General features: G+C 31.6%; 2 protein-coding genes and 1 long non-coding RNA gene across 5 annotated transcripts; 1 reads left to right on the top strand and 2 right to left on the bottom strand.

Moving 5' to 3' along the window:
* Window positions 1–4,798: 4,798 nt before the first annotated feature.
* Nop60B (dyskerin pseudouridine synthase 1 Nop60B) lies at window positions 4,799–29,779 on the bottom strand. Its single transcript, XM_076500214.1, has 13 exons — window positions 29,686–29,779; window positions 27,031–27,086; window positions 21,652–21,738; window positions 15,336–15,677; window positions 14,580–14,706; window positions 14,273–14,403; window positions 13,332–13,475; window positions 8,406–8,526; window positions 7,721–7,839; window positions 6,867–6,970; window positions 6,591–6,654; window positions 5,376–5,552; window positions 4,799–5,188 (listed from the first exon to the last, which is right to left on the bottom strand). The coding sequence occupies exons 1-13, from the start codon at window positions 29,696–29,698 to the stop codon at window positions 5,117–5,119; spliced, it is 1,557 nt and encodes a 518-aa protein (XP_076356329.1). The 5' UTR covers window positions 29,699–29,779; the 3' UTR covers window positions 4,799–5,116.
* Window positions 29,780–29,797: 18 nt separating this feature from the next.
* LOC143249794 (uncharacterized) lies at window positions 29,798–42,531 on the top strand. The gene is made up of 2 exons (XR_013027946.1): window positions 29,798–29,893; window positions 42,178–42,531. It is a non-coding gene; the product is annotated as an uncharacterized LOC143249794 (long non-coding RNA).
* On the bottom strand, window positions 32,668–118,972 carry LOC143249777 (DISP complex protein LRCH3-like). 3 transcript variants are annotated; one of them, XM_076500181.1, is made up of 17 exons: window positions 118,647–118,972; window positions 78,260–78,404; window positions 76,844–76,970; window positions 75,601–75,706; window positions 72,009–72,145; window positions 71,391–71,515; window positions 70,328–70,445; window positions 69,802–70,038; window positions 68,500–68,624; window positions 64,172–64,360; window positions 63,029–63,125; window positions 60,721–60,858; window positions 58,922–59,045; window positions 57,960–58,072; window positions 46,336–46,473; window positions 45,960–46,037; window positions 32,668–37,955 (listed from the first exon to the last, which is right to left on the bottom strand). In XM_076500181.1, exons 1-17 carry the CDS (start codon window positions 118,822–118,824, stop codon window positions 37,842–37,844), a joined length of 2,289 nt encoding a protein of 762 aa, XP_076356296.1. In that variant the 5' UTR covers window positions 118,825–118,972; the 3' UTR covers window positions 32,668–37,841. The 3 variants fall into 3 exon arrangements, with proteins under 3 accessions (XP_076356296.1, XP_076356306.1, XP_076356316.1); XM_076500191.1 differs by lacking the exon at window positions 64,172–64,360; XM_076500201.1 differs by lacking the exon at window positions 78,260–78,404 and having other exon boundaries at window positions 118,647–118,785.
* Window positions 118,973–121,896: the final 2,924 nt, after the last annotated feature.

Below are 121,896 nucleotides of genomic sequence, written 5' to 3'. Positions count from 1 at the left end.
GTGTGACGGGGATTCGAACCCGCGACCCTCAGATTACAAGTTGAACGCCTTACCCCACCTGACCATGCTGAGCCAATAATAAATGGTACATGCATATAAAGGGACGCTAATATGATACTATTTTCGAATACTTTAACTACATGTGGAAAAGGTAAAAGCATGGTGATTCTGTTATGAAACATTACAAAAATCAGTGTAAGAAAGACAATGTCATAGTTCTTACAAACAGCTAACTTTATTTCATAATTGCGATTAATGCTACTTTCTGGGCCAGAACCTTTAATTTTGATACGCAATACTTTCATTCTTCACTGATTTAATGTTATTAAGTCTAGAACACAGATTTGGTTTCACTAATTTTCTTTACCCAGCACTGTGTGTTTATTTATAACAGAGATAAACCAAATTTTCAAAAGAATTAAAAATGTTATTGTGTTCATGAATATGTACTTGTAGTAACCGTGAAACAAAAGGATATTTTGTTTTGCAAAATCCTTTTAAAACTCAAGCTATTTCTGCTGCCTGCGTACGCACAGACGCAGAATAAACAAGTCTACATTTTAGATGTACACACATTAAAAAGCATTATGTGTTAGCAATAAAAGACATGATTCACAAAGTGGTATCAGTTGCAACTATAAAAGCATTAATGTCAGCTGTTAGAGGGAACTTTTGCTCGGAGATGCATCTTTTTATCTCCACCGATTTTTAAGTTCTGCTATGATGCGTTATTTTTATGTGGAATGATTGAGTTATTTAGATAAAAAGAAAACTGAGCTAATTGATATCTTGTTTTACTTTTAGTTTTCTAAAAGTAGTTTTTTATCAGAATAGCACCATCTTATACAAATGTTTATTACTCAAAAAATTGAAATATTTTCTATTCAGTTAACCCTAGTCTCTTACCTGATGGTGAGCGCTTGAGAGTTTGTGGTTAAATAAATTTTACTTGGTGAAACAATCATGTTTACTTTGTAGTTCTTATCTATTTAAAACAACCCACACATAATTATGATGATATCTTAATAAATATCTTCAGTTTTAGGTCTCCTAATATAATTACACTTTGTAAGGTTAGGTAAGATCCATAACAATAATTCTTTAATTATAAAAGAGTTGTACAAGTAAGTTATCATTTGGAATTCACATACTCCAATAATGTAATTGTTGCATGGTTGTGATTTTGGTCATGACACCCAAGAAGGGTAGGTACACACTATCTTTTCCACCCTCCACAGCATGGATATGCTTGTGTCTAATGAAGGCAAAAGCTTCTTCTATCCTCCACAGACAAGGTTACCAGTAGTTAGGAAAATCCAGTTTCTAAAGATGAAGTTATTGCAATGTATGCTACTGATGTTCAATGGTTGCCTGCAGGAGTCACCTGTTTTAACCACTGTCTGTCAGTCAATTAGTAGACACTAACATGACATCACATGAAGGATGTTTAATGCTGTAATTTGTACTGTTGTGATGTCAGTAAAACATGCACATGCCATGAATAATGAAAAGAATTGTGCACTCTGTAGACCACAACATAGCATGACACTGTTTAACAATACGTATAACTGAGTGGTTGTGTAAAAATTGTTGAACTAGTTCTTAGTACTCTCTGTGGTTTAATGATGATTGAATCTTGGATTATCTGTAATTTGGTTATGTGTGATTTTAAGATATTTAACCCTACCACTGGATGTGTATAAAAGAAGCATATTGCCAATTGTCACACCTTTATTATTGCCAATCAGAAACCTCATGTATAGATGGCTCTTTTCATATTTTGGTTCTAACGTTACTTGTGTTTTTTTCTACTTAAGAGTAGAGTTGTAAATTACAGCCAGGAATTTCCCTGATATAACATCATGGAGAAGGGCTCCATTTAGATGTTATTTAGGGGACTACCTACTTAACTTAGACAATTTTGTGAAGGTATCAGTTGAGGTTTGGAAGTAATAATTCATTTATTACAGAAGTCCTCTATTTTATTTAACTGTAGTTGTAGGCTAGTTGTAGCTATGGCCAGAGTGTTTGAACTTTTCTCAGATAGCCACATCATCAGCAAACTAGGAGCAGAAACTGAAAATGTTTATTAATAGCATTTCACTCACAAACCTAATTTAAAGTATAAGGCTAATTACTTCTACTTACAAAACAACTGCCTTTAAAATAAAATATTTTGAGAAGATGCCTGACACATTACCTCTCACCTTTCTATTATCGAAAAAGCTGGAAAGCCAACAAATAATACTTAACACTCCTACGAAAAGTGGGGCCTTATAGGCCCCAGAGCAACTTGAAAGGTTATTAATATTAGGCTAATAATTTTGTATTTAAATGAAATTGCCATTTAAATCCATTAATGAATGGATTAACGAGATTCCCACTGTCCCAATCTACTATCTAGCGAAACCACAGCCAGGGGAACGGGCTTGGAGAAATCAGGACTAGAAACGTCTTTTCGTAGGAGTGTTCAAGATATTTGAAACTTTATTCAATTGAGCCATACACTCTTTAAAGCTCACTCTACCTTGAGAAATCAGACAACAGCACATGAATCCTGGTTAAACTATTAATAATAATCAAACTTAAGTGATCCATGGTTTGACTTAATGAATGGATATTGTTTTTTTGTTTCCTGTAGTTTCAGTTATAGTTGTAGATACAACAATAGTCTTCTTGTAATGATTATTTCTAGAAGTTTACCAATAAAACTGGTCAGGCTGGTTAGTCCATAGCTTTATGGTCTATTTGCTGGCTTATTATCTTTCAAAAACATCTATTCACTTCCATGCAGTTTGTATATAGCTAATTTTAATGTCAGGTTAAAAATTGCTACTAGATATTCTTACAATCCCAGAGAGCCTTTATTGATTAGTAAATACAGTATGCAATCTTGATGTGAAACCTTATTTTATCTTTTTTCACAATTATTTCTATTTTTTTATGGTGATTAATGTGATGAATGGCTGTTATTTCATATCCTGTTCGTTTATATATTCTGTTTGAGTCAGTTGATGCAATCAGGAAGAGAGACACAAACAATTCTTTGTTGGTGTTTACTTACTTGTAGGAACTCTTGTTCATTTGGCTTTTAAAATGTATTTTGGAGGTGATTTCTGAAGGTTTCATACTTACTGTAAGAGTTGTTTATTTAACCAACCTTGTCATGAAACTAAATGTACTAAGTGTACCATCAGAAAATTTGTAAGACTTTTGTAAACAAGTCTGCTGTACATAAAAGTTCTGATCCTTTATTAAGGTATTCATAAGCAAAAGGTTGCCTGTGAATCTCCAAATGCTGAGTTAATCTGAATGAAATGTGATTTTTATGCTAATAATAAGAATACTTCAACACACAGTCTACACTTTTCATTTTATAAATCTCTATAATCTCCTTAATTAACACCAAAAGTTTTAAAAGTAGAAGTTCATATTTTACTTATGTTCTTTATCCTAACACTAACTATAATTTTATGTAATTATAGATTTATCTATAAAATAAAATGAAGAGTACCTTAAGAGCTTCTTTGAATGAAGTATTTGTCATCATTTCTTGAATTTCATCTTCAGAGCTTCAACTTATTTCCTTCCACATATATTCTATTTTAATTTTATTTCCTGGTTTGTACAACTTTTTGCTTGAGTGAAGAGTGACACCTCACAGTGGGAAAATTTATACACACTTAAGCACATGCAGCTTTGGACTTGTGCACCAGTAGTTACCCTATCCCAATTTTCTCTTGACATCTTTTTTTTCTTTGTTGACAGAAAAACTAAGTTACCTTTCAATGTGCATTTTTAAAACAAATAGTACAAAAAATAATAAAATAGAATATTTAAAACCAACTATGATTTAACTCTTTTTCTAACTTCCAATTTCATTTTATTTAAAGTAAAAAGAATTATTAAATGCTAATGGCATAAAACTCGCCAATAAGAAGCAAATCAAATCTTCTACAATTTAACCTCTGTTGCTGCCAATCTCAAAAGGATCACTGAAGACATGAAGTTTAAAACAAGTTATTTATATCAATCATAACCAAGTATGCCAAATTGAAGTATATGGTTTTGGAAACTTCCTTTAAAGGTATGAATGGATGGGTGGGGGCTTCTGTCATGGATTAAAAGAACTGTCTCACTACAGGAAAAAATTAGCACTTTGTCCTGTAACCTTGTAGTCGTTTATACAGGTCTAGTGTAAGTAGTTTCTGGAAGACACTAGCTGGAACTTGACACTAATGAACATTTTTAATAATAGTAATAAAAACTTGCTAGTACTCAAAATTTAAATTTACTATACCCTCTATACCTATTTGAAAGGTATTATCTGATTTCAAGGCTGTCTCCATTGACAAGTGATATCACAGTCAGTCAAATAAATGCATTAAAACAATTATCAGTATACAGTTCAAACACCTTACATTCAGACTAATTGTTTTGATGGGAGGTCAATAAAAATTCTATTTGTTTATTTAACTATCTGGTTTTAACTTTTACAAAAGTGTCAATCATCCATACTTAATCACAGTGAGCTGTGCATGCTCCCAAAATAATAGTTAATCAAATTCTATGAACTTGTTTTAAAATTTTGATGTCATTAAATTGTATTTAAAAAAGAAAAAAGGGATTATAAACTATTTTTATCAATCCTACATTATTTACATGAAACAATTTTGTTACAGTTGTGTAACAAAAGTCTAGGATATTACAATACTACCAACTAAATTTTTGGTTAATGTAACACTCACACATTTTTCACATTGGCAAGTTGAAAGGTAGCATGTAGTAAAGCAAAACATTTTCACCAAGTTACTTACACTTTAATGTACTTCAAATATTAAAAGTCTACTTAGGCCATGAGCAAGGGTAATAAACCTTTCACACTTAACTCGTTTATGTTTAGTATCAAATACTCTGAAGTTCAATTAACATAAATTTACTTTAAAAAATGTTTACTTTTGTGAGCATGAAAACAATGAAAAAAAACAAAACAGTTACTGATCTGACATTTACCAAAACTAAATTTGAAAGATAAAGACAATTTCATAACCTTGAGTTTTACAAGATGTAATAAAAGTTTATTCAGTTTTTGTTGAATATAAACAATGAATGAATCCTAATGTTCTGATATTTCTTTTAGAGTTCCTTTTTTCTTTTCTTTTTTCTTCTTTTTCTTCTTTTCCTTTTTCTAAAAAGAAATAATCGTATAACCCTAAATACCAAATCAGTATCAAACATTTCTAGGAGTTTATTAATCCTACAATAATTCTAGTAATTCATGTATTTCAAATACTATACATTTCTTAAATATTCAAGAAATGTTTTTTTAAACTGATAATTAGTTTATAATCTCACAAAATAAAAGTATAACTTACTGGCTCAGCCTGATTAGCCTGATCAGCTTGATCACCGTCATCTTGTCTCCTCTGCTTTTTCTTCTTCTTTTTCTCTTTCTTTTTTTCTGAGGTACTTGGCAAGGATTCAGGCAACTTCTCCTTTAAAATTGGCTTAGCATCTTCCGTAGAGGTAGAACTACTGCTACTGTGTTTTCTCTATAATAATAATAAAAAAACAAAAAGAAAGAAAGATTAGGAGCTGCAACTCATCCATTTAAAAACTAAAATCATACACTACAACTTGATAGTGAATCAAATCAAAACAAATGATCTACCTTTTTAAGAGCACCATACAACAGGCATTCTTCCATTACACAACTACAGCTATAAGTTAGGAAGAATAATTGTTTTTTATGTACCATAAGTTTTTAAAAAATCCATAAACACATAAATAATATTTAAAAAAATTAATTTTACAATTCAATAAAAGTACCAGTATCACTGCAGCAGTAAACTTCTTTGACAAGTATTTCATGTTTGAAAGATCTTAGAACCCTTCAATGCAAACTGAAGCATAATGGTGTGTTCTTCATACTTATAGGCCCATATATAGATATTTTATGAAAGCTTATTAATTAATGAATTTTTCTTTTGTTTCCTACACAGGTAGTTTGACTTTTTTTTTTTCCTCTCTAAGTAGCTTCAAACCTATTTAGTTTCGTAACATTAGGTAATGTCTTAACTTTGCTATTCTTCATGGATTATGAGATGAACAGCTATTATATTATTATCTATATAGAAAACAACTGTAACAAGCAGCAATGTTTTGTTTAAATCTCTATTCTATATTTAAGTTTTACTCATATAGTGTATTCATACACTGGAATACAGCTTAAAGGTTTATAGAGGATTTTTCACTATTTTGGATCAAAACAGAGCACATGGAAAAGTCAACTAAACACTTGCATTCCAAACATCTTAAAATAAATATAACTTGCAAATGACCTGAGTTCTTACAACCATACTGGGCAGACAAAGACTTACATAACACTCTCTACATATATATGTATAGGTTTTTTTAACACTGTATATTTTGTAAATAAATGAGAAATACATTTTACATCATGTGAATATGTATATACATTGTTTCAAAAATTTGTTAATACCCAAGAAAATACAATACTACTTCATCAAACAATCCTAGAAACATACACACTTTAAGAAATTACTTTTAGTCTTTTATTTAATCTTTACCTTTTTAATAGAAGGAACAGTTTCTTGGGGAACAGATGGTCTTTGTGGTGCTTCTTTGACAAGACTAGAACCAAAGAAAATATAACTACTGTTAGTCAGAAGTCATCATATATACATACTTTGAGTCTACCTTTATATTCATACAGAATTTTCTAGTTTCTTAAAAAGCAAGCTATAGAAATAACACTTTAAAGGAAAATAGTTTATAGCTACATCAGGTATTCAAAAAGGAAATATATTTTATCTTCTAAAGATATAAACCATTTAAAAATTTACCTCAAATCCTTGTATTCTTCAATCCAGCCTCCTGGAGTCTTCTCATTGGGTTTTCCATACTTATCCAACTTCCCTTCCTTAATCATCTGTTTTTTCACTGATGCCTAAAACAAACAAACAAAACAAAGTTCATTAGAAATCCAGTGAAATGCATTTTAAATGGAAATAAATAAAGCAAAATTAGGAAATTAGGAACTGGTTTTTAGTAACAGAATATAGAATGCAATTCTATTTAAATAAATATTACTAATGTTCTTTAAACAGTCTTATCATAATTGTCAAGAACAAGATGTAGTGATATAAACCATTTAATATCCAAGCAACACAGCCAGAGTATGAAAAAAATAAAAACTTATTAAATAAAAGTAAATAAAATATTATCAATCAATAATTAAGTAAGACTTAACTAGTACTTTGTAAAAAAATAACTCTTGCTGATATTTAAAAAAGTTTTTGCATAAAAAAATTATGAAATAATGATAGCAACAGAAATGAATCAGTGGCAAAAAACCACAGAAAAGCCTATTTACAAGATTATTTGCAAGCATAATATTAAACACTTCACAAAGAAATAATGTTCAATCAGAAATAAATGATCAACAATAATATATTTTTAACAAACAAATTAACTTAAAGACCACAGTGTTACAAATCTCTAACCCTATACTTTTCTCCTTCTTGTCAATCTGACTTCATGTGAATTTTATATTTGATGTTTAAGTGGGTTTAGACGAACATAATACACACACACACATGTACAATGGTAAAGTTTAACAATTTCATGTATAAATAAAGTACATAATTTTAAATGCAATTATTACTGAAAATAAATCATCAATAAAAATTAAACATACTGTTGGGCCTAGACCCCATTTTCGAGGGTACTGATCTCGTTCCATGATCACTCGTTTAATCTTTGCCACTACTCCATGATCACAGCTTGCAATTGTTGCTGTTGTCATCAGAGCGATGGCTGCATAAATATTTAAAAACATTAGTTCTTCATTTTAGGTAGAGTGAAGCAGCCAATTTGATCAATATTATTTCACTTATTTTTTAATATACTGTCTAACACAACAATTTAATCAAAAACACTCTTTACCCAAAGCAGTGAAAGACTTGAGCTAAAAAAAATACTAAAACAGAAATAAAAAGACAAACATTAAATTGAATATTTTGCTTATTATAAATAATGTTGGTGTAAATGTGCATGTATATGCAAAATAAAGGTTATTCAGTTATCCAGAACACTTTCTGAAAATTCTACACATAATTTGACAATAAAAAACTTAATTTTATAATTATTTCTGTACCTTGGCATTAAAGTAAAAACTGCATTGACATATACTGATTCCTGTTAAGTTTAATACTTCAATAGATTACCCAACCACAAATAGTGTCTTAATATCTTCTAAAAAACTATATATTTACAGAATAGCAAAACAGGAATCAACAAGACTACCTAATGAATAACATTTAACCTCTTTTACTTCATGTCTTCTCAACGTAAACTGCTGTTATGACAATTTCACTACTCACCCAAAGCTATAGCTTCTCCTTTGGTGGTAACAATAACAATCTCTTCATTCAATTCTATACCATCTTCAAACCTAAGTACCCCAGGTAACATAATTTTTGCCCCATAACAAACTGCATTGACCTGAAATATTTACCAAAATAGTAAATAATACAAGCAAACAAAACATTCAAGAATATTTAAATATATGTACAATTTGAGCTTTTCTAAGCACACAGTATACAATAAAACTGAAATTTTCTGAGAATTAAAATGTAGGCTGAACTGAATTGCTTTTCACAGTTTTATAAATAATAATTGAAATTTGGGTTTAAATCTCTATGCACAAGTTCAGTCATTTTGACTACTTATACGAGTTTAAATTTTGTTTTTTAAAGGAAGTACTTAAATAACTTATGGACCTTCACTTTTCAGTATAATGCAGCACTCCTTTGCTCCAAATTGCCCACTTTAGGTTACCTTTCTATGCCAACATGATCACTTAATATTCTCAAGAATTAAAGTTATACTAAAGGCATTCCCTATTGTACTAGTTAAAATGTAAATTTATAGTTTCTAAGCTTCTTTCTATGCTAATATATATATATATATATTCAATACAGTAAAACATATGATACACTCCTTCCATCAAATGCAGTTTTTAAAAATTTCAATAATTCTTTGATATTCTGGTGATTTATTTATAACCAAAACAAGTAAAGGTCTTAATTTACTGAAGTTTTTATGAAGCTAGGATTGTTGATACATGAAGATTTGACCTCTGTTTCACTAGTTGCCATCCTTGGAGCTCATCAGAATTATTTATTCTATTTATAGCTTCATTAGCCAGTTAAATTATAGTGATTTCAGGACCTTTTATTTATTATAAATAACATTAAGATATTTTTAAATCACACATTTGAATTAAAAAAACATTTGTGCAATGGGTTCAACATTTTTACATGCAGGTAATAAATATCTTGTTTTTTATAAATATTTGTATTTATTGTTATAAAAGTAACAAAGTAAAAACCCAAAACTTGCTGGGATAGATAATGAAAATCCATAAAAAAAAAAAAAGATTTAAATAAACAAATTACTTGTGACAGCACACAAACATCATAAGTCATTAATGTAATTTAATATGTATGCAAATAACATGACTCTTTATTCAAAATTATGATGAATGGCTTTCAATCTACTTTGAAAGGGTCTAAAAGTGTGCCACTATAAAGCAATATATCTAAATAAACTGAGCTTTGGCAATAATAATAAATAACGTGTAACAGAGTCTGTTACAATGTGAAGTCATCCTGGAAAAGAAAATGGATAACCTAGATTTATTTTATAATTTTCAAATTTCATTTTACCGTAAATAGCTGATTTTGTTTGTTAGTGTCAAGGTATAAAAAAATAGTTTTACTTTTGATATTCATTTACAAAGTTCTAGAGATTATGTAAATGAAATATAAAAACTAAAATGAAATACACCTAGCACTTAGACAAACTAAATAAAGGCTTCATAAATTCACAGACAAAAAACTCTAGTTAAATTGTTTAGTCAAAAATATCTAATTTTTTGTACAACAAACTTTTAGTATTTACTAAAAGCTTGCAGAATTTTGTAAAGATATATTTAGAGTACTGAAGTACAGGATGTATAAATTTATGGTTACACATAGATTATGAGATCAGCCAAAATTAAGCTTGTTACAGTGTTAGGTTTGTTATATAAAGTAACTAAATATTTTTATACAATGTTATACATGCACTTTAAAGATGAGAAAAGAACTGTTTTCTATGTCTTGGTAGCTCCTAAAGAAATAAAATAAAAACTGTTCATAACTATTTGTTTCATTGTAATCACAGTAATTTTTAGCATGGATTTGATATTCATCACACATTATTATTTCTTAATTCAGAAGGTTTTAACTTACTGAATTTCTATGAGATTAGAATTGTTGAGAATGATGTACTGAGTATTAATCAATGATCCAAGATACTCTTCTACTGTTTCCATAATGTGAGCACAAACATATAAAACATACCATGAAATTATGGAAACTTTACTGAGTCAGTCTGGGTGCAAGTGATTTTCATTTTAAGAATAACTTTTTTTTCCCTTCACCTTACAGTTCCAAACTTCATGCAAGTAATAAAACACCAAAATAAATCTAGCACTGGAAGAATTTTAGATCTAAAAACACGGCAGTCAATAAGTTAATAAGAAACAGGCTTGGTATAAAATACTGAATTGGAATATATACTTACACACACCAAGTATTCATACTAACTTTTTATGCAAAATTTGGCAAACTTTTTGAAAACATTAAAAGTCTTTAACATATACAAAATTATATCTTAATAAACTAAAAACAGGTTTGCCCACAAATATATTGAGTACTTGTGCTGACTAGTCAAGGTGCAAAGTGATTTTATTTTCAAAAATTCTTTCTTTGTCTCAAAAAATCTCAAGTTTCATTTGTGTATTATCTTAAACCTTCTAAATACATTTAAAATGTTTGTTTTCAGTAAATCTCTATATTTTATCTGTTATTTTCTCTACTCTAACTCTATACAAGGATAGTCAATTTCACTAATCTCGTAACCACAAAAAATCTAAATCACTATTTTTTTTTCCCAGAATGACTTCAAATTGCAAAATGAAACATTTGTTTAGCATAAGTAGCTTTAAACTAGTGACAGTATAAATCTATTTATACATTAATTTTATTATTTTATTTTTCTATGCTTGTTATTTGAACAACAAACTACTACTATTCATGCCATTATAAGATGCAAATCATTTGGGGAACATGAAGCTCATGTTATGCTACTGAATTACTTTACCTACAAGATACTGCAAATCACAGCTGCTCATGTGGTATGCCCAGGGAAACATTTTTATTATTCTTTATTTTACCTAAACTAACCTAAAGAGATCCTTATTTTTACATTTCAGTTACTTTTACAGTAATAAATAAAAAATGAACATGAAAAACAATAAATAAAATACTTAACAGGGCTTTTTATGCTGATGACACTTGACTACTTTTGTAAACTAATAGTAGTAATGCATTAAATAATTTTTATTGATAAAACAATGCATCAATAAACATACAATAGTAATATGCACAAAACAGACAATTCCCCTGTCACAATTTTTCTGACGCTTTCTAACTATGTGACAGAAACTATTAGAAATTCATCCAAGTTAGCTTTAGCTGTTATCTCTCCTGTAGGAATGAAATTATATCACCTGAGAAACTGACAACTCTCTGTTCAGAAAACAATGTAATATGTCATTTGACAGATGAAAACCTTGGCTTTCTATTGTTTATTCATAATATAGAATTAAATGTAAAATAGAACTATTAACCCTATCACAATGGGTTACAGGTGAAAGGCCATGGCATTGTGTTTGTTGACTTAAATTCATAAAGTAGTAGTTCAATAAAATTTTGAATGCATCTCAAAAAGTTTAGTAACAAATGGTAGGTAATTCAAAATTCAGTCTAGACATTAGTTAATTTCTTCATTTAAATGTAAGTATTAAAAGAACATCCCTAAATACCAATTTTTGCAAGTTATATGGTATGTTAAGAGTAGCATTGGTTCAAATTAGATGTTTGTGATGTCAAATAGTAAGTCTATAGTTTCTTATGAATTAGGAACTTAACTTACCAATATTAACAAGCTAGAATACAAAATAAGAACCCCATATCTTTTAATTAAAGAATTAAAGTTGCCCCCTACACCTCTTTCCACTTTTGTGAAGGTCAGGTTGATATTTTTGGATACTGGAACAAAAGTGCATGTGTGCCCTGTCAATGCAAATTTTGTAATGTTAGCCAACATTAAGATTTAAACTATTTTGTCTAAACATTTTTGTTCTCAAGTAGTCATTCTAGAATTATAGAAGTACAACTTACAATTACAGTGAAAAGAATTAGGAAAAAAATATGACATCAGCTAAATTTACAAACCCCACATAGGGTAGAAAAAACAAGAGGCAAAATACAAAATCTTACTGAGAACAAAACATTCAAAATTTATTTAGGTTTTAAAGATATTTATAATCATAATATAAAAATCACTTTGCATTCGGACTAGTAATCTGCAATCTTTACTAAAAAGATTGCAAATTTTGTAAAGATACATACACTGCATCAAATGTTACAGTATAAATAATTTACGTGTGCAAATGTATATACAGGCTGGGCTCATCAAGAAAAGATTAATAAATCCTGAAAAAAGGATGTGAAGTGTGGTTGTGGCAAAAGGGGTATGATTTTCTATTGTCATAATTGTTTGTGCAATTATGACTTTATAGTGAGTAATTTACATTAAATTTTGTACTTACTGAACCACACCACTGGTGTGGTGAATAAAACGAAGAACAGATGCCTAGAGAAATTATTTCAGATTTCTCACACTAGGGGAATTCAGGAAGTTTTTTAAATACTGCCTTGTAAAATTAAGAAATTTAAACTTATATTACAATTCAAATATAAATTATTAGTTGTGATTTTATGCTATAGTAAATTAATATAACAAACAAAAAGTAGTGTAATTAAATTTTGAAAATAACTTGCTAAAAGACCATGACATGCTTATATATGTAAAAACGGCTCGTTTGGGTTGAGAAAATATTTTACGCAGAGGAGCGAACAACGTTTTGATCTTCTTTGATCAGGTTCGCAAGTGGGTTTTCTCGACATCACATGACATGCTTAGTTAAACCCACCTGTCATGAAAGGATAAATTGAAATAAACACAATTTTTCTATTATCTTTTAAGCTGCTGGAAATAATATCCTATGACCCACTACATTTTATTAATTTTTTATCCTACATCACTTATTTAACATTCATTTATCATCTATCTTATAGTCCAAATAAGAACTGTTGTGACATATGTACCCCTGAAGAGAAATTTGATTGACTTACAGCACTGTCTTTCATGATTACCCTCTTGTGAGACACTAAAAGTCCTTCCACTGGTCTGATTACACGCCTAAGATAACTTTCATCCTTATGGTTATCATACAACCATTGGGCATCTAAAACATCATGCATTGTCACAAGTCCTTCCTGCATTCAAAGTTAAACACAATTCTTGAAAGGAAGTAGAAATACAAAGAAAAACAAATCACACATTATCATACATGAAAAATACAACTTAAAATACATGTGAAACAGGTCATCAAGATTTATGCATAATTTTTAAACTTTATGTTTATAATCTTATCACCATCATTGTTCTACAAAACTTGGCAAGCTAAATATGTTAATTATCTTTTATGTTGTTATGATTATTACTTTTCTTCCTGTTTTCATTATTTTGTTGAAAGAAACACATCAAGTAGAAAATTTTGTGGTATGAACAAAATAATTCTTTGTTCATACCTTTTACTTTATAGCCCACAATTCTTTGATTAGAAGTAGGCATATGAACCAGAAAAAAATAACTACAGGTTTAAGGTCAAAACTGATTTTGTTTCTGTCAAATGACAGGTAATTCAATATGGTAACGAATTTCACATTTCTACATCCTACTGATATTTTGCAAATAATAACACAAAACCAATTAAATTAATGTTAACATTTGATCAAAACAACCTACCAACTCACTGGATAACATACTGATAGCTGCAGACAGACAACAGTTTCTGTATCATTTGGAGACAATAACTTTTATGTCTTATTGTCAGTGAAAAAAAAACAGAAATAAACTTTTACAGATAACAGCTTCATGTGATTTTAATTTTGTTGAACATAATATGTGAAAACATTGTTTCAAAATAAAACAATTTATTGCTAGCTACTCAATATTTTACTGCAAATTATGGTATTATACAGTTATGATTGAATAATTAATTATTTCTAACCTTTTCTGATTGGATTCCAGAACGAACTCTTCGCAGCTCTTGCATTTGTCCTCCCACACCAAGTAGTAGTCCAAGATGAACACATAATGTCCTAATATAAGTACCAGCTTCACAACTCACCCAAAATATACCTAGAAGAAAAGTTTACTGTCATTTATGATTCACTGTTATTTCTAAACAATCATGTTAAAATAGAACCTCATTTATGAACAATAACAACATGAAGTTTGTTTTTTGAGAAGTCACATTTTTACTTACTAAAATTTATAGGTAAACATGTTTTTCAATTTCAAAAATTGAAACTCACCCATATGTTTTTCTTGATCATATTCTAGTAGTTTTGTTTCGTATATTGTCCTGACTCGTAGTTGTCGTTTTACAGCAGATATTAGTGGTGGGCGTTGAAAGAGTGCACCATTTAAGCTTTCAAGACACTAATACATGAAAAATTCAGTTATTAATTTCAACATATACTGATATATATATAAAATACATTATAATAAAACAATAGCTTGTTTTAATCTTATTAGCATAAACAAATGTCTGCAGTACAAGTAATTACAATCAATATATACTGTCATAAGGCCATAACACTGAACATATTAAAACTGAGCATTTTACACCATGATAATCTGTTTAACTTCAGTATCACAATAATTTTGTCAATGTCATTGCTTTCAAAAAAGAAAGAAACATATCTTAGTATCCATAGTGACAGATGTTACTTACGTCTTTCATCAACTTTATAGCAAGGAGGGGAAAATGGTGTCAAGTTAAAACAGTAAAATGTCATTCCATTATGAATACCACTTATCTTGTTTTAAAAATTCTGTTAATTTATATACTTGTACAAAGATGTGTGCAACTCAACTAAAAACAACTAAGATAAGATGATGTTGACAATAAATTATCAAATAAGGGTTCAAGCATAAAATCATCCATGTTCCAACACATTAAAATAATACCTTCAGTTACTGTTATAAGACTATCAATCATGCTTATTGTTATTAAGTTTATAATTTTCTTTATAAAAAATAAATTAAGTGCCAGCTAAACATCTTACTTTTACAACTTGTTGCTGACTTTCTGGTGCACTGTGTAGTCGAAATATACAAACATATTCTTTTCCTGCCCCCTGCTGAGACTTCACAAGACGTGTTGCTCGTTCTATGCAAACTATTAAGCATCCTGTAACTTTCGGATCCAGAGTACCACTGTGTCCAGTTTTTTCAACTCGCAAAATCCTCTTAATCCAGGCCACAACCTCATGTGAAGATGGATTAGCAGGTTTATCCAAGTTCAAGAACCCAGAACTGATATAATCTTTAATATCTCGTTTGAGTGGTGACGAACCATGTGGAAGAGGTGTGTAATGGTTAGTTCGAACATTGAGTTTATCAAAATTCTATAAAACATGAACAAAAAAGAAAAACATTTTAACAAGTAGTAGCATTTTTAACTATCATAATGCTGTGAAATTATTTAGCAGTTAATAAAAAATGAAATTTTACAAAGTAATTGTTTTAAATCTGTTCCTTAAAGTGTCAACTACAAAGTTTACTAAATAATGTCAGAAAATTTAAGTCTTCAGAATTAAACACTTAGACATATAATTAGGTTTTAGAAAACAAAAACATTTTCCTCAAGCTTTTATTTCTGGAGAAAAACCCAACAAAAAATAAGCCATTTTTATCATTATCTACAAATAAGTATTTTATAAAGGACTAAGTAACACAAGGGTTATGCGTGTGTATGTGTGTGTCTATATATATAATCAGAATTTTGAACTATATTACAAGATACATGTCCAAACTGGATTGTTACATATAACAAATATTTTCTCTGCTGACTCAAAAACCGAGTCATTTAGAAACATATTCTTCAACATTAGAGTTTGTAAACTAGAGAATTATGTACTAATTACAAAGGGAATGAAAAGGTTTTTTAAGATATAAAAATAACAATGTGGTAAATCCTCACTGGTCAACAATATGAACATGGTATGAATCAGTTGGACAAAAACCATCAAAATGTGCAACTGCATGATCAGATATACAGATAATAACGTCTGTTCCCGAGCTTGACCTCTTGTTTTTATTCAACATTTGCATCCCAGTGTATGAATTAACTAATGTCAGATATTAGGAAATGAAACATTTACACAAACTATTTTGAGCACAATTTATAAGCAAAATAATTTTTCAATACATCATGCAACTTATGATAGTGAATAAAATATGAAAGGGATTTTTTGCTCAGTTGAAAAACACTTGAAATATATGGAATATTACTTAAATAATAACAAAAGTAGATACAGTGCTTCCTACAGGAACATTACCCACAGTCCCTTAGAAGTTAGTTTTAATAATATTTCTAAATTCTTGCTTTTTTTGTTAAGCACAAAGTTACACAATAGGCTTTCTATGCCATGCCTATTACAAATATCAAAATCAAACTTTTAGTGCCAACTTTGTTGATCTTCAAAAGCCTGTTGACAGTCTTTTATTCCCTTAGTACAAAATTGCTTAGTTTTTGTTTGCTTTGAAATCTTGGGTCTACATTAAAAGTTGAAATTGACTGTATACAATGAAAATGAATTTCTGATATTCGTATGTCCACTCACAATATGGCTTTTTAAATTAGTACTGTTATCTATTTACACAAATTTTCAATACACTTCCCTAGCCTTCCATTTCTGCATATCCACATGCAAGCGATTATGTTGCAGCTCTCTACCAGTAACGGTCCAACACAACTCATACCAGAACCACTTGTTAATAACTTAGAGATTGATCAGAAAACCTATGCCATATATTAGAAGTGAGGAGGTTGTGTGAGAAATGTGACAGGATATAACTACCTATTAGAAACAGATTTTCAGTGTAAGAAAATATTACATCTCGCCTGCAATCACCAAATAGCTAAAATACTACACTGAACTGGTGTAGCATCTGATAAAATATTATCTTCCTTTAGGAAGTGCCCAAAGAGATACCAAGTGTGAAACCAAATGGGGAAAACACACTTCAGCAGGAGAGCATATCACATCTGATCCAGGTATACTTTTAACCCTTTTATGCCTGTTTCATGACTATAAAAGGTAGTAAACCATAATGGAATCTCAGAAAATGTATAACCAAGTAATAGGACCCTTTGGTATTGAGTGATTACCAAAAGGTGTGGGAAGGTGACTTCTCTCCAAAGTAAAAAAGAAGAAAATAAAGTATTACCACTTGGGGTTATTAAGATAAACTTCCCTCCTGAAGTTGGCATTTCATTCCCCATTATGGTGGTAAGGCATTAATTAGTAGCCCAGTAAACAAATTATATTATTATAAAGGATCCTAACCAGTTGTCTGAACTAACTAGTATTAACTCCCAACTATCACCCAGAGTCCATTGTAACTATCAAATTTCAAACTAAATAAGCCTTTATGTGTGTTAAGATCTTCATTCATACAAAAGTAATGCCAACTTGTTAAAATGGCCTTATTAACAACTAAAAGTGGCAGACACAGGTTAAGATTGATATATGATGTATCCCTACAATAATGTGGGTCCTACTTTCACAATCACCTCCAAAACCTAAGGCAAATTTTATATCTAACATTATAGCCCACACCCTACAGATCCTTTTGATTGGTGCACCTTTTTTTTTTTGTTCATTACAAATTATCAATAGTCAGAGATTTGGATTTGATATTTTTAATGAAATCTTTCTTCTGATTTTATTTTACTTGACTTTTGACTATTAATATTCTATAAATAAATAAATATATGTTCATGACATGGCAAAGTGCTTCAAATCAAATCTGGTAGCATGAGGAATTGTACATCATGTCTGTAGTAGGAAGACCATGGCATCAACACAATTCTAACTGTGACCAGGTCATTTCCAAACAATACTAGACCTACCATGAATGTATATCTACAGGATGGTAGGAAAAAGCAATTGGTCAGATATACAGACAATTATAAGACACAGAACTACAAACAAAACCTGATGGTATCAGGAATTGTACAACACATCTGCAGATAGAAGTGTGATATACCATCAACACCTGCAAAATGCTGTTGCTCTAGTCTCAATTAAGTGATATAATTCAACTAAGGAGAAAAGGCCTCCAAGGTCTACCACTCTAGCAGCTAAAAACTGGTAAACTGTAATGTCTCCCCTGCTCCACTAAAAGGAAAAAACACATTGTAGAGTGCACAGGACCATATCACCAGAGACAGTGCAATGGGCAACCATGGTACTTTACTTTGAAAAGCATAACTATTGTGTTGATGGAGTCAAACAACCAAAACTTGGCAGCATCTGGAATTGTAAATCAGGTCCATCGTTGGAAGAATCTCAATACCAAGGAGCATCAAAAACTGTCAGCAATTTCTATCTGCTTTACTGATGTTAGTCCATGAGTGTATGGTCCGAGACAAACAAATTTGTAAAAAAACAACAACAACAAAGGAAAACCCAATCTTGTGATTTACTTGTTTAGGAATAGATGGCAATAAAACAGACACACAACAAACACTTGGCACCATCTGGAATTGTATGAGGTTTGTGGCAGGTAGGGTGACAAAATAATTCATATCACTTGTGGTCACAGAATGAACAGTTAATTAAAAAAAAAAAAAAAAGGGCAGGGCATCTGGTCAGGTATCCACAACATACTAGTAAAAAAGATCCCTAAAAAATAAGAAAAGTTGGAATAAATGCTACATACTTCCAAAAATGGAAAAATGTGAATAAATAGTAAAGAGAAATTAAGTCTATAGTAAAAAAAGAAAATACTGACATATCTGTAAACAAAATCTAGCACATCTGTACAGTACTACCACCAATAGGCCTTATCATGATTAGGGGCCTGCTGACATCACAGCACAATGATGTGAGTGTTATTTACAGCAAGCACATGTGGATCCAGAATGTACGGGCAAACAAACTGATTGCTTGGCTAACAGAATGGCAAACACAGGGTTGTTTTTGAAAACAAAATTGTTGGAAGAGGAGACAAATTTTGTTATGAAGACGTAGATCAACATTCAAATACTCAGCTAAAAAAGTGGTTGCAATGTTGTTGGCTCCCACTCATGGGAAATTATGCAATTCTATTAGAAACATAAGGCAGCTTTCAGTGTTTTTTTTTTGTTTCTTTTATTCACACAAGTTACTTTCAACCTTCCAACATCCCATGTAATGTTAAAAACATACATCCAATGGAAAGAAACTTGTCTGTTTTCATTGTGATTTTATACCCATACATACAAAATCGGCTCACGGCAAGTAATAATTGATCTGTAGACTTGTTACACAGGTATAATTAACTGAATTATATAAAATTGTGATTGGTTGCATTTGTAGCAATTTCATAATATAATCTCTGTCCTTTTGGAACTCACTGTTAATTCTGGAACTTATTTCATATACTGGTACAATGTATATTCAAAACACATTTCTTTTGAAAGAATGAATGTAATTCCTGTTACATCATTTGATATCATAAAACACTGAACAATAAAAATACATTAGTTCATCTTCGCTCATCTTTTTGATTCCTACCCAGTATAGTGGGTTGTTCACAATGAGGAATATTTTCCTCATTGATAAAAGGCCAGATGGCAGAAAAACATGGTCAATAAATTGATCCGTAGTTTCATAGACGATATTTTATTAAAGACTATGAAACCCAACTATGTTTTTGTATCTCCTCTATGTCATTTGAAAAAAAACAAAAACAACAAACTTGATTGAAATTGCCTTGAGGAGTCAATTTATTGCCCAAATGTGTTTATCTGTCATCTGGCTTTTTACCAAAGAGGAAAATCTTATTCCTCACCGTGTACAACCCACTATACTGGGTAGAAATTAAAAAGATGAGCATAGATGAACTAAATGTATTTTTATTGTTCAGTGTTTTACAATATCAAATTTAAATGCCATCTAAAGCATGACTCACCTGGAAAAATATACCTATAATTTCTAAATTACTTTCAACTGAATAGGGTGAGAGATTGTGTAGCAGTCAAGAAAGACACAGAGATAGATATAGCATATATGAAAGAAATTCCTTGTAGCTTTGACAGTGTTGTTATTTGGAATGTTTTCCTGGTTTTTCAAGTTTGTATTTGCTCATGTGCACTGGTGGATTACATCACAATCTATAAATAGCACAAATCCATAACCCTGATAAGGCCTATTGAGAAATGATTAACAAATGCAAATGTGAAGAGACAATGGTTATGATAGGAGTTCTATTGTGATTCTGTTGGTGGAGAGTTGTTGCATGATTATTTGCATGTGCATATGCAAAAGTGGAAGACTAATAGCAAGTGTTGAAAATTTGCATCAGTAGAGGACAGTAATAATCAAGAAAAGCTATTTTGTGAGAGGATATAAAAATACAGTATTAAAGTGCTTAATAAAAAGAAATTAATTCTGAAACAAAATGAAATATTTAAATATGTAAAAAGTGATTCATATCAAAGTGTTAGAAATTTTGTGACAAAAATTAACAAGAAAATTAAAACAAATAATATCATTTTTTAAAAAAAGTTGTAAATAGATACACTCAGAATTTATGCAAAAGTTTCATACAGTCTGGTTAAGTATTTCCATGAAATAAATAAAACAACAAGGGATATCTATGGTATCCCCAGAGACTTCTCTCATTTCTACACATTTTCTAAAATCTTTGAAATATTATAATGTCTGTTCTGATAAGATATGGTCTATTTTGTAATAGTACAATGGACATGACAGTTGCAGAAATTTAAATATTGTGTAACATTGATACATAAAAAAGAGACTGTTACTGATTTACAGTCACAAATTTTTGCTTTCCCAGTTATTATCTCAAAGCATTAACATTTGCAAATTCATGGTATGGTTAGAGTAATGTGAAATATTTCTTATACATATAATATTTGTTATACATTGAATAACAAGAATAGCATATTGTTTCAGGTTATAACATTTTAAACTTAGATGTTTGTACTAATGTTGTCTATAGAGTTTTAACATTATGTAATGAATGCAAAGCTCACCTTCAAGAATTTTCTTGAAAGTTTAGGAAATGACCTGAGCAATAAAAGTACATTAGTTACATACATTATCACTAATTTTTTAGACTATTATAGTGGGCCATTAATCACCAAGTTTGTTACGAAGTGTGCACATTACTTTTGTGGATGTCGAGAAAGTGCCGTACATATAAGAAAAGTTATAAAGTGAAGTAACAGTATTCATGTCTACTGTGAATTTAAGCTATAAGCAAACATTAATTAAGCTATCTCGTATAAGATCCAAGAGAAGTCTTTAATAATGGTTTTGTTTCTTTTACCAATTTGTTTACAAAAACTACTTATAAACTTCTAACCTTTAGTAATAATGGCCACTGTGAAGTATTCAAGCTTCCTTTCTTTTCTGATGGTTCAATATGAAAGTCCTCTTCAGCTTGCACATCCTACGTAGTGTAAAATAAATCAACATACATAAAACAACAAATAACAACAAATTATCTTACATCATTTCATTCTTTGATAATTACATAAAATATGCAAAACTAAATTACCTCAGCCATCTCATGTTAAATTGCAATGCTATCTACCAGCTTTTTATAGTAAAATGAAAAGCTAAACAAGGTCTTAGCCATGTGCCTAATGTATATTCATTTCAATGAATTACAAGAGTTAATGTGAATTTATGGATCATGCATGATAGCATCTGAGCTTGATATAATGTAGTGCTCTGAAAATGTTAAATTTATTTATCAACTTGCATATTTGTTATCTTAACCTTCTGAGCAGGCAAGATTTATTCAAACAGATCATTCTAAAAATGAGCAGAGGCTTAACAAATAAGAAGGAAACATGCCAAAATCATAAGCCTAAGGAGCTTGGAACACCAAAAGGCTATTCAATTCTGCAGATTGATAATGTAGTTTCAGTAAATGAATGGCAATTAAGAGGTAATAATTACTATAATTAACATTCGAGTGCTTTTAGTGGGTCAAATAAATTCATTATGGCACAGTCTATGCTAATCATTTCCATACAAAAATATACATATAGATACATTTTAGAACAAAAGCAAAAATAGAGAAAAAAAGAGCAAATATAGTGGAAAATAAAATTAGAAACAACTGAATGAAATTTTAAAGATTCACATCACCACTGTTGAAAATATTGGGATTTTTTTAATCAACAATTTGTGACAATATACTTAAGCATCTTGGAAACAGCCCTGTTATGAAGTTTCCATTGTAAAAGTTTCCACTGTAAGGCTTTTATATTATTGCTCCTTGCTAATGTTCCATAATCCATCTTGTATTTGAAGACAATTTCCCAGTACCAATTTCAATAATCTAATCACACAGAAATCCATATGCAACTTGTTTGAAATGTCTTCATACAAACTAGCATGAAAATTAGTTTCATTATTCAGCTACTTTAGTAAAATGCTAGTTGAACTGATATGTAATATAAGCAACTTCCATAGTTGTGTTACTTTTCCAGACAGAGGCCTTTCTTAATTAAGTTGAGCACTGCTACCTAGATACTGATGGCTTTTGCCAGTGATTAATGTGTTTATGGATTCTTAATTGTTAAAATGCCACACTTTGCTTACCATAGTCTTCATGCAAGTCTCTTTTTGGTAGTCCTGACAGACCAAATTAATCCATATTAATTTATTTTCCAGTTTCATTGAGTATTATGAACACATCATATCTGCATCTTGGAAATTCTAAATCCCCAGCATAAACACATCCTTATGAACTGAGTACTTGATTTTTTTTTTTGAAAGGGTGGTAACATGCCCTTACCAACAAGTGACTGAGTTTTCTTGATATCACACTACCTACAAAATGTCAAATGTTAGTTCTTCTTCAATATCAATTGTGCTTCCTACAACTTGCTGATCTGCATATTCAAAATCATTTTAATATAATATAGTTAATCCTCTATATTTGATGCTAGAATAAAAAAAGTAACAAGAACAAAATAATAACATGAAAGTTACTGTTCAGGCCAAATATCATTCAATGAAATAACCATCAGTTTGGTCACTACTTTTACAGCACTTCTTTATAAAATACACATTTTTAACAAGAAAAGGTAAATTATTTGTAAGTGTTTAACTTATGTGTACATAATTTCAGCATAATGCATAAGTGATTAAAAATATTTCAGGTAAAATTTTCAGAAAAATTAGCACAACCAAAAGTTACTAATTTCTTATACTACACTAATGTTCAAACATAATGTACCTAGTGAAATATCTATGAAAATTCAATGTTTATTTTATATAGCTTCAAAAATTAAATTTGCAGGTCAGTAGATTGCATATTCAAAATGACCCTGTGAGAGTAGAAACTGACAATTTCAGTCAGATTTTTCTTGTACTTATATTTATGCTATAACAAAGTGTATTTATACCAATTAAACCACAAAAACAAAATGTATTAAACAATAACAAAAAAAAAAAATTTAAAGGTTAAAAAAGGCAGATTTATCAATTAATAATTTATGTTTTTCCTTGAGGCATTGTTACTAACAAAATGAGTTGGAAAAGTATTGAGTACATTTGAAGTTTATTGCTTGATTCTGTCTGTAAGGCAGTGACGTGTATTTTGCAAATGTTTACATTAATAGCTAAGGTTTGGCTCTTTAGAAATTTATATTAATCTCATTCGTTTTAGTTCAGACTTCTACAATGAGTTCAGTTCACAAGACAATGATCTTTTATCCTCAATGAGTTGATACAAGATTAAAATATAGTTACATCTATTCTTACATCATAGCAAAACACAATTAATGAAATAAAGGTTTACAGATGCATTTTTATCAGCATACATGAAAAATAAAGTAGCTAGATTTTTAGAATACAGACTGGAGCTTTAACATTTTTACTTACAAGTTTTCTTATTACTATGATATGAACAGTGGAAAGTATGTTACACCAAAAGCATCAATGTTTTAAAGACTTTGGACTCAGGGTAAATAAGGGAAACTAAATGCAGAGTCTAATGTCTTATCATACTGTTAAATTGGTATAGATGAAGATTCAACCATCACAGAAAGCAGTCAACATAAATATATTATATGACTGAAATCTTTCAATATAATGACCAAAATCATAAAAAAAGGATGAAATTCAAGTGAAAATGCTACAAACCAATTTTTGTTTAAAAAGAAATATTGTTCTTTACATAATAGGCTAGTTTTACTAATGTTCAAGTATCAGAACAGGAAATCAATAGTTGGTACACTTAGGAGCATTTGATAATGCATTACTACTATTCATAAGTTAACCAAAGACAATATTGTAGAAATGATCAAAAAACATCTTCAAATGTGCTAACAAGAGCTTCGTTACCCCAGTAGTAACTACTACAGGTGAATCTCTACAGAATTCTTGAATAATGAAATATTCCTTTTTAAATTAAAAATAGTCTTTCTTAAAGAAACTAAAAGGCATTTAAAAAGTTATCAAAGCCTAGAGTATGGCAAGAAACATTTCACTATTGTTTTCTGTAAATATAGAAGTATAAAAAAGAAAATACAAACATTAAAAAGGTATACAACAAATGACTTTTTTAAATGTAATATTTGCCTTTAAATCAATTTTTTTCTTTCTCTTCAAATGAATATGCTACTTTATATAATAAAAAAGCATATCATAAGGTGTGAAATTCTCAGTTTGTGATGAATTGAAACCCATTTGAAGTTAAAATGTATTCTCAAGATGGCTGTTATGAGTATTAGTACCTTAATTAATGTACTTTATTTGAATTAGAGTGCTAATACCCATACCAGCTATCCTTGAGAATACATTTTTTGAAATTCCCAGTGTTATGATTATATTGGTTTACTTTGAACCTACTATCCACACAGTTTGTACACAAAACAAGAATAAAAATATTTATGTACTTTCCAACAGTGGACAAGCACACTCCAACACATTTGATGAAAAGCCTCTATCCACCACCCCAATGACTAGAAATTGAGTGTGATAAGGACTGCTGAGCTCCACTAGTAGAATTTGAGGGGTTATGTGCAATGGTGAGTCTGGTTGAAACGTTGTTCGCTCCTCTACTAGTGCTTTCTCTACCCATACAAACCATTTTTAAATATATAATGGTGAGTCCTAATGAACTGTGCAATAGGTGAACCATGTTCCCTAAATTTTTAAAAGCAAATCAACCTTGATTATTCAATCCAATGATTGGCACAGACAGGACAAATCCCCTTTAGCTTTACTCATGACAGCTCATAATAATATAATAATACCATCTGGTATGTGGCTAGATAGTCTTATGAAACATCTTATCTCTACAGAGCCTGTTGCAACCAGTAGTAATAATAATCATAATGGTTGCTAATGTAGAACTGGATGGAGAGAAGTACTACTGTGTGGCCAATATCTGCCAAAAAATGTGATCCTGTGAAAGCAAAATATAAGGGACCCTAGAAGAATAGAGACAAGATTATAAAAATGTAACCCCTCTTCAAAAATTAAACCAATATAAAAGAACACCTTTATACTTGTACTAATTAATATACTAATATCTAACTGCAACACCTCCTACAGTCCTGTACCCATCTATACTTGTCCGTAAGATGTGCCTGGCAACAGTCAATAGGATCCAAATCAGACCAATAAAGGTAACTTCAGAAGCCCAGCAGAAAACACTCCAGGCCAAATTAATGTCTTTATCTCTGAGCTAGTAAAAACACAGACATCTCCAACCAGAAGTATCCCTCCTACAGTAGAGAGACATTATATAACAAAGAGATTGGATGTGTCACCTTGCTGACAACAGTGATATAAAAATCCACACCCACAAACATCACATCTTATATATATATTTCTTAAATATAAGTGTATTGTTGTTGTTTTTTGAAAATATAATTGTGCTGAAATCCACAAGGCAGTGTGAAAATCACAATCCATAAGAGTGACACATGACACTTTGTCAGAAAAGATGCTTTGTTGAAAAAGTGATTATCTAAGTGAGATGCTTATGTACAGTACCAGGATAGAGGATGCACTGACAAGGGTAAAGAAACTTGTCAATTAGATATTTTCAAAGGCATTTACATGGGGTATAAAAGACTGAAACATGTGAAACTAATGCTTAAATAAACAAACTGATCTTGAAGATAGCTATATTGTCAGTAGATGGTATGCTTTGTAAGTAATGTTCAAGGACCAAATATGCTGACCACAACCTTAAGGATGAATACTATCAAACACAATAAATGTGAAAGTTGTTACACGAATGACAATATGAAAAGCTAATTTAATTTTGAGCGAACAATCATCAAACTTGATAACCTTATATTACATGTAGAAACATTCTAAGCTTTAAACATTTAATAAGACCTTCAAAATTTCAAGGACCAAACTGACTTGTTGGTAATTATCTATCATCTGAAACTATGACTGTAGGATACTAAAGATTATTTTAAAGGAATATTTGTAGGAATAATATTTCACATGAACTAAAACAATAAATACAAGTAGAAGGAACAGTAAAAAACTTATTACAAGAGTTTAAAAGGCAGAAGACAAAATTAATAAAAACAATTGTTTTTTTCTGGTTACTTGCTGCCTCATCAAACAATATGCACAAAAAAATCTAAATGTTCACTTTTGCATGCATCAGTTTCTAATACCTGACCAGCAATTTATCTTAGATGGATTCAATAAACATTTAATTCAAATTATAAAAAAAAATGCATTGACAACTTACACCAAGAGAATGTTTCTTCTTTTTTTTCTTTTCCTTTGGTTTAGGTGATCCTAAAACTATAAAAAGACAAATAAATAAACACACACATATATATATATATAAATTTTGAAACTTGTTATTATACAAAATGAAAAAAAAACAACAAACAAACAAAAAACTGAGGGAATCTGACAGACCTTGTTTTGGAAAAGAAAACCAAAATGTCAAAACTTGGGTTTGGACCCTTATTTTTTTTCTTCCAAACTATCTTGTATTTACCTTTGAATTCCATTCTCACATTACATGCATTTTTTTTTTGTTTTACTGATTGAAACTTTACTGCAATTTATCAATTTAAAAAATCTCAATAGTTCACTTAATATCACTATTTTTTATCATTATACATGTAAGTTTGTTTTAGATTTTTTTGTTAAGTCAAAAACTTGAAATTTAACAATTGCATCTCAGAATGACTGGTATGAGTATTAACACATTTACAAATAAAGCAGAGAATAATATTTCAATTTTCCTTGGTCATCTCTAGGTTAACAGAGAAAAAGTTAGTAATTGACTGTTGCTGGGCACATCTTAGGGACGAGAGTATAAATTGGTACAGGATTGTAGGGAGCATTGCAGTTAGATGTTAGGTTATTAATTAGTATAGGTATAAAGATGTTCCCTTATATTGATTTAATTTTGGTTTTAGTTGTTAAACTACACTGACAAGCACAATATCAACATTATTTATTAAATAAAATGCATCAACAACTGCAATTTCTATAACAGAGAAGCAAGAAGAAAAATGGAAACCAGATTCAAAGAACAAAAAAAAAAAAATCATCTTCACACATTTCTGAACACTGCAAATTGAATAAACACAACACAAGCATATAAAACACCTATATATTAAGTAGAAAAACAAATGCAAAATCAAAGAAGCTCTATTTATACAACAACTAAAACCAAAATTAAACCAATATAAAGGAACACATTTGTACTTATACAAATTAATAATCTAACATCTAACTGCAACGCCCCTTACAATACCGTACCCATTTATACTCTTGTCCCTGAGACTGTGTCTGTCAATGGTCACATTCAAACTCTCTTTCTTAATGTGAAGATGACCTTGGAAGATCGAAATATTGTTCTATCCTTATCAATAAAAGTGTTAATACCCATACCAGCCATTCTAAAATACCTTAACAATAAATTATTTTACTACAACTAAGAACTAGTCCACAAGTAATGTTTAATCTTTAATCATTTTCCAACATATGACTAGCCATGATTACTATCTAGAATTAAAATTTAGAAAACTAAGTCACTTTTTTATTCATTCCTTCCTACCCAACAAAAAATTTTCTTGCAATAACCTACATAAATGATATATATAATTAGATATATTAACTGAAACAAAGCTGTGAAAGTACTATTATTACAAAATTAAGCCATTTTATTATATAAAGGAATGTTAAAGTTCAAAATTTCACTGGTGTTAAATGTAAATAGAGAAAAATTTGATTACATCTAGTAATATGTAAGGTAATAACTTAATAAAAAGAATGTAAAAATTATTTTTGTCTCCTATATAACAGATTATTGATTGAAACTGTGCGTGAAACTTAAGAAATTTTACATTTTTAGTATGTATCGGTATGCATATAACTTTGTAATGGCAGTGAACGTAATATAAAAAAAAGGTAAAATTGTTTATACAAAGGCACTGATACAATATATAATAATTGTACTTAACAGTATACTATTTTCAAAAGTGTGTCATGAAAGGGTCTTAGGAATTTTTGTAAATAAGTAATTTTTATTTAGTAATGTAACTTTATTAACAATTTAATTTTTAAAATTTCAAATTTGGATAATTTGATGCTTGATACACAATATGACAAAAATTTATGTCTATTATAGTTTGGGACATTAAAAGCATGTGCCATGAGTAGAAAATTGGTACTTGTACAGAATTTCCCCAGTAATACATCAAGTGTTAGAGACACATCTATTTGCAGTAGTATAGTTGGTAAATCAATATTTTACTTTTAATTTTTTATATGTAAAACGGCTCGTTTGGGTTGAGAAAATATTTTACATAGAAGAGCGAACAACGTAAAATATTTTTTCAACCCAAACGAGCCGTTTTTGCATATATATTTCTCTACAAGTGGGTTTTCTCGACATCACTGATTTTAATTTTTTACTTATTTAATCCACAAACAAGTGTAACTATTTTTATGTTGAAGATAATGTAAGTGACATTATGATCACGAATTGTAATATCCTTCTACAGAATTTCCCCAGTAATGCATCCAGTACCGAAAATTTATAATGTATAACGTAGTTACAAATAAAATCTAAAAAAAAAAATTAATTTCCAAACTACGATTCAGCGAAATCGAATACAACATACATCATTTGGTTAAAAATGTAAAATAAATCATTAATCTTCTCCATTAAATATTCTCTAAAATTAAGCTGTTAAGTATTAAATAGTATTTCAAAAATAACGCAGTAACAGAACGTCATACTCTTAGTTTTAGGCCTAACCTTATTGTAAGTGCACAATGAAATACCGTCAAAATAATGATAATAATATTACACAATGGTAAATGACCGAAATCATTTTTATTAGAATTTTAATATTTAATAAAAGGAATTTATACAAACCTGATTCTGCCATCGTAATTTGTAAACTATCTTGTACTAGTTGAAATTATTTCTCGGTGTAAACACGTGGTTCAAACACTACTCTCCAGTCTATATTTGATTCTTTTATAGAGAGGGCGCTGACTCACGGTGCAGTTTAAATGCGATCAATATGATATAGTAGAATGGTGGCTGTATCTCGCTTTGAAAAATGTTAAAACGTAAGAAGGTAAAATACATTGTATTTTATAGCTTATTTTAAGAATTGATAAAACTTTCAATGTGAGAATACGAAGAAATATAATTCAAGAATATATTAAAACTTGGGTGTGAAGGGTTATATAGCCATTGTAATTTGCTAGGTATTAAAATAAACTTAAAAACTACCTATAACAATGCATAATTATGCATTTAGTAAGAATACTAGTTTTATTACAATACTCGCAGCCATTTTTGTTGAAAGCTAATGGAACAATACAAACATATGGATGATCCCTATAACGAACCACTATTTGAATTTATGATAAAGAAAATGGTGAGCCGAAAGTAAATTTCACTCAAAATGAGTTATGTGAAAAATTGATAAGGATTGAAAGTCTACATAAATTAACTTGTAATTCTACTCTCTAAGTTTTATGTATTTTATTTAATTTGAAATTATAAACAGTACATTAACCCAGCTAGCAGCTGTGTTGTAAAATCAACTTCATGACTCAGTTATGCCTTGGAGCTTTCCCATATCATACTGTCTTTATCTCTCTGGAAATGGTCTGTTGGTGTTCATAAATCCGTCTGGATTTGTCATAACCACCAAACTCCAAAAGAAAGGAGGAGAGAAGGCTAGATTTAAATCAGTATTAATTTTTGAAACATAATTTGTTTTAATTAAGATATGAGAGAAAGTTCTGGAACAGAACTTTGGATTACAAAAGTTGACTTAAAAACAGGATTACAACAGTAATACATAAACAACCACCAATATGGATTAAACTGTGAAAGAAACTTAATTGTTGTAAGATATAGTTACTGCATCTAAATATTTGGTTATTATCATTATGAGGGCATAACATTCTAAAGAATATTTTCATATATCATGCATGAAAGTGAGTCTGACATCAGTATATGAATGTAATGTGTTCATACTGGTACTTACATTTGAATGCTAAAAGTAATATAACAGGAAAACTTGGATATCAGTATCTAAATAACAATAGGTTTGGTGGTAGGGATTAATTGCTGCATATTTTAATGAATGATTTAATTGTAATCTTATCCCTCTTTAATATCTGAGATGAATTAGAACTTTATTTCATTACCATGTTAGGTTTGAAATATGCTCTGGATGTACAAAATTAACTGCCTTTACTTCTTCAATAGATCTTAAAAATGTACTTTGTCATAAACCTTGCTCATCACCTGTATCAAAATGCATAAGAAAAAATATGCTTATGAAAGCTGTGTTCAACAAACTCCATCCCAATAATCAGAGGATAAATTATATATTTGCTGATTATTGTTTAAAGCTGGAGGAATGAATGAATGTGAAATTATATAAAAAATTCATTAAAACAATTGACAAACAATAGTCCAAGTACATTTTTGGAAGGAAGCTGTCAGTATAAGAGGTGCTTTGTAAAAATACAATTAACACAGATAAATTTTGATTTGATATATTTGGTGTTTGAATTCAAAAGAACTGGATAATTAAGATCATATAAAAGTTGCCAAAAAAAAAGTAATAAAATTAAAATGTATCAAATTATGAACAGCTTGTATTATTTGGAATATTTTTCTAAGCATGTCTTCATAACTAGTTAATTTGTATATTCTAATAACTTTTTGTGTGCTGCAGTCACTTTTAGTTTTGAAGAGGCTATAATTTATTACACAGTATATAAAAAAGTGGCATATGATATTATAAATCAGTATAGAGTGTGACTGTTTTAGCAGCATCTGTCTGACAAACGTGTCTGTGTAGTTCAGGGTTCCCAACCTTTTGGCACTCGCGACATGAAAATGTAATTGATGAAATAAAATTAATGTTATCCCAAGTTACTTCTAACAAGGCTACGCGACTCCCCTGCCAAGGCTGGGATTATTATGCTGTTATTATCATTTAAAATATTGTGATGTTCAAAATGTACAAGTCTGCATGTAAGAAAGACTGTTGATAATTTAATTTTATTTGATACAAAACTTTCTTACTCATATATTCAGCATGTATTACTACTTCACGAGTAGGATTGGTTACTCTTTTATAACAGTCATGCATGATGTTTCTCTGGGTTTGATTGAGTGATCTCTTGACCAGTAAAATACAAGTTATTTGTCTAGTGAAAATGGGATCTGGCAAATGTACAATGTACTAAATGAAGAATTATCTAAACATTATTTTGTTTAATCTTACAAAATTTTATCTGGAGCTTAATTTCAAGTCTTGTAAAAAAAAAAAAAAAAATTTAAATCTGTGAAACCACAATATGAAGTTTAAATAATTAGCTTTACCTTTATACAGGGTGTTCGGAAAGTCACTGTGCAATTTTGTAATCATATTTTATTCAGTCTATTTCAAGCCAGCAACTGATAGCAGTGTTTAGAAACAAAATAAGAAGGATCCAAGCCTGTATTGATGCCAATGGGGGTCACTTTCAACATTGGTTATACATAATTGTCATTCATATTTACCTCCCGTATTCTATATTGAAACATGTCTGTTAATAAATATACAAGTGCCTAGTGACCTTCCGAACACCCTGTAGCATAATTATTAATTCTATTTGTATTATACAAACACTACTAGTAGTATATCCCATTTCTTGTAACCTGGTTTATTGCTAGTGGTATTAATGGACTATTACAGAAACTTGTAATTACATATTCCATCATTTTACAATTATTTATTCATTTGATAGTAAAACATTACCTAAAACTGTCTGCAATAGGCACTAGAGTAGGATCAGTAAGAAAATATGTACATGTGTATGTTTTAATTAGGAATTTCAGTCTAGTGTCATTATCTGATTTTATTTAAGTTCTGTACATCACACCATGTTCAGTATATAAATAACTTTTGCAGAAAACATTACAAAATACAAACTATACACTTTCTGATGACTTAAGACAAAGCACCACAAGTAACATGAATCAAACCTCAACCATTTCACTTCCAAAAATATTCTGCTGGTCATAACCTATACCTGTACAACAATTAAATAAAAACTTACAAGCTTACTTTAAAATACAAGAAATCTAGTATTTGTCAAATGAAATTATACAGAAAAGTTTGTTATTGTCCAGACTTATTTTTATGATACACAGACACAAACAGCTTTTTGATGGCTATTCAAGGATTGATCAAGGTTAACTTTCAATTTCTGTTGGATTGAAACATAACCTTTAACACTGAGGCAAATGCTCAAAAAAGTTAACTTAAAGACTACATTAACACCAATATTTTATCACATTTTCAAAAAGATTTAGAAATGTTATTTTAAAAACCTTTTAAAGTTTTCTTATAAAAATTTTCCTTGCTAAAGAAATTCCAAATTTATTACATCGTCTCTCCTACTTATAATTTTATAACTTAAGTGATCCACATACCTATACAAATTTAATAAGTACCTCTTTTTTAACCATTTTGTTATTCACAACTTTAAAATAACTTTACAAGGATTTTCTACAAAAGTAATACTATTATAAAAGTAGGTTATGCATTTGTCATAGGACACATGTAATACATGCAATTCAAGACTACTTCAAAAACAATACCACTTTTTGTATATTCAACACAATATGGCAAGTGTTCAAAACAAATGAATAATAATCACAATAGTTTGTAAATAATAGCAGAAAACTACTACCTGTTAACATATTTAACATGTTTTTAATAAAATCTTTATAGTAAATGAATTGGAAATCTGATGTTTTAGTTGGTATTAGACAAAACTTACATGGATGAATTAACTGACAATGATGAATTCTAGCATAAAGCCTGATACGACATTTGAAATTATGCTTTGCATTTCTCTTTCTTAAGAACATTGTAAAAAGAAAAATGTTTGTTAGGTTTCAAAAAAATTAAAATGATTACAAATATTAAGATTCTCCAGTTTTCATTTTTTACAGATTTTAACTAAATACTTTTGAGAGATTTTCAAAAGTAACTAATCTGTTTAAAACTTCCCCAAGAATTTATAACGTTACAAAATGTAGAATCTTCCAAAGCAAAAATTAGTTTTTCAATTATTTACTTTCTGCTAAGAAAGAGGCATCATAATACATTTCTTAATGTGATAACTCCATTAGACTAACATACATATTTACACCATAATTTTACTTTCACTTTCAGCATTCTTCTAATTTGATAATCATATTTTGTTTATTAAATATTCCTTAAACCTATTATTCAAGAAATACTTTAAAACATTTTTTCTTTGTCCCTCTTTCATCATATAAATAGTTGTGCCTTATTTTATGTAAACTTCCTTAATAAAATGCTCAAAAATAGTGATATTCTTATTTCTTAAACTGGCTATTAGTTCAATTTATAAAAGTGTACACTGGTGTATCAGCTACAAGCCAATTTATACTGTTTTATGTTTAAAAAAAATCAGAATAATACTATGGGCAAGTAAATAGTATGATAAATGTTTTTACAAGAACATCTTTGTGATTACCTAGTCTTTAGAATCTAAGTATTAGTATCAAATGAAGAACTTGCACACTTAATTTTTTTCTGAAATATAAAGTAATTTGAAGGTTTAACTAACAGCAAGTTATTGGATATCAATTTATTTACAATTTCAAAACATTATCACTGTAGTAAGTTCCTAAAACTTTCAATATTTACAAACTAGCAGTTAAAATTATTATTTTGGTGGCATACAAAAATACAAATCTTAAATAGCTTTAAAAATAATTTTATAATACTTTATTTTTTATAAATGATGAAAATGTGTATATGTATTTATAAAATCATGAAATGCAGTTTTCCCTGTTAGCCATAGTTATAATTGAGAGTTTAAAGTGAAACTGGGTTTCTTTGAGTACTTATAAAAGTCTTCTTACAAAATTAAATTACAATTGTTGCATATAGAACTTATAGTGATAGACAATGTAACAAAAATATGGAAAGTAGGTTGTCCATTGTACTTTTACCAATTTTTATAAATTTTGGTATGCAGATTTTCCATTTGCACGTGGCTAAACAGCCATGTCAGAAACACCCACAATTTAAGTATAGCCATTTCTAATTTTGTACAAATAACCAGAGTGAAGGTAGCCAGTCAGTGGTACCTATCATCACAAGAGCTTTCCTCAGCATTGAACCATATAATGTGATTGGTTATCACTCTTATAACACTTTTACAGTTGAAAATATGAAACGTAGACTTTTCAATCCGCAGCAAATCCTTTTAATATATTACACAACCAACTATAAAAATCAGTTTGTGATTAAATATAACATTTTTATTTAGATTATCACATGAAAAATTGCTCTCTCAAAGTTCAAGTAAAAAACAACATTCTAATGAAAAAAACAAACTTGTATTCTTATAAACAAATTTATGCTTCTTTGTCATTTTATTTTCTACACAAGTATATTTGAGTGAAAATTAAACAGATTTTAAGAGAAACATACTTTCACCTTACGAAATAGAAAACGGGATAAAGAAATATTTTTTCCCAAACCCTTTAGTCTTGTCAAGCAAAGTGTTATACAAAGACCTAATTTAATTTAATCAAAAATAAGACTGTCATTTTTTATCCGAGATGTTTCCTTCACATGGCTATTACCATAAAAAATTCTATAAAACAAATATCAAATTACTCACATACGTGGCAATATTTTAAACAAACAATATTCATCTGGCCTTTAAGAACTTGAAAAGCTGACAGTATGGCAAAAAAAATTGAGTAATAGATTTTTTTTGAAGTAATAAAGGCTGATTTTAATTCATAAGACTTTAATTTTAATCAATATTTTATTACAATCTTTTCAATATGATTACTGAAGTGTCACAACAATCATACCTTATTTGCAATTTAAAGTAGCTTATTTCAAAGTATTTTAACTATGTTTAATTCAAAAAGATGATTAGTTAATGTCCAAATAGTGTTACTTATCATGATTTTAATTTTGAAACTAAAATTATTTTTGCTTGTATTACAGTGAAACATTTGAATATTAAAATCAACTTCATGATAAGTACCACTATTTGGACATTTGTTTGAAATATACAAACATTACTATTTACTTCACTTAACAAAGTGAATAAACTACCTGAATTTAATAATGCATAACTATTATGTTGCAAGTATTCCAGCTGTATGAACTGAATGTGTATGTTTTTTATAGTAAAGCCATATTATGCTAACTGCTGTGTGCACCAAGGGAAATCAAACCCCTGATTTTAGTGTTGTAATTCTTTTGACTTACCACTATTCCAAGGGGGCGTTGCAATGAAAAGTCTATTTTATAATATAATTATGATTTCTGGTCTGTCTATGATAACATTACACATAAGGCAAAAATAAACCATTCCAGCCAAGTAACAATGGCATACAATTGTAATACAAAAGAAAATACAGTTATTCTAAGAACCCAAGACTCATAGCAAAGGAGAATATGTTATGACAGTGAGAGATGATGAAAATAATAATAATAATAAAAAGAAACTCTGTTACTAGGAAGACTTTGATAATCATTTTATACTAAATGGATAGACACCACAGAAGTAAATACTGTACACAACGCTATTTATTATAGTGATGAAACTACCACAGATACTACAAGGAAATAAATGACTTTTTTTTTTAATTAGAAGGAAAAAGAACAACATTGAATTATAATAAAATGGCTTTTTGGTATTACTGTACAGGGGCCTGGTTTGAGCAATGGTTACTAAGTAAATTACAAAAATAAAAGATGATTTTCATTTTCCTGTCCAGCTTTTGTTTTCACATAAAATATTATTGTAAAAATACACTAAACATACTTTCCAAAAATCAAATATTGTAATATCTACAATAACAGCAACAAATTAAGTTAAAGACCCTGGTAATTTCCAAGAAAATATTACAAGAAACTACATAATTATGAATTGCTTCTACGGGATCACAACTATTATGTCTTATTTAACACTTCAAGCATCTAATGTTTTCTACAAAATGATGCAACTTTCCTTGAAATGAACAAGAATTTGGTATGTGTCAAATAGATGTTGATAACAAGGAATTTGTCTAGTTTGGGTATATTCCTGCTGTATTAAAGTTGAAAATTTTCACCAGTAGAACTTCATTACCAACCATCATTCTAAAGTACACATTTTTACAATTCAGCTTTTAATACCTAGAAAAATCATTATTGGAACAATATAAATATATATCTTGTAAAAATATACTATATTGCATACTAAAATGTTACTTTGCCAATAAAGTTAATGTATTAAATGTAAAAAGGAAAAGAAAATACAAATGTAATTACATCTTTTATCCTAATACACAAATTTCTTGGCATAATGATAATTACAATTATACAATTTTTTCTGCATAAATACATGATCACATACTGATAAATCTTTTCATTTTTAATACAACAAATGTAATATTACTTCATTCTACCAACACTTTGAAAATAAATCCAGAGATAATAAGGTTATTTAGTTTTGTTTTAAACAAAGAAAATATATAAGGATTTTTTTTAATAACCCAGTTTAACCCTAAAATCACTGTTCAATATATTTTATTTTAAAAAACAATTAGTACAACAGGAAGTATTTCTTAACTGTAAAACAAATCACATCATTGACGATCATGGGAAACAACATAAAACATGCTGTTTAATCTCAAGAATTGGTCAGAAACAACACATCTTGTGTACCTCCCTTCATACAAGGGCTAATGAAAAGATTACAATGTTTAAATGAATAATTATTCTTTGTCGCTGCTCATACATGATTCAAAAATAAAAATGATCACGAATGAATCTTTAAACAATTATAAAACACAGAAAGATGAATTATTTGCTAGTTTAGTACAAAATACTGAAAATTAAGGAGAGGACTAGCTTTTTTAATAAAAATTTCTGATTGATTAATCAGTTCTTAGCAGGTAGAAACACGTGGCCAGTAACAACCAGTGCAAGTCAAATAACACTAATGGCACAAAAAAAAACCTCAGGCAACTCGAAACTTTGTGCCAAAAGATTGGTTGAGTAACTCCTCTACTGTAATGGCTAGTGCTGCCAAACTTCGCTCTTCTAACACGTCCTGGGGAGAACATATAAGCTCCTAAAGAAAACAGAATGAACACAAACAAAATTATCAGAAATTCTAATTGAGCAATTTTACTCATTCCACTGCCAAAACCTCAATAAATAAATGCAGTGTTATTTACATTTAGATTTTATTTATTATATACACATCTTCATAAACACTTCAATATAACATGCACAATCTAATACTCATGAATATATCTTCAAATTACATTATTCAGAATAATGAAACCATATTAAATTATACAATGATACACAAAAGTTTTCATTGTGAACACACTATATTGTTTGAGGCTACCTATATCTCATACTAACTTCTAATCGTGTATGCATCTAATCAACAAACATTTATTTGATGCATAAAATTTCAATACTTACCCATAAATTGTCAAGATATGCACATAAAAAAGAATGACAAAAATAATAAGTTTGCTATAAAGACTTATTATTTATTACAGTCTATATTAAATAGCAGATAACAAATCTCAAACTTGCAAATGTATACTTTGGCAAACAACTTTCAATTATGTAAACTTGTACACAAACGCGTTTATGTATAAACTGACAACGTGTTTCATCTGCAACACAAAAAATGGAGATTAATGACCTCTTGAAACATTCTGTATTGACTGCCTATTATTAAACATTATACTCCTGATGTAGCCATAAATAACAGAGGAGAACCATGTTACAGGTTTTAAAAAATACATTAAACTTCTCTTAAAGTAGTAATCAAGTGTCGAATTATTTCCTTTTGCAGCAATATTTAATTGCTCTCTCGTTATAAAAGAAGTATTTGCAGCTGAGTAACTTGTTATATTTTAAATTATGAAATTTACAATGAATTAAGCTGTTTTGTGTATATGACTGCTAAGCATAACCTTGTTGTGAACACTGACTATTAGTGCTTTCATGCATAAGTGAACTTAGTGAAAATATACAAGTTAATATCCCATGAATTGGACATGGCATGGAAAGGGTACATTAATTAAAACTGCAGACAATGGACAAAATTCAACATATTATTAGTAATGCAATAATGTGAAAATGGTTACTAACTAGGGTTCAGTGACAGTGCACACAAAATAATTCATCCCTGGTCCAAAATATAGATCAAACCCAACAAAGAATAAGAGACAAACTGTTGAAGCATCAGCACTTATAAAACAGTTTTAAAATGTTTTACTGACACTAAATTTAGCAATTATTTTTTACCCATATTGAAAATCAGTATTTTATAAAGTGCAGTTATCAGTGTTGAACTATAATTACCATCAAAACTATATCATTATTAAAAAATTAGAGAATAATTACTAACTGATCAGTATCACAGATCATCCAATATTATTACAAGAAGGACAGAGGGGTAAACAACTTTTGTTAAAACACATGAAAAAAATTTTCACAATTCATGTTTTAATTAGTAACTTTCTTCATAAAAATCCTTTCAAAATGTAATGATGAAAACAGCAGTAAATATTTGCAGTGGTAATATAAAGTTAAATAAATTCTAATATGTTTTACTAATTAAATGAAATGGTACATGAGCATCCACTTAGCTTGTAGAAAATGACAATGTATTTTGTCTTATCTTGTGGTGATATATTGTAAAAAATGACACTAGAAATGAATGTTAAGTAACACGTCAAACCACAAAACTATTTATTTTCAATTTTAGTTAAATTAATTAACAGATATAAAAATTGGCTAATCAAGCAAACCAAAACTATGCTTTCAGATCCATTCAAACCACATTTTAAAAGACATAACAGTGGAAAACATTACCTGTAGCTTACATTTTAACTTGACAATTTGTACAAGCGAAATAGTTTCATTAGCAAAACTTAATTAGTTATTAAAGGATTTTTGTACTTTTATTGAAATAACACGTGTCTGGGTGAAAGTGTTTGTATTATTCATTCTCACACACACTAAGGCATCTAAATAACATGAATATTCTATAGCTTTACATATGCCACAAACTCTTGTGTTCCTTGTGTGTTTGTCTTGACCAGCTTGAAGATATAATCCACTTTCTATTCAATTTGTTTGAACAGTCTTCCCCTAGGGAAAATATCTCTCACATATATTTAATCCTGATCTTCATTTTTATTTGAATTTATTAATTTTTTGCCAAAATATCCAAAATTGTTCCTTCAAATGCTGAACTACATCTTAAAAATAATAACTTATATTTAAAATAATTTTACAGTTAAGTTCCATAAAACTAGTACAACACTTATATGTGTCTACTATGTTAATACCTTCTTATTGGCTTGGACTTAGTTTGTCTTTGGCTAATTAAAGTAATATCATGAGTATGAATGTTAAGTTTATAAGATGTTTAGAGACATCATCAAGCACTGTCTTTGTTTTTTAGCTGGTATAATTTTCTTTTGAACTATGTACATGAGCAATGAAATATGCATGAACATCACTCAGATATATGACATTTGTGATGCAGCTTCAAGAATAAGGATTGGTTTTACATAAGACACATACAGCAGCTCACCTAGCTATTAATTACAAGAGTTCACAATTAATTGTAACATAAAAGGACATCATAGATAGTAAAGATATCAGCTTCACTTGGACCTCTTCTTATCATTTTCATGAAGCTTAGTTGATTCAGAATAGAACATCACAGAAATTAATAGTACCTGAATATTGTTATTCTTATTTTTGTAACCATAAGAGTTTTTTCTAAGCCAGAGGTTAAAGGCAAAAATGTCAAAGAGAAACCTAATCTTTTATTCCTTAGCTATCAAAGATAAGTTATTCCATTAGAGAACATGAAGGTCGATACATATATGACACTAACACCTGAGTTTGCTCCTTCTTGGCTGGCAGAACCCAAACAAATTAATTCACAGAAGATCTCATGGTCATGTATAATTACAAGTGGAACTCTATGTGAGTAAAGTAACAGGCGTAAGTTGTCTTGAAGGTGATCTGGGAGAAGGAAAACATTAAGATGGTAGAGGACAAATACAGACAAACAAACAAGAAGCACAAACACCACTACAAAGAACCAAGAAAACATTGTGTCACTTGGAGAGGATGTAGTTGACACAAGTTTCTAGACAGTGTAGGCTACATGGATTACATGTTGTTGCATGACTACTTCTTCCCAATTGAACAGATTGTTCTGCAACAAGAAAACCAGAAATACAGAACTTCTGGTACCTATTGCTAATAACTATATCAAACACAAAAATATTGGTTAAGTATTTCACAACTAATCATGAAATATATTGCAAAATAACCCAACATATAGAGATATGTTATCCATATCATTGTTGTTTAACTGTAATGATGTGTTTCTAATATATTTAATAGTCCACAATAACTGCTGAATTAAATAATATTTCCATGATCCACTGATTAAAACATAGATTGTATAAGCACCAATTTAAAGGTTTATATCACTATTTTTTTATAATGCCTTTTTTTTCTTGAGGCAAATTTAAAAATAATGGTAAGGTTTTAGATAACAAATATTTGTGAAATAAAAACGTTTTTATGTTTACATGTGAAGGTGTCAACATTTATATGGTATTTTTGAAGAAGGCAACTACAATTTGTTTGTTTGTTTTTTCACTTTGAAAAAAAGTGACACGAGGGCTATCCATGCTATTTTGAAGTGGTAGTCATTTTTCACTGTTTGGAATATCATATGTATGGAAGAACCATCCATAATACACAGGAAACTACCATGACAAAATAATTATACTGGTCTTATTTTCACTATGTGTCACGTCTTTAGTATAATAAAAGTAGTGGGAATGTCTTTAAAGTGGTGGTCATCATAAGCAGAAAGCTTTTCATTATAATTTATTTACTTGTGATTAGACATTAGTATCAGGCCTCATAAATATATTTAACACTCCATTCTCTACCCAACTCTCTCAGGAATTTTCAAGAATTAGAAAAGTGGATCATAATAGTTTTCCAACCACATTTCATTCAGTAATGGACAGAACTATTATTTATAAGAGCTACAGTTGTGTTACAAATAGTGGGAAAAAACAGGGTTACTAAATGTTGATATTTTGAGGTTGATAAAGTCTCTCTGTAAGGGTGTGAAGTACATGTGCTAGTAAAGAATGTCGTGATTTAAATTTGTTATTGAGCTTGCTGCAATGTAATTAGCTACACTGACTGGAAGGTTGATTTTTTAGTTTGTTCTACGTTCACAGCTAGCTCTGATCACAAGTTAATATTGTGTTTTCTTATAGCAAAGCCACATCGAGGTATCTGCTGAGCCCACCAAGAGGAATCGAACCCCTGATTTTAGCGTTGTAAATCCGGAGACATACAGCTGTACTAGCAGGGGGCTAGGTTAATATTAATATCACATACATACAAGAGTCACATTCTTATAGTTATGGAAATTAAATCATGAATATTTTTCTACACCAAGAAAAGACAAATCTGTTACCAAACATCTGAACTAAACTGGACACTCTATCAAGGACATCTCTCTTTTGTGTCAAAATTGGATTTAGAAATAAATCAGATAGAAAGAGTTATTGGAATACTAATCATCTCTGTTTATTGTTGATTCCAGAATAAATTATTTTCAACTCTTATTTTATTTCTGGTCTATTATATTACTTACTTATATTTTTGTTCTATACCATTTTTTATTAATATTTCTTCCTTTTATTTGTTTGTATTTCATTATAATCTGTAATCACATCCTTTTAATTTAATATCATTTGTTGCACATTTAATTTCCATATTCACTTTAAAGTTTTCTTTTTTGATACAATTTTTCTAGTCTCCCTCTTCACCAGAAATATGAAGTTCTTCAAACTCCCTGTTATGTCCTATTCCTGTCTTTGAAGTGAGACAGATCTGCAGTATTCCCATTAAATACTAAATTAAATAATTCTCTGTTGCCATCTGAAGCTAACATTTTCGTACACTGAAATTGTAGTTCCAATAGGTACTTTACTTCACTCACATAAAGCTATCTTGATCATCTTTCTGCCCCCCAAGCACTGCTAGAAATTTTAGTGTTAAGAGTTCCAATCTATACACCCTACAAATTTCACACCACTTTTGAAGTTGTATAGAGCATGAGACAACCCTCCACCAATAGTATTGCAACACCTATATAGTGGCACAAGTAGCTTCTTATAATGTTCCTTCTCAATTTCTAACATTCAAGAATTGCAGCATCTAAAATGAATAACACTGGCAGTGTAGAGAAAGGGTGGGAAATGTGTGAGTGGAGTCAAGTATCTATTGGAAATAAATTTTTAGTAAAAGAAAATGTTATCTTTTGATACAGTCGTACCTACATTCACACAAAGCAAAAATATCATGTTGATAAGGTGGGAAAGTCAGTGTAGGTGCTTAACATTGAAACCAAGTGGAAAGCCATCACATAGAAATAACTAGTATGCTCAAAGGTTAAACCAAAGCACACATGCAGAGTACTGTACTATTTTTGGAAGAGGAATGCTCTTTGCCCCATAAAAAGAATAAGAACCTAATCTGGGTGAAAAAGGATGTACACAAAATTAACATATTCTGAAAGGTGAAATTCATTGTAAAAAAACTGTTTAAGGTTGAACTGTCCTCTGTCACACAAACCAGACCAAAAATACAGCTGGATCCCGAAGGTGAATAGTCACTATGTGAAACAAAAATATGATGTGAATGCAATATCTACATGAAGAGAAATTTCTGGTTAAGGGCAGTTTGTCCAAGTATGACAATGGAGAAAAACAACCAACCTTTGCTATGTACCTATCAAACCTCAACTAGGTAGACAAAGTTCCACAAACCCAACAATAAGTAAAGAGATTGTTACACATCAAGCAAAGAGAAAGTTAGCATTTGGCCAAAACCAGACAAACTCCCCATATCACCATAGGAGCAAGAAGGATAACAAACTTCAAACTCTGCAATATTACAGTCGTGTTGTTGTCTGAATTCAACCATAAGAATTGGGTAATACCTGTAACTGGTATTGAGAGCATACATTTTAATTCATCCAATTATAAATGCAGGGAAGAAACATCCTGCACCCTGAATTAAGAGAAGAAAATGGAACATATGTTCAATTGTAGGTATGGTGTACTTATGCCCTGTTTCCAGTATTATAAAGCAGAAAAAGTCCTCCAAATTAGACTGTAAGAGCTGCGAAGGAAACCTCCTGCAACTTAAATTAACAAGAAGGGGTGTCTCCACTGCTCTCAACCCTGGGTACAGGGTGGTGTCATCCTGAACTTGGTATTAAGAGGAGGATACTGTGTAGGCTGATCCTGTTCCAACCAACAATCATTCCACCCAGGAATAAGCATCCAGGGGAAAGAGGAGGAGGGAAACCAGCTTTGCCCTCTTCTCACTGAGTGGAAAAATGTATGGTTCTATTGAAAGGTAAATTTCTATTTCACACTCAGAAAGAAGTCTCCTTGATCCTCTAACTTAGTGACTGGTAACTGGTAAGGACTCCCATGCTCCAGTTGGAGAATTGGGAGTGGGGGTAATAAATGCAGTGAGAAATTTAGAGGAACATCACAATGGAAAAAGTCTAATTGGTGTTCACAATTCCCTGTTTTGAAAAACAGGCCACTCCCAATTTATGCTTTACTTGTGCTAGTTTATGCAAATATCTAGAGGTGACAGTGGATATATCATGGGAAGCAGAAGAGTTCCATGGAATAACAAGATGGGAAAGTAAACCTGAAAGGGGATAATATGTGATACATAACACTGAAGGAAGTAAATATGATAAGAAAACTGATTGGGAATACAGGTTGGAATTGGAAGGTAAATGAAATGGGTGTGAAAGTCAAATGACCTTTCCATTCAGCAGAGCTCTTAAAGAGGAAAGATCATTCTGAATATACGACAACATAAGAAAAATGGTAGGGGAATCTGTTAAGAATAATATTATTTATGCTATCTGATGACAACCACAAGTTAGGAGGAAAAAGAAACATGATGTACCACACACCTGATTAACCAACTGTAAAGTGCAACAGGGCAAAATAAAAAGGTGCCAGAAAAAGTGAATCCAATTTTGTTCTCCTTGATTGTATTCACCCTCATAAATATTTTCAAGTTGAAAATGCAAGGAAATTGCCAGCTGAACACAGGAATCTAGATCCATGCAAATTTTCCATGTAAATGTTCAAAAGTGGTACAAAATTTGTGGGGTATATAGGTTGGTGTACTGACTATTGCAAATTTTTAGCAATGTGCAACAAGACACAAAACCATATTGAAAGCCCCGGTCATTAAATTGCACTACTTATATTTCCTGCTTAATACTAATTCACCCATAATGAAGGATGGCTTACTTTCTGATATGGATTACCACCTGTCTTGTTTTACAGAAAACACTAAAACAGTGAAGAATCCAATAAAAATAAAGATTAGACGTGTTAAAGTGTTAAACAGACTCTCAAAATTCAAACAAACTCAAAGTAAGTGAAAATTCATTGTAACTGCACTTGTTTGTGTTTAGGTTTAAAGGTAAAGAGCATAACTTTTTAAACTACACCTCGTTCATCTCTGAAAGAACTTAAGTGATGAAGGGCTAGCTGGAATCATGACTGTTTGGGATATATTACCTGTTTATAATGGCTACAGTTGGTTGTTTAGTTTGAATATTTTTAGTTGCTATTATCTGATCATTTTTCCAACAAATCAAGGAATTTTTAATTTCTCATTAAGCCTGATGATCAGCTATCAATCTCAAAACATTCTAGTTGGAAGATCTATCTTCTAAAAGTTTTCAAGCAGAAATTTCAAAAAAGTATAAAACAGAAACACAATTAATTATTTTCTTCTATTATAAAAACAAAGCTCCTAAAATCATTCATCACAATCATATCAATCTAAATACACTACTAAATAAAAATTATGATTGATTATTCATGACAATTTTCATAAGGGTTTTCCAATGAGTATTAAACAACACAGTCTATTAACCTGCTGTTTTCATTTTCTTAAGGCAAACATAACCATATATCATAAAAATAATGTTGGGTAATCTTACCTGAGGTACGCCATTCTTGTAGCAGGCTTCTAAAAAATTTTCTACATTTCTTCTACACTTTGCCATTGACAGTGTAGGCTAAAAAATTAAAAATGAAAGTGAGAAATTCAAGTAAATTTAAAGAAGTTAATTAAACTTTAGTTGGCACATACATGCACATTTATAACACTGACCTACAATAATATAAGTTCTAAGCTATTCAGTGGACATTTTACATCATAAATTTTATTTGGGGTATTGAACGTATGCAGTATTACATTATCACTTGTCAGTGGGTTTTTTTTTAATTAAAAGTTTCTTTTCCAACACACACACGTGCCAGTACAACAGATTACAGATTTTGTTAAAGCCTGATCAACTTCAAAGAGCATCTTACCACAGCAGGAGAAGGGACATGTATGCTACAAACAGAACGAGGTCGCACTTGATTGGCTAAGTGGCACAGAACTACCCCATCCATTAAAGCAGACCCAAGATCATCTGGTAATGTAACTTTCAGCCTGGTCTCTATAATCTGTAAATACATATAATTACAACATGAATACAAAATACACTTAAATATAGATATCTTGATTTGATATAGTGGGCTTTTCTTGTACTGTTCTTCCATATAATTAATCATATATCTCACTCTTTCATAAATTATTTTAATGTTTAGTGTAATATAACCATTCAATAACACATTCCACTTAGATTTAGCTGATGACGATATAAAAAAGTACAATGGAATGATTCATATTTAAAACAAAGTTATACTGAAAAATAAAATTCTAAACATTATACCTCAACACACCTCCTATAATATTACTTTAGTTCTATTTAAATGACATCTTGAATTTCCTAACCAATTAAGGACAGTCACCTGTAATAACTTAACAATATTTGAAGATTTATAATACATGAAGTCAAATTCAAATTTTACCAATAGTACTTTACTGAATAGATTATCCATTCCCTATGACTTGAATGAAAAAATGTGAATTTCCATGTATGTAACTATTCATGTTGCTAGATACTTCATGATATCTTAATTTACTGTGGATGCAGTATATTGACTTTTCATAAAAATGGTTCCACTTAAAATTCCTTTTTTCACAGCTTAACCCTAAAATGGTGTAGATCTATTTGACCAACCTTGGAACTTTGAAGCTATACTTTCTATAACTTCAAATGTACTATGTAATCTTCAAGAAATATGACAAGCATTAAGTAAACATTAAGTCTGTTACATGAAAAAAAGTACTTTCACTTAAGATTTGTTTGCAAGTTTTCAAAACTCACTGAGTTTATCTGAGTAAAAATGATTTCTCTACTTCTTTTCATTTTACAGTTTCATATTTTATTTGCATATTCTCTAGAACCTCCTAAATCAGTGGTTCTTAACCTTGTTGAAAGTACTGAACCCCAGAAATTTCATACTTGCATTCACTGAACCCTTTGTAATTGGAAAAATAAAATATTATTTCTTCAAATTAAAAACATAAGTAGATATTTTATTAGTGCACAAAATTAACCATGCATCAGTTGCACACAATATCACTGTGTTCGAAGAACAAAACCAACAAAACATGAATTTCACACAAAAACCAAAACATAACTCAATGAATATTTACCACAAGTCAATGTGACTTTTGCTGTTGCCTTACAGAGACAAGTTCAGAAATGCACGACTTCACCTTGGCAAGTGCCACTCTCATATCATTTTCACAACAAAGTCTGTTCCTTTTCTTCATTTCTATGTCTACCATCCTCGAAAAGGATTGCTTGCAAAGATACGTTGTAATAAAGGTATGAGTATCTCAAAGGTTTTCTTAACAATAAGAGGGTATGCTATGACTTACTGACACCAAAACGTTGAGAGCGTTGTTGTTCTGAAAAGTTGCTGTTGCACCTGGTTCTGCTGAAGTTCAAAGATTTTGTCGAGGTATTCATCATTGACATCTGCTGTCGTGACACTAAATGTGAACGGCTGTCTCACCCATGCTGGATATGACTCTCTGGTGGAGGAGTATCCATCGAGAGACTTTGCTAGCTCATCTAAGTGCATGGAAATTGCTTGCTTCAGTTCCCCGAATACAGAACTGTCTCAGATTTCACACACATCTTAGATTTTACTTACACAGCAGGGGAAAGTTTGCAAAGTTATCATTCTCTGTTCGTCATTTCCATAACGGTAGCTTTTTTGAAAAGCCCTCAGGTTTTCTTCCGCTTCGATGATGTTGACTCCACTGCCCTGCATCTGTTGATTGAGATGATTGAGAGCATTGAAGATATTGGCCATGTACGCCAAAATGAGAATGAACTCAGATTTTTCGAAGCAATCTGCATGACAATGTTGGTGCTCTCGCAAAAAGAGGGCTAATTCCACACGCATAGCAAAAACACAATTCAGCACCTCTCCCCGGTATAACCACCGAACGTTAGAATGGTACAGAAGTATCTGGAATTCAGAGCTCATTTCATTACACAGCTCTTTGAAGATGCGGTGCTTCAGGGCACTATTTTGCATAAAGTTCACACATTCCACTATAATTTTTAATACTTGTGCCAGTTTTGAAGGCAAGGTTTTTGTTGCCAACGCATGCCTGTGCAAAACACAGTACGCTACAATTATGTGTGGCGCATCGGCTTTCACCAGTACACCAAAACCAGAGTTTCATCCCAGCATGACTGGAGCTCTGTCCGAACAAACTGCAGAAACCATATTTCAGGAAAGATCATTGTCTTTGAAGAAGTCATCCACAAGTTTCTTCACGTCGGCTGCCTTAGTTGTTGTTGTAAGAGGCTTACAAAATAAAAAAATCTTTTATCTCATTCTTCACATCGCGCATGAATACAACAAGCTGGGTTAGATTGGAAATGTTGGTGGTCTCATCGAGTTGAAGGCTAAATTTTGCTGGGCTTGAAATCAGATCTGCAACTACTTGAGCCAAGATGTCATTGCTCATGTCATCTATTCTGCTGCTGATGGTGTCATTTGAAAGAGGAATTTGGGATAACTTATTTTCAGCAGCTTTTCCCAGCATGATATTCATCATCTTCAATGCAGCTGGTTTTACAAGTGCTTCACCGATGGTGTGTGGTTTGCCCTGCTTTGCGATCAAGTATGCAACTTTGTACGATGCTGTGAGGATCAGTTTTTCGATGGGTACAGGCAAAGTAGCCTTTTCATTGAACCTGGCTCTCTTTACCTTGAATACAGCAAGCGTTGTGTTCTTGTATTTCCCATCTCTATGTAGCTTTAGGGAGTGTTCTCTTAGTTTTGCTGGTGCTAGACTAGAATTGCTCAACTTGGCATTGCAAATCATGCATTGATTTGTTCATGTTCCATTATACACGTGAATCCATATTGTACGTATTCGTCCAACCACTTTCTGTTTTTGCTCAACATAGTTAGTATGAAGGGACTGAAAGATTAGGGAAAAAATAACAAAAAATGCACAATTACTACAGCCCCAAGTCGACGGCTAAGTGCACAAAGTTCCCTGCAGCACAGATACTAAGGCCAAGTGATGTGACGTGATCAGCCGCAGCCAATGATGGCCAAGTGGAGCATGACATCACGAATCATATGAGTGGGGTGAACAAAACGGACACACACACACACAGTGTGTGTGTCTTGACCTCTGCCGAACCTCTGAGACTGACTCACCAAACCCCTGGGGTTAAATTGAACCCAGTTTAAGAACTACTGTCCTAAATAAAGAGCAAAAGCTTTTGTTAAGTAAAACTTTTTCTTTTATTTCTTATATTCTCTATCCTAACAATAACTGTAGAGAATTAATCAATGCACAGTCAAATTAAAAGTCGAAAAAATATGAAACAATTTTTTTTTCCCCTACATCAACTGTGATATTGATCAGGAAGTTCTAAATTACTTATCTTCAATATTTTAAATTGTTTACCTTTTCTCCATCTGTTTTCCTGTAATCCTCTATTTTTATTTGCCAGAACAGCAATTCTTGTATAAAAAGCAAATCACAACAGGAGCCTGCTAGTTGTTTCCTTTAGAGCTAACATGATCTAGTGTCATAAACTTTGCTAATGTAATTTTCAATGTTTTAGTTTACTAAAATTATGTTAGGCTAAACCGAGAAGTTTATAATTTTTACATTTGAGTAGCTTTTACTAAAATAATAAATACAAAAATACATAAAAAACAAGGTGTATTAATTGCCGCATGTTAGAGCTATTTATGTGCTCATGTTAAAACATTTAATGTTCTATCCTCAACCTTGTTGAGTCTCACAGATTTGGATGTCCAAAACAAAATTCAAGAAATTTTCAAATATTCATTTCAGAACATAAAAAGTAAATCAGGCACTAAAATCTTATGTTCCAAAACTACTGTAACTTAGCTTCCTTTTTCAGTAAGTGTTTAATAGGTTAAAAATGAGAGGTTAAAAAATAGAGAAGGTAGAAGGTTCAAACTTTAGATTCTTGCTTTTAATTATATATAGTTGGTGTTTTTAATTGGTTGAAAGCTGCATCATCCTATCTTGGAAGTTAAAATATTTTAAAATATGAAATTAAACTTACATAATGGAAAAATTTTAATTACACACTATGTTTTCATGCCAAGTTTATTGACAAACATTGATAATAAAGTTATTCCATTAAATTTGACTGTAGCACTGCAAAAGTTTATGAAATGTATATTTTGACTCCATCAAACAGAAAGAGTCAAATCTCCCCACATGGGCTCGGCAGAATTGACTGACCTTTCAACCACTTTGTACTTGTTATAGTTTCCATAACATTTTTATGTTAAGATTAAAAATATTTTTCTTTGTCTCAAATATCTTAACTTTCATTTTTGTAACCTCTAAAACCTTCTACATATACCTAAAGTTTTTTTTTCCAGTGAAACTTTATATTTTATCTGTTATTAGCTTTACCTTAATATTTGATTCTTCAGCCTACTGACAAATCATCAAAGTATAAGGAAAAATTGTAAAATCAAAAATTAAATAAGCATCTATCCCTTTTCTTCTTGTTTATTATTTGTCACAAACTTTCAAAGTACTTTTCTTGAGTGTTCAAACTTCTAAACATTTCACATTTATTTTCTTGTTTATTTTAATGTCAACAACTAAAATAGATATATGCAGAATATAAAGAAGTAAACAGTTGCTTGTGTCAGTAAATTATTTTTGTGGCACCATAACAAGATACCCTCAAAAGCATCAAAGCACATGCAAAAGATAGCCATCTTGACCACTGCTCTGAAAACATATCTGGATTACATATCTTTCAAAATTTACTAGGAATATTCATCAGAGTAATCATACTGCATTTAGGATTAGCAAAAACGTTTATGCCAACACAGGATATGGAATTTATTGGGTACAGTTTTTACAACAATAATTCTCCAATAAGAAATATAACTTTGAATCTGTCAGAATGTTTATTGTATGGTTAGGTAGGTAGGTATTTCATATTTACTGGCACAAAGCTACAAGGCTATCTGTGCCAAACAAGATGTAGTACACTATAATGGTATATGGAAATGAAGGTAAAAATACATAAAATATGTAAAATTAAGACCTGCGAGGAAGACTGAAGCATTAAGTTCACTCTTGCTGTCAGTCACCTAAAGTTGGTCTTTCCAGTCCTGAGTTCAGGTCAAAATAAAATTAAAATTTACAAAAGAAATCATGCTAAAACAGTATATAGTCCAATAAAAACCTTAAGTTAAAAAGATCAAAGGCTATTAAAAATGTAAAAATATGAGTGAGGCAGCCAGTATCACCTATGACTTTAGCTAATATCAAGGGCAAACCTACCTTAAAAATATGTTTAAAATGCAGTCATCATTCTTGGTTGTAACGATGGCATGATAATAAAATATATACGATTGTGACCTAAGTGCCACACAGACCATACATTGGTGCATCAGAACCAGATGAAAGGAAGTAGTGAGTTAAAAAACTGTGACCAATGCGTAGCCTAGCCAAAAGAACGTCCTTCCTTCAATCTTTACAGAAACAAGATGGCCAAAGAGCTAAAGAAGGCTTGATTTGACAAAGATTATTTCGTTGCCCACTCCAGGTCAACTGCCAACTGGTGTATAGTTGGATTTTAATAACTCGACCATAATCCATGTATGGACAGGGATGGTGGTGATAGAGCCAAAACAGATGGACTTTGCTGCTCTGTCAGCTAGCTCATTTCCACAAATACCAACATGACCTGGTGTCCAAAAAAATTGGACAGAGATAGATGATAGAGAGAGATGGGCCAGTTTGTTTTGGATATTGATGAGAATAGGATGGTAACTAACATAGAATGATGTCAGGGCCAATAGACAGCTGAGTGAATCAGTATAGATTGTACAATTCATATATTGCATAGTTTCAATATGATTCAGAGCAAGAGAAATGGCATACAATTCAGCAGTGAACACAGAAACTGTAGAGGGGATTCTGTATGCTACAACCTAACTGTAACAAACCATGGCAGAACATACAGAGTCACCTACTTTTAACCATCCGTACTTATGGGAATGGATGGATCGTTTGAAAGATATTCAACAAATAAAGAGCAATATTTCCAGTCAGGAGTACCAGCCTTCCTCAGATGACTCAAAGATAGGCCACAGTTGGAGATAGTAATCAGTCATGGTGGAAGAAACCGAATTGTTGATACTGCTCTGCTATTCAAAGATATATCCAATTTTTCTGATTGTGCCCGAATACGAAGGCTAAAAGGAACAATGGCAGATTTTCTATTATAGAAAAGTGTGGCCCACTGAGGATGGAAAACACAACCCCAAGGAGGATGCTGTGGTAAAGAGCGAAGTATGGAAGCATACATAAGAGACAGTTGCAAACAGCGAATATACAGATGGGGTTCATGAGACTCCACATGCAAACTTTGGACGGGAGAAGTACGAAAGCTCCAAAAAAAAAGCTGAAGCCCCTGATGGTGGATAGGATCAAGCATTTTCAGTGCTGAGGTTCTGGCAGAACCAGAAACCATAGACCCATAGTCAAGTTTGAATTGGATAAGGCCATGATAAATATTCAGCATGGAGTATCAATCCGCTCCCCAAGAGATGGAAGAGAAGATGTTCAGTGCTCTTATGCATTTGACACAAAGTTGCTTGGTATGGGAAATAAAGTTTAATTTACAGTCAAATATGAGACCTAAGAACTTTGCCTCAGGGATGAAAGGAAGTACAGCATCATCAATACGAAGTTCTGGATCTGGATGAATACCCCTCTGGCAACAGAAATGTACACAAACAGTTTTAAAGAGAGAAAGTTGAAAACCATTTGCTGTGGTTCACTTAAGTATATGATTGATTGCAGTTTGTAGCTGGTGCTCAATGAACCTCATGTTTGATGACTGACATGAGATGTCGAAGTCATCAATGAAAAGACCATTTGCAACTGTAGGGGGTAGCTGTTCACTGATGGAATTAATCTTTATAATGAAAAGTGTAACACTCAGAACACAACCCTGAGGGACTCCAAGTTCCTGTGGGAAAAAATGGGAAAGTGTTGAGCCCACATGGACCTGGAATTGGCAGTTCACTAAAAAATGCTAAATAAACAGTGGCAAATTGCCACACAATCCGTATGAGTGAAGATCTTGCAAGATGCCATATCTCCATGTTGTATCATAAGCTTTCTCTAAATAAAAAAATGTAGAAACAAGATGTTGTCGCTTCAAAAAGGCTTCTCTATCTGATGTTTCAAGGCAAATTAAGTAGTCTATTGTGGAGCAATGTCTTCGGAACCCACACTGAGTGGGTGAGAGAAGGTTGTTTGATTCAAGGAACTACAAAATATGAGCATTTATCATCTTCTCTGAGGTCTTATTGAGACAACTCATCAAAGCAATGGGACAGTAATTCAAAAGAATCTTTGGATCCTTCCCAGGTTTAAGAATAGGGAGTACAATAGCTTGGTGCCAAGCATCAGGAAAGACATTCTCCTGCCATAACCAGTTAAAGACAGCCAGGAGAATAGTAGAGAGGCAGGAGAAAGGTGGCATAGCATCTCATAATGTATATCATCAGGTCCAACTGACTTTTGAACTGGTGGTTTGTAGAAATGCTGGAGGTATATTTAATCCAAGATTCCTTTTGACTTTGTTGTCTAACTCGCCAAGGCTGTGCACTGGCTTGTTGAAATTTAGTGCAGTTTGTAAGCATGGGATATCTATGAAATTTATCCCAAGCACATTTCTGAGCTTTTCGTGTTATAGAACAAGCAGAATTCCACCAAGGACAGGGATGCTGTGGGAGAGATGTTGAGGTTTTGGGGATGAAATGAGCAGCTGCTTGGACAATACAGTTAGTTACTGCTACTACACAATTATCTATCGATGTTAGGATCAAGTTCCAAACGAGAGGTGAAAGACAGCCAGTTAGCCTGGTCCAATTTCCATTGAGGCACATGGGTCAGGTGGCACTGACCACAGCCAATCTTTCTTAATATGATAGGAAAATGATCACTAACCCATGGATTGATACCAACCTTCCAAGAAAAGCAAGTGAAAAGTGAAGGGAAGCAGATAGAAAGATCTATAGCAGTAAATGACTAACTGGGTGAATGAAAATAAATATAAAAGTCAGTATTGGAGAGAGACAGGTTGTGATTCAGGAGCATATGCTCTATACCACAACCCCTCACATCAATACTAGAACCACCCCAGAGGGGATTATGACAATTAAGATCCCCCAAAATTAAAAAGGGAGCTGGCAGTTGCTCAATGAGGACATTTCTGACTCTAGAGTGGTCTGTAAATCCCTCTCAACTATAACCCCTCTCAAAGAATTCAAAGTAGAATGAGGAGTAACCTCAATGGGTATATCCTCAATGGCCTTTGACTTCAAGAGTTTGGAATGTTGTGATGAAGCTGTTTTCACTAAAATGTCCCAAGATTGTAATTTTTTTACCAATTTAGGTGAGCCAGCTAGCTCTTCTAAATCCTTCTGAATAAAAAATGGAGACATCTGCCCTAGCAGTTTTTCAGTTAAAGAATGTATAATTAACAATTGCAAGACAGATTCAAATTGAGAGTTTGGCAGTAAAGAGTCATCAATGCAAGGTCGTTTGCCAGTATTCAGATTTTTCTCTATGCTGTCATGCTTGTTGTTGTTTTTTTTATTTGAGGGGTATCCATAATAAAAAAAAGAATATTTCGGTGCCCACTGACCCCACCCACCATGGAGCACTAAGTGGGGATGCACTACAGTGCCATATAAGGTCAATGCAGCAATGCCAATGTTTTGTGAGCACTATACCCGAACACCAGTATCAGACATAATGTCCACTACATCTGTTGAGGATGTCTTACACTGGTACGCAGTTGACCCTGGCCCAAATGGACTAGCCGATTGATCTTTGGGGGCCACATTAAGATTGCCTGTCTACAGGAATTCAAAGCCAAAGTGGTGGGTTGGAGTTGGACCCCTCAACCACCAGGATTCCTCTCCTCCTCTTCACGGGCCACCAGACATGGCAAACATGCAGGTGGATGTTTAGATCCAGAAGAGGTAAACTGAAAGTCTAGAACCTTTTCTGGGAGGTCCCCTCATCATGTACAGAAATCCACATTGATGAGTTCTATGGTTTGGTGCCAATACAATAAACATTGCAATTCTTTAAATATTCATAATCTTTTTGAAGTGTTTGGAATTTTGTGACATAGGTGTGCAAAGATTTTATCTGAGCACATGCTTATAAAATCCTGTTTCTCCCTCTCAGCATACCTATTTGTATACCAAAACAAACTCAGATTCCAGCACTACCTTTCTCAAGTTTTGCTAGCCTTCTGAGTATAGTTTTTTTATAAAGCATAACATTTCTCCAGCCTTTGTAAAATATTTTACCTTTCTAAATGCTATGAATAAACCTGTTTAAAAGTTGTCCAGTTTCTAATGTTGTATAATTTGATTTACATCAGTTTTAACAATTAGAATAATATAGAGCCTTGTGCAAATTAATTGGAACAAATGGTCATTTTACAATATTTTCAGCATGGCAGCTGGTGTAGGCTCACTAGACCCACTGATTTCCTTTAATAGTCATTTTTTCACACAGACAGCATCATTAGCTGTGTTTTGCAGTATGGTCGATCTATTTTTGGGATATATAATGAAATTTTGAGGAATATCACGTCATTCGAAATTGCGTTAGAAGGGCAGGGAGACCAGTTAAAAAGCAATTTACCAACTTAATGAAGAAAAAATGGTATTAATGGGGTCTGAAATACAAGAACTGGGCACAAGAACAATGGAGGAAGGTGTTACTCAGTGATGAAACTCATTTCTTTGTACAAGGTCAAAGAAGTCTGCATATTTGCAGTTCTCCAGGTGAGGAACTTTGAAAATCTCACATCAATCACTTCATAAAACATCCCTTGAAGAAGATATTTTGGGGCTTTTTCAGCTACTATGGCATCGGAAGCTTACATATCGTAGAAGGTACGATGCGAGGACCACAGTAAATTGAAGTTTTGCAGAGAAGAGTCATTCCAGAATTGAAAAAAGAGATTTCCAAGATGGATCTGGCATTTTTCAGCAAGACCTGGCTCCATGCCACACATCAAAACTTGTGAAGAATTTTATGACTACAACGTGAATAAAGGTGCTGGACTGGCCTCAAAACTCTCCGGACTTAAATCCTATTGAAAATCTTGTAAAGAAAGACTTTGAGGAAAAGACTGTACTACGAAAGATAAGCTAATTGAGGCCATAATTGAGGTGTGGTACCGTGATCCAAAAATTAGTAAAGATTGCAGTCAACTTGTGGACCCAATGCCAAAGTGGATTAATGATCTTCTGAAAAATAAAGGCAGTCATATCATGTATTAATTTGTGAGTAATTTTTGGATTCTCAGAAATAAAATGCAAAAAAAATTGAAAAAATCGTAATTTTATGCCTTGTTTCAATTAAGTTGCACAAGGGTGTACAACAGTGTGTCTAACTCTGTATTGGTCTACAAAATACAAATCTCCAACTATTTTACAAGTATTCTGCAGAGTACAATAATATTTCAGATACCATACATTACATGTGTGTGTGTGTGTATTACTATTTATTTACAACTGTTTAAATTTTAGTTATTTTTCTTACAACATAGAGCAGTAAATAAAAAACACACTGGAAAACAAAGATTTTGAGTACTAACAGTGTTATGTTGCATGTACTGAGCCTTGCCATAAACATCGTTTATTCTTCTGAGTGGAGGGTGAAGATATGTTAATTTCTGTCAACTTCAAATACAGTTTTTAAAAAAACAAAATATTATCATGTTACTGTATTAGTACACACAAAATACCTGTATTTTTGGTTCCATCTTTAAATAAGCTATGTGTGGGTTACAAACAATCCTATTCCTATTCAGAGCAATGACTTCAACAGTTTTGGTGAAATTTTTACCTTCTCCTTCAAGCTACTTACAGACAACTGTCAGAGTTATGTGGAGGAGAAATTGTTCTTTGTATTGGTTATAAACACCCACTAATTAGTAGCAGGTGGAACTATACAAGAGGTTTCAAAAGAATGGTATAGTGGGAGGAGTCATTCCAGTAGATTTGCTAAAAGTATGAAAATCTCAGCAAATCACAGAGGTAGGACATCCTCATTTTATATTTAGTTTGTCTATATCTCAAATCTGTGCTTCTAATTCTTTAGCCATTGTACACATTGTGTGGTACCCATAATAAAATGTAAACTGAACAACAAAACAAGAGGACATGTTACATGATACACAAAAATTGACATTTAGCCATTTTTATAAATTATATTTCCTTTTAGATTAAGAAAATTAAAACATATATAATTAAATTTCAATTATAAACTACATTGTGTTGCCAATTTCATTGATGTAAGTAGTAGTAATGTTATTTAGTAAACATTTAAAATTAACTCTCTGAAACATCATAACATGTACTTTAAGCTGCCCAGGGCAAAAGTGGTTGATGTTGGAATAGTGAGATCTGAGACCTAAATATTTTTCAACAGTAATTAATACAGTACTCACTCTCCTTAATTTTTCAATTAGTTCTTGCTCTTCTCTTGCTTTTTCCAGTTCTCTTCTGAAGGTAAAATTAGGGTCAATAGCTTGAATTGGTTGATCTGGGGGTGTTTTAAAATCTGAAAATAAATCAAATCCATAAAATTATACCTTACCAATAAATTTTTAAAAATAACACTTTTAAAACTCTAGTTTAGTTAAATGAAAAACAATTACAATATTTATTTTTAATCAGTTTCAAAATACAACTTTGCTTCTTTCCTCTACTTGGCATCCAGTAATCATTCAAATATAAATAAAAACAAGAACTTTCCTCTAAATGCCAACAGAAATGTTTAGCATACTGAAATAATTTTAGAAATAAAACAATAAGGATTAAAATTATCTTTGATAGTTTAACAAGGTTTTGTAACCAATGGAAATTTGGAGGTGAAGTTTGAACCTTTTAAAGCAAAACACTGTCTCTAAAATACAACAGTTATGTCAAAAGGACATTTTCTTTGATATATTGTTAAGGCAGAGTACGTATGATGAAATTTGATTAAATGAACAGCAATTACCTGTTTTATGAACACCTTTCATCTTCATGTTTTTAAGAACTTCTTTGCTTTTTGTACTACATTTACAAACTACATCAATAAAGATACAGTCAAACCCTCAGGTTCAGTCATAGTGAAAGTTACGTTTTCACTGTGAGGAGATTATTTTTCTGATTGTCTGAATTGTAAATACCCAATGTACAAAATTTTTAAGGATCTTTGTTTGTGGTTTCATTCAATAGATGGATTTATTACCTTGATCACATACATAAATACACACTTACTCACTGGTACATTAAAGTAAGATAAGACATCTTTCTCTGATAGTCTTTTATAACCTTTTAACCTATTAAACCAACAGGTTGTTCTTGTTCCAAAATTGAACTTAAGCTAATAAGCCAAACTATTATCATATTTAAAAACACTTACCAGTCTGGGGCCAAGAAGGATGAACTGTTCCATTAAACCCTAGTTTTGTTGGTGTACAGGGTAAAGATAAATTAGCATCTACTTCGAATACATCAGAAACATCTGCCACAGGGCTTGTGCATTGCTGAAAGTTTAAGAATGAAATTTAATTAATAAATTATTGAAATATTATTAACTTATATGTCAATATCAACAGTAAGACATAATTGTTTAAAATTGAAAATTACAAAAACATGTTTATTCTAATACAACAAAAGGAAACAGTTTTGTAATACCAAAGTATGCCAAAAGTTCATGTTTTAGTTACAAACATGTTTATTTAAGAACAAGCACAAAAAATATTTATTATATAATAGTAAGATACCACTATTTACTTACAGTTCTACCAAAAATTAAATTTAGGTTACTCTTAAATCTTTTGCTTGCCAAATATTAAGTAAAATTTTAGTAATAAATTTGCCTTTTATTAATTAAGTTTTCTGAAAGTATCAAACACAAATTTTGTTCCTGGATAGTATGTATTATTTCTTAATTGCTTATGTTGTAAATGTACAGAAAATGGCCATTATTACCTTCAAACTTTCCTTTTATGACCTGGGTAATGAAATTTAGAAATTAACCTATTTTCTATGTAAAAACAGGCAAATTTGTACATTTTCATTTACATAAGGTCTGAATAAAATAACATATGAATCAAGACTTACATGTACTTATACTAAAATTATACAAAAATGTTTAGAAGTGAGTAGTGTTTCAAGATTTGTGACTGTAATGTAAATCACTTTCACTTATCAGCACCCAAATATGGTCTCCCATCATGTTTTTATTATATGCTCCCAGGTCACAAAGTTTAAAGAGAAAAATAGGTCTTTTCCACTTGTTTTAGGTATAAACAATTGGGAAATAACACTTTTTGCCTAGGAACAAGAAAAAGTAAAAATTTTGTTACATAGTGTTACTTACTCCTATATACCAATTCAAAGTAGCTAAACCTTTTCTTATTTTGTAAAACAGTCACACAACAAATAGTGCTGTTGCGTAACAAAAAAGGTGTTTGTTTTTTAAATATTTTAGAACTATATGTCCCCACTTCACTTGACATCTTTTAACAAGTGTTGGAAGTTGTTAAAAATTCTATAATACAAAAAAATCCTCAAATTAAAAAATAAACACAAAATATCAGCTAAAACTACAGAGAATGATCTATCTAATAACGTATAAATATTTGAAAACACTTTTATAAAAAATATGAAAAGGAATGTTATGTGTAAAATTTGATAAGTTACTCAAACATCAAAAAAAAAGTGGCATAACACTGGGCTCAAAAACAAAATGTAAAGATAAAAATTGGTTCACACAAAAAGTTATAAATCCTTTGCATTAATGGTTTTTCTTTAATTTTGACCCTCTCTCTTCTTTAAAGAGTGTCATTGTATAATTGTTGGGTTAAAGGTTAAATCATTTAAAGTGTTCCAAAGTTAGAAACAATATATGTAATACATGAAATGTACACCCAGTGATACAAAGACATTATATGAGCAAAACAATGTGCATGTGGGAGGATTACAACTATGAAAGGAATTAAATAAATATATAGGCATATCACAAATAAAATAAACCTACATCTTTAATGAATTTAACATATTTTAATAACTGCAACTGGTAAAGAATTTATGGATGTATTGTTGATCAAAAAATTAAAGATGTGTTAAAAAAAAAGAGAAAAATAAATTAAAACAGATCAAAAGTTAATAAAATTTTATTAAGCTTTTATATAGATTGAAAAAAAAGAAATGTACCTTCACATAAGACATCACAGCTTGCTTTTGTATTTGTTTACGTTTGTTCATTTCTTTCTCTAAATGCTGCTGAGCTAAAACTGCTTCATATCTTTGTCGGTTCATTAATGCCTCATGTTTCACCCTAAATTCCTTTTCCTATGTAATAACATACAGAAATCAACTGCTGTAACTTTACTTGAATATCTATGTGAGTTATTCACAGCTACTGACAAGGTTGCTATTTCTCTATAGGTCAGAACAAGTCTACTTGCCTTAAACTTGTAACAGATTAATTACTTCAACCAATCAGCAATATAGAAACTAAGTTATTTAAAACAGCTGAATAACATCAGGGTGAATGGCTCTAGCAGAGATTGAGAAACAGTAAGGATTTTGTGGTGATAGCAAGAAATGATAATTTTTTTTTTTAAATTAGAACAAACTTCTCATCTTACCAGGACAAAATCTAAAGGCTTCTCCAGATCCTGACTTTGAAATGATTCAGGGAAATAATCAAAATTTTTAAAATTAGGCAGTTTAAGAAGTGGAAAACAATATTTTATCACCAGCTATCAAGAAACCTAAAATATCCTGTTTTCAACTACTTAATATTGTCAGTCAACTAGTCCCATAAGTGTACTAAATAATTGCACTCCAAAATAGTTAGGTAAAACAGATTTAAATCAACTGAACTTTCTACAAATAACATAGCTTCCACCTTCTGCAAAGAAAATATTTTTAAAAATTCATGTTCTAACTAAACTTATCTTGTATCGCTCTACACACAAAATAATTTTTCTTATAATATTACAACATCACAATATAGCTAAAGTATAAAAAGATAAGGCATAGTTTTTAAAAAAATTAGGAATGTAATTATGATGGAAGTCATTCAAAAAACCTTTTTATTATAGCAACATATCATTAAGTTAAGCTTTAGTCACTTTGTTACAATCCCCAACATGAATCCCTGTTGAACCAGAAGCCATACTGACATATACAGCTGGAAAGAACAAGTTAAAACTATTTTGACTTTCCCCTAAAGAGCTACAAGTGCCATATTATGCTAAAAAAAAAAAAAAATTATGAAAAATGACACTTCATTCAGAGCTTATATCAACCTCAAAATTAAAATTTGTGATTTCAAAAGTTTTTTTGTGTAAAAAATCAAATCTTCTGTTGAATGATAATATTCAACTTTTAAGTTTGTTTTTTAACTAGCATAATGATTACAAAGTTTATTATATATTTTTTTAAATTTTCATTGAATAGTGCAAACAAAATCAACTTTGCTCTCAGGGTGAGATAAGATTCATCTTGGCATGACATCAAAATCAGATTCCTAGTTTTCCACTAGTTTAGATGGTTATATATGTAACAATTTGTTCACTAAATATTTTTATCAACATGAGCATCAACTTCATACAATATTGTTCCTTGTAAGCCTTATATACAAAGCATACTTTTAGCATGCCTTTATTACATGTGTATACTATAAAATACTGTTCCATATCTATCAGTCCTTTCTTAAAGTAATAGTAATGGAATAACTAAGATGATACTTATTAAGGGTATATGTGTTACACACAAACTCAGAATTTAGTCACTGATTGCAAAAATATTTCATATCTAAGAATGGCAAAATTATCAAATACCAAGATTAAATGTTATTTTGATGTTTGTACAAATTACATCACTCAAACTACAAAACACAAAGTACTAAATAAGCAAAGAACAAAACAGAAAAAAGATAAAAAATTGCCTAAAGCTTTTTTTCATGTGAAATGATTTAAACAAATTGCAAAAGCTCCAAACATAATTGTAGTCAAGACTGGGTGGATGAGACCAAAACTGAGATTAGTATATTTTTTATGTGACCAACCTTAAAATCAAAAAAACATTTTTCTTATTATTTTCATTGCTCTTGTTTCAATTCAAAACTTAATCTTGATATCAATGGACTCAGTCTAAACTCAGTCAGCCTTAACTACATCTCTAGTTTCAAGAACAATTCACACACAAAACTAACATTTCATTTTGGTCTTTTATCATTTTAACATGCTGAAATTGGGAAATTTTATTTTATTTTTTTTTGTTAATGACAGAATCCTAAGACTGAGCATAATAACTTAAAGTTCATATTAATTTTGTGGAACAATGATTTGAGAAATTCACATTATCTAAAATACCTTGTAAATTGTTTTGTTATATCTTAATTTAGGTTTTAATGACAGAGAAATATTTAGGACTTGTTCTCATAAAATGGTAAGCAAAATTAACTTGCACTTAAATAAATGACAAAAACATTGTTAATATTTCTACCTACTGGACTTAACTGGCTAGACTTTGGTGTTTCAGTAACAAAACAGTGGTAATTAAGCATCATCTCTGACTTAGTTTCAGGTGGGGAGTTACCATTACAGCTGAAAATATAAAATAATTATATTAATTAACAATGAAGAATACATTAACAACCTTTCTCTTTTTAAAAGTAAACCAAAACTTTCACTATGAGCATCTTTTTCTGTACATGCCAAAAAATTTTAGTCAGTTAGATTCAAAATTTAATTATAGTACTTTATTATCATGGTATATATAAATAAACTTGACACCAAAATATAGCTAATAATCTCAATTTTAATATACCTATATATATATATACAAGTTTTACATTATTCATTCTACAAGGTACTAGTGAAAACAAATCTTCTATTTCCTTTAATTAAGAATTGTGACATTTGCTCTCTAGGTTGTCTCATCTTCTCTAATTAATTTACCATCCCTCTGTGAAGTTCAAACTTCAACATAAATTACTCACTATAATATTGTCATTGCTCAAACAAAGCATAATTTTTATAGCCTTCAAACATATTTAGTTACACAGCTATAGACTAGAAAATCAGACCCCTCATACCATTTCCATCTGTTACATCCTCTTTCACAGATTTCCAATAGTTCTCTCTGAAAATCTCTTTACACTCAGAACATTCAATACTTTCACTCCATATATTCATGGAGAAATTTTTAGTAAGAATAACTTCATTAAAAATTCCAAATTTCTGTCAATAAATGACTCTTAATGATTACTAAAAAAACTTGTAAAATTCTTTTAAGATACACAAAGCATTTCAGAGGTTATACTATAGAAACTATAAAGGTCAAATTGGGGTTACGAAGTCAGCCAACTTGAACAAGCCCAAAACAAGACAGTTAATATACCAAATTAATACAACTCTATACATTTAATACTTAAACTAACTTTTTTCTCAAAGGAAATTAAACGTTTTTTAAAAATGGTAAATAAGAATTCAAATATTGTTTACTTAAAAAGTCAAACACTCAAAAATGTTATCACATTTTTTATACCATTTAACTCAGTTTGCTTTAGTAATTAGCATTTGATACTTCTGTAATTACCAACTCATAAAGGCAGACAAATATTTAACCATTGATCTGAATGACTAAGTACCTGTTTGTGTGACTTAAAACTGAACTTCTGTATAAATTCTTGTCATTAGACTGCTGAAACCTAATTGCATTTTTGTACTCTTTATGCACCTGCATGTTTGAGTAAGACTTCTGTTTCTCAACTTGCAACAGCTCTTGTACGTCTTCTAATACAGGAGCATTCCCAGCACCCAACATTGTAATCTCAGCACTGCAGACAACAAAAATGTATTTTATACAGTGTTTTCATTTACGTACCTGTGAAATCTCTCCCATTTTGAAATTACTTAGTCATTTTTTATGGGATTAAACTGAAAGAGATGTATATAAACAACAAACATGGAAGAATACAAAAATTACAAGAGGCACATCTTACTCTATCTCATGCTTATCACGATACTGAGATTTCCTTCCTTGTGACACTGAAGAGTAATACAAATCTCTAATTACCCAAATTAAGGTTACTAAAATAACATGAATTAACAAATACCTTCTGAAGTTGGGTGATAACAAATTTCAGGTACTTGCACAAAACATGTAAATTGATTTACAACTACAGAAAAAACAAATGATGTTGAAATATCTTGGGAAAAAACAAACATTTTTTTTATATTATCATTAAAAGAGACCATTGTGATACTAACACCAGAAATGTGAAGACAATATACATATATAAACTGCTATTAAAGCTGTGTGTACAACTAGGTCAAAATGCATAATATTTTCACACAGCTACATTCATCATGTAATTACACAGCATTACTGTCAACGTATACTAACAGAATTGCATTAAAGCATAGTCAATAATAATAAGTTTTACATTATCTCTGTTTTTTTTTAATCTCTTAACATCAAAAGAAACTATCTAAATAAATATTAACCTTAAGTTCTGTTTTTCCCTTCTGATTCTTTTTCAGATTTTCTACATTCTTTTTGATATTTTCAGAGAGTTCAGCTAATCAGAAATTTAAACTACAGATACTGACAAGCCAGAATATAAAATTCAAACCTCCCACTTTCTTGAATTACTGAATTATGAATAAATTTGTAAAACCAACTGAGGCCTCTCTTATCTTGTCATAGTTTGAACAAATTTATCTATGCCATGTGCACTTCCTTTGTATACAATTATAATGAATTGAAAGGAAATTGTTTCCCAATGATAAAGAGTCATTTCTTTTGGGACACACCTGTAATGGTTTACCTCAGGTGACTTACATGTGATTGTTATTGTTGAGCTATAAGTAGTTAACAGAATTTTTTTTAACCTGTATGTAACTAATTTACAAAGTCAATTAAATCATAGTAGTTTTCTGGCTTTCAGTTATAATGCCCAATATACGTTTTTTGTTCTAAAATGCATATTTGAAACCTCCAAGAATTTTTGGCTGAAAAACTTTAGAAGCAAAAAGGGAGTGGGTATCCCAATTATTATGGTTTGCAGTTACAAAGATCTTGGCACTTATGACCTGTGGCTAATTACCTCATACTTTTCTCACTGTTTTTGATAGGAGGATTAGTGTTCAAGTATGTACTAAGTCAATAATAAAACAATAATTTTACAGAAGACACATATAAAAAAGATTAGCAACTGAAACTGACAAATTATATTAACCCTTCTGCAACAGGTCAAAGACCATGCCATCACAACTGTTGACTTCAAAATTTTATTGAACTACTATTTCATGAATTTATGTCAATAAGTTTGGAATCAAAGTGTAGATTATAATTCAAACTTTAATATTATATATGAGTTAATTTCTTAACATAAAAGTAAATATTAAAAGAACATATCTAAATATATGTTTTATTGAGTCATGGTATCTTGAATACAGAACTGTTCAAAATTAGATGCTTATGACGTCAAAATACTTAGCCTATAGTTTCATACAAATTACTAATATTGACAAGCCAGAATATAGAGTAAGAACCTCATATCTTTTTATTTTGTTGAGATATGGCTTATGTACTGAATCAAACAAACATGGTGCCCCATTCAACTCTTTCCACTTTTTGAAATGATCCTTTATATACTCTTAATTCAATATATGACAAGTGAATAACCAATCAACAGCTTAGAATATCCCCAAATGGTTTTCTCAGCCATTTTAATCTTTGAAAAGGCTTAGATATTCTTTCAATTCAAGTATTCAAGAAGGCAAGTTGTATGCTCAAAGTTTTATATTTTTTAAATCTAATTATATCTTAGTTACTGAGCTCAATAAATTATAATGGAATTCTGTGCTATTCTGTAGTTATTTATGATTTTTTGGTTATTCAACTGTATATATAAAACCTAAAATAATTTTGTGTAAAATTCTCCACGTGTGAATTTTTAAAAGGCTTAGCAACCTATGTCCAGCAACTACCAAGTAAAAAGGTCACAGCAAGAAGAGATAATTGTCTGCTTTACTTCTTTATTTATTGTTCTATATTTTAAGAAAAATAAGTTTAATAACTCATTTCTAAATAGTAATATTCTATATACATATATATAGAATATATAATAATTGAAATGTGATTGTATATTACAAAATACCAGTCTACTAAAACACAGCCAAGGCAGGAAAGACCAAAGGTCAATTTTATGCTATTGGATACGTAATCTGCATACATGCGCAGTGCGTCAATGCAAGTTATGTAGTGTTAGCTAGGTGTGACCGGTAGGTTAATATAATAAAATAATAAATACATATGTAAATATAATGTGTTATGAGATGTAAGCTACTTAGACTAAACATCTATATTTTCTTGTTATATTCATTTAGGAGGTTATAGAAGTTATGAAAATGAAGTGCAAAAACTGCAAGATGGAAAAAAAATTTAATCTTAACAGGAGAATTACTTTGTACTCAGACTAGTTAAGACAAATAACTCAGTAAAGACTTTGTTAATTCAGAGAAAAATCGTTGGTAAAAATACTTTATTAAAAATTCTGATTCTATTTGTATAACACAGTTGTAATGTTTACTAAAAGCTTGCAAAATTTCTTGAAAATGAATATAGTAAATTCATATTTTCACAGATATGGTGTCAGTCCAATGGACTGATGTCATGCACACAGGACTATGAAAGACAACCCAAGAAAAAAAACTGATTATATCATAATTCTATTTAAAAAGAAAAACACAATTACTCCCACAGTACTTAAAAATGTGGACAACATTGATTCTAAAGTACAATAAAGTTTGAATGAACATGCTACTAAGGAATAGAGAGATCTGGAGGACCATAAAAAAAATGTCAAAAATCCAAACATATTTGTTTGACTTGCTAATAAGTATCGCATCCAAACCTCATTTTCTCCTGCACTCAGTTTCAATGAATTTGATTCAACATATCTTCAGTATTTTTAATCACTTAAAACATGAACAATAAATGGAAACCTTCACATAGCTTGTTCAGCATGATTTGCTCAGTTTGTCTTCTTTCTCAAGAGGGAGTTTTAAAATACTGTAGATACTCTGATGACAGAAGCTGTTTAACTAACTACCAAGAAGAACCCATCTTGATTTCTAACAATTGTATCAAATCACATAGTTAAACTATTTCTTGAATAAATGACTGAAATAATAAACAAAAAAACTATTTATCTTCCTGTTTACTTGAAAGCATCAGTCTTAACAACATTTTGCAATGGATCACATTGTAAGGTTGTAATTTTGATTTTATATATAAATTTCTCTTCATTATTGTATTCTGCAGTTATCACTTCATTTGTGGCTCAAAATATATGTGTAACTTACAGTTTATTACCTATTTACATGTATAGAAGAGCCTCAATTTAGAAGTTCACTTTTAACTAGCTCTAAGTTAAGACTGGAACTGTATGATACTAAGAACATGAGAAAACTACAACTTAAACACTTCTGTGTAGTAGAATGAGAATCTAAAGAATACCAAGTCTAAGCAAGAACACATACATGTGGGTAAAGGGTCAAAAACTGTCAGAATGCAAGGGCATTCAAAGTCAATCATTATTTGGAAAGGGTGGGTTGGTTTTCAGTACAAATTTTAAGTTAAACCACATGTAAGATATCATTCTGAGAACCATTAACTGACTCAACAGAAAAATAATTAAGACTTTGGCAAGTTCTTCAGTTGATTTGTAGAAGATATAATACTGAGGTTTTAAATCTTAATGTTTTGTCTCACTCCTTCTAACCATCAAGTTTTTATTTCTTAATAAATCTGTGTCTCAGTATATCAATCCTAAATGAAAGACATCAACATAATTAGACATCAAGATAGGTTACAATAGACAGCATACAAAGAAAAATTTAATACTGACACCAAATATTTTTCATAATTTTAGTTAAGTGTGAATTTGAAAATATTCCTAATTCTTACCTTAAATCATGTGTTGCTCTAAAATCTTCTCTCTGTAGATCTAACAACTTCTGTGCCACCTCCTTGCTTTCTTCTCTGTTTATTTCTTCTTCCTGATTTGATTTCAAATATTTCTCCTGAAGAGCCTGCAGTATATATTAAAAAAGTTAAAACTATTTTACTAATACTAAACTAAATTGTCAGAGTTAAAAAAGACATTGGAAAACAAATTTCTTGTTTACTGTAAGTGTATTCAAAGAAATATTTTCAAATATAAGACTAATTTATAAGTGGTGCCATGGATAAATACATTTGAATGTAACATGCTCACGATTTCAAAATTTTAATTTCATATGTAACTACTTGAGGACAAAAAACTCATTTTTGCATATAAATGCATGAAGTTTATAAAATATAAAACCAATCCAGATCATTTCCTCCTACAATTAAGTAAACTGCACAAACTACTCGTGTATGAGTATAGTTATGCAGAGTTATGAATAAATATGATGGCATGTAAGGCATCGTAATGACTACATGGTTAAACATATTCCATGTGATACTCACCTAACACCTCTAGTACAAAAGGCACTTTGAATTAAATGACAAACCAAGAGACTTATCCAGTTCCCTACTCAACATCATAATGATACTGGTAGTCTAAGAGTCTTTAAATAAATCAAAATACAAATCCTCAACATATTAAAACTGCAGTATGAGATGGGTAACCAAGGGATAGCAGATCTATTCCCAAAAAAACCATCTCTTCGTAACGTATATGATGATACTGTCCACTTCCCTACTCCTAATTTAATTTTTGTATTGTTTAATAAAGTTTCAAAAGCTTCCCATATATGTAAACACATTATTCTTTTAATGATATACAGACTTTAGCCTAATTCTTAAAAAAAAAAAAAATCTAATTATAACTTTTGAATTGATTATTTGACATTTAAGCCTTCATATTCATATATATCTAAAGAATACAAGTTTACTACAAAATAATTATATATTTTATGTACAACAAAGAGTCAGTAACTTCTGATGCATACTTATTATGCTTTTCCAGTGTTTAGTGGTTAACACTGTTGAAAAAAATATTTTCAGATAAAGATAAAATAATATAGAAAACGTAATATTTAACTTAATGTTTCAAAACACATGAACTATAATTATAAAAAAATTACCACACATCTACAAAGATTCTTTGACCCTAGGTGGCTTAAAATTAAGTCTGTAGACAGAGCATACATAACCCATTGTATAATTTTGTGGTAAAAAATCATCCAAAATTTACAAAATACGGTGAACCCAGTTACGTACCATGTTTATTTCTTCTTCAAAGTTGAATTCAGAGCCTGGACTCAATGTACTTGGAGTGCTTAGACTACTAAACCCAGACAGTGTAGAGGAAAAACTTGAACTTCCATTACCAGAAAGTGAATCTTCATTTTTCGAAAAGCGTTGCTGCAAGTCTCGCTCTCTTTCTTGTCTTTGTTCTTTGGTGAATTCAGCAGCTCGTAGAGCTAGCTTACGTGCCTCTTCTGCATCACTATTCAACTAGGCATAAATAAGTTTAAAAATGTAAGATATGCATAACTTATACCCATAAATCAAATTTACTTGATATTGAATATTATACTATTGATAATTCTGGTGAAAAAACTTGATAAGACACATCTCTGTTAAATTGTAGTTTTCAAGTTGATTTTAATTGGTGTGATTCTATCTTATAGTAAAGAAAATTTATACACTAGAACTTTAAAAAGCTAAAAATGGCAATTAATTCACAATATTTGTTCAGGCAAAAATGTTTTATTATAGATTTAAAATTATAATTAGTACTTACATCTTGCAATTCTTGAGACCACCTCCTGTCCCCTCCATCTGAGGTGTTGTATCCTGAATCAACTGTATATCTCTTCAGCCTACTGTCTGTTAAGCCATTCTGATAGCGAAAGTCGTTTCTGTTTATATAGTAAGTCTAATATCAAAATAATACCCACTGACCAAAATAACAATAAGTCCCTAAGTTTAATAAGAGCTCAAACATAGTAATTTAAAATACATGCACCAAAAATGGAAAATTAGTTTTTATCATAAACTATATTTACAACATACAAGATGCATTCATATTTTGGAAAGAATATTTTGAAAAAAAACAACAACTGAGTGTATCAAAGCATTTTTCTATCCTTGAACGAGATTTTTATAAGCAATACAACTTACTATTAGACTCTACAGAGTAAAAATATACAAGTACTAGAATATTTTTTAAAATGATAAGCATATTTCCCTTTGGTGTTCATTGTAGATATCAGTGTCTCCAGTGAGTAAACTGTACTGGCCTGATATGGCAGAAAGGAAAAAAGCAGAGTATATTTTGAACATGGGTGTCCTTGTTTGGACAAATTTTATCAGTTTACAAAAATTACAAAAAAGAAAAACAACTATCTATACACCTGTTTCACTGTTTTCAAAGAGATTTGAAAACTTATTTTAATAACATATTTCAGGTTTTCAGCATAATAGCATACATCATGGCTGATGTACACTATCATGAAAAGTGATTCGAGACAACTAAAATCCAGAATCTGTTTTGCCCAGCTTAAAGCCCCATTCTAGAACTACTCAAACTACTTTGAGATATTTTAAATGCTGTATGACACTAAGTACATAATATTTAGAACTACTTTGTAGGAAAAGTGGTGGTCCATTTTACTACATAGGAGTTAAGGGTAAGATAGTAACAGAGTTCAGGTTGTCATTAAAGCAAAGGTTATCAACTCATTACTGACATATAGTTCCAGTGCCAAATAATGATATTTTCATTTATTAATGAGTGTTTTACCAATATTTTGGTTGTACAGTTTACAATGCCTTATTTCCATATTATGTTTCAGGTTACTTACAAAAGTGTGGGCTTCCGACAAGGGTGATTGAATTCAGAATCTAATAATAGTCCTTGTTTTTTATCTTCTCGGATGAATAACATTTCTAGGAACTTAAATATGTGTATTTTTCCTCTTGAACACAGCTGTAATAAAAGTCCAAGAATAATATCAGATAACTGTGGGAATAAATGTGATAAACAGATTTTTTTTTAGTATCATAATTTCAGCTTTTTTCAACTTCAATAAAAACCACTAACATAAAGTAAAAATTATTCCAATAAATCAAGATAAAAAAATATTTAAGTGTAACTAGTGCCTTCTATCAAAACATTTTCTCTTTGTTTCTTTTTATATCAAAATTAGCTATGTAAATTATAAATATTAAATAAAAACCTTATAGTTAATGTAGCTTAATAATACACTCCTTCAAAAGGAGAAAAACTAAAAAAAACCCATAAAAAAACAATGATTTAAATCACACAAAATTATGAATCTCACCTATTAAGTTTTAATGACCAAAATTCATGTATCAAATTTCTACCAAAATCTTCTATTCATCCAAGTTTTATCTAAATGTTGACCTTTAGAAAGTGTTTATAAAATCATTCAATATATATGGAAGTTTACACTACTTACAAATGATGGTGGTGAAGTTAAGGGATTATGCTCTAATACAAGTTCCTGTAGTGTTTTCATCTGACGAAGTGAAATGGGTATTGAAGATATCCTGTTTCCAGAAATATCTAATTTGACTAGATGAAGTTCACAAAATTCTATAAAATGGAAGAGGAATGATGACATGCATTTTAAAACACAGAACATCGTTCGTATTCACAGAAAATACACATATAATAATTACCATGACTCACTGCAACCCAATAATTTGTTTTTCAATAAACATAATAAAATTCATCAAAGTATGGTATGATAATGTTTTGGTAAGTAAGATACTGAGAAAAAGCAATGCATTTCATTACTGTACATTTCCACAATTAAATAACAGTTATTAGAACTTTGAAACAGCCATATTTTTCACTTTAAAAATAATGACAAAAATTAAGTAGGAATAACACACAGAACCAGGTGATGACAATGTTTTCTAGGTAAAGCTCTCTAAATGAAGTGATTTTGTACTCCCATCAAGTACATTATATAAAACATGGCTTCATATCCCCCCTACATACGTTATATAAAACCTTAAAGATGAAAATTATGAGCTATCAATAATTCACATATCCTAGGTTATGGTGCAAACATAGTCATAACATGACCTTCTAAAAATAAGTCATCTGATTAAAAAAATCCATGTAAACATAGTATTACTCCAGATGTAACAAAAGAACAGTCATGACAATTCTAAAAGAACATGTTTATCCTATAGATACTGTGCTTCCAAAGTATAGCATGACTTTTAAATCACAAACTAGAATATAAGTATACAAAATAACCCTCCCAAATACTAACCAAGCCCAACAAATTAACAACATTAGAAATAAAATTAGAGCAGAAATTAAACAATTAAACAAGAAAAATGGGACAACTTCTGCTCTCAACTAAACAAACAAATCGACCCTAGCAAGTTCTGGTTACACTTGAAAAAATTCACAAATAAACCCACTAAAAGAAAATACCCAACACTGTAATATAACAACACCTTAGCACATACCAACAAAGAAAAAGCAGAAGCCTTCAAATATCAATTACAAAACACATTTAAAACACACAATGATACCGACATGAACAGCTACTACTACAATAAAATAAACAACCACGTAACAGACAACATAGAATTATATAAACCACACTTTCCAGTCAACATTAAAACCAGCAACACTAACAAAACAAATGACCACAATACCCAACTACTCACCAAAAGAATCAAACTAAATGAACTTGAACTAGCAATCAAAAATACAAAAAACAAAGCACCAGGAAATGATGGAATACAAGCAATACTTCTCAAAAAAGGTACTCCAAAATTATTTGACCACCTATAAGCAATATTTAATCTATCTCTACATTCTGGATACATCCCAGTTTCTTGGAAGCAAGCAAATATCTTAATGTTCCACAAAGAAAAAAACCAGCCAATAAACCAAACAGTTATTGACTGATTAGCCTGACCAGCTGTGTAGGCAAAATTCTTGAAAGAATAATAAGTAATAGACTCTCCACATTTTTGGAGAATAATGCAAAATTACCAGAAGAACAAAACGGATTTAGAAAATATAGGCAAACAACAGATCACTTAATTAGGTTAACTGAAACAATAATAAACAGCTTTAACAATAAAGAATGCACTGTTGCCTGCTTCCTCGAGAAAGCATTCAACACTGTATGGCACAATGGTCTTCGGTTCCTTATGTATGAAATGGGACTACCGCAAGGAATTATTTGCTGGTTATCAAACATTTTGGAAAATAGAAAATGTAGAGTAAACGTAGAGGGAACTTTCTCGGAGTTCTTCACTCCACAAGCTGGAGTCCCTCAAGGAGGGGCGGTTAGCCCTATTCTCTTCATCATGTATGTAAGTAATATGCCACTAAAATACCCAAATCAGTGATACGCATCTCAGTTTGCTGATGATGTAGCAATTTGGAAAAGTGCCCCTACACCAGAAATAGCAGCTTCTAAATTATAACCACAACTAAATAGATTTTGTGAACATTGTGAAAAATATAGAATCAAAATAAACACAGTGAAGACGCAACTAGTAATATTTTCAAAATCTACGAAATATCAAAAAGTTCAACCCCAAATCTATATGAATGGGGAACGCCTCCAGACTGCTACATCTGCAAAATTTTTAGGATTAACATATGATTCGAAGCTTATATGGATGAAACATGTAAATAACATAAAAACTAATATTTGGCAAAGAATAAACCATGCTAGGAGTATAACTGGTAAACACAATGGAACAACACCAGAAAACATCATTAAAATATACAAGTCATACATTAGACCTGTAATAGACTATGCAGCCCCTGCATGGATCAATGTAAGTGTAAATCAAATTCAAACATTACAGAATACACTAATTACATCAGCATACAGAGTACCTAAAACCACTTCATCAAAGTTCATGCATAATTACTAAAACACACAAACAATACCAGATAGACTTCTACAGAGTACAATAAAATATTTTGATAAAAATTGGCAAAAAAATGAGTTGCTATGCAAAATAGACAGGTATTGCATATATAATTAAGAGCAACCTAAACACCTTTCCCCATTAATTCTATACATTAAATCATTAAGACAAAATCATTTAAAATAATAATAGTAGTAGTAGTAGAATATAGATAAAATAAAACAGGCCACCTACACTTTAGACTTAAATAATAATAATAGTAATAATAATAATAATAAAAAAATCAAGAACAATATAAATGGACATTGCCCTGAAAATGACCAGACCAAATTTATAACATCACTCCAGCCATTCTGTATTTAAATCGAAATATATATTAATCTGGCCACTCCAACAAAGTTATGGAAGGAGGAAGAGGTCGAGTGTACCTGATCCTCCCGGGTATACACATAAATATACCCAAACACCAGAGAGACTAGACTATACAAAATCATGTATAATTATTACTACAACTCACATCTTACACACATTCAATACCAAGTAAAATAGGACTTTCAAGGCAAAGGTTATCTGATTGAAATAAATCACATTGATGCATAACCAAAACAATTCATTTATTTCTAGAATACAGAAACAACAGCAATGAAACACTGTAGCTTCATATTTTGTATGTCATAAACTGCTTTGCAAGTATATTTTATAAAAAGACTAGATATTGTAATTTGAACTACTTGTAAAATGAGGTTATTTTTCAAAGGTGCTTATATATACTAAGACCTAAACAATGTTTTCTCACATGTGGAGGACTATATATCATTCCAAGAATTATGACTCAAAACATTATTAAAAGCTGTTAATGCAAAACCAATTATCTTAAATTATATAACCTCTGATTGAATTAAATTTTCATTTGTATTATTATTATTTTTCATAATTACTTCAACTCAAATGCAAAGTAAATTTTTGACCTATATTTGTGTATCTTGGCATCTACTATGATACATAGGTCTGGATTTGAGGAATGTTTTATCACAAGATACAATTTTAAAAGAGCAAACTTCAACTGATTAAATTGCACTACATAATAAAAATGACTATAAAAAATGAAAATATTCATTCAAAATATCTCACCAGGTGGCAGTTCAACTAGAAGGTTTCTTCTTATGTTAAATGACTTTAGTGACTGTAGGTCTCCTATTTGAGGTGGAAGGATAGTTATTTCATTGCAGCTCACATCCTAAGTACCAGATACATACATGTGATGATTTACACAACTATAAAATAATTTCAAAAAAACTAAAAACTTATTTATCAGTAGGCAATTGGCAATACATTAAACAAAATTTTAAATGTCAAAAATCACTTAAACTCACAACAGCAAAATAAAATGAACATAGCTTATAATATTAAAATGATAGATTATTTTCTGTGATAAGCAGAAGAGTTTCTTAAGGCACTAACATCCTGTCAAGAGGAAGAGTAAGTGATTGCATACATCCTGTTGTCACTTCATGTATATACCAACAATAAAAACAATATTCTCTTCTTCCTCTGAATATCCACAAATGTTGCTCGAAAAACATTTCAACAGATAACTGATGGACACCAAGGAGTGAATGACTGTTACTGCTCATCAGAATCAACCAAATTCATTATGAGAATAAGACCTGGAACTTGCAGATCAAAACAGACAGTAAACAGTAGACAATGTATTGTTTTAAGGATTGTATTTAAGCAATTCATGAAATGCTATTGTTGAAAGGTTATCGTTAAACCCCCCCTTGGTTTTTTTGAGATACTGTATGCATGATTTCATTTACTATACCAAGAAGTATGAATTAACCCTAAGCTGCTGTTTTTTTTATTTTTTAGTGAGTTACCAAATACATCTATATTGAGGTTATAACACATCATCATGGAATTAATACTAACTATTCCAAATATTCCTTAGTTTAATTATTAATATAATATTATTACAGTAATGTTATGAAAAAATCCACAAACTTCTTTCATTTTAATGCCTTAAAGCAGTGGTTCCCAACCTTTTTTATGCCCAGCACCCCTTAAAAAATTTAATATGTTCTCGCACCCCTCACAGTAATTATTTATTTAAGAATAAAGGTGAAGGTGGCCAAAACAAATGTTACCTCACACCCCCTGGAACGCTATCTTGCACCCCTGGTTGGGAACCACTGCCTTAAAGTAATAAAACACTTCTATAACACTTTCTGTCATTAGTTTAAAAAAAACAAAAGAAAAGAAGATGGACATCACCAGAAACTGGGAGACTAAAAACACATCTAATTAGATAAATTAAACAGAAAAATAAATTATTTTACAGCTCAATTATATTAAAGAAAGGCATAAAACTTACCAAATCCATTAAACACTGCATGTGACCTATCTCTTCGGGAAGAGATACCAATTTGTTATTGCTGACATCTAAAACCTCTAACGGAAGCTGGCAAAGAGCTGGCGGAATGGTTGAAAGATGATTGCGACTAAATTAATAAATTTACGTTACTAACACACAGTAACCAGAGCTAATACAAAAAGTGCTGTTTCTCAAAGATAGTCTTACATTTAAACAGCTAATTAGATACTTAGAATGTTTTAACTTCCCTCTCATTATGAGTGACTAAACTATTTAACTAAATTTATTATTATTAAAAACAAAAAGCATATGTTTTGATATTTTTTTACTTTTCTAAAATGACAGGATTACTTGTTCATTCGTTAAAAGGAGTAACTTTTAAAACAGTACTACAAACAAATATAATAAAATATCTATAACATTAAAAAATATGTAACAAAATGTTTGCAATAATTATTTAACTATTGTCCATATCATATGTATAAGAATTAGAAGTTTTTATTTTTATATAATGACAACAAACTAATTGATTGAAACAAGACCTTACACTAAATAAAGTTAATTAGTTGATTTTCAAGTGTAGCCAGTTTTATAATAAGCAGGTGAAATTTGTTTGACTTCCTTCTCAAATTAGTAAAAAAAATGTTGATCTAAATTTATTTTCAACAATAAGTGAAAGTATAAGTTTTATTATAAATGCAATCAATTTAAATAGAAACAACAGTGAAAGAGATAGTCATGTTTGTTTAATTCTGAATTCAATTAGAAGCATTAGCTGGGATACCTATACCCAAGGTAGAAGTTATGTAAATTCATTATTAATGAAAGGCTATCTTAGGACATCAAAAGTCATTTGCATTTTAAATAATTGAAAAAAAAACACCCATAAAACCAACAAAACACAAAACATGAAATGATAAATTTGCATGTATATCCTCATGGACCCAACAAACCTTCATGCCAAATTTGGTGGAGATTCATTAACAGTGGTGGTAAAAAAAAACAAACCTGCAAAAACACTTATAACAACAGCAAAATGCAAAACTGAAAACTTGTGTGTATTTCCCCATGAACATAATGAACCTTCATACCAATTTTGGTGAGGATCCATTCATATCCTGCAAAGTATTTGCATAAACATACAACAGACAGTACTATTATATTTATACAGATGGCATCAGCACATTAGATCTGCATGTGATGTATTCAAGACATCATATCTGCACCCTGAGAATGGAGAAGAATAAAGCTATCTCTAACAGAAAATGGAGATGAAACGAGAAAATTGTGACCCATATTGCAAATCTACATGCACAAAGGATAAAAACTTCCTGAAGTTGGGGGTTGCACATCTCTTATTTAAAAAGTTTTTCCAGTATCATTCAAGCAAAAGTTCCATTATAGTAGGATACAAACCTGAGATTTAAATATGTTAATGAATGCAAGGTGATCACTGAGTCAGGAAGAGATCGAATCACATTATGATAACAGTCCAACCTTTCTAATAGAAAGAATTCACATACTTCAGATGGGAGTTCTCCAAACCTATTCTTTGATAAATCTAGGAGAAAAAACATTTTATTTCTAATTGTTCTGCATATTTTAAATAGATAAACTGTGAAAATTCATTTTGAGAACACTAGTTCTTACTGTGTGTATTCAAAAGGAGTTTTTCCTTATATACACTGCTGGCCAAAATGAACATAAAGAAAAATTATGCATTTTGCATTGTTAAACTCAACCACTTATTTGAGTAGAGTTTCCAAAATTGAAAATAAGAAAAGAGAAAATAAAAATAAAAAACTTTTTTAGCATTTAATAGGGAAAATGTGAACACTATGAAATTAGCCTAAATACTAGCTGGTCAAAAGTTTAAGACCATACTGAAACAAAGCATTAATTGGTAAACATGTAACAAAATTTAGTCATTTGTGTTCAAGCATTAGTGTTGTCAACATCTCCCACTGACATCTCCTGTGTTACATTGGGTAAAAACATGGCAAAAGCTGAAACGTTGACAAATTTTGAACGTAGCAGAGTTGTCAAGCTGCAAAAGCAAGGTCTTTCTCATCGTGTCATCGCTAGTGAGATTGGTAAAACTGCTGTTGCAAATTTTGTAAAAGACCATGAGAAATATGGAATGAGAATTTCAAGTGGTCAGCCCAAGAAAATTTTGCCAGTATTAAGCAGGAGGATTCGATGGGTTGTCCAGCAAGACACCAGCTGATCATCGAACCAGATTAAGGCCCTTACAAATGCAGAATGCAGCTCAAGAACAATAACACAGCATCTACGAGAGAAAGGCTTTAAAAACCATAAACGTCTTCAAAGACCACGCCTCCTTCCACACCATGAAACAGCTTAGTTAAACTTTGCTGAGAAGCACCAAACATGGGACGTAGAAACATGGACGAATGTTTTGTTCTCTGATGAAGAAAAATTTAACCTGGATGGTCCAGATGGCTTCCAACATTACTGGCACGATAAGGATATCCCACCAGAGACATTTTCTGCACGACACAGTGGAAAAGGTTCCATCATGATCTGGGGTGCTTTTTCCTTCCATGAAACAATGGAGCTTCAGGTTATACAGGAGCATCAAACAGCAGCTGGCTACACTAGCATGTTGGAAAAAGCATCCTTATTGACTGAAGGCCCTCGCTTGTGTGGAAATTACTGGATCTTTCAGCAGTACAATGCTGCAATTCACAATGCCTGCAGGAAAAAGGACTTTTGCATGGCAAATAACATGATTTTTTTGGACTATCCAGAGTGTTAGCCTGAACTGCACCCCATTGAAAATGTTTGGGGGTGGATGGCAAGAGAAGTCTGTAGAAATAGACATCAATTCTAAATAGTGCATGATTTTCATGAAGCCATCTTTACCACTTGGAATAACATTCCAGCCAGCCTTCTGCAAACGCTTATATCGACCACGCCAAAGTGAATGTTTGAAGTTATTTGCAATGACGGCCGTGCAACTCACTACTGAGACATCTTGTTGAGCATTTCCTACCCTGTTTAGGACTTCTTTTTGGTATGGTCTTAAACTTTTGGCCAGCTAGTGTTTTGGCTAATTTCATTGTGTTCACATTTTCCCTATTAAATGCTAAAAAGTTGTTTCCCCCCCCCTTTTCTTATTTTCATCTTTCGTAGCTCTACTCAAATGAGTGGTTGAGTCTAACAATGCAAAATGCATATTTTTTTCTTTATGTTCATTGGCCTTAAGATTTTGGCCAGTAGTGTATGTGTTGTAGCATGTATTTTAAACTATTTACTTTACATAGTTTTTTTTAACATCAATGGGTCTAAAACTTAACACATATGAGCATCCACAATGTTCCTAAATGTTTTATTTGGTATTCAAAAAGTCATATATGTAAACCAACAGCTTGAACATCTGATTTTTTTCAGAAGTAATATTATTATTTTTATATGATGCAGAAATAATTCAAAAAAATCTTTCAATGAGATAATCTGAACTGAAATATATGTAAAAACTCTCACAGTTTATAATTACAATGAATTTGAAACAAACTGAAAAAAACATCAAGAAAAGGAAAACAATGTTTTCAAAAAATAGTTTCACTAATTTAGATAATACAGTGATACCAATACAGTAGAATTACACTAAAATATATTAATTTTTCACATAACTATAATTTTATACATGGGAAGCCCACCTGAAAGATTATGAAACTTACAGGTATGTTTTAACAATCAGAAGCTTGTGGCTTAAATACATTATGTAATATAATTAGAAATATATAAAGTTACAGATACTAAGAACTTGCATCATCACAGCTGGTTCATAAAATAATTTCTTTATAACTTGTGGAATTTATTGGTTAATAACTGTCTTGATAGAGAATTATCTTTTAGGCAAACCAGTATGTGTCAAAGTTAGTTCAACACTAAAATCAGTCAACTAGCATAGATATGTATGTATTACTCTAAGAACAGCTTTAATGATTCAATATGCTTGTTACATTAATTAATGTGCAGCACAGAAAGCTTCATATTATCCTATATGTAATGGTGCCAAGTCTACACTGTAAATTTTAAAATGAAAATGGAAAAAGGAAATACTAAGTTTAGATTTTTTGGTTTATTTTGAATTTTATGCAAAGCTTCATAAAGGCTATCTGTGCTAGCCTTCCCTCATTTGGCAGTGAAAAACTAGAGTAAAGGCAGCTAGTCATCGCCACCCACCACCAACTCTTGGGCTACTCTTTTACAAACAAATAGTGGGATTAACAATCACATTATAATGCCCCTACAGCTGAAACGGCAAGCATGCTTTGTGGGTTGTAGATTTGAACTCATGACGTTCAGATTGCGAGTCGAGTGGCCTGACCACTTGGTCATGCTGTGCTTGAAATATTAAAACATATTTAGTAATATTTTCTTTTCTTTTTATTTTTTTTTACAAGCTATGGCTTCAACAGTAAGAAAGAATACATTTTTAAATGAGTACAACATTTTGATCACACATGCAATCATTCTCAAGAATACAGTGATTGAAACATTGTACATGTTTAAAAGAATATTTTTCCTTGTAGTAAAAGTTAGAATTATGAAAAAAAAAAACATATTATCAGTAAGTAAACCTAAAGAAACTATTTGATACAATGATAAAATGGTTTCAACCTCAAAGTTAGATGCAAACTAGAGGAAGGGTGGGAATTATACAACTGTTTCTGCTTATAGAATTAGTAACTATGTATTTGTAACTTTTTTTGAAGAATGTTATGTAAACAATAAAATATAAGTTACAATTCAGGTCCTGATGTGATTTAAGATATTTAATAAAATTAAATTATGTAAGTTTAGACAATTATTGCAAAATTCTGTAAAAAAAAATTTGTAAAATATTATTTAGTGTGGCAAATGAATAATATAGAAGTGTGATTTTTGGTATATACTGATAGTTCTTCATATATTTCAGATATAAAGTGAAATGAAAAGTTGGTAAATCAATGAAGGGCTTTCATAAGCCAATGAGATTCAGCAGGTTATAAAAAACTTGCAATGTAAGAAAAAACATTCAAACAATGTTGCTATACAGAACTGAAAGTTCAGCATGATCAATTTTAGTTCAATAGACACAGAATGATAATTCAAGGTTGCATATATTAATCTAATGATACCACAAAACAAGTATACAACTAAGTTTAAATACTTCACTGCACAACATGCTAAAACACATGAAATATGAAGTGTAGTAATCATAAAGAATAAGCCTACTTTGCATTTACAGTGTTGGATATAAAAGAATGTTCAGTCATAGTTAACATTTAAGTATATTTTGTGACTTAATAGTTAATAATTACTTTGTTTTTAACTTAATTTGTTAAAAGATAATTACATTAAAAGCAACAGATATGACAAGTTTTGCTACAAAACTCTGTACGAGTTATTCATTGCATATATAGTTTAATTGTTGTACACCAGGTGTTTGTAATGTTGTTGTCATCTTACTTGAAGATTTTAATTTTTTATCCTTGTGTGTCAACTGTTACTAGAGGTAAAATTATTCTACATTTTCTATTAAATATGTGCATATACAAGGAGCAAATTAAGGTAGTAAATGTGAAATTAGACTGTATGTTTGTCAGTTTAATCAAAACAGGGAATATTTAAAGTGAGTTTCACAGCTTGTATTGTTATAACAGAGATAGAAGTGAATAATTTGTCTTTTAAGAAGGAAGTTCTAAAATAACTGAACCCATTTTTGCTGACTTTTATGAAAAAGATAATTATTTAAAACTCTTAATGCAATAGTGTAACAAATTTGTGTATATACATGACTTGTTTTAAATATATATATTAAAACAAGTGGATTGTATGCTGTCCATTTACTGTTGAAACTTAATTACCAACAGCTCACTGATACCTACTGTAAAGAATCTTATGGCATTTTCAAAATATCTGACACTGGCAAGCTAATCAAGATTATAAAGTGGTAAATGACAGTATAAAAAGATGTGAATGACAGTGGATAAAAACCAATATAACCACAACTATAGTGGTGTCAAAAATAATGTAGAGATTAAAATCATGCTATAAAACAATGTTGGCTCATTTCAATAAATGGATAGAGAGAGATGAACATCTTGGGCTATAAGATAGTAATTTATGAAAGTTTGTTAGCAAAAAGAACTAGAGAGAAAAGAGCATAAATGGAGAAGAAGAAGAAAAGGAGAGAGAGAAAGGAAAAACTGGAAATAGAGAGAGAATAAGAGCAAAAACCGAAATTACTGAGACCATCCAACAGGAAGAGGAAGGACTCAAGAATGATAATGGTGTCCAGCCCAGCCAACCTAAGTTGCCAAAATTTGATGAACAAAGACAACATGGATGATATTCTGGAGAAGTATGACAGACTCATCCACAGTCAGAACAGGGACAAATGCAACTAGGCAGTCTGTTTCAGCCCACTTCTTCAGACCACATAGAAGACTAGGTATTGTTTGCAAGTAGGTAAAATGTTTGCATATAAACTAATATTATTAATAACTATTTGTGATAACCATTATTAAAAATTGTATTATTATTTGTATATTAAATATATTTGTATCCAGAAAGAAAATTATGTGCATCAATCTTGTTGGCAAATCTCATAATTTTGATATATATTAACAGTTAATTAATTTCTAAATTACAATCAAAATTTCAAGTTATTTGAACTCATAACACATGATGTATGTATTATAATAAATCAGAGACTTGTCTAAGATAAATTATATACAACATTTTGAATCATTTTAGTCACATAAATAAATTTGATAAATATCAATATTCAATTAACATTAAAATGTTTGGCTATTTGAAATAATATGTTAACATAAACATAATAAACTGGAGACTCATCTAGGATAAATTATAATACATAACAAGAGATACAAGATTTTTAAAACCTCAATATAAAACTATATAATCTTATTTTACATGTAGTAAAATTGGCAATAAGGTGCTAAAAATGAGGAACCTATGCTTATTAATTAAAATGTACTTAAAAACTTAGGATATATTATATAAAGTAATTTAAAAATTGGAGTTTCACACTACATACATGTATGAATGTTGAAAAGGTAAAATCAGGGTTTACTTTAAAGCATTACAGTTTTTAAGTTTACTCTTCCGTGATGTATTTCAAAAGTGCCTGTAACTTATAACCTTTAAAATATACCACAGAAGAGTAAGCTTAAAAACTGTAATGCTGTAAAGTAAACCCTGTAAATATCACTGTCAACATTTATACATGTATGTAGTAAGAAACTCCAATTCAGAAATTACTTCTTTGTATAACATATCCCAAGTTTTTAAATAGATTTTAATGTGTTTTGAGCATTTATTCCTAATTACATTTCTATGTAACAGTTTTTGACATGTTTTTGCTTTTAATCCATGTTTGCTAATAATTCCATTTTACATATAAATGGCAGTGTACTTACTAACAAACATGGAGTAAAAGCAAAATTATGTCAAAAACTGTTACCTAAAAATAGAATTAGGAATAAATGCCCAAAACACAGATCTCATTTCTGTGTGCCTAAACATTTAGAGACAGGGTTAAATCAGTACAGATACAATAACTTTCATGTCTAAACCAAGCATCATATATCCCATAAAACAACTTGCATCAGTTTTCTCACTTGAAGAATTGCCCTTCACATGAAAAGAAATCTGTATTTTCTTTAGTGACTTTTTTACCCTTTAAATGTTGATTTGAATTTTTTAAGAAGCTTATTTTGAGAATTAAGTTTAAAAAGTTATACTGCATTATTCAAAATATTATTTGTTTCAAGATAGCCTATAATCAGATTTTGACATTAAAAGATTGGCCACCTTCCCTATTAAAAATTCTCAGTTACATTTTTCAAAACGTAGTTGACCTAAACATGGTAACTGAAAATAAAAAAATATCTTTTTTTATCTTCTTTTAATGATCATTACTTCCAGTATTTTTGCTTAATTTGTTCAAAAATACTAAACTATGGCACAAACTATCTCACAGTTTATTTCAAATTCAGTTGTAGTTTTGCAGATGTTTTGACGTTATACAAATGTGAATCCTACAGTGATGTCACTTTATGATTCAAAATTTGTACATTTTTTTGTGTTTATGAGGGAAGATAACCAATACTATATGACAAGTAATTCCATCAGCTAAACAAAATGATTTTGCATATATGACCTGAAAGACATGACTAAATGGTTATTCATAAATAATTTTGCATACAAGTATTTTATGAGTGTGACAAATTAAAGTTATTAATGGCACGAATGTTGACAGTTAACTACCATCATTAGACGTTAAAAAAATCACTTTTAAGTTCTTACAGTTTCTAATAATGAGCTCTTCATACTTTTAACTACAAGACTTAAGTGGGAAAATATGGTTATTTTAAAACTAATTAACGACCAGGCCATATTTTATCTACATGTTTAACATCAATTAGTGAGGAACATTAACCTTTAATCATAAAGAAATGTTAGACTTTCAGTGAAACTACTGCTGTTTTATGAGTCACACTGTATACACGTCAACAAATAATTTAAGTCGATTAAAATTAATTAAAAGGATTGTCGTAGCTTTTGACTAAACAATATTCGCTTTATACAGTGGTATTTTACTTATGATTGATTCATCTTGAGTAAAATAAATTATAAACAACCAAGTAAAAATCACAATTGACCAGCTAGTAAATATTTTATATTCAAATCTTTCCACATTAGTAACCATTTAATCAGTGGAGGCACCAGGATATTTTCGTTGGGGGGAGGTAAACTGAGGTAAATACCAAGGTACATTTCAGAAAGGTGTGCTATTTTGAACTGCAGTTTTCATTGGAAACTCATACTCTGATTAATAATTCATTATTACAAATTAGAAATAATCTGTTTATGAAAATATGCATATATGTAAGAGAGGTAGCTCACCTAAATTCCACCCAAGGTAATACATAATAATAAAGAAAATCAAGATTAGCTTAGATTGAACATTTAATATACCATTAAGAGTAAAGCTACAAATCAAAAGAAATACAACATAAAGACATAATTTACATAACAGAAACGAATTATCCCATGTGAAGTTAATACACTCTGAGGAAAAGTAAGGCCACTATCAGGCTAACTATCTTTCATCATGTTGTGTGTATAGTCAATATCACTTCAAAACAATGCACCTGTTCTGGTAATTGGCAGAAAATGTTGGATGGCTGATACACAATGCAAAGTGATCTCACAGAGAACACAACACCGGCTAAATGCTTCATAGTTTTGACCTACACACAATACACTTATACATGCATGCTATGTTTTACTTTTCAATAAAAGATAAATGAAATTAATGGGTAAATACCTGTGAAACCTTTGGTTTATCATGTAAAATCCCTGATGATCTTTTGTAACTTGAAATCAACGTGGTTGTCTAATCTTCGTCAAAACTCAAGATAGAATGGCATTACACAGGGAGCGGCAATACATCGCATGAGTTTCAGTACATTCAGTACGTTGCTATGGGACGCATGACACATACTTCCGTCTTAATGAAGACGTTGAGTACTACCAATCTATGTCTCTTTGATGTTAATTGTTAAGCAACAACGACAATTGCGTTTTCCATATTTTATGAATATATGCAGGTAACAATATTGGGGGGCTGAGGGGGCTTGACTCATTTTTTGGGGGGATCAAGCCACCCAAAGCCCCCACTTGGTTCCGCCACTGCATTTAATTTTGTTTTCAAGTCTTCTGACAATCAGCGAAATCAACCATGTCCATGAACGCCTCTGATACGGATGGAAAGGTAATAAACGTTACTTCAATAAGATATAAATTCCTAGATTAAATTAGAATGTATTATTTGTCTCCATAACTCTTTCAAATAAGTAACTAAAAAGCTCACACCATGAAACTAGTCAGTATGCGATTTCTTTTTGCAAGTTCTATTGTACAATTTCAGACATCCATAAGCTCTTAACACGCATTGACACACTCGATACACTAACATGTTGCCCTATATCAGCATTTTTTTCAGTAAAAACTGTAATTTCGTTTGTCATTTTCTCTTACTACGTAACAAATTCCTTTCTTATATAACAATGAATGATTCTGAGGAAACGCACATATTGCGGTTAAAGAAACTACTGAAACGTTTTATCAACTTTTGTTTTAGGTTTAAAGACTATAAAATCCGTTTCCAATACTTAACCTTTTGAATATAACTCCTACATACGCAGATATTTTGGTCTTTAAAACTTCTCGATAACGTTATAACACTGATCTGTAAATTCTTATTTTGAGCCTTTTTTAAAAGTTGTGTCGGTAGCAGAACAAAATCTACATAACGGACGGGCGCAAAATTATTTTTAAAAAATACCATTTAATTCCATTAACTCTTAATTAACAGACACTTAACTTACATATTTTAACATAACTGAATTGATGTGTTTATTTTGGAACAATACCGAGGTCAGGAGCCATTCAACAGGTTTACTTTTCTTCACTAAAAGCCAACTAATTTTTCGTAAATGCATCTCAGATGTCACCACTATGAAATAGGTATGTATACAGTTTATATAATTATAACCCTGGATCACTCAACATGCAGTTACTTTTTTACCCCACGTGACAATTTATCTATAAACATATGTACAATACACATGTCCGAAGAGACACGTATTTAGTTTTTAATATGTCATATCTGCAGAGTCCTTACCTGAATTAATACGTTGTTCAGAAAACATTTCCTATGAACATTAAGGTAGAAAAGTTTACGAAAACATTTTAGATAGGAACAAATTAAAATAACTTAATTACAGCGTATCATGTGGTGGCACGTGATACATTTTCTGTTGTGATGATTTTTACATTTAATGTTTATCAACAAAAATATTTATTATTTTTTACACTTTTGTGTTATAAGTTTAAGGAAATGCTTGAATTTGTTTATGTTATAAAGCATAACGTTAAAACTTTCGGTAATTTCGTAAGTAGGACTTAAACAGAACTTTTATATTTTTGTGGGGCTGTCACATAGGCAAACTTGGCAACGAAGTTTTTAAGATATTTTTATGCCTTGTGAGAAACTTAAGTCGTTTGAAGTCAAGACAGAAAATAAAAGCCAGATAGCTGTGAAACCATAAACAAATTTGTGAAATATAAATTTATTTTTTCACTTATTTCTCCCATGTTGTCGATGTTCAATTTATTCTTCGTTATAACAGTTCTTAAACTACATTTTACGAACAATTCATCTGTCGGTCGTCAGTGTACATGAATTCCACAAGTTTATTGCGAAAGAGGGTTCGAGGCTGCTGAGCTTTTCAGCTAAATTTAACACACTGAATTGTTCCTTACTTATCAGAGCTGCGAAATGCAAAATTAATGCGTTTCAATAAAAATCATATATTTGTGTCAATATTACCAGTTACTTAAATAATATTCCAGGAAAAAAAACAAGCAAAATGGTGTTAGTAGCTGATCGATTTATTATCTAGTAATAATTGCTACTAACAACTGAATGTAGTGCCTAGATATCAACAAATATAAAATGTATTCGCATGGTAACGTCAATGTACATAACATCACTTTAAACGTCTTGTGTCTTACTGACGAGTTTATATTATTAATTGCACAAGACATTCTAAGACATTCACTGAGAATTCTTTAGCTGGTTTCGAATCATATTATTTCAGTCACTGAATTTTTATACTTACTTCAGTGCTTATTATAAACTTTTATTTTAACTCTTCAAATTTTTATAAATAATGAATAATAACTGAAATTATCTTACAAGATCGTTATAATGTATTATCATAGTAGTTATATTTAATGTTTAGCTTATAATATAAGGCTTAACAAATTATAAAAATTGTATTCATGGCAAATGAGACGATCACGTGATCTTGGTTAATCAGAAAACCTACAAATGGTTTTGATCAACGAGAGTAATCAGAGAGCTTGGAATGTTTCTGTGTCAACTTACAAGTACAATGATTTTTTATATTTCAAAGGAAATAAAAATACTTTATTAAACAGTAAAAAAATCTTGCGAATAGTTTGTAACTGACAACAATAATTTAAACTTAATTACGTTCGCTTCGTTTACGCCAAATTGCCAATATTTATCTTTCCAAATACAATTTGAACATGGAAAACAAAAAATTACAGAGAGTAATTTTCAAAAACATTCAAATGACCTCTGAAAATCTGGACCTCACCATCTCCTGGAAACAAAGTGTATTGTGGAATTTAAACATTACGTTTAATTTTATCTTTTAATTTATTTACGTATAAAATTTGGTGCAACAGATTTTATTTAAATTTATATTTGTCAATCTTTTTTTTTTAATAGCTGTCTATTTTCATTAGAGGAGAATTGTTCAAGGCATGTGTTTTACAGGAATACGTACACATTCTACTAAAAACCGATTAAGGTGGAACTGAACCTTAAGAGTGCCCCCAGCACTTTAAAATTCACATTTCGTCTTAAAATCGTCACTGACCTGTAATACGTGATTAACAATGAAAGTCTAAGAGAGACAGTCTATCCGTTACCCTGGATGGTGGGTAATTTGAGGTTGCTACCTTTCCTATAACCAGTAGTTCAAAACTAGGGTCAACAGCAGTTTAGTTCAAGAAGCTTTGCCATAAATACGAGATACAAATATATACAAATCCTTTACAGGGAAAAAGAATATACGGCTGACATTCACGTGACACATTTATGGTTCGCGATCAAGAGTATTAGAAGCAATTTGGTTGTTATCTAACCAAAATAGTCCATCTATACTTTGTTGTGGATGACGTAAACATGTAAGCATCAAAAACTTAGAGGACGCTATGCGTTGTCATAACCATTTCTCCTGTAATTCCACTAAATTAGGCATCAGAAGGCACCTAACACTAAAACAAAACGAGTAATCCATCTGATCGCAACAAGAGACAATCACACCATCTTTAAACAATTAATTATCAACAGCCAACTACGAGCTAATAATCCAAGGACAAACACCTAATCTGTTCTATGAACAAAAATCGATTGGAGAACTTATAAAACAAAACAAATTTTTAACAAAAGCTGTACCTTAGTTAACAAGTGTTCCTCGTAAAAATAAAATGAAAAACTAACTTGAGAAAAAAACCCAAAATGGAATCCTCAACAGCCGCGTCACTTGGCAGGATTAGAATAAATTAATCTAAAAGATCTCCCCCCCTTTTAGTAACTATAGTTTTGTGCGTCAGTAATATTAAGAGTGGGGCGCGTATACCGATTTAATTTTATTACTAAACAGTAGCTCTACCAACCTACCCTGAAATTCTTTTAGGGCAGGATTATTAAAGTAAATTAATATATGAGCCCTCGAATGTGGTCAAATACATCAATCGAAAGAGTTTGACGTCCTGAGCCTAAAACCGCAATTAGATTTCGAATCACGTCAAGATATGATGTAGCTATATGATAAAAAATTATACTTGATAAAACACACCACCATAAATTCAGAGCCATTCTGAGTCACTATGCTGCAGCTAAAAATAGTACAAGCTAGTTAGACTGTGACTTTCGCCATTCTTGTGTTACTGGTCATAACATCCTGTGGTAAGACGCCCAAAATATCACAAAATTACACATAATTGTTGTCAGTTTTAATTTTATTCGATAGTGGTTTTCCTCAGTTTCATTTCAAAATAATAAATTAGTTTGTCGCTAGGCGAATACAGCATAATCATCTGACACTATTCACTCCTGCGTGATTGACGTGATGTACTGGACTTGTTCTGAGCACGAGTTTCTTATGACATCCCATCAGTAGTAAACTTATGCACTTAATGCTGGATACTGGTCTGGTTTACTGAGTTGTTAATCTGAGGGTCCATGGTTTGCATCCTCATGCTCCTTATTTCAGGTCAAGGATACGTCATAATAATGTCAGTCAAATTCTAATATTCGAGGAAAATTTCCAAAAGTTGGCGTAGATACTGTTAACAAGCTACCTATCTTTTGGTCTATCAGCTCACAATTAGGGACGCCTAGCGCAGACAGCCCTTGTGTAGCTATCTACACTCAAATTAGCTCATTATTACGTCTGTCATATCGCAGACGGCCTGAGGAACTTTACTATTAACAAAGGCATCATCGACATTGGATACGATAGATATTCACATATGTTCTTCTTGGCTTCCACTCATGGTTTCTCATCATTCCAAAACAAACAAACAAATTAAGCAATTGCAAATGAGCGACACCTACTAATATTACTCAGCTCCAAGCTATTTTCAATAATCCTTCAAATTCCAATAATAGAGCATGGTGATCTCTCTCTCTCTCTCTCTCTGGTGTTTGGGTATATATATTTGTATACCCAGGAGGGTCAGGTACACTAGACCTCTTCCTCCTTCCATTACTTTGTTGGAGTGGCCTGATTAATATATTTCGAGTAAATACTGAATGGCTGGAATAATATGACAACTTTAGCCTGGTCCTTTTCAGGGCAATGTCCATTTATATTGTTCTTTCATATATATATTTTTTATTTTTAATAAGTCTAGAACGTAGGTAGCTTGTTTTAATTTAGCTCTATTTAATTATTACTATTATTATTTTAAATGATTTTATCTTAATGATCTGATGTACAAATTTAACAGAGAGAGGTGTTTAGGTCTCTCTTCATCATATATGCAATATCTGTCTAGTTCGCATAACAAGTCATTTTTCGCTAATTTTTATCAAAATATTTTATTGTACTATGTAGAAGTCTATCTGGTATTGTTTGTGTATTTAAGTAGTTGTGCATGAACTTTGAGGAAGTGGTTTTAGGTACTCTGTATGCTGATGTAATTATTGTATTCTGTAATGTTTGGAGTTTGGTATTGGAGCATGGTAATCTAATTTGTTGTTGTTTTATTTGAATTTCGCGCAAAGCTACAAGAGGGGTATCTGCACTATCCGTTCCTAACTTAGCAGTCAACTCTTGGGCTACTTTTTACCAAAGAATAGAGGGATTGACCTATAAGTATAACGCCCCCACGGTGTAACGGGGATTCGAACCTGCGCCCCTCAGATTACGATTCAAGCGTTTTTTCTTAACCACCTAGCCATGCCGGGCCTAGTGATTTAGCATATGTTAGAGCTACTAAACTTCTGCGCGTTTCCAAAATTTGGAACTACGTGTCTGTGTGTGTTTCTTATAGCAAAGCCACATTGGGCTATCTGCTGAGCCCACCGAGGGGAATCGATCCCCTAATTTTAGCGTTGTAAATCCGGAGATATACCGCTGTAGTAGCGGGGGCGGAACTACGTGTCACATTTTAAATATGAACCCATAAAACATTTCAATTATTAAACCTCTAAAATTATGGTATGTTTCCTGCATCAACATATGTATAATATGCTATTTCTTAATACAGCACTATTGTTTTCATTGTTCACAGAGAAACAACGAAAACGTTTTAAGTGTTCCGAATATAAAAACAAAAACAAATCATTATTAATGGCAAGGAAATCAAAATTACTTTTTCTTAATAGATTATGTAAAACCTAGTTGTATTACTTGAATAGTATGCCATATGGCTGGTCAATTACTGCATGACTGCAGTAGTAAGACAACAAAATGGACACCATCAGGAATAATATTCGACATGTTAGGTGGATCTCTGGTGATTTCTTGTTAACCCTTTACTGCGCAATTCTCACATGAAAGCGTGCAAATGATAATTTTTACTGAAATCGATATCAGGCAGTATCATCATAATGGTACTATGTTTACTAAGCCACACCATCAGTGTGCCAGGAATCTTTTTATTACGTCAAGGATGGTCTGTTTGATTTAACCTTTCACACATGCCGTTAGCCACATGTGCTTCGAACTTGAACATAATAATGAGAGCACTTTGTCGGTCCAAAAGCACTTGTTTCATCACAGCATGAGGCAAAAAGAGATAAAAGCATTATTATATTTACTGAATTCGTTTTTAATTAGACATTCATCACATATCAATGGTTTGTATTTCTTATGAGACAACTTATGCGTATCATACCAAAGTTGTTTTTTTTCACGACAGCATGTTAAACTTCAAGAACGTATTTGAAATTTGATCTTACGTTCTCTCTCACTCACTCACTCTCACACACACACACACACTCACAGGGGATAAAGGCAATAAATGTTTATACCGATGGTTGGTCTGGGAATTATGTAGACAACTGCATGGTTCTCAAGTTTATGAGCCCAAACTGTAATATTATTCGTGTAAAAAGTGACTCGTCCGCTTTCTATACTGATATCAAAGCAAATCTTGCGAAAAAACAACAAATATTCAAAACGGTGTTATATAATCGCCTCCACAAGACACATTAAGAGATACCGCCAGAGCACGTGACTACTGTTATTACAGATACGCTGATCACTACAGCGGCAGGTCTGACGTCAAGTATACATTTATAAACTATTTACGAGAATGAAATCGGGCATATGAACATTTTTACACAATGGAGTGATCAAAATTACAACTCTAGAAATGGCGGAAACGTGACTGGTGTGTTGTTTTTAAACACGCTTTGTGAAGTACATGTTGCTGCAATGTTAAGTATAACATTAATACTAAACAGCAAACGTAATGAGACACGCATAATACTAGTAAGTCTGGGGTAAGATAATAAATAAAGAACTTAAAATAACAAAACCTTAAGTTTATATTTTGAATTGTGTGAAAACAGTACATGTTCTGGGAATATTTCATATGAGCACAGCTAAAGATAAACGTTAACGATTTGTTTAGAAGTAAACACAAAGCTACACGATGGGCTAGCTGTGCTCTGCCCACCACGTGTATCGAAACCCGGTTTTTAGCCTGTGACACTGGGGTAAATGGAAAATCCAAAAGTTTCATGTTCTTGTGTCATGCATATTCTTTGATGGATTGTTTAGACAAAGTATTCAATATAAAATTAAGCTGAATAGACGGCAACTGCCCGTTGTACAAACATAAGTGTAGAGGACGACGGCCATTCAACTTAGTGTCATCAATTCAGCATAGTTTACACTGACGTCATGCATGTGCAACCAAAACCTTGTCACTGAATCAACAGTGAGAATTTTCAATCTCAGTGTTCTTGGGGTAATTTTAACACAAAAAACATGATCTATACCAGACTTTGTAAACTTCCGTAAATAACAGTAAATAATATGATTAAACGGATCCTGGGAGTAACTTTATGAATACAACAAACACACTTGACTTGTTAAGAAATCAGAAACTTACAAAGGAGTCGAACGTGCCATTTATCATTATATATATCCCAATCTGCAACTGTTATCAACACTATATATATCTAAATACGCAATTGTTATCAATACTACATATGTCTAAATATGCAATTGTTATCAACCATATACATATACAAACACCCATAATCTTTCCACAGTTCAAAAACAAACGTCCATGTGTGTGAAATGTACGTATGTGTGTGTGTATACATTACTTGCAAAGTAAAATTAATAAAACACAATATTAAACGATTAAAACTGTTTTGATTAATAAAATAAAATAACATTTTACCAAATTCAAGTTTTTCGTCAAAGTATGTCGTCTGGTTTCTCACTGTTTACAAGCAACTTATTAAATGTTATTGTTACAACTCCAACACTTCTCTCGTAAGTAAATTTTGTTTTTTAATCACCGAACGGTTTTATCTGTAAAAGTGGGATTTTTTGTATACAGAAAGAGCCTCACTTTCTTTAAATTGCCAACAAATTTATACTCGGTTGATTCCATTAAATAATCACCAGATAATTCTGCTCGCACACCGAAATGACTCTCACTGAGCAAAATGGTTATACCGTTCACAAGCTTACGTAATCGCTAGTTCATTTTTAAAACAACACATACTTACACCATATACTTGTCTTAAAAAAACCAAAACAATCACCAGATGTTATAACTCTTCTACAACACATGTTCACAACTTCTTAAAATGCATTAAATTCACTGAATGACTCATTTCGTAAGTTTAAACAGCCTTTCTCGGTACTCGGTACCACCCTGGAATAGACACTTGCAAGAAAACCCACTTCTGAAAACCACGTATGTTTATTATAAATCAGAAAGTATAAACTAATGAAAAAAAAAACATTCACGAGTGGAGAAATGGAAAAATTAATTTCTGGGTGTTTCGCAACAAAATTTGTCTAAAAACGTGATATAAAAAGAAAAAATGCAACTACAGCAAAGATCGGATGAAAGGAGAGAACGAATGCCCCCCCTCGATTCGAGTAAAATATGACAAATTACTTAAAAACTGGATATTCCATAGAAAAAAGTGTTTGCAATTCTGTAATTATGAAAGCAGTTATTTTAGTTGTTTCCTATTAACTTATTTCATAATTTTTCACTAACATGTTCTTGCACTAACATTGTTTATTATATTATTTTTACGATAAATATTTCGTATATTACATAAAATCACTCGTATTCGTGTATAGTTAACAAACAGTACTGAACTGCAGTTGACTTATTTATGAGTTCAGTTGTGAGCTCCTCTCCTTATAATGTCTCCAGGGTACCTCAAGTCCTTAATATGGCCGTGATTTGCTTGTTTTCGTTTTTTTCAATTTCGCGCAAAGCTACACGAGAGCAATCTGTGCTAGCCGTCCCTAATTTAGCAGTATAAGACTAAAGGGAAGACAAGTAGTCATCACCACCCACCGCCAACTCTTTAGCTACTATTTTACCAACGAATAGTGGAATTTACCGTTACATTATAACGCCCCCACGTCTGAAAGGGCGAGCATGTTTGTTGTTACGGGGATTCGAACCCGTGGCCCTCGGATTACGAGTCGAGTACCTTAACCCACCTGGCCATGCCGGGCTGGCCGTGATTACAGTATAATACAACATGAAAGTAGGGCCGTTTAACATAACGATATCCGAAAAACATGGTCACGTGATCAACTATCTTGCCCAACTCTTCGTACTTTTAATTTCAATAACTATTTTTGATGTATTTATGAACAGCGCAGTAACCTTTAGTTCTAATAGCTTAAGCAATAAAACGTAAACATGATTTTTCCCTCTTACTAATGATGAAGACTGTTGTTATAAGCCACCCACGTTCTTATACAAGTCCGTGAGAGTACTGTATAAGCACTCCCTACTTCCAGGTCAAAGTGCATCTTAAATGCGACATCGTCTCATTCCGCACTTCTCATCGAAGCAAATTACTCACATAAAAATGTAGCTAGCAAATAATTTAGCTAATTTCATAAAATAGTTTAAGAGTGAACATACCATGAAACTGTGATTCTAACATTAATCATATATTGCTATAATATATAACATAAAAATTAAACAACATGAATACGTTACATTCCCCTTTTGAAGTGATGATTACTTTACTTATTATGTTATGATTTTCATGAATATACACCTATGTAGATTTCGTGAATGTTTTGTATATAGTACTTAAATAGTTCTGCACAACTAACTTTATCCAAAGACAGCAAATCTTTTTTTCCTTATATTTAACTTTATTTACATTATCTTTAAAACAATATTACGTTGTTCGTGACGATCTGCATATTAACAGTGCAATTTTTGAGGGACATTTATGTGCTACACACACAAACTAGATATAAATGATAAAAAGTAGTTCATCAGTTTATTTCACACCATACTCGCCCTTGTGGCCCGGCATGGCGAGGTGGTTACGGCACTTGACTCGTAATCCGAGGGTCACGGGTTCGAATCTTTGTCACATCAAATATGCTCACCTTTTCAGTCGTGGGGTATTATAATGTTACGGTCAATCCCACTATTCCTTGGTAAAAGAGTAGCCTAAGAGTTGGCGGTGGGTGATGATGACTAGCTGCCTTCCCTCTAGTCTTACACAGCAAAATTAAAGACGGCTAACGCAGGTAACCCTCGTGTAGCTTTGTGCGAAATTCAAAACAAACGAAACTAGCCCTTGTACTGGATGAAAGACGTCATCGGCACTGGATAAAAAAATACAGTGTGGTTGAAAATATTTCTTTACTATCACTTATAAGTTGTGATAAACAGTCACAGGGGCATTTACCATTACCACAGAAACCTGTCTCATTGTCATGGTAAATGGAAAGGAAGCGAAATAAACACAAACCTATACACTAGCGTTTATCAAATACAGAATGGGAAATACTATAAAATGTTTTATGGACCGTTAGACTTTAGTGATCGTGACAATTCAGCTAACTTTACCAAGAGTACTATATAAATCTAGTGACTTTGGGGTAGTGTTTATCATGGCCGTCAAGAGTTTTCATGGGTCTCGGGGAATGACTGGCATCTGCCCTTTCCCAAACAATGAAAAAGCAAGCCGACACAGATCATCCTACATATATCCAACTTCGTAGTATACGCATCAGCCAATTAGGAAACAGCATTATAGCACGTGGGATGCAATCACTTGATGATAAAACGAAACAGAAGCTTCAGTAATAATAACAACAGATGAATAATGCAGTTACAACACGACAAACTACAATATTAATGTTTTTCCAACAATTACATACCGACTTGCAAAGTTTTTATAATGCTGTAGTCTTTTTTTTTTAAATTAGCTCGTGATTGAATATGTATTCATATTTAAAGTTTGTTTTGTTTTTGAATTTCACGCAAAGCTACTCAAGGGCTATCTGCGCTAGCCGTCCCCAATTTAGCAGTGTAAGACTAGAGGGAAGACAACTAGTCATCACCACCCACCGGCAACTCTTAGGCTACTTTTTTACAAACGAATAGTGGGATTGACCGTTACCACGGCTGAAAGGGCGAACATGTTTGGTGCGACAGGTATTCGAACCCGCGACCCTCAGATTACAAGTCGAATGCCTTAACCCACCTGGCCATGCGGGGCTCATATTTAAAGTTCTGTACCAGTAATGATAAATGACAATACATTTATTCGCACTTTTTTTTTACTAAACAGAACTGTCTAAAAAACGCTGTCACCTCCAGATAGTTATTCTTACAGTTGTCTGTACAATCTAAAAGTGCATTCAGTTACTTCTAGAGCAAATATTTCTTTCTTATCTGATTTTTGTGTGTGTCAGGGTTTGGTATATAAGAGCTGGGATTCTTCTACGTTAGGTGTCTGAGACTTGTTGGCGATAAATTCAGATAATAAATGTACAGCACACAATCTACTTGTTTTATAATAAGATACTCAAAAATACAAAAATCCTATACACTATGTAATATCACGGTTTTATCTTAAACTTTTGTCAACAATCCACACAAACTGGTTCAGTTACTTTATAACCCAACTGACAAGACGAATTATTTTTATCTACTCCGTTTCTTATTAAACAATTTGTAATAAATTCACTTACATTACCCCGTGGGTTAACACAATTGTATCCAGAAATTTAAATAATTTTCTCATTTTCGTCAAAGTCCACACAGGCAGGTACAATTATTTTAGAACATCCTTCGGCAAGACAAATTAATTTCTTTATCTCTCTTAAACCGTGAAACTCTTTTCAGGTTCGCCTGTACGGCTAAATAAGAATCGCGCAGTTTAACTTCACTTTCATTAACTTAAGGCTTTCTGATTTTACTTATTTTGTTGGTTACCAGAGTTGTATCCAGAGCTTTAAATAACTGTCGCTTTTTGTTGTTGTTAAAGGTCCACACAGGCTGATTCAGTTACTTTAAAACCCAACTGAAAAGACAAATTAGTTTTCTTATCCTTTTGTTACAATACAGCTGTGAAACATATTACAGAAATCATTCACGCAGGCTAACTTGACATAACAAGAAAAACTTTGAAGCTTCGAGTACGATGACGTCAACAATGTTACTAGAGCCTAGTACAATTAAACTGCATACACAACGTGCGACTCTTACAGAGAAACTTGTCATAACTATTACTTTTAAAATAATTAACTTTTAACACTTTTTTATGAAAATGAAATTAGCATTAAATATTAAATCACTAAATAATAACTATTAATCTAAACTGGGTATCCAGCAGTTTGTTTATTGTTGGCCTACTCTTTTAACAAAAATAGTGAGATAGACCGTTGGAGTATAACGGTTAAATAAAAATCACGCAGTGTAACTTCACTTTCATTAACTTCGGCGTGCACATTCGGTGGCAGTGATTTAAAGCCGTAACCCTCAGTTTGCAAGTCCAGTGCCCTGACCACCAGCCTGCGCCAAATCTTAAAATTATACATTGGAAGAAACTGGTGCGACTTGTATACCTAAGTGCGATATACAAAGTAGCATATCGGCTACATAAGCAAACAACGACGTGTTTAATACTAGCAATCTAATAAACGTCCAGTACCTTAAACACTTTAAAGCATTTTCTTCGTTTACTTCGTATTTCATTTCCCACAATCCTTGTTGTTCATTTTTAATAAATGAAAAAAGAGCATGCTCCTGATTTCCAGGTTAAACATCGGTCTTTAACCACCATTACATTTTACCTAAATTTTACAGTTAAAACAATCCACACGAGTAAAAGACCTATAAGCATAAGACACACTTAATCCTATTCATAAATATTCTGTTATATGTGTACAAACTTCGTTTTAAACATTAAATGTATCCAAGTTTTGCCAGTTCTGTTGGCCAGGTAGGTCAACAACACATACATTAAATTAAATTAATTAATCACTTTCCTGGCCGACTCTCTGGCAAAGGTCATAGCCTGAGCTAAAACTGTAGCCAGTAATCCATATCGATCATTAACCTCACGAACATCCCATGCCTAGAGAACATGCCATTACATAATCCACACAGTTTATAAATGCTATTTACTTTTCTTTTTCATACTGATCAAAAAAAGTTCAGAAACTGAATTGTTTTACCAAAAACAAATTCTTTTCACCGAATGCTCATTGTTCCATTTTTATCGTAACGTACACATTCAAAACTGATTTGACTTGTAGAAAAAAAAAAAATAGAATTTCACTTCTGCTCAGTGTTACGAATTGAAAATAATTATAAAATATATTACAGAAGCGGTAATAACAAAAACGAAATGGAAGAACTTGAAATAATTTAGGTGGGCGACAACGTTACACTCACAAAGGGCATATTCCAAATCCTCCAATACACTTAATCTGTTTGGCATTCCTAAATTTGTATCTTATTTCCCTCGTGGCGGTAGATTCATGTAGTAGAATCGATGTAACCAACAAGGACACGTAAACTGATAAACTATATTTTATTTTTCAATAAAGAAATACGATCTTATGGCATATGGGTTTTAAAATGTACACTGTAAACCGTACATGTGGAAGTGCTCCACGATAAAGGATGTTTTTTTTTTAACAAGCAAAGGATACTTTCCAACACAGGACAAGATTATACAAACTGGACATCTACGTACTTCAAATATCAGAAGCTGACTAGTTTCGTTTATTCAAACCATAAATCATTATCAGATAAATAGGAAAGCCTTTTTTTCATATGAAATTTCTGATGTTGCAGAGTTTTTATAGAAAAATTCACAAGTACTTGAGATTTTAGATGTATAATGAACTGAAACTAAAACAAGCAGTCGATTTTATTGGTACGGAACTTAAAAAATTAAAATAAGAGTAGGTAAATGTTTTCTAAAAGTAAACTTCATATTTTAATATTACCAACACAATTACGTACCGATGTATCCACAAATGAAAGATTATGATCCTGCTATTTTCAAAAATAGATTTAATAATTGTGTTTCCATTTTAAATATTTCAAAAATTGTTTGGTTTGTTTTCAATTTTCGCAAAGTTACACGAGGGTTATCTGCGCTAGCCATACCTAATTTAGAAGTGGGAGGGCATTAGAGGGACGGCAGTTAGTCATCACCACCCACCGCTACTATTTTACCAACGAATATTTGGATTGATTGCACATTATAACGCCCCAACGGCTGAAAGGGCGAGTATGTTTGGCGTGACGGAGATTCAAACCCGCGACCCTCCGATTACGAATCGAGTGCTTTAATCTACTGGCCATACTAGGCCTTTCAAAAATTGATTAATATAATTTGTGTCCTGGAAAGGTGCTCAACTTGTAATTGAGCGTCGATGGTTAGAATTTGATCGTCAAAGTAAACTCTAGGGCCTCAAGGTACGGATTGTTAAACATTTCTTTTTTGCAGTGACAGGACGCAAACCACAGGTTCACAGGCCAATATGAGACCATAAAATGATTTTGAAACATTATTTGAAACAGTAACATTTTTCCACCTTCTAATACATCAGATATCCATTGCATCATGACCACACAGTCACGATGAACTGGTATAGTGAATAATGGATTGTGGTTTGGTTTGTTTTGAATTTCGTGCAAAACTACACGAGGGTTATCTGCGCTAGCCGTCCCTAATTTTACAGTACAAGACAAGAAGAAAGGCAACTAGTCATCAACACCCACAGCCAACTCTTGGGCTACTCTTTTACCAACGAATAGTGGAATTGACCGTCACTTTATAATGCCCCCACGGCTAAAAAGGTGAGCACGTTTGGTGTGACGGGGATTCGAACCCGCGACCCTAAGATTACGAGTCAACTGCCTTATTTACCTGGCTGTGCTGGGCCAGTGGATTATGACCACATTGCCACGATGTGCTGGTATGATAAACATTGGATTCTAACTACATTGCTACCACGTACTGGCAAAACAAACATTCGATTGTGGCACACTGCTTGATGTACTGGTATGGTAAACACAGGATCGTGACCACACTGTCGCAAAGTACTGATATGGTAACAACATATACCTTTTTATAATATTTTTGTGTACATGAAAGTTTATAATAAATGTTATAAAGTGTTTTCACGAACTTAAATAAGATGTACCACAACAAGAAATACGTATAACGTCAATAACAAGCTAACATAAATAATATTTAGTTATAAACAAAACTTGTACCTTTGTCGATTACTTTGGCTTCACTTATCCTTATGAATATTATTTTTAATTCCACACAGTAATTTAAAATACATTTTCATTTTGTTACCAAACCTAAATAAGCTAGATGTATTACGTTTTCTTTAGCCTGCTTCAGAAGAGATTCATTTGATAAATTTCGATCCAAGCTTATCGAAGGATATTTGCACCAGTTGCTCCTAATTTAAAAGTGATAGATTAGAGGAAATACAACCACTAACACCGCTCTCAGTCAACTCTTTGCTACTTTTTACCAACAAAAGGGCAAGCATATTCGGCAGAGGGTTTCGATCTCGCGACCCGCAGATAATTAGTCGAGCGCCCTAACCATCGAGTAATATCAGGTCGAAACGTTGAGAAAAAACAATACAAAAATCAAATGGGCTCAAGTTCACAGACCTAAGGCAGGTACGTGACTGTAGTAGCAAAGAATCAGATAGAGATCGTGTGTGTTTGAATGAGGCACTCAACAATGGCGATGACTAACATTTGAATGGTTAAAGTAATTTGTACTGCTTCATAGAAGATGTGTTTTAATGACTAAACATTTTATAACCTTATAAGGACACATATTAAAGAAGAAAAAATGTATAAATCCCTAATGACCTCATTAGAAGCTAACTGCATATCGTACTTTCTGAAAAGTAATCATTGATTCATTTAACTGTTCAAACAATTGGGCCTTGAAATTTAAAGCCGAAAAAATATTTTAAAAAATGAATGTGCGCCATACTTTAATGTCTTACTTCATCACTCTTCTCGGACAAAATCCTGAAAAAATAGGGCATGTACCCTGTCAAAAAGTTTCAGTTAGCACATAAGCAATTACAGTTTATTTGTTGTTTTTTTAATTTCGCGCAACACTGTACGAAGGTTATTTGCGCTAGCAATGTAAGAGTAGACGGAAGGCAGCTACTCATCATCACCCACCGCCAACTCTTGGGTTACTCTTTTAACGACGAATAGTGGAATTGACCGTCACATTATAACGCCCTCACAGCTGAAAGGGCGAACACGTTTGGTGTGATGGAGCAATTACAGTAATCGTGACAGCCAACTCTGGGTGATACATAAAACACACACACACTCACTCAAATAATGGATAATCTCTACAGAAAGATTGTTTTTGTGAATGTCATGCGAAATACCGGACAATACACATATTTTCTAACAAAATAGTACATAAAAAGTTTTATTGTAGAAACAAATATTTCAAACGGAGTTGAAAGCGCAAGTTTATAAAGACAAATTTAGTGCATAATGGATGGTGAAACATTAAAGAAGTCAAATATCAATTTTCAGGGCAAACATCCTTTAATTTTAAAACACTTCATGCAGTCTTAAATAAGCAAATAAAAGTCGTTCTAAAGAAGAATACGTTTTAAAGCTGGAGTTGCTTTCTTCAAAATGTCGTCATCAGGCAGGTGAGGTGGCAGGTAAAACTGTCTACGTAGGGGCAGCTAGAACTGTTATTTAAATATTTCCTTAACAGGTCGTCAAAACTTTACAATACGGTGGACAGCAGATAAAACCAAACTATAGTTACCGTACTCGCAATTTCATATTTCTATTTCTTAGATAATTTTCTATAAATATATTTTGTTTGTTTGTTTGTTTTTTGAATTTCGCACAAAGCTACTCGAGGGCTATCTGTGCTAGCCGTCCCTAATTTAGCAGTGTAAGACTAGAGAGAAGGCAGCTAATTACCACCACCCACCGCCAACTCTTGGGCTACTCTTTTACCAACGAATAGTGGGATTGACCGTCACATTATAACGCCCCCACGGCTGGGAGGGCGAGCATGTTTGGCGCGATGGGGATGCGAACCCGCGACCCTCAGATTACGAGTTGCACGCCTTAACACGCTTGGCCATGCCAGGCCCATATATTTTGTTGTTATTCTGTACTGTAATAATGTAATATAGTATTTATGTAGGGATGATGCAAATACTATCCTCACTATCTTGTTTGCATTCTTTTTTTTAAGTAATGATTTTAGCTGTCCCTACATTTACTTCCTTTTTTATATATATAATGGTACTTACGTATTTTTGGCTATCAGAAGTGCAATGCCAAATTTAGTCACCCAATAAGGTACTGCCTGGCAAAATTATAAATTGGATGATGGGTTAACAGAATCATGAGTTAAGATTGTACATTATGCCTAGTAGTGGTCATCCCGGATTTATAACGTTAAGATTCGGGGTATAGTTCTACGCAGATAGCCAATTTTGTAGCGTTACAATAATAAAGAAATATATTCTTAACCGTTAATACACGTTTTACTTAAATGAACTATTTGTATTTAGAGTAAAGCCACTAAGGCTACTTGTCATTATCCCTAAATCTGATCAACTGACCTCAGCAGCAGTCTATTACCAACCAATTACACTAAGAGATTAATTGTCACTCTTATAACATACCAACAGCTTATACTGAAGACAACATTTTGTGGTATCGCATGAATTCAAACCCTATTCTCCAGCTTCGAAATCCTGAACTTTACTAAAGGCGTAACTCACGCTCTTAGAATAGGTAACCAAAATAAGAAATATTTTGTACCTGTACGCACGTGCGCTCATTTTCTGTAACATAATAAAAAATTAACCCCTAATGCAATAACAAACCTTTTGCAAGTTAAATTGTTTCTTAGAACAAAACCACATTGGTCTAGCTACTGTCTACACCGCGGGGAATCGAATCCTGAATTGTAGTGTTGTAAGTGCATAAACTTACCACTGTCCCATCAGGGGACAATAGATTAAACTAGTACATAATTACTGTACTCACAATTCTATATTTCGAATTGCATTTTTAAATTTTTCTTTATTAGATCATTTTATACAAATATTGTTATTATTTTGTATTGTAATTAATTAATACAGTATTTTCTAAAATTTGACACAGGTTCTCAAAAACACCGCGAGAAACTACGGAGATTGTTCGAGAAATTCGTGGCACGACTAAAGCTGGAATGTCCGATTTTTCTCAAAATTTAAGTTTAAACCTTCTTATGAAATGAGTAAACAACACGTAACATATAATTTAACAAGCTTATTTTGTATTGTGAAGTTTGAAAGAAAGATATAAGAAGCGTCAGACGTCATGAAGATGGAACTTCGTACCGTGATAAAATAGTTTATTAAAAAGAATGTAACATTACAAGAAATCAATCAAGACAAGGAAACAACATTAGAAAAAAGTTTTTCCAGCATATCAAAAAGTGGTGTGTTGAGTTTAAGTACGGTTTAGAATCATGTGAAGATGATCCGAGATGATCATAAGAGAATCTGCATACTGAGTTCATGATCTGGTTATATAAGATAGAAGAATTACCATAAGGAAGTTAGCAGAGGAAGCATGAATCTGTAAGAGTATTGTGGCAAGCATTTTTAGTTACAGTTTGGACATGAGTAAATTAGTGTCAGATGGGTTCCAAAAATGTTGCCACCTAAACAGAAACCTATCTGAATTGTTAAAAGCGAACATCTACTCCAAATGTTTTTTCAATAGATTCCCAACTATGAGCTTATTACTTCGATCCAGAAACAAAAATGATACTAAGTTTGCGATGTAAACACCAAAGTTCACCCATCTCAGAAAAGTTTGTCACAACTCTCTGCTGGGAAGTTCATGGCGTCATATTTTGGGGATACCAAGGGCGTTTTACTAGTTATTTGAAAAGGGTCAAACCGTTACAGGAGATTACTGTGCATTTTTAATAAACAATTCAAGTCAAGAAATAAAAGAAAAGAGAAGATGGTTGTTCAAAAAAGGGTGTTCTCTTCCACCTGGACAACGCTCCAGCTCACGAATAGCGCGTTGCTTTGAACGTTATCCAAGATAGTGACTTCGAATGACTCAACAAGTTGTGAGTAATGATGATTTCTTACATGCCATCCAGTCTTTCAGAAGTACATAGAGGCCTTAGAACTCTGCAAGTGCAAGTGTATAAACTCGGGAAAAGAGATTATGTTAAAATACAAATCAAAGTTGAGCCAGTGTCTTTTTACTTTAATAGTTGTCGGGCCACGAGCTTTTCGGACACTCCTCTTAGACTTATTTAAGTCTGCTGACAGTCATTCAATGGCAATGTCAGGGTGTGATTATTCTAGAGAAGGCGTTTGCAACTTGTTAGTGATAAATTCGAACAATAAACAAACAGCACACAATCCACATGTTTTAAAATATATTCAAAACAAGTCAAACGTGTGTACAAAAATTCTTTACACAGTTGATATCACAGTTGTATCAACAACTCTAAATAATTCTCTTTTCTTGTCAAAAGTCCACTGTCTCATTCAATCACTTTAGAATCCAATTGACAAAACTAAATATACTCTTCAAAACAAGAAACGCAAAAGGGATATTTTTGTTATTTTAAAGAGAAATATATGTAATAACGTTACAAGCTCAGAGTATGTGATGTTACACGTGTTAAGGCACTGATTGTCAGACCAAAATGACAATAAAAGTTGTGCACTTTGAAAACGGAGGAAAACATCGGATTTTTCGCCAAAACGCATGCGTGTCTAATAAATTTGTTTGAGAGATCTGCATGTTCTGCAAGTGCAACATGTGCGAAATCCCTATAAAAGTGACGGGTTCTCATTTTCCATAGCTCAGTGTTAAGCCACCGACACGCAATAAGTTACGCCAAGACTGACTGAAGCACAACGCAACAACGCCATTGGTCGCTGGAAGCAGGCGAATCTCGATCAGATGTTGCCAGAGCTGTGAATGTCCACCCAAGCACCTTCACAAGGCTATGGAATCATCACCAACAACATGGATCAACTCGTGACCGTCCATGATCTGGCAGACCTCGTGTGACTACGCCCGCACAAGATCGCAACATCCGGTTACGTCACCTTCGGGATAGGACCACCACTGCGACGTATACTGCCTCAACCATACCAGGGCTGCGTAGGATTTCCGATCAGACCGTACGCAACCGTCTACGAGATCCTTAGGCTCCATGTGCAACCCATCATGGTGAACGTCAACGACGTTTTTCAACATGACAACGCCCGTCCTCACACAGCCTGACTCATCACTGTCTTCTTAAGACACCACAACATCAACGTTCTTCCCTAGCCCTCCAGATCACCAGATTTAAACCCCATCGAACATCTTTGGGACGAGTTGGACCGACGTCTGCGACGGCGACAACCTCAACCGTAGACTCTACCTCAGCTTGCAGCAGCTTTGCAGGCTGAGTGGACAGCTATTCCACAGGATGTGATTCGTCATCTCATCGCTTCCATGGGCAGGAGATGCCAAGCAGTTATTGATGCTCACGGGGGCATACTCGTATTGACGTTGAGTGACGTTAAACTTCACCTAGTGAGCGTGGACTTCACCTTTGCAGACTTTGGATGTTCAGCAGTGAATGTGCAAAGTTTCACACATGTCATACAGAACTACCCGGAATAAACATGTTAACAATTTGTCTCATATTTTGCCTTTTGCGTTTCTTTTTTTGAAGAGTATATTTTACTCTACTCTTATCACAATAGTATCAGTAAATAATTCACTTATACTACCCCGCCGGTTACCATAGTTGTATCCTGAACTTTAAAATAATTGTCTCCTTTTCGTCAACGTTCACACAAGCTGGTTCAATTACTTCAGAACACCTTCTGACAAGATAAATTATTATTCTTATATCTGTCAAACTGTGAAACACTTTAAATATCGACTCTTACAGCTAATCATTCACATGCCGGCTAACATCACGTTTTCTAGCTTTTTTCTGACTGAACTTTCACTTTTTTCTCTGCTTCTTTATTTCTAATTGACTTGTACTCATTTGGTCGTCTATATTCGTATGTTGATTACTGAGGCTCAGAATATTCTATAAACTACGCGAGCGGTGGTGCTGTATATTCCACAATATTCATTTAAGGTAACAAGAAAAATACTGAAGGTTCGTGTAACTTGGCGTCAACAATGCTACAACAATTGAACCACACACACCTCGTAAGACTCTTAAGTTACGCAACCAAACTTGTCATAAATATCACGTTTAAAATGATAAACTTTTTAACATTTTTTTTTATATAAAAAAGTAATTAAATATCAACTCACGAAATAAATTAAACAATAACACCTACATCAAACAGTCTTGCATATCCAATAGGCTAGTCACGATTAAACAATTACCTGCTGCCCCGCTTGGTGTCATTAGGTGTGCGTTATTGAAGCACAAAACCACACAATGGGCTACCTGTGTTTTGTCTATCGCAGGTATCGAAACTCTACCTTTAGCCTCATATTTACTTGCTGAACCATCGGGAAGAAGAGCATCGTTTTGTATATATACATATCTTAACATTCAAAGTTTGTTTATCACTATACAATATTGTATAACAAATCAATAACTGCTGGGCACACAAAAAATACAGTGAATCAGACAAAAAAGTGGCGAACAATATTTTAAGAAATGGGACCCCGGTGATATAGCGTGAAGTCTACAAATTTACAACGCCAAAATCACGGATTCAATTCCCGTCAAGTGAACACAGCAGATGGCCTTATGTGATTTTTCTATAAAACACACGCACATTTTAAGAAACATTTTCCAAACAAATATGATAAAAAAAAAGGAATATTCACCGTCTTAGCCGAGAACTCAATTTAAATAGAGATTACAGGGCATTTCGTCATGTAACAGTTTCTCGATCGATCAGTACTCAGGGTTTAATAATAAATAAGCAAGAGTTTTGGCTACTTCACTGGACAAGTCTGCCAACAACCAATAGATACACTTGAACTATGGTTGTTTACTTTTGGTAATTATTTCTCTATCTTACACATATGTAGCTCTGATAAATCGTACAATTGTACAAACAAAATAACAAATTTACGCTTCATCCATGGACGTGTCTTCAAATAATAATAATGAAAAACAAATTTTTCATCAAAATAACTATCAGTTATACTCAATTTTCTTTCTACTTCTGATTGAAGATAGAAGGGCATATTATTGCTCCTTTGCTAGCTAATAAAATAAATCAACTAAGAAATAAAAAAAAATTCATATTAATGCATTGCTATTATTATTAAATAACTGGGTAAAATGTATGCAACACATAATATGCCTCGTAAACTTCCCATACCTCATATTATATACTCTGCTTGCTGTATCTTTACACAATTTATATGAAATCTTGTTTGTTTCATTGTTTCAATTGAACAAGAATTCTCTGAAACTTCTCTACTTTACTTCACGTACCCCTACACGAATCAATCTTTCGGAACCAAGGCTCTTCTGTCCTCCGAGATACATTTATAAATGAATAATCTAATTTTAAATGTCATATCACTATGCATTCAGATAATTCGACAAATCCACGTGAAGATAGTAAACAGTCATGATACCACTAACACTGCTACCGGTCAAGCCATTCAGCAGTTACACTGATATACAAGATCAAATCATCATATATTAGAGATAAGAGACAGAAATTTAAAACAGTTAAGAGAGAGATGTAATACTCGAAGAATTAAATCATAAATAAATCAGATTGAAGACGAGATTAGTGAAACAACTGGAGACGTGAAGAGATATTACAATAACAAGACTGAACACGGACAGACAAGTTGCAATGGCAAAAATTAAGAAGTATAAAAAGACATCAACGAGATAGAAAATATCATCACTAAGACAGGATTGGTTTTGTTTTTGAATTTCACCAAAAGCTACATGAGGATTATCTGCGCTAGCCGTCCCTAATTTAGCAGTGCAGGACCAGAGGGAAGGCAGCTACTCATTACCACCCACCGCCATCTCTTGAGCCACTCTTTTACCAACGAATAGTGGAGTTGACCGTCACATTATAACGTCTCCATGGATAAAAGGGCGAGCAGTTTGGTGTGACAGGGATTCGAACCCACTGGGGCAGGAAAGAGTATCAATGGCGAAATAAAACATTTGGAAAACGCATTACTATATGTAAAAGATTAAATCAACCACGCTTCTTTATTCAAAGTAAACGTAGCCTGTAGCAAATATTATTGTAGAAATAAATTACTTCTTATCGTTACAAGAACTGGACTTAGCATTCTTTTTAACATATACCCCAAAAGAACTCGCCCAACGACAGAATACGTCACTTAGAATAACCCCACCCAGAGCATGGTAATTATAATTTATATATGAGTGTGTAGTACTGCGTACACATGCATATAATACAACGTTGTGCTGTATCAGGCTTACGACAGGAATATTTTGGAATTAGCATATAATTCACAGATACAACACGCACTTGCTATTAAGAAACAACTGCACAATATTTACTAAAGTTCAAAGATTAAAACCATATTACTTGTGAACACCTATCCTAGCTCGGTTTCGAATTTTGTTTCAGCAGAAGTCAACAAAACTTGACCATAATCCAACTACAACTGCAGTTGAAAAGTCTATACAGATTCTATCATTTTAAGTGTCGTAATATTTCTCCAGATTCACGCTGGCAATCATCTCCAGTCTAAAGACCGACTTACGATAGCAGCCGAATGGTGCATCTCAATTTAATAATCAGGTTAGTCTTCGACCTATCATCAGTTCCATTTTATTTATTTAACCACGGTATATGGTAGACGCTCTTCTTGTCACTACTGGAAGAAATGCCTCATGTACCCTCCTACAACTTAAATCTTGAACTACCTGTTATTAACGAGTATCTAAGTATCTGCGAGTTAAAAACCCACAAGCAGAAATATGATAAGAGTCTAACCCTCAGATAAAAGATGATTGTTTGTAAACGGTTGATAACCTCAACCGTAATAAAACAAAAAAAGAGGGCAAAGTTCAGTGCCAACGACAAACTTTTATATAAAAAGACTGTAGACATGATAACCCATCCAGCAGGTGACCTTCTACAGATTCAACCTCTCATTTAGTAAGTTATTCATTGCGTCGAAAAATTTACGAAGAACCTAAGCCAATTTGATTTTTTTTCTATATAAACACGCAATACAACCACATAATACATGACGTAAGATACATTCTAATTTACAATATGCAGTATATCAAGATCTACTGTTTGGCGTTTACACTGAAAAATATTTTTAATCAAAGTTCAATATGTCAGTTAATCTGTATTAGAAAGAAACATAACTACGACAGCTACATATACCAGCACCAGCTTCTAAAGGTAACTTACATGACACTCTTTGTTGTATTTATCTTTATACTGAACAGCCAATCACCAGCAAACGTCTAAAGCGGCGGCCTTTTTTTTAAAAAAAAAAAAACTTAACAGATTTGACAATTAAAATGCTCGAATCGTAACGAAATGCACTTGTAACCCGTTCGGGTAAGGGAACAGTGTTTTGTAACTTTCTAGAACATTTGTAACAATAGATAAGTGTCTTTATGGAACAAATTATGTTCGATCAGAAGCATGCGTCAAAAATTATCGCCTCGCTGTGCTCTAGGATACCCAATAAGAATCTCCATGTGCCCGAACGCAAAACTGAATGAAACACTACGTAGTTTTGTCGGTTTAATAATGTTCGTTTAACTTTTTTCATAGATTCAATTTACATTTTTCTTCATGTTCATTAAAAACCGAGCGTGAAAGGAACAGGTAATACATAGACTTATCTTTTTCGGTTGTTTTAATCTGGCTTATAATTTTCGTCCTTTTTATATACATACAGCTCAACGCGTTTAGGGCAGTAACGTTCCACAAAATATTGAAAGTATCTTTTAAGTAGAAACTGTAGTTTTCAAAGTTTAACTTTCAGAGAATTAGCTTTTTTTTTCTATTCGGTTAACTTAAGTTTTAACATATTCTTTGTTAGTTTTTATTAAATAAACAATACTAGTTGAAGTAAGTTATTTTTAGTTACTTTTTGACTGTTACTGAGATGATATAGTGCATTTCGGTACTTTTCTGTTTAGGCCTTAGGGAGCTTGAAAACTAACTACTACTCTTTTATACTAGTCACAAAATGCTATCAGGAAGAAGTTTGAGACCCTAAAGGCTTTATCAGTATGTTGTATGAACGCGGAACTTATCAAAGAGGGCGTGCACAGTTTACTAGTGCTGTCCTCAGTTACCTCTCTTAAACATAGGTCGTTATATCCTTCTATTAGCGGTCTCACTCCGTTTACCTTACTGCAATAAGACAGAATAAAACGTGTGACGTAGTTCCTGTATAATGTTCGTATGGCCGTACACGTTTATACTCTTGTCCCTAAGAAATGTACACGGCAACGGTCAGTGTCAAACTCTCTTCCTGTTGACCTGAAGATGGCCTAGAAAGGTCGAAACATTGTTCTCTTCTTATCAATAAAAGTGTTAACACCCATACCAACCGTTGGGATACATTTTTCTTATAAGTGGGTTTTTCGTCATCAAGAATGGCTAGTCTTGTTTCAACGACAATATACTTAATGTCTAACAATTCGACATTTATAGAAATAACTTCTTAAACTATAAATATGACAATGTTTTTAAAATATTTTGCCATTTATGGAGGAATCTTTTATTTCCACGTTTCTGATTTACAATACCAGAAAAATATTTAATTTTTACAACTTGTTTGTTTTTATGATTTGGGTATTTCTATTATTTATTTTTTAAACTGTATAATTAAACACATTTCACCACAGTGCAATCCACTAAAACAACTAATATTTGTTTTTAAGCACAAAGCTACAAAATGGGTTGTATGCACTGTGCCCACCATGAATAGGTAAATAATTTTAACACAAGCCCTAGATCTTACAGCTAAATCACCAAGGGCATTTCTTACTACTACTTGCAAATAATTAATATAACAGTATTTGAAAAAGTAACAACTGAAATTTGAAATAAAAGTTAATGGATACCATTCTGTGGTATTTTCGTTAAATAATGGTAATACAAAGGCAGATGTAATTTATAAGATAACAGGGTGTACACACAAGTTTTTTTAATGGCAAGAGAAAAGGAATGGTTAAACCAACAAATACAAATGTCAATTTATTAAGAAACAACCAATGTGCATAGTGTATATTGTACGTATTTTGAACAGCAACAGATTAAAACAAACTTAAGCAACAGTTTAAAAAAATCTAAGTGAATTAGTTAAAATAACAGAAATAAAATAAAACTACTTTTGAAGTTAAATGAAGACCCTACATTGTGTTGTAGTGAACTAGTTTAAGTTAACATACACAATTTACAGAGTTAAGAACTTGGAGAGGATAAAATAAAGATCACAAAACTGAAGCAAAAGTGAAAGGAACATATAATTCAAAGCTTAACATTCAACCAAAAATACAAAAGATTATATTCTTCAGGTAGTTTTTTATATATCTTTTCTCTTGGTAAGAAAATAGAAATAAAAAAATTCTGGATTGACATTTCTTATTCTCAAAAGAAAACTGATATTTAACAAATGCTAAAAATGTCTGTTGGCTAGTAAATTGGGAAATATACTTGATCAGTCAACAGTGTAAAATGTTGGATTTCTATAAAAAAAATGATCCAGGCCATTTGGTGAAATAGTCTGTTATCACCATGAGGCATTTATTCTCACTTTTAGACTGTAACAGAAGACCAAGCACATTGACAGCAACTCTTTCAAGTGGTGTTCCCACTCAATTAAGCCTCAGCCTTATTTTTGAATGAACTAGTAAATGACTAGAAACATTACTAGCAATGATGACCTAGGGCAGAGTGGGCATACCAGTTTTTCATAGTTTGCCTTTTATTCATCATTAAAACTATTTATTATTAGTCTTAACGATCATTGTAGTTCTTCTGAAAAAGTTATGACAATTATTTCACACACACACAGTTGAAACTTCAGGACTGCTATCAGCAACAATATTTTTCTTTAAAATGAACTTTAACCACATTATAATTGATTATTTAATGCAATAAATGTTAATAAATACAAATATATCTAAGCCTCAAGTCCCTGGATCAATAACATCTATATTTATATGCAAAAACGGCTCGTTTGGGTTGAGAAAATATTTTATATAGAAGAGCGAACAACGTTTCGACCTTCTTCGGTCATCGTCAGGTTCACAAATAAAATATTTTCTCAACCCAAATGAGCCGTTTTTGCATATAAATTTCTCAACAAGTGGGTTTCTCCGACATCACTGAATAACATCTATAGTACCCCATTGCTCATAGCATCTATAATACAAAAAAAAATTGTTAAAAGTATCATTTAAATAGTGTAAACACTAGAAGTCAACAGGCTTAACATTTGTGTTGATCATGGAAAAAGTAAGATCAATGTAGAAACAAACTATTTACAGCTTATGTTACAGCTATTTTATTACCACTAATGACAAACCACTTGGGCACAGTATTTATAACCATACTACTGACAAAACTGCATTGCAGAGGCCTGTTAATTACCTTGGCAACACACCAGACCAGTTGATCCTATACTCTTAACATAGCAAGTTCTTGATAGTTAGCCTAGATATGCCATGCAGCTCAAATGTGTATTATGACATATGTGTAAGACATAAAGAAAAGTAAAAACTGAATATACAGATATATAAACAGGTACCTATACTGCAAACATCAAGTATATTAAATCCTGATATTCATACCATATGTACCCATGTACAGTTTATCACAGAAACATCAAAATTAAATAACAAGCATAGAAAACTTGCAAACAACAGGAGACCATTTGGTTCTTTTAGGTTGTCTTTGCTTGTACACTTTGGAGAAAAGTTTGAATTTGAACACATGCTTTATTTTCAAGACATCACTGATTCATCTCTTCAGCTACTGCAAATTGTTAATTTGCACTACTGCTGATGGTTAATCATTTTTTAAATTAATAACCCTGTTACAAAACAACTTGTGTTTTTTCATTATATCCTTTTCAGAACATAGCACAAAAGAAGCAAAAGCCTTTATTATATTGATTGAAAAGAAAATGCATTAAAGATATTTTTTTATAAATATAAAATAATCCATCCCTGGAATCACTCTAGCATTTCTCTAAAATATTATAAATTCTTTTCAATAAGTCAATATCTTTCATAAATACAGAGACCAAAACTGTACACAATAATCCTAGTTAATCTAACATAATTTTTCCATAACAAAAATTTAATTTCCTATGCATTACCAGTAAATGTTTGTTTGTTTCTTTATAGTCATTAAAAAAAAGCCTTTTCTTAAAAATTTTCATTTAACATTTCATAGACATCATTCCTAAATTTATTAGAAAATACTTGTATCCAAAAAAACATTATTTATTTTTACTTGTTTGTCAGTAGTATACTGAACTTGAAAAATAATGCTAAATGTACAATGATGCTTTCTTATCAGTTTTTGATAGGAAGGATGTTGGCTGGACTTCTGAACCTGAGAACTTGTTTGGAGACATTGTTTCAGGAGTGTGCAGTAAGGATTAGGGTCTGAAGCTTAACAGATATAAATCTAAGCATTTGGAAATAGATAAGAATCTTGGACCTGATCATGTCTGCCATAGGGTTTTAACTGTTACTTCAGTTCTAATAGATCATTGGACAGGAAAGAGGACAAGTGTCAGAAGACTGGAATGTAGCCAATATTACTCCAGGTTTTTTAAATGTGGGATAAGCATTTTCCAAGAAGCTTTATGCCAGTTACTATAGTTTGGTTTTGCTGTCAGGAAAATTGTGTTTGTGTTTTTTCTCATAGCAAAGCCACATCGGGCTATCTGCTCAGCCCACTGAGGGGAATCGAACCCCTGATTTTAGCATTGTAAATCCGGAGACATACCGCTGTACTAGCGGGGAGCCTGTCAGGAAAAAGTTTAGAAAATCTGAGAAAAAATTATTTGCAGGATCACTCGATTAAGTTCTTTTGTCAGTCAGCCAGCATAGCTTTGTAAAGGAAAGATCGTGCTTTACTAACTTGTTAATGTTTTGAGGTTATTTATCTGGAAACTGGTTAAGAATGCAGCTGATATAAAAATCTTATACCTGGATATCTGACTAACTGAAATGATGGTGCAAATTTTTACAGTGAAGTTTGTACTAGATAAATGTCCTTTAATGATAAAATTATGTATGTCAGTAAACAAAATAAAAATTACACATGTAATTTATACAGCAGTCCTCTTAATTTTGTGCATGAAGAAAAAAATCTCAAGAGTATCAGTCAATATAATTATTAAACATTCTGTTTCAAGTGGTAAAGCTAAGAGAATTGTTTGCTGTATATACAACAGGGAGTAGATACATAAACATTAACTAGAAGTCCCAAGAGATAATATTTTCATTGTAAGAGACTTCTTGACATCCAACAATTCTCTTACCTAAATGTTAATTATCTCATTGTCTCGTTAGATATTTAATAGAAAGAGTAGAGGACTTAAAAACAACCTACACAAGACCCTGAATATTAAGAAATGTGATTAAGAACCACATAAATTACACTAAACATGTTATTCAAGGGCAAAATATTAATTACCATATAAAACTTTGTTTGCCACATTAAATAAGAGATATGTCAACTGTTTTTATTTCTTTTGAGCACTGGTTATAAAAATTTATCCAATTTCCAAGACTTTGTTAAAGCCAACATACTTCAGTAATATGCATAAAGTTACACTCTGCAATTTTAATTTTGAGCTAAAACTTGTTACAAAAAATGAAGATTACTGGGGGAGGAGACCTTGAAGTTTTGGACTTTTTCAATCTAGAGAAAAAAGCATTAGAAGAACCCACAGTCAAAGCTTCAATATTGTTAAGGACTTTGAAATCTTTCCAGGACATTTCAGATACAGAATGAAAATTGAAATACAACATTTTATGGCTGTGTTTGAAGGTTCATTTTCTAGTCAAGAATTTCAAGATGATTCTAATCATTCAAAGGTTCAGCAGAAATAATTCAAGCAGTGTCAGATTTTTTTTTACTTTTGTTAACAGAAACTGTCTGATAATGTATGAAAAGTGATATAAATGCCACTTGAATCAAAACTCCAATCTTTGATTTGTATAATAACCATTCTTTAACCAAAAGTTTATATATTAAACACTATCAAAACACTATACTTAGCAGGTTTTTCATCCTTTGGAGCAGACTATTATGGTGGAGTACAGGAGGGTATACTTAGTAGACAAACTGTTTCAATAAAATGTACTGAAAACCTAGTGTACAATATACGTGTTATGGCAAAATAAGTATGAAACAGTTTGACCCTGATAAAGAAAGGTCTACTTTTTGAAAACACTCTGAATGAAGGGTTTCATACATTTGTAATTATGAGATATGGAATATATGCTGACACTAATAATTTTAATGCTAAAAATATGAGAAATAGTGAGCTTTTACTTGCCCTCCATATAAAAAAAATATGTTTATTTAATCAACAATGAAGTTAAAAAGTAACTGATAACAAGACTTGCTCCTGTACCTTTTTGTTAATGGTTCAAAATTACCTTCCAACTGAACTGTTATTGTTACTCTGTTCTGTTTCAATGTTCATTCATTGCTATATTTATTAGGTTTGTTTAATTAATCAAAAATTTTATGTTAAAGGGGCTCTATGATTGTTAATCTGCTTTGAACTGTAATTGTTTTACATTAGCTAGCTAGAGTTCTTTTTATTGATCAAAAACAGTGTTTGTGTAATATAAAATTACTTTATATACTTATAAAGTCTTCCAGATAGCATTTGTACGTATTAAATGTCAAATAAAAGGGTTTCAATCAAATATAAAATAGTAGTTACGATGATGTCATCAGTAAATTATGCAAGGCCATACTAATGAGAGTTCCAACCCTCATTTGATAATGTGTTTCAAACTCAAAGGTCAAAATCTGTTCTTTAATACATCTGTACAACTTTGAACAATGAGGATAATTGGTTTAAATTTTTAGTACCTTAGAGTAAATGCAGAATTGTTTTTTAACAGACTTTTTTTTGTTAGAATTACAAATTTTTAAAATTTCTTGATTAATGATGTAGCAAAGTGTCATTTAAATTTATATAGATAAGTATGAGGGTATAAAGAGCTACATTTAAAAACAGGGTAAATGTTATTGTAAGCAATAATTCATATTAGTGAGCTGAATAGCTCTTTGCCTTTAGTTTAAATGTTATCTGTTCTTTCAAGCAAATGTGCACAGATACAAGTTTTATAATTTTGGTTAACACATCATCTGCAAAAGAACTTCAACATTGCATTTTACCAAAGTCCACTACTACTAAAAATAATACAAACACCTAATATGTTTTATTGACCCATTCCACTGCTTTTGAATAGTACATGTACATATTAGTTATTTCTTCAAGAAACAAAATGAGGAAATTTTTCAGCTTTTGTCTTTAAAATCACTTTATTGCTTCTTCAAGCGTACTTGCATTGTATTAAAACACACTGAAGGAATAAAGATCTATACACAATTTTTTTAGTTAATGGTTTATATAATGAAATAGTATTTAAACTGTTTATTAACTAAATTTATATGCATATTAATCATTCAATACAATTACTTTCTACTGTTTTTTGCATCGATATATACTGGTGATATAGTACATAAAATATCCTCTATCATTAAATTCAGTTGTGTTGACAATTGGGAATGCTAATGCTAATACACTTATTACAGTTATAAAGTAATTTGTAAACAACTCGTCTAAACTAAACGAATATACTTTGAAAACTTTTTTTTTTCAACTATCAGTGTAAGTTCAAACTTTCACCAATGGAAATGGACTGGATATGACAAGTTATGATCACTTTAGCTTATTCGTAAAATTAAGAATATTTTTTTATATTTACGACTTAAATCAATGACTGCGATTTTTTTTTAAATGCTATTAATCACTTAAAACCGGAAATATATCCACATTAAGTCCTATTCTGTGATTTTTCTAACTCTCTTACCTGCTAAAACAGTATCACTGAGATCATATTTTTGGGCATTTTTTGGAAATTCTTTTAATTTTCTTCCACAAAGTTTCAATTCTCCAGTTAACTGTGCGTCTTCAAGAACTCTTTCTAAAGTTTTGGTTAACTGATGATTACCACTCCGATTTGATAATGGCAATGCACATACCGCCATAATTAAGCCGAAACTTTCAAAAATATCACATCATAATCTTAACATTTGTTTACCAAGAATATAACCAACATTTCTAAGTACGCTACTCCATTTCACCTATAATCTAGCCCATTCCTGATTACATTTGCTCACAAATATCGCTGAGGATGCCGGGAGATTTTCAGGGTTTCCGGAGGAAAATACTCTACCATGGCGTCATCTATTGCGTATTGAACAGATAAGAACAACAATAGAGAAAAAATAAAATATAAATTTAACTAACCTTCTTACAGTGCAATGTTTTCATTTATTATATATTTTATGGTAAATACACCAAACATATCAAATAAATCACTACCATCTAATTTACAAATGTAGAAATGTATTAATAATATAATATTCTGAGAGAAGTGCTATAATAATTCTATTAAATTACAATTTATGAAGGAAAGTATTGTTTATTTTATAGCAAATCCACATTGGTTTATTTATTTTTGTGTCAGCCGCAACGGACCGAGAACCGGATTTTGGCGTTACAAATTCGCAAAATTAAAACCGTCCAATGAAAAACATAAATGAAAGAAGGGAGCGAAAACCTAAAATGTCTGGAAGCATGAGTTTCACGTGTTATTTCGTATCAGTAACAACTTGAGCACGTTGCGACATCTGTTAAAGTTATTTCATTTTAATGCTTAGTTGTGACATAATATAAAATGGCAGGTAAATTACCTGCGAAATTTTAACTGAAAACAATAACTGCATAAAACAGTTTCACACCCAATGTTTTGAGCTATCATCTGCATGTTTTTGTCAATATTCAAGTAAATCCTTGCAGTGAATTCTAAGATATTCTCAATATGACCTCAACATGAAAAACAAAGAAAGTTGGGAAAGTTTCAAAATTTGAAAGTAAATTCTTCTCTTGAACGACCATTTGATTGCTAGTTCCAGTCTTCATATATATCTGTGTAGTCAATCCTATTAAACTGTAACTAGTTTTCCAATAGCGTGACGAATAACAACTAGCTAATCTTAGGGATTTTTTTATTACGGGTTGGGAACCAACACCAGGTAGTATGTAAATATTCCATGAGTTTCTATCGAACGAAATACCGACAGTAATTCAAATGAGAACAGTTCAACAGTTGGCATTAAAATGTCTGCCGTCGAATAGTCAACATTCCGGGTACTCGAAAATAGATTATCTTTCTTCGCTCTGCGCGAGGTAAATATTTTTTTTTTTTTTTACTCGGAATTGAAGTAATTTATGTACTGAGAAAGAGTAATTTTGGCGAAGTTATTATAATTTTTATAAAAGACAGGCGTGGAGTGAGGGTGAAGAAGGCAAAGTTTCGGGCGTGGTCAATTTAGTGATTGATTACCGGAGAATAAGAATGAAATAGACAAACTACCAACAAACGAGCCTGACAAGAGAATCTATAAATACAATGTTTAGAATTTTGATGTTTGAGGAAATGGGAGTACCCCAAGCAAATCCACTTTCGCTGGCGGGATCGCGTTTTTATTTACTTATAGAGTTATAATATTTATTCCAGATGTTGAAAATTTCGCATAACACGTGGTCAATACCTTTGTTCCTTTGTTTGTTCTCGAATTAGGTAATACACTTGGGAGAACATTTATTGATACGAGGTTGGGTAAGGATGATTATAGATAGCACTGTCTTTTAACAGTTGTTCATCTGATATCTAGAAGGTTACGTCTTTTCCCCCTAAACGAAATAAAAATCACCAATCGCACTGGTAAAAATATAATTATTGTTTCTTGAAACTAAAATAAAAACAACAAAAACGTTCAGATTTAGCAGTCTGATCTTGAATATAGTCTAATATAATTTGATCGCCAGTAAACAGTCCAGTGATTGAATAAAAACAGTATTTTAAAAAAGATCACGTGATCAGAAGTTGCGTATCAGATTAATATTGGTATAAAAGTTTGTTGTTTCACTGGGTAGGCCCGGCATGGCCTAGCGCGTAAGGCGTGCGACTCGTAATCCGAGGGTTCGCGCCCGCGTCGCGCTAAACATGCTCGCCCTCCCAGCCGTGGGGGCGTTATTATGTGACGGTCAATCCCACTTTTCGTTGGTAAAAGAGTAGCCCAAGAGTTGGCGGTGGGTGGTGATGACTAGCTGCCTTCCCTCTAGTCTTACACTGCTAAATTAGGGACGGCTAGCACAGATAGCCCTCGAGTAGCTTTGTGCGAAATTCCAAAACAAACAAACAAACAATTCACTGGGTAATGAATAAAACTTTATTATAAATGTATGATCTAGTTAAAACTTCATACATATTTTTCATTACTTAGTAAAGTCGTCTCCAAACTTTTATTTTCTATAAAGTGGTTTTCTCCTCATCAAACGTAGTTAGTTAGTTAGTTTGTTATTAATCACTAGGCTACTCAATGGGGTATTCGTGCTCTGCCCACAACAAGTATTGAAAGATGATTTCTAGTGATGTAAGTCAGTAAACACAGCGCTGTGCCACTAGGAGGGATATAAAATTTTTGTCACTCCAGGGTGCTGATTTAAATCGCTTTCTTGGTTTTCCTTCCTTGTCTGTTGGTTTGTTCTTTAAAATTTCACTCTTTTAAATAGATATACAAGGGATTTTTTAGTTGTAATAGTGGTGAACATTCGAAGAGTTTGTGTTATGTTCAGTGAACCTAGTGTTTTTTTTTTTCGGTTTCTGCAATGCAGAATTATGGGACGTTATCACAATCATTGAATAAAAGACATTGGTATTATGAAATTTGCATAATTTTTATTCAGTAACGACTTGGCCGGATTTCTGTATAAATACGAAGTTGACAGAAATTTTGTTTCTTGGCAAGATTTTTATAGATGTGGACTATTTATAAACTGATTTTAATTATAAATGGTAATATTTTAATACTGGTTTGTTACTGTGAATTGAGGGTTGAGAATTTTTTTCTGTAACGATTGTGTTATCTATTTGAGAATTTTCTAACAATAATTAGTAAAAAAAAGGTAAAGTTAATATGATGACTACTTTATAAAGTTGATTTTTTTTTTAAATCTATGTTGTCATTTAAACAGAGTCTTAAAGATGTGGT

Source organism: Tachypleus tridentatus, chromosome 1, assembly GCF_004210375.1.
Source record: "Tachypleus tridentatus isolate NWPU-2018 chromosome 1, ASM421037v1, whole genome shotgun sequence".
Classification (NCBI taxonomy): domain Eukaryota; kingdom Metazoa; phylum Arthropoda; class Merostomata; order Xiphosura; family Limulidae; genus Tachypleus; species Tachypleus tridentatus.
The sequence above is the reverse complement of the archived record's forward strand: the minus strand, read 5'-3'. Positions and strand labels throughout refer to the sequence as shown.

Coding starts and splice junctions, on each gene's coding strand:
- Nop60B (XM_076500214.1), bottom strand. Junction 13,476..14,272: donor CTGGAATCCAATCAGAAAAG/GTTAGAAATAAT, acceptor CTTTGAATGCAG/GAAGGACTTGTGACAATGCA. Junction 5,553..6,590: donor CTGTTCCTTCTATTAAAAAG/GTAAAGATTAAA, acceptor TTATTATTATAG/AGAAAACACAGTAGCAGTAG.
- LOC143249777 (XM_076500181.1), bottom strand. CDS start 118,824: ATGGCGGTATGTGCATTGCCATTATCAAATCGGAGTGGTAATCATCAG. Junction 75,707..76,843: donor TGCAGTGTTTAATGGATTTG/GTAAGTTTTATG, acceptor TCTGGTACTTAG/GATGTGAGCTGCAATGAAAT. Junction 71,516..72,008: donor TAACTTCACCACCATCATTT/GTAAGTAGTGTA, acceptor CTTTTATTACAG/CTGTGTTCAAGAGGAAAAAT.